Source organism: Molossus molossus, unplaced genomic scaffold, assembly GCF_014108415.1.
Source record: "Molossus molossus isolate mMolMol1 unplaced genomic scaffold, mMolMol1.p scaffold_m16_p_4, whole genome shotgun sequence".
Lineage (NCBI taxonomy): Eukaryota > Metazoa > Chordata > Mammalia > Chiroptera > Molossidae > Molossus > Molossus molossus.
The window spans coordinates 126,473,512-126,614,590 of NW_023425377.1; the positions used below are offsets into that span (position 1 = coordinate 126,473,512).

Here is a 141,079-nt window from a genome sequence, read left to right on the forward strand (position 1 = left end):
AAAAATAAAAGAAAAAAAGTCCAAGACCAGACAGCTTCACTGGTGAATTTTACCAACAGTCGAGGAGGAATATCAGTCCTTTCAGACTCTTCCAAAAAGTAGACTAGGTGGGAACTCCTCTAAACTCATTTTATGAGGCCAGAATCCTCATATCAAAGCCAGACAAGGACAACACAAGAAAAGAAAATTATAGGCCAAAATGCCCGATGGACCTAGATGCACAAATCTTCAACAAAAGATTAGCAAAGCGAATTCAACAATACATTCAAAGGATCACACAGCATGATCAAGTGGAGTTTATTCCAGGGATGCAAGGATGGTCCGTCACCCACAGATCAGTCAGTGTGATACGCCACATTAACAACATGAAGGATGAAAGTCATATGACCCTCTTAATATATGCAGAAGAAGCATCTGACAGAATTCAACAGCCAGTTAAGGTTAAAAATAAAGTTCAACAATGTGGGTATGGAGGAATGTACCCCGACATAATCAAGGCCATATACAGCAAGGCCATAGTTAGCATCACACTCGAAGGTCTGAAGCTAAAAGCTTTTCCTTGAAGATGGAGAACAGGACAAGGGTGCCCACGCTCACCACTTTAATACAACGTAACATCGGGGGTCCTAGCTAGCCAGAGCAGTTGGGCAAGGAAAAGAAATAAAAGGCTTCTGAGCCCTGGCCGGTTTGTCTCAGTGGTTAGAGCGTCGGCCTGCGGTCCGGAGAGACCCGGGTTCGGTTCCCGCTAAGGGCATGTACCTCGGTTGCAGTTCGTCCCTGGCCCTGGTCGGTCGTGTGGGTGGCAGCCACTCGATGTGTTCCTTTCATATCGATGTTTCTCTCTCTCTCTCTCTGTTCCTCTCTCTCCCTCCCACTCTACCTGAACAAAAAATAGAAAAATGTCCTCAGGTGAGGATAAAAAAAAAAAAAAGAGGCTTCTGAAATGAAAAGGAAGAATTAAAACTGTTACTAATTACAGATGGCATTATGTTATGTATAGAAAACCTCAAAGACTCCATCAAAACTCTTAGAACTAATAAATGAATTCAGTAAAGTTGGAGGATACAAAGTCAATACTCAGTGATCTGATGTGTTTCTAAACACCAAAAATGAGCTATCAGAAAGAGAAATAAAGAAAAAAATCTTATTTAAAGTTGCATGAAAAAGAATAAAATACCTAGGACTAAATCTAACCAAGGAGGTGAAAGACCTATATATTGCAACCTAAAAGACATTAATGAAAGAAATTGTATAAGAGACACATAAATGAAAAGATATTCCATGTCCATGGATTGGAAAAATCTATATTGTTAAAATGTCCTTGCACCCAAAGCAATCTACAGATTCAATGCAACTCCTGTCAAAATTCCAATGGAATTTTTCAAAGAAATAGAAAAAAATCCTAAAATTTGTATGCAACCACAAAATACTCCAAATAAGCAAAGCAACCTTGAGAAAGAATAAAGTTGTAGACATCACACTCCATGATTTCAAAATGTATTACAAAGCTATAGTAATCAGAACAGTATGGTAATGGCATAAAAACAGACATTGATCATTGGAACCTATTAGAGAGCCCAGAAGGAAACCCATGCATATATGGTCAATTCATTTATAACAAAGGCACTAAGAATATATAATGGGGGAAAAGACAGTCTCTTCAATATATGGTGTTGGAAAAACTGGTCAGCTACATGCAAAAAAATGGAACTGGACCACTATCTTACACCATCCACAAAAAGTAATTCAAAGTGGATTAAAGACTTGAACATAAGACCTGAAATCATTTGGAAGAAGACATAGTCAGTAAACTTCAGGACATAGATCTTGGTGATGATTTTTTTTTTTTTTGAGTCTGACACAAAAAGCAGAAGCAACAAAAGCAAGAATAACTAGTAGGACTACGTGAAACAAACCAGCTCTGCACAAAAAAGGAAATCAACAAGATGAAAGGCAACCTACTGAGTAGGAGAAGATATTTGCAAATTATATGTCTGATAAGGGGCTGGTATCCAACATATAAAGAATTCATACAACACAATAGCAGAAAGCAAAAAGCAGACAACCCAGTTAAAACCTGGGCAGAGGATCTGAACAGACATTTTTCCAAAGAAGACATACAGATGGCCAACCGGTGCATGAAAAGATGCTCAACATCATTAATTATCAGGAAATGCACATCAAAACCATAGTGAGATAGTAGTTGACACCCATTAGGATGGTCACTATCAGAAAAACAAACAAACAGACAAACATGCTGACGAGGATGTGAAGGAACTGGAAGCTTTGCACACAGCTGGTTGCTAACTGGTACAGCGGCTATGGAAGACGGTCTGGCCGTTCCCTCAACATCAAAAATAGAATTACCATGTGATCCAGTGATCCCATTCATGGTCGGTGTGATTACGGGCTAACTTCATAGGAACAGCTTCAGGATCATAAAATATTCCTCCAAGGGATGTGTTATAATTTACTTAACTTCTTACCGCTACTTAGGTTGCTTCCACTTTCTTCTTAGAATAAGTAACACAGCAATGAATAACTTTGTATCTGTTGACTATTGCTGCATAACAAACCACCCCCAAATTGCCAGGAATCCTGCCCCTGCTCATAGTTTGGCTGTAATTGATTACATTTCAAAAATACGTGACACTTTAAATTAAGGAGTCCTATTTTACAATAACAACTAAAATGACATACACACACACACATAGTTTAAGAGGAAGACAAAATATTTTCAGACACTATGCCTACAAATTAAATTTTGTCTACATTGGTAATTGCATTTAAACATAAAATACATGACCAGATATAAGGAGTAACATCAAGGAGGACAATGTTAATCTCTTCACCTAAACTTTGGGATCTTGAATGTAACAACTGTCTTACGTTAGAGGAAACAGGTCTCAGATGTTAAGGTTACTTTCTCAGCTTTCCGTGCAGTTGCCGGACTGCTGCACCTCTCCTGAGACACACACACAAACATGTGATATATTTTGTGTATATTTAAAGTAAAAATGTTAGCCAGACGGCAGGAAGTTTTCACTGTCTAACCATACCATCTCATTCTTCAGATCAAGGTGGGAATTAGCCCTGCTTATGAAGAAAATTGTGGGTTGTGACTGTCTGAGGTAACAAGCTTTTATTTATTTTACTTCAGTTACCACTTAGGGACACTTGTGTGATTGTAAATGCCTTCTGTGCATGTAGCTAATCTATTTGACTTGTTTATGGGAAGAAGGATAACATAGAGGGAGTCTGCAGAGGTACCAGAGACTGACGCGCTGGCCGAACATCCCACATCTTTCTGATCATCTCTCTTCCCTTCTCTGTATCCAGACCCTTTAATTCACGCCGAGTCCCCGCTGCGCCCCAGCACCCCCTCTCCTGTGGGCCGTCCGTGGAAAGACTTCCTAAACAACTCATTCCGTAAATGTACTGGAAGGGCTGAGCAGTAGGGACTGGCTAGGCATCATTCACATCTGCATGGCCGGACCGGCATGACTGGGTGGCTGGTGGCCTCCTCGGCGGATGCACGGCGCTGTCTCTACTGCGTCTCACTGCGACCGTGTGGCCGCTGCACTCCCCGTCCGTGTGCCTCTCAGGAGTGGTCTGGAGCGGAGCAGAGCAGAGGGGCCTGCTGGCCATCCTTCTGCTGTGTCTCAGAAGGCTTAACAAAATCTTCAATGAATTAGGGGATTGATGCTGGTGTGTGGGCTTGAATGTCCCCATGCTCCGTGATCGCTGTCTCCCGAGGACATTACAGGTTCTCTGTGTGTGTTGAAATCCCTGAGAATAAGAACACATGCCCCATCCCTTCGGGCGGCCGGAACAGAGCCTCACAGACGGGTGCCCCCTAACAGCATTGTTCGCAGCTCCGAGCTGGGAGCCCGAGGGCCGGCACCCTCCTGGCGACGCTCCTCTGCCACAGACCTTTCATTGTGCCCGCGGGCGGGAGGGCTCGGGGTCAGTGGGGTCTCGGTCATAAGCGCAGCCATCCCACTCATGCGGCCTCTACTCTCATGACCTCATCAGCTCCCAAAGGCCCCACTGACTAAAACCATCAAAGTTGGGGGTTAGGATTTCAACACAGGACTTTGGGCCACAGACTCTCAGACCGTGGCCACGTGGTTCTGCATATTTGAATGTTTAGTGGGTGTTGCTCCATCGCCCAACAAGACAGTTCCGCCAGTACACGCCCCGCTGGGCGTGTGCAGGAGGCCTCGTAAGAGCCTGGTGGGGAAGGGAGAGGGAACCATTTATTTTTTGCTATATTTCCCTTTGTTCTCTAGATTTTGTACTCTGTGTATTTGCTACCTATTCAAAGAAATTTGAAAAAATACAGCCATGCGCCTCACGACATTTTGGTCGCGACTGGCCACACATACAGCGGCGGCATCCCTTATGGCCTGGGTGTGCGGCAGGCTGGACCTCTGGGTGTGCGTGCACTCTACCGCGTTCACAGCGAGGGAGCCACCTAACGACACATTTCTCAGAACGCTGAGCGGTGCGTGACTGTAAGTGAATGAATGAAAAGCATCATGCCTTGTCTACATGTGTGTGCATTCTTCTGTGGCATTGGTTTCCAGTGGGGGTGCTGTTGCCCCCAGGGGACATTTGGCAGGATCTGGAGTTATTCGAGGTGCGTAGACTGGGGGCATCTAGTGAGTGCATGTCAGGGATGCTGTTTCATATCCTGAATTGTGCAGCATAGCCGCCCCCCAATAATTAAGAATTATCAGGCCAAATGTTCATAGTGCTGAGGTTGAGAAGCTCTATTTTAGGTATGTGTTTAAAAAGTAAAGATAGAAGTACCTACATGTTACTAGCCATTGGCAAGGCCCTGAGTATACAAAGGAGGATCAAACAGCCCCAGCCCCCCAGCGGCTAACGTCTGGTGAGTGAGAGAGAGGTGAGCAAACAATGCAGGGATGGAGAGAGAGGGGAGCAGGCGACGCAGGGGCCGGAGAGAGAGGGGAGCAGGCGACGCGGGGCCGGAGAGAGAGGGGAGCAGGCGACGCGGGGCCGGAGAGAGAGGGGAGCAGGCGACGCGGGGCCGGAGAGAGAGGGGAGCAGGCGACGCGGGGACCGGGAGAGAGAGGGGGAGCAGGCGACGCGGGGCCGGAGAGAGAGGGGAGCAGGCGACGCGGGGCCGGAGAGAGAGGGGAGCAGGCGACGCGGGGCAGGAGAGAGAGGGGAGCAGGCGACGCGGGGCCGGAGAGAGAGGGGAGCAGGCGACGCGGGGCCGGAGAGAGAGGGGAGCAGGCGACGCGGGGCCGGAGAGAGAGGGGAGCAGGCGACGCAGGGGTGGAGAGAGAGGGGAGCAGGCGACGCAGGGGTGGAGAGAGAGGGGAGCAGGCGACGCAGGGCCGGAGAGAGAGGGGAGCAGGCGACGCGGGGCCGGAGAGAGAGGGGAGCAGGCGACGCGGGGCCGGAGAGAGAGGGGAGCAGGCGACGCAGGGGTGGAGAGAGAGGGGAGCAGGCGACGCAGGGCTGGAGAGAGAGGGGAGCAGGCGACGCAGGGGTGGAGACAGAGGGGAGCAGGCGACGCAGGGCTGGAGAGAGAGGTGAGCAGGCGACGCAGGGGTGGAGACAGAGGGGAGCAGGCGACGCAGGGGTGGAGAGAGAGGGGAGCAGGCGACGCAGGGCTGGAGAGAGAGGTGAGCAGGCGACGCAGGGCTGGAGACAGAGGGGAGCAGGCGACGCAGGGGTGGAGAGAGAGGGGAGCAGGCGACGCAGGGGTGGAGAGAGAGGGGAGCAGGCGACGCAGGGGTGGAGAGAGAGGGGAGCAGGCGACGCAGGGCTGGAGAGAGAGGGGAGCAGGCGACGCAGGGCCGGAGAGAGAGGGGAGCAGACGATGCAGGGGTGGAGAGAGGAGAGCAGACGACGCAGGGATGCGGCCCACGGAGCACAGACTGCAAACTAGGCACCGAGCAGGACTGAAATAGCCGCGAGCATGGTCGTTAGCCAGGAGCCACCTGTTTGAAACAGCAACTTGAGACGAATAATTGAGAGGGAAACACACATTTCAGGGGTTCTTTCCCCTCGGACCCCCAGGCCGAGAACGCAGCACTTGTCACCGGCGCCTGCCTCTGAGCCCGGCGGTCTGTCAGCGGGACAGGCGAGGGGCTGACTGGGCTGTGGCAACTGCCACTCTATTTCTGGGCTGAGGAGCACGTTTTGGAACTCGAAATGGACTCAGTGAGGTCTTTTAAAAGGAATGTGTAAGTCGTGCGTGGTGTTGCTTCTGAGAGATGCTGTGTGTTTTAGGAGCTGCGTTCCAGAGGCTGTCATGTTGGGCACCTTCTCCCCCACGCATGTCTCGTTTTCTGAGAGGCTCACCCGTTCGCTTGTACTTCATCCCCAGTCAAAGAGACCAGATAAAGCTCAGACTCGGAGATTCACTGGCTTCGTTTAGTTTCTTTCTGGACCTCTGTGCTCTCGTGCGTTTGCTTTGGTTCGATGTTTGCTGTGAGTTCCGGAGTCGTCCACATCTGACTGAAGTCCTCCCTGCCACAGGCTTCGCACTTGGCCTCCCCAGACCATGGTGCCCTCCTGCAGCTGCCTGCCTGCAAGAGCTGCTGGCTGGTTCACTGAGATAACACGTTAGGTTCATCTGTCATCGCCAGGAGGCAGGCCGGTGGGGACTGGTCATTGGCCAGTGGCACCACCCACGTAGCCGACTTTAAGCACTGGCCACACTGGAGCTCGTGTGCTTCCCACGGGAACTCCCGTCTGCGTCTCCGGCCAGCACGTCCGTGGAGGACGGCCCTCTCTCTTCCCGTGGGACACCTGCGCGCGCGGCCTCTGCCCGGTCTCCGCTGCGCCGTCGGAACACAGCAACACCTCGTGTCTGTCCTCGGTCGCTCTTCCTGACCCAGTGCGCTCCTCTGCTCAACACCCCGCGGTTTCCGAAAACCTCCCTCCTGCCCTGGCTGTCAGGCCAACAAAGCCTTACTGGACAGGAGCCCGAACCTCGAACCCCGGTCCAGCAAGCCCCTCCCGGGGACCCGGCGGAGGCCAGTGGGCTCCCTGCAGCCCGGGCTCCCACCGTGCGGCGGAGAAGGGGCCCCAGCACCTCACTCACCCCACCGGCTCTGGCCCTGAAACCTCACAGGGGTTTGTTTCACTCAGAAAGCAGAAATTTTAAATTTCATTTTGAGGTTCTGTGAAAAGTTATATTCAATGAATAGTTTTCTTGGACAATACCTAACTAAAAGATGCAATAGTTTCTCAGTGTTGATATTTTATACCACCCAATTTTACTGAGAGCAAAAATTATGGCTGTATGAAACATTAAAGAAGATTAAAGAGTAATTTCATTCTTTTCCTTATGATCACTATTAGTATTAATAATGTTAGAATAGAACAGAAATTAAGGGCAAATGATTTCTTTAATAGCTTAATGGCTTTAGACAGATCATTAAAGATCGAGTCCCTCGGGGAGGGAGGAGACCTGGAAGGTTGGGGGTTTCCTAGGGTGCTGGTTCCTGCCTCTCCCTCCCCCACAGGAAACAGGAGACACAGTCTCCCTTCATCCTCCCTCCTCCTGCCTTTCCCTCTGTTCCACACTGAGGGGGACTTTCAGAGCTGGTGTGTCCATCATACAAGCAACAGATTTCAAAAGGGGGATTTTAAAAGACGACAGAGATGTCCAAGGGAGAGGAAAATAGGTGTGGGGGAGGGGAGGGCAGTTCAGGCCCGGGAGACAGGGGGGAAGCAGCATTGGGGGCGCTGAGGCGCAGGGGAGAGCCCAGGGGAGTCACCGGGCAAGCAGGAGCGGGGAGTGGGCAGTGTGCTCGTGGGCGCGGGGTTCTGGAAGGCCCCCAGCTCAGCAAAGGCCTGCACCTCTCCCTGCTCTAGTCCCCTCCCTTCTCGTTCCTTTGGGTGACCAGGGCAGCGATGGTTATCTGTGGGAGCGGCCTCGGGCCTGGTGGCAGTGCAGAAGAGGCCCGAGGGTTTATTTAGTTCCAGCACAAAGGAATTTATCAGATTAGCCACTTGTGGACACTAAGAGCCGACCTTGTCCAGAAGGAAGGGTTGGCCACGAGGGGGAGGGGATCGTGGGAGAGGAACCGTGTGGCCCAGCCTTGTCCTGAGCTGACCAGCTTCCGGGAGGGGCATCTGGAAACCAGCCCCTGGGACCCAGCCGAGGTGGCACCGTCTAGAGGGGACAGAGGACACCTAACGTGGAAAAGCATCTTGAAACGTACCCATTTTGCGTAAGGCCTACTGGGCTTGGCGCCGGACAGCGGCTGAGACTGACACGGCCGGTCTGGGCTTCTCTCCGCCTGAGAGGCCGGCGTGGGCCCTGTCCAGGGTGCGTTGCCTGGAATAGGCCGAGGGCGCCTCTGGGGGTCCTGAGCTAGGTTTTTGCCTGAGGGTGTGCTCAGGGCACAGCCTCTGAGAGCCGACCGGAACGGAGACTGATTGGTTCCAGCCTGAATCGAGGCCAGCGGTTTGAGTCAGGGTGACTGGCGATGGGAACGTTGGGCAGGGTGGTGGGGTGTCCCTCCAGGTCGTTCAGAGCTTTGTGAAACGAGGCCGTTGTTCCAGTTCACGCTGTGGGCCGGGGCCCTTGGAAGGACATTTACAGGGAGGGAAGTGGACCTGGGTGAGCTGGCAAGACTGAGAGGTGGAGAGGAAGGTGAAGACGTGGGTTCCTTCATTTACTCCTCCAGGCAGCATCTGGGTGCATCTGGGGCAGGGTGGGGAGCCAGGGGGAGCGTGCCTTGGAGGGTGCAGGCAGACGGCGCCGTCAGGCAGGGGGGGGAGGAAGGAGGAGAGCCTGTGGGTGCACAGCAGCATGGGCAGTGCTTTAGGTGGGAAGTGGGGAGAGCTCTCGGGAGGTGACACTGGGGTGAGAGGTGACAGGCGGGCCCTGGGAAGGCCCATGGGAGGGACGTGAGAGGAGGGAGCAGCAGGAGCCAGAGGCCTGAGCCAGCAGGGACCCCGAGGCCCTGGAGGGGCCGAGTCAGCGGCCTCAGTGAGAACACAGTGTGGCCGTGGACAGAGTCTGAGACAGTCAGCGGGGAGGGCCACGTGCAAGCAGTTTCCTGTCACCGCAGAGAGCATTTAAAGGGGACTGTTGTGACCCTCGGACCAAGGAGCTGCGGGTTTGATTCCAGGTCAAGGGCACATACCTCAATTGTGGGTACCAGGCTCTTGGGGGCGGCAACCAGTCGATGTGTCTCTCTCACATTGATGTCTTTCTCTCTCTCTCTCTCTCTCTCTCTCTCTCTCTCTCTCCCCACCCCTTCCCACTCTTTCTAAAAAAAATATATCAATTGAAAAACATCCTCAGGTGAGGAATTAAAGAGAAATTCAGAGACAAACTCTGCTTTCCTTTCCCTAACAACACAATAAGCAGAACTGTGTGGGCGCGTCAGGGGCATCTGGGAGCTGCCCAGCGGTTCCCCTGGTGGACTTGGGGCGCTTCCTCTAGAGCATGGGCCTGCGGGGCCACTGCAGCTGCACCCCACTGCCCAGGGTTCCTCTCCCCTCCCGCCTCCCCTCCCGTTCCTCCCCGAGCCCCCCCTTCTCAGAAGACAGTCTGGTGGCCTCGTCCGTGCCAAGCCCAGCTGGAAGTAGTAGAGAAAAGCCATCGCCCCCACCTGAGCTTCAGATTTCCCATTTCGTCCACTTTTAATAGCAACTTAAACACGTGAATGGGCACCACGTCCTCAGAACTCAGTGTGTGCCGAGTACCACGCTGTGCTGCTTGATCGCCCAGCAGTGTGCCCGGCACAGCTAGTGCCCTCATCTCACAGGTGAGCCAGCCGAGCTAACAGAGGGCGCTGGCGGCTGCCCGCGGGCAGGACGCAGAGCCAGGGTCTGCGCGCGGCCGGGACGCGGTGGCTTCGCCCTGTGGGTCCCGCTCACAAGGTGCGCGGTGTGTGCAGGGTCCTTCGGGACTGTTCCGGTTCACGGCCAGCCGGTCTCCGACACCGGCTTCAATACGAGCAGTTATGGACTAGATACGTCTTCCTTTTCCTTCAGTAAGTTCTCTCTCCTCTCTTTCTCGTTCTTGCTCGAGCAAACCAACAACAGGCCAGGCCCCAGATATGCACTTTACAAAAAACGACCCGACTATTCTCGGAAGAATGTTAGGGCCCAGCGGGGGTGTAACTTGCCCAAAAGGTCGCATCAGTAGTAAGGGGCAGAGATGGATGGGAGCCCAGTACCTGGCACCCAGAGCCCGCGTTGGCAACTGCCAAAGTATGCCCTAGGACTCGCCCCTGGGCCGCAGTCTTCCCGGGGAGGCGTCCGGCCGAGGGGCGAGGGGCGGCATCTTGTCAGCTGTGCCCCCCACTTGGTTTCCCAGCGTCTCTGCAGCCAGGTCGGTGTTTCCGCTGGTGCTCACGTGGGAAAACCTGCCTAATAAACTCGGTCCCTGGACCCCAGAATCCGGGTCCCTCACATCTGCCTTTCTGAGGGATGTGTCTGTGCGGCTGCCGCTCCCTAGAGCCGGGTTCTAGGCTGCAGCTCAGTGGAGCTTTGTGGGACAACGACGTAAGCCTACGAGGGTCTTTGTCCTTGACAAACGGTCAACTCAATGTCTGTACGACGTGCAGAGTGGAAGATAAGAACAAGGGTAATTCAGCTGGAAATGAAGCGTGTTTCCCGTCCCCCGGGGACCTCATCCCAGCCTCGTCCTTGCTGCCTGTACAGACTTAGGTGCTGACGGAAGCCCAGAGCCTCAGTTTCCTTCGTTCCCAGTGGGATAATAATGCCTATTATTGAGCTTGGGAACGATGAACAACTTTGTATCGAATGAATGTTTGAAAATGTGATGAGTGCAGGAACTTGAACATGTTCGATTAAAGTCAACTCGTGTTTTTTAATCTAAATGGTCAAGACTGTTTCTTTGACTCTTCCCTGCCTATACATTTTATGCTGCTAAAAGTAAGTTCTGAATGTGAGCCAGGGCTCAACAGGCAGGCAGCTCCGAAGGAATAAGAATGCAAAGCTTGCAAAGACTATTATGTGTCACGGTCGATATTTGTATCGCGAAAGAAATCATGGCATTAAAGGATTATCTTTTTAAAACGGATGTTATTGTTTAGGTTTTTGTGTTGATTTTCAGTGTTTAAACACCTTAAACTCTTCAAGAGCGAGTTTATTCCCTCTGCTTTAGCATTGTATGTCCTGTTGAGCTAGTTACATTCTAAAGGTTCATGTCATTCAATGTTATTGCTGATTCTTTGAAATAATTTACCTATAGTATTTCTAGAGGAAAGCACTGCACAGACATATGCATTACATTAACGGGCATTCTTTCATAGACAGAAACCTTGCTAGTTAATATGGCTTACATCAAACACAGCATCTTCCATAAAGCTGTCTTTGCTCAAACTTAGCTGTGAGCTCGGATACAGCCGACACTGCATGCCAAGTGTTGTTTCTCTTGTGACTGACTGGCCCTACTTCATCTCTCTGGTGCCCATTCGATAGCAAAGACATTCAGTCATGTATAGAGAGAGCCCCTTTCTTCGCCACGCCTTCTAAAAATAGAGACGAGTCTGGAGCAACGTCATATTCTCAATGCCTTGGGTTTGTTTTATCACACAACTCAGCCATAAATACTGCCAATGAGTCTCTGTTTCAAAACTGGATCTATCTTTCAGACCCCACACGAGGCCTATGTCCTTCACAGTGTAACTGTCTGATGAACGGGCAGGAGAAAAAGCAATTCGGATTTCAGCTCTACCAGAAGATGTTGTCTCTGGTGTTATAGCAGTCTCATGCAGAAGTGTAACCCTCAGATGCTTCGGGGTTTCTGCGTGGGTTAGGGCATCTGGGACAGTAACTGGAATATGTGTAGCTTAATTTCTTGGACAAGAAACTCTGTTGCATTGCAAAATGCTGGGAGTTGTTTGTTTTACAGGTAGTGGATACAATGTAACTGGAAGGGCTGCAATCTCATCAGAGTGGCCGTTTTTATTTTGTTTTGAGTTTCTGTCTTCAGCTGTGTTGTAACACAGACAGCCTTGCAAGTGATATGATTTCAGGAGGCATCTCCTTGTCCCAGTTCCTGCTCCCCTGAGACTCAGTACAGGGATGCCTGAAAACCCATAACCCCTTTGGCCATCCCATGCATTCTCCATTCCTGTTAAAAATGTTAGCTCCAGACAGTTGACGTATTAAGTCTTATCAGGCATCTGGGACACTTTGGAATCTTTTACTGGGAGTTTGGATACCTGAATTCACTGATAAAATCTATTGTTTTCTTGCAACCAGACAAAAAGAGCAAGAGTGAGTCTGCTTATAATGTAGAGTGGCAGGTGCAGTTGTGGGAAAATTAAGACACTTGCTCACAGCTCACCCCATGTTACAAGGAAAGTGAGTATTCAGTTGACAATATACTCCCAAGCTGCTTAGCACTTGGAAAAAATATATAGCCACACTACAAGTAACTGTTGCAATTCTACGTGAGAGCAGCTTTGCAGAACACAACTGCGGAAGCCAGGCCAGCTTCAGAGACTCATAGCCTCGTCTCAGACGTGAAGGCAGGACATGCCCTCCTGACCATCCAGGGTCGTTTACTATGTGGGCAACAGACTGTCTACGGAGTGACGGTCCGTCACTTCTCAGATGAGGGGTGAACGTTTGCGGCTCTGTCTTGGTCACTCTCTTGCTCCCTGGGAACCCGGTGCCACGCTGTGAGCCCCTGTGGAGAACTCCACGTGGTGGGCGCTGAGGCCTCCAGCCGAGCCTGTGGGTGAGGATGGAAGCAGACCCTCAGCCCAGTCTAGCCTTCAGGGGGGTGCAGGCCTGTCCACATCTGGGCTGCGACTTCCTGAGAGTCCCTGAGCCCGAAACACCCAGCTTAGCCGCTCCCAGGTTCCGGCTTCTCAGAAACTCAGGTAATAGATGCCAGTTGTTTTAGGCCAATAAGTTGTGGGACAAAATTTATGTCACTATAAATACTAAAACAATTTACCCATCTATCATTAGTCTCCAGAATCCACAGGCTAGAATACCCAGGAAACAACTCGCTCTTGCCTGCTGGGTCTTTTATTTCATTGCACTTTTAACTAGACGTGTGTTCCCTCATTGCCTCCCCCACCTAGAGTCCCGGCCATGTCTGATGCTGCCAAGCCTCCCCTGGCCCTGGACAGGCCCCGAGCCGTCTGACAGGCAGCTAAGCTGATGGACCCCAAGACTGCCCACCCTGCCTGCTGCCCTGGGGCAGGAGACCCCTCCACGCCCCTCGGTTTTCAGCTGAGAGTCTGAGCGACCGCTTAGGCCCCAGGAATCGGGTGGCGGAGGTGGCGGAGGTGGCAAGAGGGTTGTGTGGCCCCGCGGTCTGCAGTGTTGTGGTGGGAGTCCGCAGGGTGCCCATTGTTCCTTCCCTCCCCTTGCCTCGCTCCCTTGTTGCTGCGGGTGGGGTGGGGATCAGCAGTGGGTTCTTGCAGCTCTAACAAGATGGAGCTGCCCCCCACCCCTTTTCTTTGGCTTAGAGGGTCTGGGAATCTGGGGAGAGCTGTGGCTAGGTGGGGCCTCACCGAGGCAGAAGAGGGTTTCTCCCGGCACCCCCACACCCCAGCGGCACGCACTGCGATGTGGGGAGGGGCTGAGGGACTGGGCGCCCACACCTCTGCCTTTGGGGGCAGCCAGGTGACTGAGAGGGGCGGGAAGGGGATGTGGGCAGAGCGGGCAGCAATGCGCACGCACGTCTGTGTGAAGGGCGCTCTGCCCGTGAGCCGCACAGACTGGCCGAGGCTCCCGAATCCACAGTCCAGCTACGCAGCTGCCATTTTACTTTCTAAGAAAGGTGTGTTTCCAAACGTAAGTGATGGGATCCAGATGTGCGCCGGTCTGGGGGCCGCTGCACTGTGCTCTCCGCTCTTCCGGGCCCCTCCCTGCAGGCAGGCCCCAGAACGCCCAGCCCTCCGCTTGGACACTGCCTCCGGCCAGACCGCCGCTCAGGTCCCAGCGGCCTCCTCCTCCGCTCGCTGCTCTCGGTTCCCCGTTTCTCCTGCTCACATTCGTGGGGACGGGCCTGCTGCAGCCCCTCGGGAAGTGAGAACAGTAGGAGCCTCACAGGGAAGTGGGTGGAGCAGGGGTGCTGCCAGCCGGACCCAAGACCAGCCTGCCTGGGCCAGCAGGTGAGGGGCAGAGGAGGAAAGGCAGTTAGAGGGGAAGGGTGCCCCCACTAAGACTGTCACCTAACATATCACGAATCTGTGGCTGGTCAACTCCGTCACCCCCTCCTGAAGTAAGCGAACCCACCTCCCCTGCCTGTGTGTTTTATCCTGCACTCTCTCCCCACGTACAAGGTTAACGTCACTGCGGAGCCAGAAAGTATCAGTGACATAGTGGGTAAGGGCATCTCGAGTGAAAACACCTTGAATTCACATGTTCGCTCAGAGAGAAGTGAAGTGAAATGTTTCATTAATAGGACTAAAGAGAAAAACCTAATCAGATTGTTTGCAAAGTTAAACTAAGATGGATGATTTGAACCAGGTGTAGGGAATCCATGCATTTTCTCCTTGACACCAAGGTGTTAAGATAAACAGCTGAGTCATGCCCAGGTTCTCTTCGGGGTGCATCATGTTATGGGGTGTAGTCCTCCTCACACTGCAGCGTGCCTACAGCAGACAGTAAGAGGTCACCTCCCTGTGGCTGTCCGGACCACCCAAAGGGAAGCCCTAAGACATCAGCTGAGTGGTTGTAAAAATTCTAAGGCAACTTTTTTGAGGGGTCGGTGGGCGGTTGAAGGGCTCAGGGAGCTTTGGGGGGGCAGCAGGCGGCGGCTTCAGGGCAGGTGTTAGCGGGGTGGGCTCTTGGAGAGGATGGAGACGGGGGAGTCTTCTCCGGGAAGGAAGGACAGTTGGTATTAAGGCCCCACTGCCTCCCACCAACAACCAGACCGGCGGTGCTGCCCGGGCCCGGAGGAAGGTGGGAGGCAGGAAGTGGACGGGCCCCAGCTCCCTTCCCGGGTCGGCTTGGGGGTTCATTCCCGCGAATGTTGACCTGCGCCCGGTGCGTGTGGGCAGCGTGCTGAGCACTGGACGCGTCCTGCCCTGGAGGGGGGATGGGGCGCAGTTCAGTAAAATGGCTTCAACGTTCCTCACGGGCTGGACAGCTTGCACCCCGGGACTTGTCAGGGGAGAGCTGCAACTAGACTCATCCACGCTTCGCTTGTAACCCCGAGAAAACCAGACACGAGCGGGGTCAAGGAGAGGGCCGCAGGGACGGGGGCCAGGCTGGGCCTCCGGGCGCGAGGTGCGGCGGTGCTGCCTGCGGGCACCGGGCGGCGGGGCGGCCGCTCTCGGCCTGGCTCGGGCGCAGCGGCGGTGCCAGCGGCGGGGCTGGGCGTCCGGGCGGCTGGCAGCGGAGGCCGGGCGGGGCCGCTCGGAGTCCGGCCCGCAGCCAGGGGGCGGCGTCTGGCTCGTGCGGCCGCCGGCTACCTGGGCTCCGGTCCCCGCTCCGGCCGGTCGTCTCCGCCGGCGGCGCTCCGCGGAGCTGCAGATCCCGGCGCCCCGAGCGGCTGGCGCGGAGGCGCGCGGGAGTGGAGGCGGTCCGCGCGCGGGCGGCGGGGGCTCGGTGGGGGACTCTGGGGGGGGACTCTGGGGGGGGGGGCTTGAGGGACGCCGAGCCCCGCCCCGCCCCTCCGCCCCTCCTCAGGCCCCGCGGAGCAGGGAGCAGGGACATGGACCGAAGCCTGCTGCTCTGGCACCATGACGCCCGTCCGCTTTGTGCTGGCTCTGCTCTTAGGGGCGCTCCCCGAAGTGGTCACCTCTGATCCGGCCCTGGGCTATCCCCTCCATTACCGCCATCGGCCCCCGGCGGGTCCCCAGTTTCCTCACTACCTCTCCACCCCGCAGCGGCCGCTGAGGACGCCCCTGTCCCCGCTGGAGCCCCGGGCGCCGCGCCCGCTTGCCTTCCACGCGGGGCACGCGCCCCGGCCGCACCCCGGAGCCTGGCCCGCGGGCGGGCCCTGGGTCAACGTGACGGACTTTGGCGCCCCGTGCCTGCGCTGGGCGGACGTGCCGCCCTTCCTCGAGAGGTCGCCCCCGTCGGGCTGGGCTTCACTGCGGGGGCAGCGCCACAACTTCTGCCGGAGCCCCGACGGCGCGGGCCGGCCCTGGTGCTTCTACCTGAGCGTCCGCGGCCAGGCGGACTGGGGCTACTGCGACCCTGGACACGGTGAGCGGCCTGGGCGGGGGAGGGCGTGGGGGCCTTTCCCCTGGGCGCTGGTGCGCTGCACGGACCTACCAGCCCTGTGCCTTGGCGCCTTGGCGTTGACTTGGAAAGGTGTGCTTTGTGTGTGGTTGTCGGGGGTGATGGTTTCTGTGCCAGGCGCTGGGCTCTGGAGGCCTGGGCGTGTGTATCTGTGTGTGTGTGTGTGCGTGTGTACAGGCACACGTGTGCTGGGTGGATGTGTGTGGGTGGGGCGGATGTGTTCTGTGTCTAGATCAGCTTGCCTTGAAGGTATTGCAGTGTTTACACAGAAGAGGCCAGTTTCTAAGTACTCCTTTGGGAAGGGAAACATTAAATCTAATACAACAGCCAGTAACCGTTCCCCCTCCCCAAAGGCCCCCATTTGGAAACATAAAAATTTGGCCTCAGTTCCATCACCGACCTCTAATGGGGAAAGTATGGCAACATTTCTGGGCCGAAATAAAAGTTGTCAAAATGATGCTCACAGTATGGGGCAGAGTGTGGTCAATAGCGTCCCCCAGTGAAGAAAGAAGAAAGGGAAAGGAGATGATGTGACCATCTGGGGAAGCAGCAGCTTGACTTGGTCAGGTGCAGACAGCCGTTATCCCGCCGTGGGTGCTGTGTGTGGGGAAGCGGGACCAGATGACGGAGTCTAAGGTGTTCTGGAGTTGTGGTAGTAGAAGCAACCCCTGGATGGCGTTATTGAAAGTGAACAGTCTGCCGCAGAACAGTGCTTCATTTTGAGTTTGGGATTTTGTTAATATGAGGGTCCCCCTCCACCCCCCACCCCACAGCCCTCCTCTAGGAGCTAGAGAAGAAAAATCCTTATGTCTTTCAAAATTTTAAATTTCCTTAAAAAAAAAAAAAAGCAGCTCTCCAACCAAGCTGTGGGCAGGAGTCCTGCACGGATTCCGAAGGGGCTGTCCTTCGCGCTGTGCGGGGTGACGTGGAGGTCGGCTTTCACGTGCCGTCTGCAGACACTGCGCTCGCCTGTGTCCTCTGCTGCATCGGTGCTCTGACTCGCAGCGCGGCGCTAGGAGGTGGAGACCAGTTGCCCTTCGCCCCAGAGTGAAGTCATCGCTGTGGTCATGCTCTGCGGTCCGAATGCCAATGTGGCTCCGAAATGCGTGAGGTGATGTCAGCAGAGCCCGAGCACCATCTCCTCGTTTCCTGGAAGAGTGTTCATCATAAAAGCCCACGGTTCGCAAACAGGGACTGTTTCATTTTCCTGCTGTCACATTGTATTTCCTATTTTATGGCTAGACAGAAGGAAAGGGACAGTGGAATTCAGAGCCAACACACTGTCCTGATCTGTGGCTGTCTTGCTGGTCCACAAGAGGGAGTCGCTGCCCTGTGACCCCTCCCCACCCCCGTGGTGCCTGCGTGCTCATGGCTAGACCCCAGCAGACAGCTGAAACGGGGTACAGGGATTGAACACAGCGACACCAAAGAAACCGCCAAGGTGGGAGATCAAACCCCAGACCGGGAAAGCAGCTGGCCGGCTATGTAATCATTGACCGACGTCCTCAGACTCAGCCTCGATTAGCCGTTCTGTCCTTCACTCTTCCCTTTCTGACTGGGTCCAGCTCATGCCTTGGAAACCACCGGCACATCCGGGACCTTGTGGCTTTTTCGGCGCGACACGCACTTGGGGGTGTGCACAAAGCCGGCACGGCACGGGAAGAGGAGTGTGGAATGTGCTGGAGAAACATCGGTGTCCTCGGGCTCTGCAGGCCCTGTGCAGTGCTGGGTGCGCCTCTGAACCCCCGGAGCTTGGTTTGCTTGTCTGGAGACGAGCAGCTTCGGAATTGGGTTCCTGCGGAGGGTCTGCCAGCTGAGCACACACCTGGCCCGACCAGAACAGCTGGGTTAGCTGAGCACACTCTGTGCTGGGTGCGGGCTCTGAGCACACATCTGGCCCGACCAGAGCAGCTGAGTTAGCTGAGCACACTCTGTGCTGGGTGTGAGCTCTAAGCACACATCTGGCCGGACCAGAACAGCTGGGTTAGCTGAGCACACACTCTGTGCTGGGTGCGGGCTCTGAGCACACACCTGGCCCGACCAGAACAGCTGGGTTAGCTGAGCACACACTGTGCTGGGTGCGGGCTCTGAGCACACACCTGGCCGGACCAGAGCAGCTGGGTTAGCTGAGCACACACTGTGCTGGGTGCGGGCTCTGAGCACACACCTGGCCCGACCAGAGCAGCTGGGTTAGATGAGCACACTCTGTGCTGGGTGCGGGCTCTGAGCACACATCTGGCCCGATCAGAGCAGCTGGGTTAGCTGAGCACACTCTGTGCTGGGTGCGGGCTCTGAGCACACACCTGGCCCGACCAGAACAGCTGGGTTAGCTGAGCACACACTCTGTGCTGGGTGCGGGCTCTGAGCACACACCTGGCCCGACTAGAACAGCTGGGTTAGCTGAGCACATACTGTCCTGGGTGCGGGCTCTGAGCACACACCTGGCCCGACCAGAGCAGCTGGGTTAGCTGAGCACATACTGTCCTGGGTGCGGGCTCTGAGCACACACCTGGCCGGACCAGAGCAGCTGGGTTAGCTGAGCACATACTGTCCTGGGTGCGGGCTCTGAGCACACATCTGGCCCGATCAGAGCAGCTGGGTTAGCTGAGCACACTCTGTGCTGGGTGCGGGCTCTGAGTACACACCTGGCCCGACCAGAGCAGCTGGGTTAGCTGAGCACACACTGTGCTGGGTGCGGGCTCTGAGCACACACCTGGCCCGACCAGAGCAGCTGGGTTCGATGAGCACACTCTGTGCTGGGTGTGAGCTCTGAGCACACACCTGGCCGGACCAGAGCAGCTGGGTTAGCTGAGCACACTCTGTGCTGGGTGTGAGCTCTGAGCACACACCTGGCCGGACCAGAGCAGCTGGGTTAGCTGAGCACACTCTGTGCTTGGGTGCAGGCTCTGAGCACACACCTGGCCCGACCAGAACAGCTGGGTTAGCTGAGCACACACTGTGCTGGGTGCGGGCCAAGCCTGTCACGTACTCATTCTCTCCTGCGATTCTCACAGTAGCATTGTCGGTGCACATTTCACCTCCGGCTCCTTCTGCTCTGGTCCCTGAGTTACGCAACGGGGTAGAAATGCCTGTGCGGTCTGCAGGTCCTGCTTTGGTCGCCTAAGGACTAGTCTGAAAGGAAGGAGGAAGGGAATTGTGTTTGGTCCAGTGCACACGAGTTCTAGTCTTTACGATTTAAAAATATCCAGGATTTTCTTTCTTTCCTTTTTATACAAAAATCAACTAGGACAAAAGGAAAGAATGTGTATAGTAATTAGATCCCTCCTTTAAAAAGGAGCAGGAGGCCGGGGGCACATATCTCGCGCATCGCGTGCCCCCAGGGGAACGAGGACGTTGGCCGAGGAAGGCAGGGGGGTCGAGGCCTGTTGAAGGGGCAGCAGGGCCCCCGGCGAGCTGGGCCGGGAGGGGCCCTCCAGTGGCAGGGATGTCTGAGAAGGAGCGAGGTGGTGCCTGGGCCCTGGTTGCCAGTTAGTAATCCGGGATCACGGGGGGGCCGGAGAGCCAGCATCAGCACGGACGGGGGCTCTCAGTGAGCATGAGAATCACCGGTGTCCTGGGCTCTCGGCTTTGGAGGCCCAGTGAAGTGTTCCCTGGATCCGGCTCCGTCAAGGGGCTTCAGATGCTGAAGACGCCTCGTTCCTGTCAGGGAAAACCATGGGGCATCAGAGCCCCCCTGAATAAATGTGTAGTGGTGGGTGGTGGTTGTGACTAATTGAGTCCACCTTCTGTGACTTCGTCCTGCTAGGTTGGGGTCAAGCCTGCTGTGTGTGGGTTAGAAAATGGCACCCCGTGTTCCTTTGACCAGTGCGAGGTGATAGCAGCTGGTTCACCAGAACACGTTTCTTGTTTTGTTTCGTTTTTCCATCACCATTTGTCCCCTCGAGGCCCTCTTCCACCCCCCACCCCCTCACCTTAACAAGAGCCAGGTTGTTTTCCCGTGTGTGCAGGAAGAGTGAAGTTAACGGTGCCCCAACACCACCTGCCGTGGTTGGGCAGACGGGCCTCTGCTACAGGTCACAGTGGAGCCCCGCCGTCGGTGACCGATGGCCGACGGGTGAGACAGGTACAGGAAGGGGCGGCGCTCTGATAACTGGGCTTCTACCAGGAAGAGTGGCTCGCGGAGCCGACTCTTTGCCGGGTCGTGCCGATCTGTTCATCCACACCCACCCACCCGCGTCTCCGGTGCTGGTAGACACAGGGCCACGGGAGGAGCGCCGGCGCTCACGGGCTGCCCTGTTCCACGCCCGCCCGGGCCTTCACGTGGATGCCAATTAAAACGCTGGCTGAAGGCGTCTCTCTTTAAAGAAGCAAAATGCTACATCTATGTCGATTATGTTTAGCAGGTGCTGAAAAACATTTATGAGGACGATTTGATACATTTCCTGGCTGGATTTTAAATATTGAGATCAGTCTGCTTTTCTGGCTAAGGCAGCTATAAAATACTTCGATTTCCCTGAAGCAGAACCACGTGTATGTGGACAAATAAGTTTTGACAAAGGAGCCAAAAACCCTAATGGAGAAAAAAGAGCCTCTTCAATAAGTGGTGCTGGGGAAAGCCACATGCATAAGAGTGAAACGAGACGCAGTTTGTCCCCATGTACAAAAATCGGTTCAAAAGGGATCACGTGCCTAAATACAAGATCAGAAACAGTGAATGACGTAGAAGAAAGCACAGGACTAAACTTTTGGACCTGGGTCTTAGGGGAGACTTTATGAATATGACCCCAAAGGCAAGGGAAGTAAAGACAAAAATAAATGAATGGGACTGTAACAAACTAAAAAGCTTCTACACAGCAAAAGAAACTGACAACCAAACAAAAAGGCAACCAACCGAATGGGAGATGATATTTGCAAACAACAGGTCCAATGAGGGGTTAATATCCAAAATATATAAAGAATTCACACAACTCAGCCCAAACAAACAAATAATCCCATTAAAATGGGGATAGAACCTGACAGACACCTCTCCCAAGAATACATACAAACAACCCACAGACGTATGAAAAGATATTCAGCCTCACTGGCAATTAGGGAAATGCAAGTCGAAACGACGGTGAGACACCACCTCACACCTGCTAGAGCGGCTGTTCCCAACAAGACAATGACAAGAGCGGGCGAGGTGTGGAGAGGAAGGACCCCTCACTCACTGCTGGTGGGAGTGTAAACGGGGCAGCCACTGTGGAGGACAGCACGGTGGTTCCTCAGAATGTGAATCGAGTTTCCACACGAGCCAGCCGTCGCTCTTCTGGGTATCTACCCGAAAAACCTGGAAACATGTATGTGCAAAGCTATCCGCACCCCTGGGTTCACTGCAGCATTGTGCACAGTGGCCAAGACATGGAGACCACCCAGTGTCCTTCGACAGAGGATTGGATAAAGGAGAGGTGGTCCATTGACACCACGGACTGCTCCTCCGCCAGAAGAAAAGATGAAGGACCGCCCTTTGCGACAACCGGGGAGTATCATGCTAAGAGAAATAAGTCAGACAGAGCTAAGAGCCTTCTGATTTCACTCACATGCGGGGTAGAAATGGAGACTCATGGACACAGACCACAGCAGGGCGGTTACCAGAGGGAAGGGGGTTGGGGGTTGGTTAAGGGTAAAGGGGACCAAATATATGGGTGATGGGCACACAATGTATGTACAGATCAAGTGTCAGAGAAATGTACACTTGAAACCTATGTAATTATTAACCAGTGTCACCCCAGTAAATTTAATAAAAAAGATAAAACATAGAATAAAATACTTTGATTTAAGGTATTATCTGATTATTAGTGTAAATATTTTTTAAGAAGAAACTAAGATATAGAGTTATTGCCTTTTATGAGTGATTATATGATATATATAGTTACTATGAGTGGTTATATGAGATATATGATATATATATATACACACACACATCATATATGTGTGTGTGTGTGTGTGTATATACATATATATGTGTATATATATAGTTATTGACATATATGTGTTCCCTGTCTTTGAGTATGTGTGCGTGGAGGTAACTTTGTGAAGTAGTTTGGTTCCTAACTCTAAGGCAAACCCAAGTATCCAGCAGTAAGGTTCTACTCAGAGTCCCATATTTGATGGATACTGTGCAGCTACTAAAGTGATCATTGTTTATCATAATATATATATGATAATGCTAAGCAGAAAATGCTATGATTTTTAATGGGAAAAGATGGATCCAAAATGTATATACATTATGGCTGTGAAAATAAAGATGGAAATGAAGAAAATTTGGCCCTGGCCGGTTTGGCTCAGTGGTTGGAGCGTTGGCTTGCGGACCAGAGAGTCCCGGGTTCAGTCCCTGCTAGGCCCTAGCGGCGAGGGGCACGTACCAAAAAAAAAAAAAAAGAAAGAAAGAAAATGAAGGAAATTTGAAGAGGAAACAAATGATGACTGTGAACCTGAATACGCGTGTGGTTGGATTATTTAGGAGGGTTCTGATGACAAAGAACAGAAATCCCGTTCGGAGCGACGGAGGTGAAAGGGTTTGTGGTCACAGCATGGGCAGCTCCGCGTCTGGTCTCCCCGGACTCCCCGGTTCTCTGAGTGCGGCCTTTGCCCTGGGTGGTGGTTTGCAGCTCCGAGAGGGCGGGCCTCCTCAGGGGTGGCCCCATGAAAGCAGGGCGCCTTCCCGGGATCACCCACACACTCCCCTGCTCCGCCCTGGCCACAGCCGGTCACAGGTCCCTCCTGGCACCCTGGGAGGGACAGCAGTGACCTCGATTCCCTGCAGCAGCCAGGGCTGAGCGCCTGCGGGCCGGCAGGAGGAAACGAGGGGGTCGCCGAGGGGCACCCACTGGCTGTGCTCCGATGTGTGGTTGGGACTTGTCCTTATTTTGGGAGACTTCATGCATTTAAAATAGTCGTGCGTGGTTTAAAAACTGTGCTGTGCGCTGCGACCTGCTTATGTAGATGAACGGCAACCCTGGATGGATGGATAAAGCGTGTTTACCTGTTTTAAGATGCCCTTGGCAAGTCTGGCGAGTTTATGTCTGAAACGAATAATTCCATAATTGTTAAGCATAGGGCAGTTAGTTCAGTTGTCAGGTCAACGTGGTTTAATTCTAAATGTTAAGCACCCCCCGAACTTGTGAAGAAAACAGCCCCCTGCGATCTCCGCACCGTCTGCACAGTGGAAGGTGGGCCGTCGGGAGCCTGCGGCGGGAGCCGGGACGTTCTAGTTCGCTCTCACTTTCCCGAGTTTCTTCCTCTCGCCCTTCTCCCCTCTTCGCAGATCCGCGCAATGGGAACAAGTGCTGTGTGCAAAGCACCAAGGAGATTTCCCTCCTGCAGCCGGGCAGCCCCCTCAGCCTCTGCTTTCTCGGGGTCGCAGAGTGGCAGGTGCTGACCTGCCCGGGCCGGGGGGCCTTGCTAAGCACGCGCCGAGTTACACGAGACGCTGTCCGCTGGGTGAGGACACACGGGCTGGCCGAGATGTCAGAAGTCTGCTGAGCATTTTCATTCCCTCTCCTGGGACACCTGCTTGGGGTGGAGTTCGATTTCATTACCCAGTGAAGCACCGTGTCGCGGTGTCGCTCATGCCATTTGCTCACGTGTGAACGGTTCAGGACACGGTTTGCGGGATGTTCTGCGGGGGCGGTTGGGTGCATCTGCCGTTAGTGTCCCGTCGGTTGGCCACGTACAGCATCTTCAGCATAATACCGAGCAGAGTTATCAACCGAAGAGTAATGGGCAAGATGTGTAAGTGTTTCACAAGCCCGGTGTAAATGGGTAGGATGCCGTTCAGAGGCGACGGCTCATGTTGAACTAGACGCGCTCTGATGTTTCTCTCGGCACAAACAGTGCGCACATGAATAATACATGGTGAGCAACATGAATTACAGATGTGACCTAATGGAGACCGGCAGCCCAGCTGGGTCTCAGTCCAGGGGGCTGCTGTACGTGCTAAAATACTCTGGTCTGGTTTTGACACGGCGCAATTTCAATAAAACCTGCAATCCTCACACCTAAACCCACCTCAGTTACGGGGACATATAAGCATAGGCCAAATAGTATCCGTAGTACTGTCAGGGAGGTTGGGGGGGAAAATGACATCAAAATTAACCGAGCCCCCCAACTGTACTTGAAACATTCAGCTGCCAGCCCCCTGCCCCGAGTTGTTTTTAGGCAACGTGAGTATTTTCGTATATTCCATAGTTAAGACAGGAGGTGGTCATTGGTCATTCAGTGTATTTTCCCAGGGTTTCTTTGGTATAAGACATAGACGACGTTTAACCCATTTGTCAAATATGTGCACTAAAGTGTCCGACGTGATAGGTTTTCTTCTGTTTTCCTAACAGTCCACGGGGCATGTCTGTGTCACTTGCAGTCTCTACAGGCTTTGTCAAGGATCGGGACCACAGCGTCATGTCACCAGCATGCTTTTTCCCCTATTCCACCGGAACAATAGAAATGACTAAAATCAATTATTTTGTGCCTCTGTCGAGTTCAGTAATAGACAAGAAAGGATTTGAGTGATCACCTTAATTTTCTTTTACTCATTTGTGCAACCGTGATTTTAACAGATTGAAAAGACACGTGTGCCTTCTCTTCAGAGAACACGCGCGACGGGTCTGCTGCCCTCCCCGCCCGGGTGCGTCCGCGCTGCCGTCTCAGCTCAGCTTCGAGGGGGCTGCGGAGGGAGCGGCTTTAGGGGACGAAGATGGCTGACCTTCGGCGTCTGTCCCACTGTCTCCTGTGGGCCTCCTTGGAGGCTGCAGGGTGAGGGGTGCATCGCCCAGGGGGGAACCCTGGACGCTCCCTTGGTTTGCTTGGGCAGCTCGAGGGGTTCTACGAACTGCGCGGCTTAGACGGCAGGAACTGACCGGCCCGTGCGGTTCTGCACACTCAGAGCCCACGGCGAAGGCGGCACTTCAAATGTGGTTTTCCTAGTGGTCCTTGAACTTAAGTTTTTGCTTTTTTTTTATCCTCACCTGAGGACATTTTTTCATTTTTTTTTTGTTCAGATAGAGCGGGAGGGAGAGAGAGAGAGAAAAAGAGAGAGAGAAACATCGACGTGAAAGGGACACATTGAGTGGCTGCCACCCACACGACCCATCCAGGGCCGGGGACAAATTACAACCAAGGTACATGCCCTTAGAGGGAACCGAACCCAGGACTCTCTGGACCGCAGGCCGATGCTCTAACCGCTGAGCCAGACTGGCCAGGGCCATTTTTGCTCTTTTAAAGACTGAAAACAATGATTCAAACTGTGGACTGTGGAGCAGCTGAGTGGGGACGGTGAGTGAGGGGAAGTGACTTCAGCGACCCAGCCCGTGGCGGTGCAGTTCTGAGCCGGCCGCTGGGGTCGGTTTCTGTTCCGTCCGCGAGCTCCTGTGAACATGGAGGACACATGCAGTGATGAGGACAACAGAGGTGATCGGAGGCTTGGGACGCGAGGTCAGACCCCAGTCGTCCGCTTCCCTTGACCCCTTTCTTTGTGTTTTCAGCGTGATTCCGGATGATGACAGTGTCCCCGTGAAAACCACTTCCCAAGGGTTTAAACACAGACTTAAGCCTGGTCACCCCTTTCTTCAGTCATGATCAGTCTTCACTGGGAGCGTGACCAATGGTTTGGATTCTGTTCGACCTCCATTCAACCTGCTTGCTAGCTCATCGCAGGTGTTGCAGAAACGAGGTGTGCTCTGTAAGAAAGGTTGTGTGCTCTTTGTGTGCTCTGTAAGAAAGGTTGTGTGCTCTTTGTGTGCTCTGTAAGAAAGGTTGTGTGCTCTTTGTGTGCTCTGTAAGAAAGGTTGTGTGCTCTGTAAAAAAGGTTGTGTGCTCTTTGTGTGCACTGTAAGAAAGGTTGTGTGCTCTTTGTGTGCTCTGTAAGAAAGGTTGTGTGCTCTTTGTGTGCTCTGTAAGAAAGGTTGTGTGCTCTTTGTGTGCTCTGTAAGAAAGGTTGTGTGCTCTGTAAAAAGGTTGTGTGCTCTTGTGTGCACTGTAAGAAAGGTTGTGTGCTCTTTGTGTGCACTGTAAGAAAGGTTGTGTGCTCTTTGTGTGCTCTGTAAGAAAGGTTGTGTGCTCTTTGTGTGCTCTGTAAGAAAGGTTGTGTGCTCTTTGTGTGCTCTGTAAGAAAGGTTGTGTGCTCTTTGTGTGCTCTGTAAGAAAGGTTGTGTGCTCTGTAAAAAAGGTTGTGTGCTCTTTGTGTGCTCTGTAAGAAAGGTTGTGTGCTCTTTGTGTGCTCTGTAAGAAAGGTTGTGTGCTCTTTGTGTGCTCTGTAAGAAAGGTTGTGTGCTCTTTGTGTGCTCTGTAAGAAAGGTTGTGTGCTCTTTGTGTGCTCTGTAAGAAAGGTTGTGTGCTCTTTGTGTGCTCTGTAAGAAAGGTTGTGTGCTCTTTGTGTGCTCTGTAAGAAAGGTTGTGTGCTCTGTAAGAAAGGTGGTGTGCTCTGTAAGAAATGTTGTGTGCTCTGTAAGAAACGTGGTGTGTTCTTTGTGTGCTCTGTAAGAAACGTGGTGTGCTCTTTGTGTGCTCTGTAAGAAACGTGGTGTGCTCTGTAAGAAATGTGTGCTCTTTGTGTGCTCTGTAAGAAAGATTGTGTGCTCTGTAAGAAAGGTTGTGTGTTCTTTGTGTGCTCTGTAAGAAAGGTGGTGTGCTCTGTAAGAAACGTGGTGTGTTCTGTAAGAAACGTGGTGTGCTCTTTGTGTGCTCTGTAAGAAAGGTTGTGTGCTCTGTAAGAAATGTTGTGTGCTCTTTGTGTGCTCTGTAAGAAAGGTGGTGTGCTCTGTAAGAAACGTGGTGTGTTCTGTAAGAAACGTGGTGTGCTCTTTGTGTGCTCTGTAAGAAAGGTTGTGTGCTCTGTAAGAAATGTTGTGTGCTGTTTGTGTGCTCTGTAAGAAAGGTGGTGTGCTCTGTAAGAAAGGTTGTGTGCTCTGTAAGAAAGGTTGTGTGCTCTTTGTGTGCTCTGTAAGAAATGTTGTGTGCTCTTTGTGTGCTCTGTAAGAAAGGTTGTGTGCTCTTTGTGTGCTCTGTAAGAAAGGTTGTGTGCTCTTTGTGTGCTCTGTAAGAAAGGTTGTGTGCTCTTTGTGTGCTCTTTGTGTGCTCTGTAAGAAAGGTTGTGTGCTCTGTAAAAAAGGTTGTGTGCTCTTTGTGTGCACTGTAAGAAAGGTTGTGTGCTCTTTGTGTGCTCTGTAAGAAAGGTTGTGTGCTCTTTGTGTGCTCTGTAAGAAAGGTTGTGTGCTCTTTGTGTGCTCTGTAAGAAAGGTTGTGTGCTCTTTGTGTGCTCTGTAAGAAAGGTTGTGTGCTCTTTGTGTGCTCTGTAAGAAAGTTTGTGTGCTCTTTGTGTGCACTGTAAGAAAGGTTGTGTGCTCTTTGTGTGCTCTGTAAGAAAGGTTGTGTGCTATTTGTGTGCTCTGTAAGAAAGGTTGTGTGCTCTTTGTGTGCTCTGTAAGAAAGGTTGTGTGCTCTTTGTGTGCTCTGTAAGAAAGGTGGTGTGCTCTTTGTGTGTTCTGTAAGAAAGGTTGTGTGCTCTGTAAGAAACGTGGTGTGCTCTTTGTGTGCTCTGTAAGAAAGGTTGTGTGCTCTGTAAGAAACGTGGTGTGCTCTTTGTGTGCTCTGTAAGAAAGGTTGTGTGCTCTGTAAGAAACGTGGTGTGCTCTTTGTGTGCTCTGTAAGAAAGGTGGTGTGCTCTGTAAGAAAGGTTGTGTGCTCTGTAAGAAAGGTTGTGTGCTCTTTGTGTGCTCTGTAAGAAAGGTTGTGTGCTCTTTGTGTGCTCTGTAAGAAAGGTTGTGTGCTCGTTGTGTGCTCTGTAAGAAAGGTTGTGTGCTCTTTGTGTGCTCTGTAAGAAAGGTTGTGTGCTCTTTGTGTGCTCTGTAAGAAATGTTGTGTGCTCTTTGTGTGCTTTGTAAGAAAGGTGGTATGCTCTGTAAGAAAGGTTGTGTGCTCTTTGTGTGCTCTGTAAGAAAGGTTGTGTGCTTTTGTGTGCTCTGTAAGAAAGGTTGTGTGCTCTTGTAAGAAAGGTGGTGTGCTCTGTAAGAAACGTGGTGTGTTCTGTAAGAAATGTTGTGTGCTCTTTGTGTGCTCTGTAAGAAACGTGGTTTGCTCTGTAAGAAACGTGGTGTGCTCTTTGTGTCCTCTGTAAGAAAGCTTGTGTGCTCTGTAAGAAATGCTTATTTCGGGCGTGGACACTCCTGATAGAATCGTGATGGGAAATGATCTTGAGGCCAGATGTGAGAGACAGCCACTGCAACACGACATCTCACTCTGCGGGGTGACGTGATCACAGTCCCGCGTTCCCCTGTGCGTTTTGCAGAATGAGCTGCTCTTGGGTGAGGTCTCCTAGGCACAAGGGGCACAGTGGGGTTCGGTCCGCAGACAGCACGCGTTCATAGGAACGCGGACAGAGGCGGGACGGCCGCTGTTGCAGTGGCCGATGGTTTTCTGGGGACCGTGTGCATGTACTGCGCGGTCACAACCGGGGCCCCCGACTGCCACAGTCCCTCTGGGCGTTTTCCTTGGCGACCGCAGCACGGCCAGATGTCCCAAGTCTTGAAATGCTGGCAGGCGTCCTGGGCAGTGGTTTCTGTGTGAGCGCAGGTGTTGGGGGGCAGGGGGGGCAAGCCTCCCGCGGCAGAAGCGCAGAGAGCCGGCTAGAGCCCTGTGCGCTGGCCGAGCCCCGTGCTGTGGTCCGGCCGTGCGGGCTGCGCTCCGGACCTGCGGTCCTTTCTGGGCAGGCCGGGTGCACGGCCCGCTCGATGTCTCCTGGGCGTCCTTCCCTTCCTTTGCTTCTGCACCTTCGGGTCAGGCTGCCCTCGCCGTCCTGGGAGCCCCGCACTCGAGGACGGCGTGAACCGGCTCTCCCTGCACCGCCTTTCTGGGGGCCGTTGCTCTACCGCGCGACCTCGTTGATCAAGTGTCCGCAGTCCAGGTAGGGCGGTGGGTGCTACCGGGATATTTCTCCACTTCAAAACATTCTTCCTACTTTCCGTAAGCTGTCCATTTGTTTACACTCTGGTTGCAGAGAGTATGAAATATAAAATCTGAAGTGAGAATGAAGGCAAGGTGCCTCAGGTGAATCAGGGGAGGGCGTGGCAGCAGGTGGCCTGAGCCAGCCGCCGTGGGGCCCACCCGAAGGCGCAGCGGACCTGCCCTGCGTGTCTGTGGGCGGGAGGTCACTTTCGGTGTCCGGCCGGCTGGTGCCACCTGCCGTGCAGCACGTGCGGAGTGGGCGGCCGCATGGGCACCGGGGACAGGAGACAGCGCCCTCAGTGAGGCGGGGGGGTGTCTGTCCCCCAGTGAACGTGTCGGCCACCACACGGCTTCTCTCCGGGGTTCCGCGTGCGGTGGGAGGATGAGGGACCTGACTCGGTTTTGTCTTTGGGCTTCTTGTATTTTCACAGTTACTTATGCAACCAGAAAAAAAACACGTTTTAAAATAAAACACGATGTTAAAGATATAAGGAAATGTGCCATAATGGTTCTGAGTGGCAGGTGATTTTAAATTTCCTCTTAGAATATGTATTTTTTTCTGTTTTCTCTAAGCTTACCACAGTGGTAAGGGGAGGGGGCAGGGGAGAATATAATAACTTAAGAAGCTTATACACTTTTCCATTATTTTTTCCAACATTTTCCAAGCCTTTTAAAGGAAAATTGCACATACTAACTTGTGCAAATTTGTTCCCTACCATAATTTGGCCATCAGGTAATTCTAGGACGCTAATATACAGCGTTGAGAACAGTTATGCTTCTGTTTTTTATCCTCGCCCGAGGAGATCCTTTCATTTTTGTTCAGAGAGAGAGAGCCTGGGGCCGTGGAGGGGGCTTCACCTGGGCAGCTGTGCTGGCCGGGCCTCAGGGCAGCCTCCTTCCGAGCTGAGCACGGACCACGAGAAGGCTCAGCCTGTGACCTGTGGGGACATCACTCTGAGCAGAAGGAGCAGCAAGTGCCCAGACCCCAAGTCAGATCCAAGCCCGGGTGTTTCGGGGGCCGGAGGGGGAGGGCAGCGTGGCCACAGCCCTGACCGGGCAGGAGGACACAGCTTCAGAAGCGGGCGAGGGCCGGCTCGGGCACCGTGGCTGACGACCCCGAGGGGGAGGCCAGCGTGGGTCCTCGTGCAGGACATGAATCTGAGCCCACGCAGGCCCGTGACGTCACCCACTCATTGGGATGTGCGGGCTCCTCTCTGACGTGTTCCCGCACAGATCACGTATTGCTGGAGACCAGTCTGCTGCAGACACGGGTCCTTCTTAAACGGCAGGTGGGCGATGCTCGGCTGCAGGGACACAGCCGCTGTCTCCGCCGCAGGGCCGTGGGAACCCGCTCGCGGTGCTGAGTGTGTCTTCTGGTTCCTGGGGCTGCTGGGGAAAAGGCACATCTGTCTGCGTCCTCTCAGGAGGGTCTGTGTGCCTGTCATTCAGCGTGGGGCATTTCAGTGGGTGGAGGCGATCGTAAGACAGATGTACGTGTGTATGTCCACGTGGCTGAGACGGCCCAGGAAGTAGCTTAGTCGCTGAGACGAGGGAGGAGGGACACACCCAGCCCTTCCTGTGTCCACAGTGGGTGTAACTGTCTCTGGTTTCCAGGCGCTGGCCCAGCCTCCCCCGTCCTGCGCCTCGTGGGGGGGAGCAGCGGGCACGAGGGCCGCGTGGAGCTCCGCCGAGCCGGCCAGTGGGGCACCGTCTGTGACGACCAGTGGGACGACGCTGACGCCGAGGTGGTCTGCAGGCAGCTGGGCCTCAGGTCGGTCTCCTGTTCTTGTTGTGTCTGCTCCACTTTTGAATCGGGTATTTGCACACCCAGAGGCAGGCGCTGCTCCAGACGGCGCCTGTCCCCGAACCGCACCGGCTGCAGCCTCCCCGGGGAGAGCGGGTGCTCCGCAGGCGCCCACGGAGTGTATGTCCCGCAGCCCAGCCTTGCTTCTCACTGCAGCCTCCCCGTTGTTCCCGGCCGCGGCCCCCCGTCACCCACAGGGTGACTCCACCAATCCTGCTTCTCCCCCAAACGGTGTCTACACTTCTGACCTTTGCCTCCTCATGTGGTAGGTGTGTGCGCTGAACAAGGGGTGTTGATTAATGTGCAAAGGAAATGATTCCTGTTTGGGTGTGAAATGCAGCATGTGAGGTTCTCATCCCTCTGCTCGGTGGGACTCTCTGGAGCTGTGTGCTGGGTGGTGAGCTATGTGCTGGGCGGTGAGCTGTGTGCTGGGCCCTGAGCTGTGTGCTGGGCCCTGGGCTGTGTGCTGGGTGGTGAGCTGTGTGCTGGGCCCTGAGCTGTGTGCTGGGCCCTGAGCTGTGTGCTGGGCCCTGGGCTGTGTGCTGGGCCCTGAGCTGTGTGCTGGGCCCTGGGCTGTGTGCTGGGCCCTGGGCTGTGTGCTGGGCCCTGGGCTGTGTGCTGGGCCCTGAGCTGTGTGCTGGGCCCTGAGCTGTGTGCTGGGCCGTGAGCTGTGTGCTGGGCCCTGAGCTGTGTGCTGGGCCCTGAGCTGTGTGCTGGGCCCTGAGCTGTGTGCTGGGCCGTGAGCTGTGTGCTGGGCCCTGAGCTGTGTGCTGGGGCCTGAACTGTGTGCTGGGCCGTGAGCTGTGTGCTGGGCCGTGAGCTGTGTGCTGGGGCCTGAACTGTGTGCTGGGCCGTGAGCTGTGTGCTGGGCCGTGAGCTGTGTGCTGGGGCCTGAACTGTGTGCTGGGCCGTGAGCTGTGTGCTGGGCCCTGGGCTGTGTGCTGGGCCCTGGGCTGTGTGCTGGGCCCTGGGCTGTGTGCTGGGCGGTGAGCTGTGTGTTGGGCCCTGAGCTGTGTGCTGGGCCCTGAGCTGTGTGCTGGGCCCTGGGCTGTGTGCTGGGCCCTGGGCTGTGTGCTGGGCCCTGAGCTGTGTGCTGGGCCCTGAGCTGTGTGCTGGGCCCTGAGCTGTGTGCTGGGCCCTGGGCTGTGTGCTGGGCCCTGGGCTGTGTGCTGGGCCCTGGGCTGTGTGCTGGGCCCTGAGCTGTGTGCTGGGCCCTGGGCTGTGTGCTGGGCTCTGGGCTGTGTGCTGGGCCCTGGGCTGTGTGCTGGGCCCTGAGCTGTGTGCTGGGCCCTGAGCTGTGTGCTGGGCCCTGAGCTCTAAGTCCTAACCTACCGACCCCTCTCTTAGGAAGTGTCAGTGTCAGTGTAACAAGCCTGAAGGTTTCTCTGAAATTCTATCAGGGAATTTTAAAATGTATTTTAAAATTGATCTTTTACCTGACGTTTGAGATTTTCCACTGAGCACTTTGTGGCGGCATCTCTGTCTGTCTGTGATGCGTCCTCCTGGACACTTGTCATCTTTGAAACGTGAATAGTCTCCACATCTTCCTTTGCAGTGGTTTTTGCAAATCATCTGCCTCTTTTTAAAAACTCGGTGTTTACATTGAAGCATTTCAGAGTAAAATAGAGACATCCTACATCAAAGTACTTTCCAGCATGCATCTCTTCAGACCAGGGCACTGTGGCGCGCGCAGCCAGAGTGCCCCACACAGTCACTGGCAGCGGGTAACGGCCGTCACACGCAGGTTCCGGGCTGCCCCACAGTGTCCTTGACGCAGGTCCACTGAGGCAGCTCCTGTCCGGGCCCTCAGGCCCCTGAGGTCTCTCCTGTCCCGAGCACTCTGCTCTCAGGACACTGATTGCTGGAGGGACCGAGCCTCTTGTCCTGCAGTATCCACCTCCTGGGGTCAGGGTTTCCTCCTCTGGTCTCGAAACTCCTGAGCGGGAACCTCGTCTGAAGGACTGATTAGACCACAGCGAGCATTTGGCCGGAAACCCGCCCAGGCGACATGCTCTCGCGTCTCGTCGGGAGTCAGGGGGCAGCGCTGGGCTGCCCGCAGGTGAGGCTCAGGGTGAGAGCTGGCTCCCCGCAGGGACTCGACTCTTCCCCGTGGTCGGCCCCGGGGCCTCGGTGCTACTTCACCATCCACGTGTGGACAGCACAGCGTGGCCACCTGTCTGCAGGGCTGGCAGTCTCGCGGTGTGCAGGGCGCGGTGTGCAGGGCGTGGTGTGCAGGGCGCGGTGTGCAGGGCGCGGTGTGCGGGGCGCGGTGTGCGGGGCGCGGTGTGCGGGGCGCGGTGTGCGGGGCGCGGTGTGCGGGGCGCGGTGTGCGGGGCGCGGTGTGCGGGGCGCGGTGTGCGGGGCGCGGTGTGCGGGGCGGTGTGAGCGTCATGCTCGTTTTCTTTGGATGGGTCAGGAATAGGCCCAACCAGTTTCTGCTGAGAAAACCGTTGTTCATCATTAAAACTTGAAGACTAGCTTTTGACATTGTCATGATTGGGTTCCGGTTTCAGGACCCGGCTCCCTGGGATCCCCGGGTGCTGGAGTCGGGGAGCGGGGGGCTGAGCGCAGTCTGCACGGCAGCCGCCTGGGGACGGGCAGAGCCTCCGAGCCGCTCCGCTGCAGGGTCCCGTCTGCAACACGCGTCCTGCTGCGTGGTGTTCCGTGTCGATGGCAGTTAGCGCCCGTGGCGAGTGTGCAGGGGCCGTGGGCATCGAGGGCAGTCCGGTGAGCCCGTGAGATGTTATTAGACGTTCAGGGTGAACGGACCACTTAGTGGTGCGATGACCAGACGCCATCCCTCCGTCCAGAACATCTGTTTAGCCAGCTGTGTCTGTGAATTCCCCATTTTAAAAACACTCTCATTAATGTGTGTGTTCTCTGGGTATCAATTATGTGGTCAGTGGTATGCTAATTGATTTTCACGTGAGTTACTGGTTTGGCTCAGCGGTTGGAGCGTCAGCCGCCGACCAAAGAGCTGCAGGTTTGATTCCCGTCAAGGGCACGTAGCTTGGTTGCCGTTAGTTAGATCCCCGGCCCTGGTCGGGGTTGTGCAAGAAGCAGCCAGTCCATGTGTCTCTCTCACATCAATGTTTCTCTCTCTCCCTCTGTCCCTCCCATTCTGTCTGTAGATAAATGGAAAAATATCCTGGGTTGAGGATTAAAAAAAAAAAAAGTAGTAAGAATTTTGAGGGCATGGTAAGTAACAGCATATTTAACATTACCAGTCACAGGACGGATTGCTCTAAATTTAAGCTATCAGGCATTTTTAAAACCATGAATATATTTCTGTGGGGGAAGGCAAGCCTGTTTGCTCAGAAAAAATGCATAGAAATTTAAACGGCACACTGTGAATATTAATTATATTTACAGTTGTAGAAGTGAGTCTCAAAGAGCAAAATATACATATTTTTTCACTCACCTAAGCAGCTCTTAACCCAAGGCCATGTTGACAGTCTACACAGAAAGAATGTACAGAGAGACTCACGGAAGACTGTTGATGCTGAACTCGTGGGTGGGTTCTTTCTCGCGTGTTCACACGTGTTTACATCTTTCCTAAGCATGAGCTCACTGCCATGTAGGAGGATTCATGCTTGGGAGAGTGATCGAAAGGCCAGCTGTCTCCAGACAGGCAGCAAAGGTTGTCCCATCAGTGCACCGAGACCCCAGCCCGGCGGAGACGGGCTCCTCCGTTAAGTGATGGCTGGTGCTGCCATTGGCCGCTCTCACTGGGTTCGTAATTCTCTCACTGGTTTGCACTAAGATCACAGTCTGCAACTGCCCTCCCTCTAGGACGGGTTTGCTCTCCTGAAGACCGTACTTCTAGGTGCACTGGATTTCATAATTCTCTCACTGGTTTGCACTAAGATCACAGTCTGCAACTGCCCTCCCTGTAGGACAGGTTTGCTCTCCTGAAGACCGTACTTCTAGGTGCACTGGATTTCATAATTCTCTCACTGGTTTGCACTAAGATCACAGTCTGCAACTGCCCTCCCTCTAGGACAGGTTTGCTCTCCTGAAGACCGTACCTCCAGGTGCATTGTTTTTAATGGCGCGGGATTGTGCGCAGACAGCATGGTTGTTGCTTGTCCCCATTTATAATTCATTCTCGGGCACATGCACCCCTGTCTCACAGGCTCAGCTGATTTCCCGGAGGGAGACGCCGTCACGTGGCTACTGTTTCTTTGTGAGATGCTCTGTTTGTTGACCCTCAGCCCTTAATGGTGCCGTAGGTTTTGGTAGCTGGCAGGCTTCCTGAGTCTGAGAGGCATTACTGAAGACACTGAGATTTGATTAGCTCAGAACTTGGAGAGGTGGGGGAGGGGCGAGGAGGCAGCCGGATGTCAGAAGAGCGAACTTGAGGGCACATCTGTGGGCGCGAACTTGCAGGCGGAGGCACTTTGGGTAGCTTCCTCTCACGCAGTGACACCGGAGCGTCACTGTGTCCGTCAGAACTCTCAAAGCAAAGCTTAGGACTGCGGCGTCCTGTTTCATTGTGTGGACAGGCCTTCATCGGCACAGGGACTTAAACGGTCGGAACACTTCTTTCCTCTTAAATTTTTTTCTTTTTTTTTTTGGCTATAAAATTTTTGTATAAAGTCGTAGTATTGAGTGGTCAGAATGAAAATTCTTCTAGTATAAATTGTTTTAAAATTTTTTTTTTCTTTGCACTTTTATTTTACTGTTCTTTCGTTTTTAAAACTATTTTATAAGATGTACCATAAAGATAGCCTGGTGTGTGGACTGGCTGAGCAGGAGGAGGGTCGGCCCTCAGGTCCCCCGACGGTCACTGGCCGGAACCCTGAGGCTGCCGGCCCCCAGGGGAGGGTCCTCTTTCTCTCACGCTACACCATTTCCCAAATGGCCGCGCGTCGGTGAGAATAAGCACAAACACGGGGCTGAAAGAAGTGGGAAAGTCAAGAAAGGAAAGTCAGTTTTCGGAAGGAAATGGGTGTTTTAGACAGTGTGTGAGGCACCCCGGGCAGAGGCCAGGACCCGGGGAGAGGGCAGAGTTTAGGCTGCAGCGTAGCCCTGGCAAATGACTGAACCCCTGGGCCTCAGCTTCCTCACCTGCACGTGGGGAGAGTGCCGTTGTGGGGTGCAGGAGGGTAAGCGGTGCCCAGCATCCAGTGAGCATCCGGTACCCGCCGACTCTCACTGCTGGAGATGGGGCGGGTGGTTTTTCAGGGAGAAATCTAGGCTACTGCGCATTTAAAATGAGTCCTTTCCTCCATAGGTTACACGTGTCACAGGCTGATATTTTCAGCTAAAGGACCGGTTTTTCATAACCTGACAAGTAATTACCTTGCGCAGTACAACGGCCTTTCAAGGTGGTCGCTGGGCCTGGGGACTGAGGTAGTCCGATGGGGCTGTTTATTTGGTCTTTTTGTTTAAATGGAAAACAACAAACCTTTATGCGAATACAGTCTGATCAGTGAAATAGATTTGGGAATGCTTTGGTTAAGGCTCGGGCACAGCATCGGCTCTGTGTTTACCGGGGCTCGCTGTTCTATAGATTTGGGGATGCTTTGGATAAGGCTCGGGCACAGCATCGGCTCTGTGTTTATCGGGGCTCGCTGTTCTATAGATTTGGGGATGCTTTGGGTAAGGCTCGGGCACAGCATCGGCTCTGTGTTTACCGGGGCTCGCTGTTCTATAGATTTGGGGATGCTTTGGATAAGGCTCGGGCACAGCATCGGCTCTGTGTTTACCGGGGCTCGCTGTTCTATAGATTTGGGAATGCTTTGGTTAAGGCTCGGGCACAGCATCGGCTCTGTGTTTACCGGGGCTCGCTGTTCTATAGATTTGGGGATGCTTTGGTTAAGGCTCGGGCACAGCATCGGCTCTGTGTTTATCGGGGCTCGCTGTTCTATAGATTTGGGGATGCTTTGGGTAAGGCTCGGGCACAGCATCGGCTCTGTGTTTACCGGGGCTCGCTGTTCTATAGATTTGGGAATGCTTTGGTTAAGGCTCGGGCACAGCATCAGCTCTGTGTTTACCGGGGCTCGCTGTTCTATAGATTTGGGAATGCTTTGGGTGAGGCTCGGGCACAGCATCGGCTCTGTGTTTACCGGGGCTCGCTGTTCTATAGATTTGGGAATGCTTTGGGTGAGGCTCGGGCACAGCATCGGCTCTGTGTTTACCGGGGCTCGCTGTTCTATAGATTTGGGAATGACTTGGATGAGGCTCGGGCACAGCATCGGCTCTGTGTTTACCGGGGCTCGCTGTTCTATAGATTTGGGAATGACTTGGATGAGGCTCGGACACAGCATCAGCTCTGTGTTTATGGGGGCTCGCCGTTCTGTCCGTCAGAGAGCTTCTTAGGAAGTGCAGCGCAGTGAATTCTCAGAGCTCCTGCTTCCCCATTTACTCTCCGGTCAGAGGGTAAGAAAGTCGGCAGCACTGGGCTCCAGGGCTGGCGGGAAACGTCTCCCCAGAGGAGGGACCGAGAGCAGGCGTCTTGATGGAATTCACCCGGTGCTGACTCAGCCCGTGATGTGTCTCGTTGCTCGGCCTGGGGCTGCGAAACCTGTAAGGACAGACTCATCACCTTCCTGGTGCTCATCCGAAGCCAGAGCCCAGGGCAGCAGGACACTCCAGCGACTGGCGGAAGGAATGTGAGTGTCTGTACACAGTGTCTTCTTCATTTCAATAACCTCAAACATGCACCAGAAAGCCCGGTTTGTGCTCCGTCATCATTTCCCAATGTTTTCTCCAGTTTATTGTGTTTTTTCCCCCCAATTAGTTTAATTAGACATTTTTGTGATCATTAAAAGAATGTTTATAAAGAGCAGAGACTATGAAAATATCGAAGGAAGAAAATAAAACACCCAAGTGGTCTTTGAAAACGTGCCCCTGTCATCTTTAACATTTGAAATACAGTGTATCTCCGTGACTGCCCCGCCCATCTTGAGTCACTCTCGGCCAATGGGTGATTTGGGGGTTGGTTTGTTATTTTTTTCTTGAGGATACAAAGCCTTGAGTTTTGTAACCTTTTAGCCTAAATGGTGTGCAAACCTGATATTAATTTTTAAAAACCTCTAAAAATGGGGTAGAGAAGAATGCATTATTATTGTTTTAATCTGGCCACAGTAAGGTTATGATCTTATCACAGGGTCAGTGATAATGGATATTTCTTTTTGGGTGAATAGCCTGGTCTTCTGGATTGCCGTGTGTGTGTGTGTGTGTGTGTGTGTGTGTTGGTTGTTTCGTCTTTCGTTATAATGTAACAATACATTATTATTATTATTTCTAAGAGTTTCTCTTTTCCTATGGTGGCTGTTACATAGTTCAGCTATTTCTTCCAGGTGGTCAGTTTGCCTTTCGGTTCTGACTAGGGTGCGTCTTGCCACACGGGGAGCTACAGTCTGATTGTGGGTAAGGGTTTCTCTTTTCCTCTTTGTTTCCAGATTCTAGGCTCCCGAGGTTGCCGGGGAACCTCCCCCCGAGGTGATGAGAACCGTGTTTTTATTCCGGTCCTTCTTCAGCCTGCCCGCTGCCTTCTCCTTCCCTTCCGCCTCCCTCCCCGTCCTTCCTTTCTTTCAACATTTAGGTCTTTGAACCATCTGGAATTTATTTTTGTTTCTGTCGAGTTTGGGATCAGATTTGATGTTCTCTCCCGTCGGTCCCTGGTGTTTGTATAGCACGGACTCCGCCTCGGTGAACGGTGCCCATCGACAATGTTTGGGCAGGTCTTTGCTTTCCCAGCCCTTATCCCAGCGCTGAGGTCCACGGAGGTGTTCACCTCCTGCCCGGCTGCCTTCCCGCCTGGCTCCCGTGCCCTGCATGGGCATCCGCTGCCGTCCTCTGCTCTGGCTGTCCCTTCTCGAAGTCCCTCTGCAGATGGCTGTCCTCACTTGCTTCCTCTGGGCGGGGTCAGCCAGCCTGGCTGGGAAGGGCCAGACCGCACCGCCCACTGTGCCTTTGAGGTGCCCGGCGCCCGGCCACAGGAAGCTGCGCTTGACCGCGGCTCCTTCCCGAACCTTGCCCTGGGCAGTGGAGTTTGAATTGCACGTGCTTCTCACACACCACAGATTATATTTTCTTTAGCATTTTCCCAGCCATTTAGAGAGTAGGGGACCGCTCTTAGCGCACAGACCACAGAAGAGCGCAGCGTGCCGACCGCTCCCTGGGCCGTCTCTGCCCCGGAGCCCCAGCTGGGCTTCTCCGCGCCCGCCCTGGACCCTCCCCACGGAGGAGCCCCGGGTCCCAGGCTGCAGCTCCAAGCACCGCTTCTTTGAGTCGGCACAGTATGTGGGTTCACGGGGTGACACTTCGCAGTCCGCTCTACCCCCAAGTTCTGGGAATAACTTGAAACAATGGGAGCCGTGCAAGTGTGGTTTCCAGGGGTGTCACACTGTCCCCTTGCTCATTGGTATACATGTTGTGTGCAGAGATGTCCTCCCGGAAGAGGAGGTCTCGTCCCCTGTAACATTTTAATTTCTTCACAGCCTCATAGACAATGATCGCAAGGTCATTGTGGTGTAAAAACATCTTCCTGGGGGCGTACGTGCTTTCTTTTTTTTATCCTCACCCAAGGATATTTTTCCATATTTTGTTCAGATAGAGTGGGAGGGAGAGAGAGAGAGAGAAACATCAATGTGAAAGGGACACATCGAGTGGCTGCCACCCACACGACCCAACCAGGGCCGGGTACAAACTGCAACCGAGGTACGTGCCCTTAGCGGGAACCGAACCCGGGTCTCTCCGGACCGCAGGCCAACGCTCCAATCGTTGAGCCAAACCGGCCAGGGAGCGTACGTGCTTTCTTTATTAAAAGTTTTGTGCGCCCACTGCCGTTGTTTCTGTAACATGCCGTCTGCAGTGAGACATGTGACACTGTCCCCTGTGCTCACCATGCCTCTGCGAGTCCCCAGCTCACGGCCTCGGGCCGGCGCCTTGTGACAATAACACCACAGAGCTGTCCAGGGTCTCGGAAGCCGCGAGTTCCTTCCGTAAACATGTCACTGTAGCAGTTACTTTGAAATAGACGAGTAAAGGCAGCATTTGCGAGGTCAACCAGGAAGTGCTAAGATTTTCATGGGTTCCCACTTCCTCACGCCCCCAGCTCTGCCTGTTGGGGAGCGGGCTACGCCCCCCAGCTCTGCCTTCTGGGGAGCAGGGCTATGCCCCCCAGTTCTGCCTTCTGGGGAGTAGAGCTCACGCCTCCCAGCTCTGCCTGTTGGGGAGCGGGGCTCATGCCCCCCAGCTCTGCCTTCTGGGGAGCGGGGCAAACAAAAACTGTGATATTTGTTTAAACTCAGTCCCAAGCGATGTTCCACGTTTGGTGAGTTGCTGGCAGGGAGGCCCTGACATTCTCAGCCGCAGGGGGGCTCCCTGCAGGTGCCAGAAGGGTAACCCTGATGCAGCCCCGCTTCAGGTCGGCGCCCTCGGCCGTGCCAGGGAGGGGTTGGCATCTGTGTCTAAAGGGGGCCCCTGAGGCCTGCGAAGTTATACAAGCTCCCGAGTCAGCCGAGCCCGAGCCCAGACTGCGCGGAGGCCTGTTCCCATCTGCTCTTGCTCTGCGGGGAGCCGCCGGGGGGGTCAGCTCTCGCCACCGTCGGTGGACGTGTGCACCCGTGTGTTGCACGCTCTTCTGCGGGCACACGCACCACACGGAAGCCACCGAGCCCAGCGGTTTAAAGTCCTGTCGCGGGAACCGTAGTCGCTTCCTCTATCATCCTAGCTCCCCCCGCAGAGCAGATCCCCTCACGGGAGCACGTCATTTCGGCAGCATCGTTGTTGGTGGTTCTTTTTCTTCCCTTTGACATCTGTCCCCTTGGCCGTGGGTGAGTCTCTGCTGGGCAGGCTTCTCAGTGTCCACGCGGCAGATGTCGGCCAGTCTTCCCCGTGTAAGGACACCGCGTGGCAGCCCTGAACGCCACCTGTTTTCCCTCCGGTCTCAGCGCCCGTGCGCCTCCTCCGTGCGCGTGGCTTGGTGCCCCCGTGGACCTGGTTCCACAGAGCGCGGGCCGGGCCACAGCGGGGCAAACTCTGCCCACAGTGTCCAACCCTCAGACTTCTCGGACGTGTTCTCCAACTTCCGTGGTGCCCGGTAAAATGCGACAAACAGGCTCTGCCACCACACACGCACCCTCAGGACTCGATCGTTACTGGGGCAGGGTAACCACGGAGCAACCCCCCAGTATGTTTGGTTGTAAATTCTCAAGATGGTTGTCATGCTATGAGAAAAGGGCAGAAGAATAACGGGGCACAGAAGCAGGGCGTTAACAAATAACGGAAATGATAAAGGCTCCGGTGGAAAAGTAGAAGGCTACACGGAGCTGGAAATGCGTTCCTGTCACTCGTCACCCAGGCGGTGGGGTCCTTCTCCACCGAATCCACGGCCCCTCTGGGGCGGTGTCACTTTGGAGGCTGGGGGTGTGGGGGCCGAACACGCCCTTTAATGGTGCAGGGGGGAATCACCATTAAACTTTTACCAGGAGCAAAAGGAAAAGCCAGCCACCTCGGGGTCTAACCCTAACCCTTGTCTTGCCCAGCGGCGTGGCCAGAGCGTGGACACAGGCCCACTTCGGGGAAGGGTCCGGCCCGGTGCTGCTGGACGAAGTGCGCTGCACAGGCAACGAGCTGTCCCTCGAGCAGTGTCCCAAGAGCGCCTGGGGCGAGCACAACTGTGGCCACAGAGAAGACGCCGGGGTGTCCTGCACCCCGCTGACTGGTGAGACCTCCACCCCTTCCCCTGCCAGCCCTGCCCCGCTCGGATCAGCCTTCCCTTCCCCGGGTCTCAGTGTCCATAATGTTAGTAAATGAGCATAAAAAGACACATGCCCCATAAAACAACCGCCAGAAACATCTAACAGCCCTTGTCTGTTACACACTCTCCTTATTCACAGATCTTTCTGAATTTTTCATGGCAGGGGCACACGGCCCTGCGCAGCTAGATCCGGAAACCGGCTTGGCTGCAGCGTAGCACCCAGGGGCCAGCGTCACCGCGTCACCGCGGTGCTGCGTTTCAGGCTCTGGGTGTCCGCCTGCGCCGTTCCCCTGTGAGCGGTCTCGACTCAGCCGCCCTGGTGGGCGCTCGGTCCAGTGCTGTTAAAGGGACCGTGTTGACCTCCGTGTGCTCGGTTTTCAGACTGTCCCCCACCACAGCCCGCCAACCTGTGCCACCTGCTGTACGAGGGGCGTGTCTGAGGGCTGGTGGGGGGGTGTCTGTGCTCACTGTCCTGGGGGCAGAAGAGGGAGATGTCCCCAAGGGGCGTCAGGTCTCACGAAGCCGTTGTTTCCGGAGGACAGACTCCAAGAAAAGGTGGGCTTTCAAACTGTCCTTAAAAGAAATTTAAGAAAACACTTCTTAGGGCCTATGACAGGCTGAAGTGAAGCCTTTTCGTTAACATGGTTCTATACGTGCTGTTGTTTTCATTAGCAGGACAGTCACGTCCGTACACAGTAGGGGTGCGGAGTTCACGCCAGAGCCGAGCCCCTTCCTCTGCGACAGGCTGGCCTGGCGCTGCAGCCACGAGGGTCAGTGCTGGCGGCCCGCAGCTTCCATTCAACAGCCCTTCTGTTGCCGGGAGACACGCCTTTGCTTGACCAGACCCCAGAGATTCATGAAAAGCATGACTTTCACCCAAGATTACTTGAGTGTTCCATTTGGGGCAGTATTTGGATGATTTTGGATGGAAATGGCACTAAAATCTAATTTTGGGCGATAACTTACAGTATTGTGAATCCGCTCAGAAGCCCACTGCCGGACTCTAGGAACCGAGATCCGCTGAGTCTGTAAGATGCACGTTCGAATCTGTATTCTCAGCGGAAGGGCAGAGACGCGGCGTGTCCCAGTTTCTATAGCCCACGTGGCCGAGGAACGTGTGTGAGCACCGCCGCTCCCACCAGAGGGCGTTTCCCGTCTTTGCATTTCAGTGTTTCATCTGCAGCTGCGGTTTGGGCTTTTCGAAGTTACTGTGTTTTCTTACTTTTGAAGTTTATTTTTATTTATTTTTTATCCTCACCCGAGGATATTTTTCCATTTTTTGTACAGATAGAGTGGGAGGGAGAGAGAGGAAGGGAGAGAGAGAGAGAAACATCGATGTGAAAGGGACACATCGAGTGGCTGCCACCCACACGACCAACCAGGGCCAGGGACAAACTGCAACCGAAGTACATGCCCTTAGCGGGAACCGAACCCGGGTCTCTCCGGACCGCAGGCCGACACTCCAACCGCTGAACCAAACTGGCCAGGGCCAGGGCTTACTTTTGAAGTTTAAACAGCGAATACTGCTCCGTCTTCAGGAGAGGGAAGCCATAGGAAATTTCCCCAATATTATTTAATCCAGAGAAGTCTGCATCGCTCCCTTGGAATGAAGTCAGAATGTTCCCTGCTCAGAGAACAGGCGCACAGATCAAAGGAAGGGGTCTGTTAGGGCAGATACGCGCCGCATCACACTCGCGAGCTCCCCGCGACCTGGTCCGTGGTGCAGCCCGGGCACGTCGAACAGAAAAGCCCGGAGAGACCGACATCTGGTGGTGTTTCTGGTGACATGGAAATGCCGTTTGGCCCTTTTCTGAGAGTGATTTGCTTCGTGTCTGTGTCTCCTCCCCACCGCAGATGGGGTCCTCCGCCTGGCCGGGGGGAAGGACAGCCACGAGGGTCGCCTGGAGGTGTATTACCGGGGACAGTGGGGCACCGTCTGTGGCGACGGCTGGACGGAGCTGAACACGCGTGTGGTGTGCCGGCAGCTGGGACTGAAGTAAGGGCCGGAGGCAGCCAGGGGCCACGCGGCTTTCGGGTCTGGTCTTGGGGTCCGTCCTCGGCGTCTCCGCACGAAACACGCGTGCTCTCTGTCCTGCCCCTGCCCCTGCACACGGGGTATGACACAGGACGCAGTCCCATTCTCTCTCATGATGAGTAACCGTGGCCCGCTGTTCCCTTCTTCCCCTTTCCTGCCGGGGCCCCTCTCCTGAGTGACTGGCTGGAGCGGGGTGGCCGTTAAGTCCCTGTGTGAATGGTCCGTGTGGTCCGGCACCTCCCTGCTCCCGGGCACCGACAGGCCGGACGTCGCTGGTCTGAGCGGCAGAGGAGCCGTGTCAGGTGCTCTGGGCTGCACTGCCCCTTCCCCAGGGACGACAGTCACCATTTTTTGTTTGTTTGTTTTTTATCCTCACCCGAGGACATTTTTCGATATTTTGTTCAGATAGAGTGGGAGGGAGAGAAAAATATCGATGTGAAAGGGACACATCGAGTGGTTGCCACCCACACGACCAATGAGGGCCAGGGACAAACTGCAACTGAGGTACATGCCCTTAGTGGGAACCGAACCCGGGTCTCTCCAGACCGCAGGCCGACGCTCCAACCGCTGAGCAACCGGCCAGGGCACAGTCAGCATTTTTATTGGAGGGAACAGCCTTCTTGTCATGAGATGGCCTCTGGGACTCACCCCGATCTCGCTCTTAAAAGCTGGGCGCCGCACTCCGGGGGACAAGTCTTGTGTCTCGCACACGATCATTCCCGAGCGAGCGGACTGAAGGAACCACAGACGGTGCCCGCGAGCTGATGTCTGCAGGGGCTCACGCGTGCCCCCCGTCCTGGCACCCCGCTGTCCTTGGGGTGCTCGAAAAAGGGCACAAGTACTTCATTTCAGCCTGAGATGGAGCTATTGCAAATATTCAGTAAACCTTAAAAATATACTTTCCTTCAAGCTAGGCATGGCCATTGTTTATATATATATATATATATACACACACTATATATATATACACACACACATATATATACTTGTAAAAGTAACATAAAATACTAGCAAACAGTTGAAAGGAAAGAAACCGAGAACCACCCACAATGGTTTCTTGCTCGCACCTTCATTAGCACACGAGCTGTAGGAGTGGCGTGTGATTTGCTTCTATCCACATCTTTACCTTCATTTTACTGATAGTCATAATTTCTGAATAATTCTCACCTGAGGATATTTTTCCGTTATTTTCAGATAGAGTAGGAGAGAGAGAGAGAGAAACAGCGATGTGAGAGAGACACATGGACTGGTTGCCTCCCACATGACTCCATCCGGGACCGGGGATCGAACCACAGCCGAGGCACCTGCCCTTGGCCGGAATCGAATCTGTGGCTCTGGTCCGAGGGCTGGCGCTCTAACTGCTGAGCCGCACGGGCCAGGGCCATAGTCATAATTTTAATGACAACATAGGTTCCACTGAGTGTTTATACCACGATTCACTTAACACTTAGGTTAGTTTAGCTTTTTCTGTTACAAACACTGCTATTCTGAAGCTGTAGATGCATATCATCGCCCAACATCTTGAATTTTCACGGGTACTGCAGTTATACTTATTGGGTCAAGGGGTATGACCTACCAGCCAAATAAATACTGGTATTTCCTGAACAAGAAGGACCTAATAAAGTCATTTCATGTTCAATAAATCTGTTACTGAGGGCTGTGTGCCATTTTACAGATTTAGAAAGAGTGCTAAATACTTTAATTTACTATTTTTAGACTCTTCCTCATTAAGGTAAACAATTGCATGACACTGACTTTTCCCTCCATACTTCATGCGTTTTGTTTCACAAATCCATTTAGTTTTTCTTCCGCATCTGCCGCGTCAGCAGAACTCAGCTGTTCTAGAATGTTCTCCACTATATTTGTCAGTTCCGATGACTGTGTTAGAACAGGAGTGTGCTCACACCCCCTCAGCGTCCACGGGCATCTCTGAGAGAGGCTGTCCGTCGAACGAGACGGCCGAGTGTGGGTGTCCTTGCACAATGACATCCCGGAGCCAGGACCTCCGTGGCCTGTGGACGGTTGTGCGGACGGTGGTGGTCAGTCGGGCCAGTGGACCGTGACGGCAGCGTGAGATTTAGGTGGTTCTTTTCCTTGCTACCACTCGACTACTCAGCGACGGAGTAGGCCTTAGAAGTAGGAATTAAAAGTCCTCCCTTTTTTTTAGTTAGTTAGAATGTTACTTGTGTTAAATTCATTTAATAACTAAGTGCACAGGAAAAGGGTGAGGACGATTCACGCCGGACGGGAAGATGTCTTCGTGTTTCAGCACAGAAATAACAGCAGCGCCGGTTTGAGCGCGAGTTTAATCACCCAGATTCTTGGAGCGGAGAGACGCCCTCCATAGCCTCTCGCTGGGCGATTTCTGGAGGCCTGGGATGTACCGGGCGCTGGGGGAGGGGAGCGAAGGCGCAGTCTGACCTAGTTACCAGGCGGGAGTCTGCAGGTCTTCCTTACCCCTGCAGCCTCTGCATTTCTGACAACCCACCGAGGTTCCCCAGTGCGGGGTCACAGACAAGGTCAGTTGGAGCACACATATAATTCATAAAAATCTAAAACATCAAGTTCATGTAACCTTATGAAAATCTGAGAACACCGTCTGATTTGGGGGAGTCCAAGCATTGGGCACAGTGCTTGAGGAACGGCTGAACTACTCCCCACTTTTTCTTTCGGGGGAGAGGACACCAAAGAGGCCTGAAGCTGATGAGACCCCTGAGCTCCCAGCTCATCAGGGCCCCTGCAGGGCCAGCGTCCTCGCTCCTGGGTCCCCGGCGCTGAGCACGGCAGGCCCCGAGGTGCGGCCTCTGTCTGCATTCCCTCTGGCTGGAGGTAGGCTGTAGACTAAACGCGGGACGGACAGGGGAGAAGGTCAGCTGTCCCTCAGCGACCCTCTGGGCCGGGCCAGCACCATGGTCCAGACGCATGCAGGAGGGCGCTGATCTCGGCCCGGTTCAAGTGGGAGGAGGAACACGCGTCCTCCGGGGTCACGACGCCCAGTCAGGTTGCGTGTTCCGCGCCGTGTGGTCCCTGGAGTGTTCTCTGCATGTGTCTGTTGTTGTGCAGGTCTGGCCGGCCAGCCTCCGCCACCCACTTTGAGGGGAGCGCAGGGCCCGCGTGGCTGGGGCACGTCCGCTGCTCAGGAAGGGAGACCAGCCTCCTGCAGTGCGCCAGGCCCCGGTGGGACTCGCACGACTGCAGCCACCCGGAGGGCGTCGGTGTCACCTGCTCCGCGGGCGGCGAGGGACACAGGCCGTCTCTGGGTGAGCAGCCCCTGCGCCCCTGTGCCCGGCCGCAGGCTGGCACCCCCTCTCTGACCTTCCCGTCCGCTTCCCAGTGTCCTTGTGTTCAGTGATCTGCATTCCAAACAATAATCTTCTGAGTGTTTCCACCAATGTTATGCAATGTCTACTCCTAAAGTTGTCTTTCTGTACTAGAAGCCAGGTTTCTTACTAAACATGTTTATAATCACGTGCGTCTGAAAGACGGAGTAACCAGGCGGCCATGTCCACTCTCCCGCCCACGGGTCCCAGTCTCGTTCTCGTACCTGTCCGCTGGACCGTCAGCGACAGGGTTTGAACCTCTCCCCACCCACGTGCCTTCCGTCCTGAGGTCCTGTCAGCCCTGGTCGCCAGCCGCCGTGCTCTGGCCTGACCCAGGCTCCCCGAGTGTCCCGGGCTCCTCCCCACGCTCACTGGAGCGGGCGCCCACCGGTCTTTCCGCGATTCCCCACTACTCTGGACCCCCAGGGCCCTTCACTGCCCCGTCCACCGTCGTCCAGGCTCGTGGCCGAATGCAAGGTAAGTAGCTCATCCCAGGCTTGAGCTAATTATGGATAAAGGTCCTCCTGTCAGCAGAGGGCAACTGCCTGTCCCTTGACTGACTGACCAGACGGGGGCAGAACACACACGGATGAACAGTCCAGGGGGGTGTTAAACAGACACTGCGCCCCTCGACCCAGCTCTGCTCGCCGCCTCCTGTAGCCCTGTGTGTACACCGCACAGCACTCTCCGTGTGATGTGCTCTGAGTACACAAACACCCACAGGACCTCTCACCTCTGGCCTCGGGGTGAGTCAGCCTGGGTGTCCTCCAGCTTGGAGACAGTGGAGTTTCCGTCTTCGTGCTACGAAACGGCAGGACTTGGCGATCGCCCGGTGCTGACCTGTTGGGCCCTGACGTTGTCAAGGTGCAGGTCATTCCTCACAGGCCCTGCGATCATGGCGCCTCCTTGTGGTCACCCAGCACTGGGCCAAGCGCACGCACAGGCTTTGCTGCACCCTCAGGGGTCAGATTCCAACTCTTCCTTCCCGCTGTCCCCCCGCCCCGCTCCCGACTGCTCCCAGAGGATTTATGATCCTCCCCGATCGAGTGGGGAAGGGTGACACGTGTCTGCGGGGATCGAAGGGATCGAACCTGTTTGCTGGAAACGGATCCCCCCGGCCCCCAGCAGCAGGTGTGTGGGTCGTGGAGTGACCGGTGGAGGCGCCATCGGTGTCCGGGTGACCAGGTTCTGGAAATGACCCACAGGAGCCAGCACAGGCCTCTCGGAAGGTCTCTGTGGTTAAACAGATACCAGAGCTTAGTTCTCCCGAAGACGTTTTTAATTCCAGGCTTCTTGACATATTTCTTAAAAATGTAAAAAGCTGAGGGCGATAATTATTCGTGAAATATGTGATCTTCATTTTGCATCCCTTTGGGCCTAGTTTGGGTAATGTGTCTATTAGCGGTTCGTTTGACCGAAGAACATCATGTCGGAGCCAAGTCCCCTTTCGGAACAGTCACTGCCATTTACTCGTCCAGAGACATCGTTACTTTCCCACTAATCAAAGGGACCACCCGGGGGACCGAGAGCAGAGAAAAGGCCCCGAGCTGGCGAGACACAGCGTCTCGGGGTGCTGAGCTGCAGGACTCCTCGTCCTTACTGTTTGAGGGTGACCTGTGCGCCTCCGCTTTGTGAATAAACCGCCCTGAGCGTTGCAGCGGTCCGATGAGCACCCTCTGCGTTTGGGTCCGTGATGGGCGAAATGCTTCAGGCAGGTCTGTGGGTCAGCAGAAGTGATTCGCGGGAGAACGCGGGCCAGGCCCACGTGAGTCGGGGAGTTTGTGGAGATCGGTTCTGCGGAGGGGCCCGTCCCACAAAGCGCGGAGATTTTGGACAGAGCTGGCGGGCCAGTCACGGGCCGCGCAGGGCTGGGAGCGGAAGAGGGTCGAGGGAGCGAAGGACACGGGTCCATCTCGCCACAGTGTTTCCTTTCCGTGAGCAGAGGTCCGCTCAGACTTGCGTACGTTGGCTGGATGACATTTTCGTTATTAGCTGCGTACAGCGCTTCCTTGGTCCGGGAGCATGTTTCATTGTGTCCCTAAGTCCTTCCCTGTGGGTCTTAGGGCTGGAGGCTGGAGACCCTTGTGGGAACGAGGAAACAGACAGAGTGCGCATTTGCAGGCTGGGGCTGCTGTGACAGGCACCGCGGACCCGTCCTTAGAGGGCACGTGGTGGTTGTCCCAGTTCTGGGCGCTGCAAGTCCCAAACCAAGGTGCCGGCAGGAGGGCCGGAGTCGGGCTCTGGCTGCTGGGCGGCCGTCTTCTCCCCAGCTCTCCTCGCTCTGCCTCTGCGTGTGTCCGTGTGTTCCCTGTCATGGGGACACCGGTCCGGTGGGAGCGGGCCCGCCCCAACGGCCTCCGAGCTCCACTCCCGAGAGCATGCGGCACAGGCAGGACTTGCAGCACCTGCCCTGCTCACGGTGCCGGCAGAGGCGTGGAATCGACACGCGTCTTCATTTGCTCAAGATCAGCTTCTCGCCTCCCACGTCTCAGCAGCTTTGAGGCCGTAAGCCCTTCCTGTGGGATCAGTGTACACGGGGGGCGTGAGGTGTTCCTGTACCTGCCTTCCTGTGGGATCAGTGTACACAGGGGGCGTGAGGTGTTCCTGTACCTGCCTTCCTGTGGGATCAGTGTACACAGGGGGCGTGAGGTGTTCCTGTACCTGCCTTCCTGTGGGATCAGTGTACACAGGGGCGTGAGGTGTTCCTGTACCTGCCTTCCTGTGGGATCAGTGGTAAAGGGATCAGTGTACACGGGGCGTGAGGTGTTCCTGTACCTGCCTTCCTGTGGGATCAGTGTACACAGGGGGCATGAGGTGTTCCTGTACCTGCCTTCCTGTGGGATCAGTGTACACAGGGGGCGTGAGGTGTTCCTGTACCTGCCTTCCTGTGGGATCAGTGTACACGGGGCGTGAGGTGTTCCTGTACCTGCCTTCCTGTGGGATCAGTGTACACGGGGCGTGAGGTGTTCCTGTACCTGCCTTCCTGTGGGATCAGTGTACACAGGGCGTGAGGTGTTCCTGTACCTGCCTTCCTGTGGGATCAGTGTACACGGGGCGTGAGGTGTTCCTGTACCTGCCTTCCTGTGGGATCAGTGTACACAGGGGCGTGAGGTGTTCCTGTACCTGCCTTCCTGCGGGATCAGTGTACACAGGGGTGTGAGGTGTTCCTGTACCTGCCTTCCTGTGGGATCAGTGTACACAGGGGGTGTGAGGTGTTCCTGTACCTGCCTTCCTGTGGGATCAGTGTACACAGGGGCATGAGGTGTTCCTGTACCTGCCTTCCTCTCTCCCTCCCCCGTCCGCTCACCCACGCAGCCAGCAGATGTCTGTTCATGCTCCCGGAAGTTCCTAGCCACTGACTGTGGATGTCTAGCTCTGTTCAAGGACAGATGAACAGGCACGAAATAAAACAACTCAAAGTTAATGTCTTACTACGTAGAAGTCAGTGGTGATGAAATCATTTGAATGTTATAGTGTCCTCCCTCCCTCACTGCACAGCTGATGCATGTCCTCTGTGCCGCCAGTCCCCAGCCCTGGGGCCACAGAGTGGGGCCCTGTGACCTCATGGCTTCAAAAGAGAGCACCAGCCCTGGCCGGTTTGGCTCAGCGGTTGGAGCGTCGACCTGCGGTACAGAGAGACCCGGGTTCGGTTCCCGCTAAGGGCACGTACCTCGGTTGCAGTTTGTCCCCGGCCCTGGTTGGTCGTGCGGGTGGCAGCCACTCGATGTGTCCTTTCACATCGATGTTTCTCTCTCCTCTCTCTTCCTCTCTCTCCCTCCCGCTCTGAACAAAAAAAAAAAAAAAAAAAGAGAGCACCAGAGTGGATCCGGTTTTTGTTGATGTCTCTCTCTCTCTATCTGTTGCCCAGCAGATTTTATAGCTGATTTTATTTTATTTTTTTTTCTTTATTGATTTTAGAGAGAGAGGAAGGGAGAGGGAGAGAGAGAGAGAAACATTGATGAGAGAGAACATTGATTGGCCGCCTCCTGCACGCCCCCCACTGGGGATCGGGCCCACAACCTGGGCATGTGCCCTGACCAGGAATCAAACCGGCGACCTCTTGGTGCAGGGTCGACGCTCCACCACTGAGCCACACCGGCTGGGCTTATAGCTGATTTTAAAACCACGTTCACTCCGTGTATCTCGCGCACTGGCTCCGTGTGCGTTTGGCTTCCTAACTCTTCTGAACCCTGGTGCAGGCTTCCCCGTCAGGCTGGTGGACGGAGAAGATGAGAAGGAAGGCCGCGTGGAGGTTTTCATCCGTGGCCAGTGGGGGACCATCTGTGACGACGGGTGGACGGACAAGGACGCGGCTGTGACCTGCCGGCAGCTTGGCTACAGGTGAGGGGACCCGCTGATTCGGAGGGTGACGTCATGAACGTGTCTGATGGGCCAAGCCTTGTTCTCACGAGCTGCTTTGGAAAAGCAGTGTTCACCGTTTGATTCCGAATTCAAAGCCTGTGAGCAGAGTCTGCCGAACCGCGTGTCTCCTCGCGGGAACACGCACGAGGTCCCGTGGCCGTGGCATTTCGCTGATAGCTCCCCACTCTTCATCCCACCTCTGTGACGTCCGTGTCAGCGTCGTGGCCGTGAGACGGTGCGGCTCCTGAGATCGCAGGGGGTCTCGTCACACGTGGTGACGCCCCATCCGGTCACGGCATCAGAGCGCTGCCGTCTGTGCCGTGTCAGCCCCGAGCGCCTGCCCCGCCCGTCTGCCAAGCGCCTTCTCTTTGCCTTCTCTGTGTTTTTTGTCGTTGCTGGATTCGCTGCTCAGGGCCCAAGCCCGGCGCGTCAAGCTGTCCCGGGCGAGCGCAGAGGCTGTGCCGAGGGTCCCTCGCTCCCACATGTCACTCAGCGCGAGTTCTGGCGAGGAGGCCCCCTGAAACCAGCCGGGGAAGGGGGAGCTTGTCCCCGGTGAGAGCGGACGGGAGAAGGCAGGCGCCCCCGGTGAGGCCTCACTGCCGAGTCCACGGCTCAGCGGCTCTGTGCGTGTGCATGGCGGCCAGGGACACCTGGGGCACGCTAGGGGCGTAGGGGTGCAGGTCCGGGTGGGCTCGGAGGCGTTGCCAACAGCGGGTGGGTCTGCAGTATGCCTGCACTGCACATCTGGGCATGTCTTCCTCGGGGTCCATTTAACCAGTCATTCCATGCAGAATGCATCCTTTCAGTATTTCTATTTTGATTCAAGTCCAGCGTTGTTTTTCTGACATTGAGATTCAGTGTGTTCTTTGCTGCTCAGTTAGTGCTTTTCGTTACCGCTCAGCTGTGGACCTAGTTCCAGGCGTCCTGTGGTCAGTGGGTGCCCCATCGGCGATGCAGTTTCAGCGTCCCAAGTTGGCGCGTGACACGGACTGTCCGCTTTGAAGCCATGGGCAGTAGGGCCGGTGGGACCAGTCTACCTGAGACGCCTCCGTGAACTCAGATTGATTTTGTTTGCTTCGCCCACACATCTCTCGTGCTCCTTCTTCCCTTCGAAAAAATATGCTTTTATATCACTGTGTTCACGTCGCATTCCCAGGGAGTTTCCCTATTTAAATCAGCCACTGGAGAACGTTGCTGTTTGAGAACCTTCTTGGTCACACTTCGGTTTTCCTGTGGCCACGACCTGGGAGACCTCGTAGTTCCTCCGGGAACGTGAAGGGAGAGGCCAGGTCTGACCCTCAGACCGTGCCTGGGCCCAGCTAAGGGAGGAGACGGTCCCTGAGCACATCCTTCTGGGCATTTTCGCCTCCGTCTCTTCCTGCACTTTCATTGCATTTTACTCATCGCCACTTAGTCCTTCTCACGTCCAGCCGCAGGGTGAACCCGGGTGGGGAGCTGTCCGGGTGAAGGGAGCGTCCGCGGCAGTTTCGTCATGTTCATGTTGGACGTCATCAAGAAAAGCGTTGAACGATTTTACTTGTAATTGTTTCTTAAAGCCTCTTAGTCAGTAAAACAGGCATTTAATGTTACTATCGAACAGATTGGATGACCACCTTCTAGTGCATAACCCACCATTTCCCATCACATAGTATTTAAATGAGAATCGTTTGGGTAGCTGCTCGCTCTGAATGTCCTTGAACTTTTTAATAGTTTCCCACGGGGGGGGAGTGGGGTTCCGTGGAAGAGCCCGTGTGTAATTGTGAACGGGTGGTGACTAGAGCAGGGGTCTTTTCCCGCGTGCACGCTGAATTGTTAAAAGCCTTCAACACAGCGCTTGTTTGTAGAGATCAGTCCAGAAAACGCGGCAGCTGTCAAGGCTGAGCCATGTCAGGGAGCATCGGAGGCCTGGCCCAGCCAGCTGTGTCCTGCTCCAGGAGTCATCCTTGGAAACACCGGGAACCTGACAGCCTTAGAAAGCATGTTCTCCGGGGGAGGAACAGAGATGAAGTCATGACCCCGGGAGCCAGATCTGGACACGCTCTGCTTTCTGAGCATCCGCAGGAAGCAAGCGGCATGACTTCATGGTTACGTAACGTCTGCCGGGTCTCCAACAGCAGCGTGTTGTTTTCAGAGGTTCGGAGAGAATGCGGTGACGTCAGTCAACCTTGTTAAGAGACTGAATGGCCACAGGGGAAATTGCATCCTCTGTGAGCTGGGGTCAGTCCATTAGCAAGTGCTTCAACAGGACATGTTTCCGGAACTGCGTATTTACCACAGTGACATTCCTTGAAAGAACTTAGAACGTGGCGTGTCTCTGCTGTGTAAGTAGAGACCTAAAACCGAGGATATCTAATTTTCACCTCACATCTAAATAGCCGCACAGGATTTCATTCCTGGCGTATCTGTGCGTGAAGTTTAAAAATAGAGCAGTTGTATCACTCTTCAGTTATAACCAATGAAATATAACCGTCACAGGGGGTTGACATTTGTCCATTCAGTTTAAAAAATACACGAACAAGCTCTTCTTTGGCCATCGCAAATTTTACATAGTTTGTTTTTCTCCTTGAGATTGTCATTTACCTTTTCGTTCCCCACAGAATTCTAACATTACGCTTTAAAAATGCGTCTACATATAGACATACGTGCAAATGTGTGTGTGTGCTCACACGCAGGGAGGGTGCAAGAGAGAGAGAAAGTCTTCTAACAAGTACCTCTCTGCATGTTAAAATTTCTAGCACACAAATGATCAAAAACAACAAATAATTAATTATTCAGCGTAGGAGATACACGTTGACCAAAGCTCCTGCTTCGTCACTGGACCGGTGGGCTGCTGTCATCTGGTTTGAAGGGTTCTTTGGGCCACTTGAGAGGCTTTTCAGTCTGTGGCAGGATCTGGGGTGAGTGGAAGGGATGCCTTTCTCTCGTGAGGTGGGAGAAGAGACATTTGGAAACAGGAGTGAATCTTGATTTTAGCAAGACCACTTTTAGGAGAGACTACGCGTGGAATCTGAGGATCTGAATATCGAGTTCTGCAGAGCCCATGCCCCCTTGCGACGTCCGCATCTACTCCCAGGAGCCCCACACCCCGGCTAAGGGTGAATGGATAGCGTCCCCGTCTCCTTGAGATCCCCACTGTGAGCCTCTGCCCGCCTCCTGCCCGGTGGGGGTCTCTCCTCTTTTCCTACAGATGACACAGTCCTCATTTATTTCAAAAAAGTCAAAGAAAAATTCATCAGATTTCACTGTATCATTGAGGATGTCTTTAATCATGCACGTTTATAGTCGAGATGGTCTCTAATTTCTTCCTGTTGTCTAAGATGTCACATGCTTTGAGTCTGTAAGTTAGTTGACTGATACATTACCAGGAAATCATCCTTTTGTTTTATTGAATGAGTCTACTTTATTTTTTACCTGTTGAGTTCTCCTTGCCATCCACTGTTACACCGTGTCCTGCATTACTGTCTGTTTGTTCTGTTCTCTGATTTTTTTTTTAATCCTCACGCGAGGACATTTTTTCATTTTTGTTCAAATAGAGTGGGAGGGAGAGAAAGGAAGAGAGAGAGAGAGAAACATCGATGTGAGAGAGAGACATTGAGTGACTGCCTCCCGCACGATCCTAACCAGGGCCGGGGACAAACTGCAACCGAGGTAGGTGCCCTTAGCAGGAACCGAACCCGGGTCTCTAGTCCGTGGGCCGACGCTCTAACCGCGGAGCCACACTGGCCAGGGCCTGTTCTCTGCTTTGCAAGCAATCCAGTTTTCTACTTCCTCTCCTTTCTCTAGTGTCTGGAAGGTCAGTGCCCTTACTGTTGCACTAGAAGTTCTCTCTAGAGTTTTAGCAACATACCGCATGTTTTCTTACCCACTGCAAAAATTGTCTGTTACTTCTGCGCCCCGAAAGTATCAAGACCTTCAGCGTCCTGTTCCTGGCTTTCTCCCCCACTCATCCTCACCCCTACTCGTCCCCTCCCCCGCTCCTCCCCTTCCCCGATCCTCCCCTTCCCCGCTCCTCCTCACCCCTACTCGTCCCCTCCCCCGCTCCTCCCCTCCCCCGCTCCTCCCCTCCCCCGCTCCTCCCCTCCCCCGCTCCTCCCCTCCCCCGCTCCTCCCCTCCCCCGCTCCTCCCCTCCCCCGCTCCTCCCCTCCCCCGCTCCTCCTCACCCCTACTCGTCCCCTCCCCTACTCGTCCCCTCCCCCGCTCCTCTTCACCCCTCACACCGAGGAGAACCATCTGGGACGTGAGTTTCTGCAGGCTGTTTGTTTGTACCTTTCTTCACATTATGCTCTTTGCATTTCAGGTGGCTTTACATTACACATCCACGTGTCAGCCGTTAGTTTAATTTTTAAAAAGATTAATAAAATAATTTCTGGCAATTCTGACAAGAAAGGAGAAGACACGTAAGCATGAGAGAACAGAAAAGGAGGATAAGCCCAGATAATGCAGAAAGTTAAAAATATTGTCGAATACCGTGAAATACTTGTCGTAATAAATCTGGAAATCTAGATGACATGGCCAGTTGCCTAGGAAACTGCACATTTTCAACAAAAATGTAATTATCAAAATGGAAGCAACAGATAGGAAACCCAGCTAGGTTAATTACCACGGAAGAAATGACGCTGACCTTGACCAGACCTCATGACAGAGGGTTCCCGAGTTACATAAATTGTTGCAGGACAACAACAAAAACTTCACACCACCTAAAACAGACGGAAGTATTTCCATTCATTTATGAGGCTGCGATGACTTGATTTCAAGACGAGACAAGTACATACTCACACAAAGAAAACCGTGCGTAAGACTTTCCAGCCCTGGCCGGTTTGGCTCAGCAGGTAGAGCGTCGCCTGTAGACTGAGGGGTCAGGGTTTGGATTCCCAGCCAAGGGCACGTGCCTGGGTTGCAGGTTTGATTCCCGGCCCCGGTGGGGGTCGTGCAGGAGGCAGCCAATCTGTGTGTCTCTCTCACATTGATGTTTCTCTCTCTCTCCTTCCCTCTCTCCTTTCCACTCAATCTAAAAAGCAATGGAAAAATATCCTCGGGTAAGAATTAAAACCAAAATATTCTACACAAAATGCTAGCAAATTTAATCCCACGGCGTAGAAGAGAACAATTTAGCACAGACGACTGGAATCTGGCCAAATCCGAGTGCGGAGCCCTCCCAGTAATGTGCTGTAGTTGTCATCTATAAACGGAACTAAATCCGATCATCTTAATAGTGTTGAAAAGTTATTTAAAAAGCAACCTTACTTATATTGCTTAGGAATCTGAGAATAAAATAAAGCCACCTTACTTGTCGGGCACAAACAAGCGTCGAAGGAACAAACAGGGTGCGTACCATCACCGCATGACAGTCGTGTGGGGAGCCCCCCGGCATCGGGAACCGAGGCACCAGCGTTGAGCAGGGCTTCACAACTGTAGTATGAGTAATACGATTGTCCGCCTCGAGAGCCCGGGGAATCCACCAGAAAGACACCAGAACGCGACATACATTATAAATATTTTTATTTTATTTTATTAAATTTTTTTTTTCTGTATTGATTTTAGAGAGAGAGATAGAAGCATGGATGAGAGAGAACATCGACTGGCCGCCTCCTGCATGCCCCCCACTGGGGATCGGGCCTACAACCTGGGCATGTGCCCTGACCAGGAATCGAACCAGCGACCTCTTGGTGCAGGGTCGACGCTCAACCACTGAGCCACACTGGCCGGGCCATTATAAATATTTTTTAAAAAGCATTGGTGTTCCTATATGCTAGGCAGAAAAGAAAAAGAAAAAGAAAATCTCATTTATAGAAGGTACAAAAACAAATGAATAAAAAAAATCTAGGCGCAAACCTGACAGGGATTGAGACCAATGGGAGGAAGACAGGGTGTTTCCTGAAGCTGGAAGTCCTAAAAATGACCCTCCCAGTCCTCAGTACCGCAGGCCGACACTCCAACCGCTGCGCCAAACCGGCCAGGGCGTCGCAGTCCTAATGAGAAGACAAATTAGAAATTAATCTATACATGAAGTGCTGTCCTTGCAAAACTCTTTTGTTGTCTTGGTGGGGGGTGCTTGGGAGGGGATCCAGTTTCCAGATTCATCTACAATGCAACCAGGTGATGCTGGCACAGGCAGAGGGCCCAGGGACCCCCACTGCCACAGTGGGTATCGCCCTCGGCGTCCCCGAAAACCACGCTGGGACATAAAATACCAAGGCCCGTGCCTGGCCCCCCACCACGGATTCTGCTTTGATTGGCCTCAGGTGGGGCTCAGGTCTTGCTACATTTTTTCAGTTACAGTTGGCATTCGATATTATTTTGTATTAGTTTCAGGTATACAGCATAGTGGTTGGACAACCACAGACTTTACAAAACGTGACCCTGATATTTCTAGTACCCACCTGGCACCATGCATAGTTAGTTACAGGTTTTGCTATATTTTAAAAGCCCTCCAAGGTAATTCTAATGTGTTGCCAAGGTTGGGAATTACTGAACTGTAAGAACCAAGAAAAAGCTTCAGGACGTATAGTTTGATGAATAAGTAAATAAAAAAGCCCTTCCAAATGGTAGGAGAAGTTATTTGAGACAGTTACTTTCGGGGCTAAAATAAAGCCAGGTCCCCCCTTCCTAACACTAAGCAGACATGCCTTCCAGACAGAGAACTGTATGTACAGAGTAAGACAGGAAAACGTTTTCTTCAAAGAGTCCATTTCATTGCGCACAGCCCAGCGCATCGGTTGCTTTCCGAAGACCCGCCTTGGTCAGCAGCCTGTCCTCCGAGCCTGAGAAGGGTCCGCGCCGTGGTCTCCTCAGGTGTGTGACTGGCTGGCCTCTCAGTCCTCGCAAATGCTCTGCTTCCAGGGGCCCGGCCAGAGCCAGGGCCATGGCTTACTTTGGGGAAGGAAAAGGACCCATCCACATGGATAACGTGGAGTGCACGGGAGCCGAGAGGTCCCTGGCCGACTGCATCAAACAAGAGATCGGGAGACACAACTGTCGCCACAGTGAAGACGCAGGCGTTATTTGTGATTATTTTGGCAAAAAAGCACCAGGTAACAGTAATAAAGGTAAGTCCTGGGCCTGTACAGGTCAGGAGCTTTAACCCCAGTCATGACTCGGAGCACACAGCCCGTGCCTCAGGAACGCACACAGCCTATACCCTATAATGCACACAGCCCATGCCCCAGGAATGCACACAGCCCGTGCCCTATAATATACACAGCCCACGCCCCAGGAATGCACACAGCCTGTACCCTATAATACACACAGCCCACACCCCAGGAATGCACACAGCCTGTACCCTATAATGCACACAGCCTACGCCCCAGGAATGCACACAGCCCACGCCCCAGGAATGCATACAGCCTGTACCCTATAATGCACACAGCCTACGCCCCAGGAATGCACACAGCCTGTGCCCTATAATGCACACAGCCTACGCCCCAGGAATGCACACAGCCTGTGCCCTATAATGCACACAGCCTACGCCCCAGGAATGCACACAGCCTGTGCCCTATAATGCACACAGCCCGCTCAGACGCTCCTGTGTACAGGCAGTGAGAGGCTCTGCAGGGAGAGCCCGGGGCGAGGCAGGAGTGCATTTATGGCTGTCCTCTCTGCAACCTCCCATTTCTGCATGCTGGGCCACTTCTGTCCATGCCCTCCCAGCACGCGAGAAAGTGGCCCAGGTCCTCGGTGTCCCAGAAGACCCAGAATGGACATCCACTCCGTAAAAAGAAGGGAAGGGATGGAAATATGGAGATGAATAACAGAAAGGCACTTCTGTTCATCCTGACATTTTAAACAACAGGGATAGTTTAAACATCCATTACAAAAAGAAAATTAGTGTTTGTAGATTCGATTCTGTGAAATTAGAAGTGTCAGGAAAAGGAGAAATCATCTTTCAGTGACAGATAGTAACAGATGTGTCAAGCTTGAACAGGAGAGTTCTCCAAAGCTCCGAGCTTAACTTTTATGAAACAAATACTGCTTTAAAAACGAGTAAGTGGGAGAACTTGTTGTGTTGGATAAAACTGCTTCTATTTTATGAAAAGAACAATCACCTCTATTTATGTGGACTGAGAGTCCACAGTCTTGATACATTGGATTTTCCTGAAAATTAGGTGCATCTATATTTGAACATTCTCCTCTAACATCTTTTCACAACTGCCTAAGGCAAGACAATAAATAGCGTTGAGAGTACAGTTCTCTGCGGGGCTTTGAATATAGAGAAATCTTCATAACGCTTTGGTCTCTGAGATATATATATGTATATATGTGATCAATATGATTTGGCCAGTCCTTCCTAAGTATTGGTTATAACTTAACTTATTAAATTCCCTTCAATAATTCAAACTACAGCCACACGTTGAATATAACTAATATAACATAACATTCTTTGGATTACTCCTTAAGCAAAAGGAAAACACACCCATTCGATCAGATGTTTTGCTATATTTTCAGGTAACCCTATTTTAAAACACGACACGCATAGATTACTGCATCACTGTTCTCATGCCTCCCGAGGGTGGCAGCAGTGCTTACTCTGATGCCTTTCTGCGGTGCCAGTGGCCCTGCGCCCCGTGAAAAGCCGTCACCCCAGACCCGCTACGTTGTAGAATCTGGCGCACGAGCCTGATGTTTCTGTTGAGGCTGAGACCCGGGGACCGGCCCCTGCACGGTGATTCCAGCTGAAGCCGTTGGTCGGTCGTCTGATGGGACCCTCTTATCAATGAGCTTCATTTTGCTTTTTAAATGTTTGCAACAGTGGCTGCTGTGGCCTTGAGCAGAGTTCCCCTCTGTCCGTCGGCGCTCTGCCCCCGAGTGAGGTCAGCTCCCGGCCTGCTCGCTCGGTGTCACACCGTCCCTGTCCTGGTGCCCAGCGCTGCCCTGCCCTGCACGGCACCGCAGCCTACGTGTGTGATGTCCCGTAGTTCACAGTGGCAGTTAGAGGACCCCGCCCTGAGCGAGAAGGATGAGGCTGGCCAGTCTGAGGCTGTGTGGTGTGCTAGTCCAGTGCTGGTGTCCCGCTGGGCCCTCGACCTGGTCACTGGGGGCCACCGGTCATTGGGGGACCAGGTCTCTGGGTCCCTGGCACGACTCCCACTCTTCTCCTCCGACACAGCCAGAAAACAGTCACCGGTACCCAGGGACTCCCCCGGGAGCACTAGCCTGACCTTAGTCCGCTGCTGGGCAGCGCCTCCCCACTTAACGTGGCTCGGTTGATGCTCTTGACAGAAGTGTGTTGCCTCGGGGAGTTGGACTGACTACAGTTTGCCACTTAGAGGGGCTTGGTGACCCTTTGGGGATGTTAATGCCTGAGTCCCGGTAGACTCCGACCAGGACGCCCCCAGGACACCCCCAGGACGCGCTCTGCTCCTGCGGAGTCGCGTGTACACGCGGGCTCGGCTGAGGGTCGTACATGCGCAGCAAGCGGTGTCGGCCACCGACCACCGGGGTCTTTGTTCAATGTTCCCGAACCACAGACACTTCTCTGAGCAGCAGAGGAGGAGGTGCAGGTACCGATGAGGTCAGACCTCCGGCCGCTGGGAAGCGTCTCAGAGACGCCGGTGGGACCCTCGGGACGTCCCTCCCCTGCGGCCTCAGTCGGCAGAACAGCTTCTTCCCCCCGAGGAAGAGCAGCCTCTGACTGGGAGAGGGAGGCACCTGAGGTGGGGAAGGAGCAGCAGGTCTGTGCTCCTCCCTGGGGCGGTCTGAGAGCGCGGTCCTCACCCTCACCCCTGTCTGCCCAGCGCCCCTCCCGGCCGTCTGCGGGCTCAGGCCGCTGCACCGGCGGCAGAAGCGGATCATTGGCGGGAAACACTCTTTAAGGTAAGGGTTCCGCAGCCGGGGTTCTGCAGTCGGTTCCGCAGCCTGGGTCCCGCAGCCGGTGTTCGCAGCAGGGGTTTCTCAGCTGGGGTCCCGCAGCAGGGGTTCCGCAGTCGGGGTTCCGCAGCCTGGGTCCCGCAGCCGGGGTTCCGCCGCAGGGGTTTCTCAGCTGGGGTCCCGCAGCAGGGGTTCCGCAGTCAGGGTCCGCAGTCGGGGTTCCGCAGCCTGGGTCCCGCAGCCGGGGTTCCGCAGCAGGGGTTTCTCAGCTGGGGTCCCGCAGCAGGGGTTCCGCAGTCAGGGTCCGCAGTCGGGGTTCCGCAGCCTGGGTCCCGCAGCAGGGGTTCCGCAGCAGGGGTTTCTCAGCTGGGGTCCCGCAGCAGGGGTTCCGCAGTCAGGGTCCGCAGTCGGGGTTCCGCAGCCTGGGTCCCGCAGCAGGGGTTTCTCAGCTGGGGTCCCGCAGCAGAGGTCCCGCAGCAGGGGTTCCGCAGCTGGGGTCCCGCAGCCGGGGTTCCGCATCCGGGGTCCCACAGCTGGGGTCCCGCAGCCGGGGTTCCACAGCGGGGTTCCGCAGCCTGGCTTCTTCGTGTCCCGGCGTTATTGTTTCGCACACTGCACACAGGGATACGGATTGGGGGCTGTCTGCCATCACGAGGGACGTTATTTTCTAATTAAACACGGGCCACACTGAGCATTCAGGGTCCTCGGATGCGTCCTCACGTCGCTGTCCTGGTTTATGAATACGGGTGCTGACAGGTACGTGGCTCCTTCCGCCGGACAGCTGGACAGTGTGTCGCTGAGGAACCCATTGCTTCCACAGTCTACTTGTGGACGCGACTCGTTTCGATATGATCGTTTTGCCTGCTGGTCCCCTGATGGAAAGCCCTTCAGGCCGCGGGGGAGAGTGGGGGGGAGAGAGCACACTTCCGTCATGAAGCAGGGGGTCCGCTTGTTTCCAGGTGCCCGGAGGGGTGCAGACGGTGCCCGTCTGTGCAGGGCTAGAGGGCACCCTTCTGGAAGCAGGGGGTCTGTCTCCCGGATCCTTTTACACGTCCCCCAACAGCTGCTGAGTCGGTGTCGTAATGGACGCGTTCCTTCGCCTCCCTTCCTCCTGGGATGTAGACGAGCAGCTTACTTTCTCCGCAGGGGCGGCTGGCCCTGGCAGGCGTCGCTCCGGCTCAAGTCGTCCCACGGAGACGGCAGGCTGCTCTGCGGGGCCACGCTCCTGAGCAGCTGCTGGGTGCTGACAGCCGCCCACTGCTTCAAGAGGTAGGTGCACCCCACACGGCCGGCCCTTCCCGCTCAGCCTCGGCCCTTCCTTCCCGCTCAGCCTCGGCCCTTCCTTCCCGCTCAGCCCCCCCCATGCCCTTCCTTCCCGCTCAGCCCCCGGCCCTTCCTTCCCGCTCAGCCCCCCCCATGCCCTTCCTTCCCGCTCAGCCCCCGGCCCTTCCTTCCCGCTCAGCCCCCGGCCCTTCCTTCCCGCTCAGCCCCCGGCCCTTCCTTCCCGCTCAGCCCCCCCCATGCCCTTCCTTCCCGCTCAGCCCTCGGCCCTTCCTTCCCGCTCAGCCCCGGCCCTTCCTTCCCGCTCAGCCCCCGGCCCTTCCTTCCCGCTCAGCCCTCGGCCCTTCCTTCCCGCTCAGCCCCCGCCCCTTCCTTCCCGCTCAGCCCCGGCCCTTCCTTCCTGCTCAGCCCCCGGCCCTTCCTCCCCGCTCAGCCCCGCCCCTTCCTTCCCGCTCAGCCCCCCCGCCCCCCTTCCTTCCCGCTCAGCCCCGGCCCTTCCTCCCCGCTCAGCCCCTGGACCCTTCCTTCCCGCTCAGCCCCGCCCCTTCCTTCCCGCTCAGCCCCGCCCCTTCCTTCCCGCTCAGCCCCGGCCCTTCCTTCCCGCTCAGCCCCCGGCCCTTCCTTCCCGCTCAGCCCCGCCCCTTCCTTCCCGCTCAGCCCCCGCCCCTTCCTTCCCGCTCAGCCCCGCCCCTTCCTTCCCGCTCAGCCCCGCCCCTTCCTTCCCGCTCAGCCCCGGCCCTTCCTTCCCGCTCAGCCCCGCCCCTTCCTTCCCGCTCAGCCCCGCCCCTTCCTTCCCGCTCAGCCCCGCCCCTTCCTTCCCGCTCAGCCCCGCCCCTTCCTTCCCGCTCAGCCCCGCCCCTTCCTTCCCGCTCAGCCCCTGGGCCCTTCCTTCCCGCTCAGCCCCGCCCCTTCCTTCCCGCTCAGCCCCTGGGCCCTTCCTTCCCGCTCAGCCCCGGCCCTTCCTTCCCGCTCAGCCCCGCCCCTTCCTTCCCGCTCAGCCCCCGCCCCTTCCTTCCCGCTCAGCCCCGCCCCTTCCTTCCCGCTCAGCCCCGCCCCTTCCTTCCCGCTCGGCCCCGCCCCTTCCTGCTCTCCAGCAGGTGGTACCAGGGCGCCTGGCCAGGCGGTGGGCCGCCCTGGTCTGTACCCGGGGCCGTGGACACCAGGGAGGGAGCGGGGGCAGAGGGCCCTCCGGAAGCTGCTCGCTGCCCTGGTGTTAGACGGAGTCTGGACTTAGGAGAACAGAAGGTGTTCTCTGGGGGCAGCTATGTGAGTGCTTCCCCGAGAACATCTCCTGGGGCCACATCCTGTCCCCAGAGAGCTAGGGACCCCTGTAATGTAATTAGGAAGGGGGGCGGGTGCAGTTTGGTGGCCGTGCGCCTTCGGGTCTTGCTGTTTGTGTTCTAGATTTCTGCCTGTGCCTTCCAGGAGGGCAGGTGGCGTCCTGATGGTTTCTTCTCCCAAACACTTTGTCCGTCCAGTCTGACGTCTCCCAGTTCAGAGGCACGCCCCCAAAAGAAACCGGGGAGCAGGCATCAGGGTGTGGGGCGTCCGCTCCGCAGCTCCTCCCTGCCTCCCGTCCTGCGCTCCGGTCCCGGTTCGGTGACCGGTGCTGGGCTCTGCTGTGTGTATTTGAAGGTGCTCCCTGCACACGTTGAAGTAAACCGTGCGCCGTAGTGTGAAAGCGACCTTCCGAGCGGAGCCTCGGTTCCCGTCCTCTCAGGGGCTCTCCCGAGGTCTTGCGGTGGGTGGGTGGGGCCACGTCCACCCCGACCCCCAGCTGAAGTTCAGTCCCGCTGGGAGACGGAGCAGTGTCCCTGTTCCCTGCTCACGGGCCGTGCGGGGGTCTCCGCAGAGGGCGCTGCGTGGACCCCTCAATGCGCTTCGTTGGTACACGCTGGCAGCGTGGAGCATGGGGTGTCGCTGGGCTCTGCTGAGCTCCTTTCGAGGTGACGGTGCCCGGTTGCACCCACCGCATGGGGACTCCTCGCATCCCGCCCAGCGTGGTGCCCCCCACATTTTTAGTTCTTGCCGATCTTTGAGGTTTGGGATTTTTAAAACATCCGTTTCCCTGATTAGTGTCTTCTTCTTCGTGAATTCGTTGTTTGTATCCTCTGCAGACTTTTCTATTGGGCTGTCGTTTTGTAGTGGACTTTTTGTTGTAACCCAGGAGAGTCATCCTCACTCAGACATCAAGTAATTTTGAATATTAGGAGCTACCTGCGCAGGGACTGCAGCCAACCTACACAGAGGAGAACTGCAGCCCCGAGCTCAGGGGGAGGGTTGCTTATATAGGACAGGGGTTACTCAAGAGTTTAGCAGAGTAAGCAAGCTACGTGTACAGAAGCAGATATCAGCAGTTAGTAGCTGTACAAGTTGTTTGTTTTATATTTCTTAACATTTACTAGACCCCAGCCTTGAATGCCTCATTGTCCCGTCTGGCATCTCCTGATTAGTTAAGCTCATGGTCATGGCTGATGCATACCTTCCTCTTCAAGAGTTTTTGCAAAAACAACTCGGGCTTAAGGAACCCAGGGGAGGTTCCTTCTTCTAGCAGATGGAGAATTACTGGGTTATAACACTTTTTACAGGTTTGTGCTCTGTGAACACAGCCCTTGTCATGTCACAAACGCCCCTTCTCCGGCACAGGTGCGGCCTTCCCCTCGCTTGTGCTCTCTTTCTGATGAAGTTGGTTTAATTCTAATCCATTTAAACATGTCGGACTCCTTTAAAGTTTGAGAAATGTGTGGACCTCAGGAGAGGACGTTCCCATGGCGGACAGCCTGGGTCAAGAACACTTCGCCACTTGCCGGTGTGGTCTTTCCACTGCAGCGTGGATAGGTTCAGCTCGCTAATCCGACTCCTAGGCTTTACTCCGGTCGGCTGAGTCTCTGGAGCCGAGGCCCACGCGCGTGTGTGTTTCCCAAGCACCCTCGCGGACTGCATGCTCGCTGAATGGCCGTGGTCTGGACGTTCGGAGAACGACCAGGAGGAAGAGTCCAGGGGTTGACAGGACGCTCGTCCTTGTCCTAGTGAACGTGTCGGTCACTGAGCTGGCCGGACGCTGAGGCGGAGTCAGTCAGTCTGGATGCCAGGAGACCGTCTCCCCGCGGCCAAGGGTCTCATGGGCCGAGTCCAGGGAGCTGAGCCCAGCTCGGGCTGCTTCAGTTCCGGGGAATGTGGCTCAAACACAGATGAGCGGGGAAGGCCCGGTGGCTTCAGTGCCGTTGGCCTCCGTGGGAGGCGGTGATGGAGGGCGGCTGCCCACGGAGCAGTCAGCACGGCAGCCGAGAGCCGTGCCTCCGGGGCGCCCAGGCAGTGCCGCAGTGGGCGGGCCCCTGCTCAGCCGGCGCCCCCTCGAGGGCCCGCACAAGGGGAGGTGGTGCGGAGCCTTACTCCACCTGTCACCTGTGGCTTCAGACACCACAGAGGTTGACACAGACGTTAAGGGAGATACGTGGTTCTTGTTGTATTCGTTTGCTTTTACTTTATTGTTTTAATCCTCACCCGAGGGTATTTTTCCATTTATCTTCAGACAGAGTGGGAGGGGGGAAGGGGAGAGAGAGATAAACATTGATGCAAGAGAGACACGTGGACTGGCTGCCTCCCGTATGACCCCGACCGGGGCCAGGGAGGAGCTGCAACTAAGGTAGGTGCCCCTGACTGGAACCAAACCCGGGACTCACTGGTCCACCGGCCGGCGCTCTAACCGCTGAGCCAAACCGGCCAGGGCTGATTTTTGTTCTGAAGTAAGAAAGAGGTTTTGGTTGTAGTTGTTGATTTTTACTTCTTCGACCCTCAGCCAGTCCAGAGGTGGCTGGTGGCAGGAAGGTCTGTGAAGCAGAGAGGTGGGGCCGGTGGCGTCCGAAGGTGAGGGCCGAGTGGGGAGGAAGGGCCGTGGCACTCCGTGGGGTGGGGGTCTGGGTTTGGGACTTAACATGAGGAGCAGGGAAGGCCTAGAACTCAGGGTGGTGAGTGTCAGTTTCATTCAGCAGGTGGTGGGGACCCACTCAAGGTGTTTTATTTTTTAATCCTCACCCAAGGATATTTTTCTATTTATCTTCAGATAGGGAGAGAGAGAGAGAGAGAAACACCAATGTAAGAGGGACACATCGACTGGTTGTCTCCCACACGACACCGACCAGGGCTGGGGACGAACCACAACTGAGGTACATGCCCTTGGCTGGAATCCAACCCGCGACTCATTGGTCTGCGGGCCTGGGCCCACTCGAGGTTTGTGAGGCTCGAAGTGGGATCGCAGAGGAGTTGTAGGCGGTGAGTCGTTTGGCGACGTTCAGGGTGCATCTGAGCGGGTAAAGCCAGGCCGCTGGTCCAGGGCCCACGGATGAGCTTCTCGTGTACGGAAACCTGCAGATGAGCTCACAGCCTTGCTCTGCAGGGACTCAGATGGGTCTGGGTCACCAAGGGATTGAGACCCACCGTGAAGGGACTGGAGGGGGCGAGTTGTAAGTCTGCTGCGGTGGAGACCGGGGTGGGAGAGAAGAGGGGAGGGAGGGACACTGGACAGACCCATCCACAGTGACCAGAGGAGTGGCCCTCCCGCTGCGACCAGGCTGCAGTCCCAGCTCCTCCGTGGCGGATGGTTGAACCTCGTGGGGATCGTTTCCCTTGGAGCCCAGTTGTCTGTCTGTGTGGTGGGGGCTGTGACATCCCGCCGAAGAGTTCAGGACCGGCTCCGGGTGGTATGGAGGTGGGGTCTGCAGGAAGGAATCAGAGAGGATGCTCAGCCAAAGTCAGGACCGCGGATGGTCTTGTTCCGCAGACGGGTAGGGGAGTGGGCACGGCACCGACCTGGGGAGCTGGGTCAGCACTCAGGGAGACGCCTCAGCCGCTTCGGTTCCGACCTCCTGCTGTGCAGGACTCGGCGTTACAGCTGAGGGGTCCGAGGCGGAAAGCATGGGACTGGGGACATGACCCCGAAGCCCCTGAGGTTGAAAACTTTGATCTGACTCTTGGGTTCCCTGGAGGGTCTTTCTCAGGCTCGTGTTTGTGTTTGTCCATGGACACGTTGGCCTGCTCCTGCCAGATGATGGCTGGGTGGGTAACCGCCTCGTTTGTGTTTGCAGAGCCAAGTGTCTCGCCCATTGCTTGGCTCGCATGGCGGCTCCTGAGTGATCGGGGCGTGAGGGCTCCGGCTCAGCTGCCAGAGTGGATGTGGCCACCAGTGCTGGGCCCCTGGAGGACCCTGGTGCTTCAGCCCTAGATCGGCAGGTGACTGCTCCCTGGGCCATTCTGTGTGTCCCCCGGGCCATTCTGCGTGTCCCCGGGCCATTCTGTGTGTCCCCCGGGCCATTCTGTGCCCCCCCAGTCATTCTGTGTCTCCCCCGGGCCATTCTGTGTGTCCCCCGGGCCATTCTGTGTGTCCCCTGGGCCATTCTGTGCCCCCCCAGTCATTCTGTGTCTCCCCTTCTCTGCGCACAGCAGAAGGCACAGTCCGAGTGTGGAGAGCAGGTGGGTCCTGCGGCTGTGATGCACTGTGGATGTGATGCACCCCTGAGTGTGAGCGGGGAGATGTTTGCAATGAGCTACATTATCCATCCGACTTGGCCCGTCACCTTCTCGGGTTCCACTGGCTTCCGTTTCGAAGAGCGAAGGAGGCTACACCTCATGTCTCAGTGCAGAGTTCGCTCGTGGCGTGAGCACAGTTACCAGCGATTAGAACGAGCTGCGGATTGTGCTCTTCGGGGCTCTGGGCTCTGGATTAGAGCAGCCCTCCCTTAATCACGGGAAACTGAGATGTGCCCAAAGAGACAGGCTCCCTCGGGAAGTGTGGAGACTCCCTTCCAGGTTCTCGCACGTCTGGTTTAGTTCAGGTTAGAAGGGAGCTCTGCCCGCCCCCTCCGGCTCCTGGCCCGTGTGATGGGTTCTGACTTCCCCTGCTCCGCGCCTTGTTCTTGGGGGGCGGCCTGGCCATCGGTGAGGCTCAGCTGTCATTGCACCCGTGTGGTTTGTCCGGGGCTGAGGGCTGCCGGCCTTGATCTGGTTTGCCGTCTAGAGGAGTCACGGTTCTGAAACCCTCACCATGGGACAAACAGACTGCTGGGCGGGCTGAGCCCAGCCTGCACCGCTCAGACCCGTGCCCGCCACACCCACTTCGTGCTGCGGCTCTGCGTGTGCCAGATACTTGGGGCGGTGGCAGTGTCTAACGAGGCCCCTCTCGCCACCCTCAGCTCTCAGAGGCGGGAGGTCACCGAGGCCCGGGTCACCGAGGAGTCAGACGGCCAGGGCCTCCGCCTCACTGCACATTCCCCGCGTGTTAGCGCCACACGGACTTCAGACGGCAGTGTCCCCTCGGGTGGTGGTGGGGCACCCGTGTCAGGAGAGGGAGTCCCCGAATGTTAAACTGATTCCTGTGAGTTGCTTAGTCTGATAACAAACACCACTTTGCAAGAAAGAATCTACCCCAAACGCCTCTTATTTCTGTAATTCTGCAAATTTGATTTGATCCAGAATATAGCTTTACCTGTTTTATCTTTCTGACTCTTTGTCCGGAAATGGTGTAGCAGCTGGAAATCATCAGATTGTGGCTCCGAAAATCAGAAAGGTCAGATCTTTGTAACTGAGAGGTGAGCCACAGTTGACAGGGAGGTGTGTCAGGTGACAGAGGTGAGCCAGAGGTGACAGGGAGGTGAGCCACAGGTGGCAGGGAGGTGAGCCACAGGTGGCAGGGAGGTGTGTCGGGGGTGACAGGGAGGTGTGTCAGAGGTGACAGGGAGGTGTGTCAGAGGTGACAGGGAGGTGAGCCACAGGTGACAGGGAGGTGTGTCAGAGGTGACAGGGAGGTGTGTCGGGGGTGACAGAGGTGAGCCACAGGTGACAGGGAGGTGTGTCACAGGTGGCAGGGAGGTGAGCCACAGGTGGCAGGGAGGTGTGTCAGAGGTGGCAGGGAGGTGAGCCACAGGTGGCAGGGAGGTGAGCCACAGGTGGCAGGGAGGTGTGTCAGAGGTGGCAAGGAGGTGAGCCACAGGTAACAGGGAGGTGTGTCAGGTCAGCATGTGTCCCACCTCGACCTGGGCTGGGGCAGAGCTCCTAGGAACACGGTCTTGGGGAGACGAGTGTACGGCCGTCGCTCATGCTAATCAGCTTCTGAGCACTGTCGGGACTGAGCAGGTTCCCCACGGAGGCCACTGCTGTCTGAGCCACGGGAACCGTCTGCACAGCAGGCTTGTGGGCCCCTTGGGGCGTCATGCAGACAGCGGAGCCCGAGGCCTCGCGTGTGTCAGAGGTGACAGGGAGGTGAGCCAGAGGTGGGCTGGTATCAGGTGCCGTCATCACAGTTTTATTACTGATTTCAGAGGACGAGGAGGGACATCTGTCTGTTGTCTCCCCCCCGCATCCCAACCGGGCATCAGACCTGCAACCTGGGCATGTGCTCTGACCGGAAGTCAAATTCGCCACCTGTGGTGCATGGGGTGCTGCTCCGACCGCAGGGCCACCCGGCCAGGGCTGAAATGCTCTTTTCAGAGAGATACGTACCTGGGGAACGCGGAGAACGGGACCCTGCGACCTGCCTTCACCGCGGTCTTCAAGTCTGACGCGTGTTGCCGGTTAACTGCAGGCTCTGGGGTCGGGGGCCCGACTTGCCCAGCGGCTGTCTCCTGCTCCCACTTGTCTGACAGTCTCATCCGAGTTTTATTTGCGGGGGAGTCGAAGGCCTTTCAGCAAAGCAAACAACGGTGAGGGCCTGTCAGCCCAAACCCGAAACACTTATTTTAGAAACATGTTTGAGTAGAATCAAGTCTGTCAAAATAACAAAAGCTCAGCTAGAAAGACCTCGAAATACGTTGCAGAAGAGGGTCCCTCGGTCTGTTCTCTGGAGCAGCCTGGGACCAAGTCCACAGTCACACTGCGGACCTCAGCCTGCGCTGCCCCTGGCGTGACCGCAGCAAGGGAGCGAGACGTGGTCCTCACAGCGGAGGAGGCTTCGCCCCCACCGCGTCCCAGACTGTCCCAAGGCCACGACGCTGCTGTTGGGAGCGATCGGAGGATGGGTCAGTTTGGGGCAGGGCCGGAGTGCTTGCTCGGTATCCCTGACTCGAGACTTGGAAGATAAAATCAGTTTTTGCCCAATGAGGACGAGGGAGGGGGACATTGTGAATGGTTTGAATGGAGACAGGTTTGTGAAGAGCTTCTTTAAAATTTTTTTAATATGTTGGTATTGATTTTAGAGAGAGAAGGGAGAGGATGAGAGAAACATCCATCAGCTGCCTCCTGCACGCCCCCTACTGGGATGGAGCCCACAGCCCGGCTGTGCCCTGACTGGGGTGGAGCTGGGACCTCTCCGTCCAGGGGGCGGCGCTCAGTCCCCTGAGCCACACTGGCCAGGCTGTCAGACGCCCGTCAAGCAGCTGAAGTGACGGGTTTCGCGTTAGACCCTGAGCACATGAATTCGGCGTATCGACCCTTTATAATATAATCACGGTGCCAGCATACAGAAAGTGGAAGTGGAGTGAGAATTACCTAAATAGTCTGTGACTATTACTTTTTAGTTTCAGGATGTGACATGACCCTGAATGTCGCTTCTGTTTTGAGGGGGAACCCACGGGATGACCTCCAGGTGCAACACGTAAAGGGCCTCTGCCTGCGGGAGGGGGTGACTTAAGGTTGGACGCGGGGACCCCGAGGAAGCCCGGACCTGTGAGCTTCCAGGTCTCCGGCAGAGGCTGTGCGAGGGTCGTCCTTCTGCGCCGCTTAGCAAATCACTTCACCCGGTGCAGAGCCTTCCTTGGGGCCGTCAGAATGTCGGAGCGACTCTGACTTCCAGCGGCAGACGGAGCAGATGGGACGTTATGGGTACAGACAGGCAGTCACCAGAAACGCCCACTTCTCTAAACTCACGTTCAAGTGCCGGTCCGGTGGAAGACTCATGTTTTGGGGGAGAAAGTCACGATGGGAGCTGCTAAATGTCATTTCCCTTCCGCCGCTAGGAGGTGGGCTGGAAGCCAGAGTGACTGGGACGAAGCCGGGATGGGGGGCGAGCAATGGAGAGAGGTGAAGCCCCCCGGGGGGTGGTGAAGCCGGCCCACGGGAGCCTTGTTCGGTCGGCCGCCGGCTCCCGGCCCTGGGACAGGCCCCTGAGGAGCTGTCTGTCCCGCAGGTACGGGCACGGCCCGCGGAGCTACGCCGTCCGGGTCGGGGACTACCACACGCTGGTGCCCGAGGAGTTTGAGGAGGAAATCGGGGTGGAGCAGATCGTGGTTCACGGGGCGTACCGGCCCAACAGCAGCGACTACGACATCGCCCTGGTGCGACTGCGGGGCCCCGGCGAGCGGTGCGCCCGGCTCAGCGGCCACGTCCTGCCCGCCTGCCTGCCGCTGTGGCGGGAACGGCCCCAGAAGACGGCCTCCAACTGCCACATCACAGGGTGGGGGGACACAGGTAAGGGAGGGGACGGATGGGCTCCTTGCCGGGCCGGGGGCACCCATACCTCGCGTGTGCTCGCAGCTGGTTGTGAAGGCTTCGTGGGTTCGGGCGAGTTGTTTGCAGTTCTGCCAGCGTGTGGTCAGGCCTGTGATTCACACCGGGCGCTGCTGGATTCCCTTGGAAGTCCCGCCCAAGGGCAGAGCTCAGCCGCCTTGGAGTTCAAGGGGCAGGGAGCCTCCACTAAGTTCTCCTTCCGGTGAGGAGACAGGAAGATTTCAGGACCCACCCCAAGCGGGGGCCTGCTGGGTATTCGAGAAAGCTCCCCCCAGGCACTGGCTGTGGTGCTGGGCAGTCTGCTCCTTAGTAAGGGGCCCTTGATCAAACTAAGTCTGGCAGAGAATTCCTAACCCTGTGTGAGCTGCGGCGTAGCCCTGGAGGGACCCCACCCACACGGGCTCCTCCCCCCACACCCCGCCCCTCCCACGCTGGCCCCCAGGCAAGGGTCAGCGGCTCTGTCCCCAGGCCAGCAGCTCTGTCCCCTGGATGTGGAAGTAAACAGTGCGTCAGCCAGTGACCACTCAGGACGGGCCCGGAGACCTCCGAGCGGGCACCTCAGTGAGGTGCTGGGCCCAGACGATTGCCCAGTAAGGAGCAGCGGTGGGCTGAGGGCTCCCCACTGTAGCGGGGCACGAAGCATGCTCTGGGGGGATGGCCTGAGGCTTCCCCAGCAAACTGCCACAGGCTCGTTGGGTCGGGTCTGCACTGCTGTCACGCCCGCGGTGACAGGCATCTGAGCAGGCGTAGACCCGGACAAGGCCTTGGGGCAGCCTGGGAAGGTACACACGGAGCCCGTGGTTACCAGGTGAGTCCAGGCCTGGGTGTTCCCCGCGCCGTGCTGCCGAGGCCGCCGGGGCCTGAGAAGGGGCACGTTTGTCGGAACCGTGACCACTCCCCCGGGAAGGTTCACTCACCTTCCTGCAGACACCACATCCGAGGCCACAGCAATGACACGGGATGGACATTCACAGAGCGTGTTATCAGGGATGGGTCACTCCAGATGAGTAGGAGCAGAGTAAGGTGGGATTTTGGTCCGAGAACGAGCTGTCGTGGACGACACAGCGATGACCACTGCAGCCGCTCAGCGCCGGGGCTCCCCAGCGAGTGCACACAGGTGGAGCCTTAGACCGAAGCCTTACACAGGTGTCTCGCTTCTGGTCTTTATGACGATGCTCTATTCAGGACAGTCTTTGTCACCGCCCATGCTTATAGATAGCTGTCATTTGTAGTTAATCCCCGAGTCAGTGAGGCAGGTGATCTGAGGAGTGGACGTGCTAATACCACACGTGTCCACCCTCAGCGTAACGCACAGACCGAACACGAGCGCCCCCCACGTGCTTGCTCCAGGTCACCTGCCTGTAGCAAGTGCACATGTTCCTGTTGTTCTTCTGAAACTCAGCACCGACAACAGGTCAGTGGCGGGCAAGAGGGGCCGAGCGCAGATGTGACAAAGGCAGGTGACGCCGTGTGCCATTCACTGCACTGACGTCACAAGGGGCGTGTGTTAGGACTATTAAATGTCCCTGACTGTTGCATGCAGCTTTGAGGGCTCGGGCTGGAAGCGACTAACGCACACGGTCTGCTCTGCGCAGGGCGAGCCTACTCCAGGACCCTGCAGCAGGCCGGCGTCCCCTTGCTGCCCAGGAGGGTGTGTGAAGAGCGCTACAAGGGCCGCTTCACCAGGAGGATGCTCTGTGCCGGGAACCTCCGCGAGCACAGCCGTGTGGACAGCTGCCAGGGGGACAGCGGGGGGCCCCTCGTGTGCGAGCGGCCGGGAGCCAGCTGGGCTGTGTATGGGGTGACCTCCTGGGGGCACGGCTGTGGGGTCAAGGATTCACCTGGCGTGTATACCAAAGTTTCGGCCTTTGTACCTTGGATAAAAAGTGTCACCAAACTGTAATTCATGGAAACCTCGAGAGAAAATATTTAAAGAAATCTGTGGGAAACGTTCAGCCTGCACAGGAGTCCACTCTGAGATGTCAGCCAGTGGGGCCCGAGTCCCTGGACAGGCGGTGTTGTGGTAGAACCTGTGTACCCCTCTGCTGCCTGGGGAGTTCTGATGTGAACATTTGTTAGATACCTCGTGGTCGCGATCGTCCTACATTAGCGTTGTTCATTTCACTAGACTGCATTTATTCTCAGTTGAACTGAACTTACCCCTTCTGTTTCTCAGAGTTCTCTGGGGACTGTTTATTGATGGTGCAGTAATGCTGTTTTTACCTTTTTTTGGAGAACTCCTTATAATTGAATCAGTGATGTATGGATTCATATTAAGTGCCCATATTTGACATAAAAAATACATCATGCTCTGGCCAGTTTGGCTCAGTGGTTGGAGCATTGGCCCGAGGACCGGAGTCACGGGTTCGAATCTGCTCAAGGGCACATACCTAGGTTTCGGTTCCATCCCTGGCCCTGGTTGGGGTTGTGTGGGAGGCAGCCAATTGATGTTTCTCACGTAGATGTTTCTCTCTCCCTCACTCTCTAGCTGAAGGTAAATGGAAAAATATCCTCTGGTGAGGATTAAAAAAATAATCATTGCTACACTCAGAATAAGTCATTGTTTTTTGTTTACGAAAGTTTAAACTCAGTTTCTTATTCCAAAGGCTGACAAATCTTCAAGCATCATTGTCAAGTGAGGAATCACGGGGCCGAGGTAGGAATTCTCCTGAGTACCTAGACCGGTGCAGGCTCACTTTCACAGTAGTCCTGAGGGAAGCCTTTGTACCAGGCACTACGGCCAACACCATGAAAACACTACCTTCCTCGCATCGTACTAGAAAATGTGAAAGAATTCCTGGTAACACAATGAAGAATATCTTCAGTTCTTGGGTGCATAACCTAATTCACCCACCCTACTTGTTAACATACCTGCCCTGGCCACTTGACCACTTCGTCTGTAGCTGGGTGCTAGTGCCTTAGCTCTGCGCTCTTTTCTGCACCATGACCAGCGCCACCTACTGTTAACTCCACGGGAAGGGACTCAAACCTGATTCCCGAAGGCCAGGCCCAGGGTCCCATGTAACAAGGCTTCCTGCGCCTCCAGTGGTGAAGCTGAGTAGCCTCTTCATTTATCCCCAGGCTGTGCTCAGTGCACCTCATGCTTACAGGCCTAGAGGTCAAACTCCCAAAGGGGCCCCAATGCCGACAGTGGTCTTTTGCACCATGGCTCTCCCACCTCAAGGGAACTTTTCCCAAAGGGTAAGGAATAGCTTTCTCTGTAGCTACAGGATGGTCTTGGTGGCAGTGCAGTCTGAATAGAAAAGCTGTGCCCCTCAGGATACCTGAGTGGTCCTATTCCAGCGTTTTGGTGTCATGAATCCTTCCCCAAATCCCAGATAGTTTAGCTCTCCTGTGTCCAAGAATAGCTGCATAAAGACCGGTTATGAGGAGTGAATTTTAGGATTGAGAATGGACACCCCGTCCTTTTAAGGGCCTTCCCTTTCCTTCTGAATCAGACTGTCCTGTTTTGTGAAAAACTGGTGCTAACTTAATGGTGCTTTGCTTAATAGCTTGTTACTTTGTAGAAATGCAACGCTATACCATTGAATGAAATGCCATTAAAACTTTTCTTAAAGCTCTTGATAGAGGGAAACTTTTTAAATTCCCACGGGGAGATGAGCTACAGTGCACTTGCCCAAGGACTTGGGATACACGTGCCCTGCAGATGACAAAACTCATCCCGACCGGAACTCCTCACACCTGAAGCAAGCATCGCCGCCCTAAAACGACAGGTGGCGAAGCCCCCTCACTCACAAAGCCAAACCTCTGGTTCCTATACTATGCCTTTATTTGAGCTGACTTGTTAAATGTGACTCTTGTACGATACCAATGTGCCGGTCACATGTGTGTAAATAAAGTGCAGTCTTTCACCTCATATGGCTGCAGAATCTTCTGTATGGTGACTCCCTTCCACCCGGTTTTATGTATGTGACCCCCTTCTCTCTATGCTGTGGGCCTTACAAGCCTCCCTCGCCCCACCCCCACCCCGCCAGCTCTCCCGACAGTTACAGGAGGCGGCCTGTTCTCCGGGCCATCACAGCCCACTCCCCAATCAGCCAGGGCACAGGGAAGATCCGGATGAGCCAAGCGTTTTATTTAGTTACAACAAGGGCGCTCCCCTATTCTCCACTCAAGACAACATTCAGGCCCACACTGGAAACACGGCCTCGCCGGCCTCCTGAACAGCACCGCCCAGGGCAGGCGCTGCCAGCTCTGACGTCACGGCCGCCCCGCACTTCTCGCGATCCCTGCAAGAGAGGAAGAGTTTTATAGGATCCCGATGCGTCCAACTCGGAGCCGAGATTTCCGGAGGCATTTCAGTTACTTCCCGCCGGCCCGGCAGCCTTTCCAATTACAAAACGCCAGCAGGACGGGCCACACCCGTTACGACCCCTTTGCCATTTAAGATTAACCCCGAGATACGAAAAAGGAAAACGCCCTCGTCTCCCATCATCACCCCTCGGGACAGTGAGCCCCACTTCGCAGACATCGGAGAAACCGGCCTCCGCGCAAGCCCGCGGCCTCCGCGGTTGCAGGAGGGAAGAATGTCACTTGTGCAAGTCAGAATCTGATACCAATTAGATGGTGACAGCTTTGCCAATAAACAAGAAAATGCTCTTCCATGGCTAGGAAGGGAGACTGCCACAGCCGGCAGGTCCCAAAGACACATGGAGCCCGCGCGCCCGCCCGCCCGCGCCCCCGCCGGCACTGCTCACCGCGGGGCCCTCGGCCGCTGCCCGCAGGCGGCCGCTGTCCCGCCGGCCGGACGCGCCACGGCCACGTGGACCCCAGCGGCCCGACCTTCCCGGCCTCGCGGGCGCCCCGCCTCGGCCCGCCGGCCCGGGACGCACGTGGCGGCTGCGCGACCTCAGGACTCGCGCGCGCGCTCAGCCCTCCCGGCCGGCAGGCTCCCGAGGCTCCCTCCGCCGGGCACGACGGGGCTCCCGCCGCCGCCGCATCTGGACCAGGCCCGACGGTTCCGTCCTCAGCATGTTAACGCACAAGACACGGCCGCGCACGGCGACCTCCTCGCGACGCCACCCGGACGGGAAAGGCCGCACGCTTCTGCGCAGGCGCTCTTATACAGCGGATGACGCCATTCCGGGGCGCGCCGAGGGGCGGGGCCGACGCGCGCTCTCCCCGCGCCCCGCCCCTCTCGCCCCGCCCCAGCCCCACCCCCTCCTTCCCCACGGCCTCCAGCACATCTCTGCTCTCGGGGCGGGTCCCAAGATGGGCAGCTCACGCGGCTTCGGAGACGGACGCATGCGCGCACGGGGGAGGCGGGGCAAAAGTTCTCGCGAGACCCGGAAATCCTGCCGCTCGCGGGCGCCGGCTGACCGAAGGTGAAGAGGCTGTTTTCTGTTAAGTTCGGGGTAGTTACTGCAGAAACGGCAGGTTGGGCAGTTCCCGGTTGTGGGTTAATTCACACGGGATGAGCTGTCTCCGGGGTGCCCCCCATTCCCTGGAGCGGCTGCCGCAGGTGCATGTTCGGGTCCGGGTTCGAGGTCCAAGGGTTTGCACGCGGCATTGAGCGCTGAGGTCCGCACAAGTTAGAGGGGTGCAGGCAGACCGGGGGCGCGGGCGTCCCCGCAGGCTCATGGTCCCCGCAGGCGCGTCCCCGCAGGTGCATTGGCCCCGCAGGTGCATGGTCCCCGCAGGTGCATTGGCTCTGCAGGTGCATGGTCCCGGCAGGTGCATGGTCTCCGCAGGTGCATTGGCCCCGCAGGTGTATGGTCCCGGCAGGTGCATGGTCTCCGCAGGTGCATGGTCCTGGCAGGTGCATTGGCCCCGCAGGTGCATTGGCCCCGCAGGTGTGTCCCTGCAGGTGCATGGTCCCTGCAGGTGCCCTGGTGGTGCAGATAAGGGACTGCCGGGCCGCCACCGGGAAGCGGGTGCGGACGCGCAGGGACACTGCCCGCGCCGGCACGTGCCGATGGAAGGTGCTCCTCCTGCGGGCCGGAGCCGCAGGGACCGGGTGCCGGGGCGCAGGACCTCGGGCAGCGGTGCGGCGCGGGGCAGGGTCCCACGCACTAGCCTCTGGGGAAGGCGCCTCCGTGTGACGAACAAAGCCGTCCCTCGGCGCCCGTGTCCCACCCTGTCCCACTCCACGCACTCCTCAGGCACGAGTGCAGAGGCCTCTTCCGTACGTAGGCAGTTGGCGAACTAGGTGCCATGTACTCTCCAACTTGTGTCGTTCCGCTCGGGCTGTCCTAACCAACACCGGGCGGGGCTGGAACGCAGGGCGCTGTCCGACCGCCAGGGGGCCCCAGGGTCGGCTCCTCTCTGGCCTGCAGAGGGCGCTCCTCTCCCCGCGTCTCCACGTGTCTCCCCTCCACCTGGCTTCTGACGCCTTGTTGTGAGGATGGCTGCCCAGCGACCTCACTCAGCCGTAACTCTCTAAAGAGCCCTCTCCAGATGCAGCCGTGCCGAGGCCCTGGGGTTGGGCTTCAACACACGAATTGGGGGAGGCACAGCCCATGGCACCATCAATATACTGAGCTATAAACATTTATTGGAGATTTTTATTTTTTAATATATTTTAATTGAATTTTTAAGAGAGAAGGGAGAGAGAGAAACATTAATCAGCTGCCTCCTGCACCCCCCTACTGGAGATTGAGCCTGAAACCTGGGCATGTGCCTTGACCAGGAATCGAACCAGGACCTCTCAGTCCATGGGAGGACACTCAGTCCACTGAGCCACACTGGCTGGGCTACTGAAGGTTATTAATTGGATGTTCCCATTGGGTTAAGGTGGTGAACACCAAGCAATGAGAGAGTGAGACAGCGCCCCCATATTTTGTGTGTGTTCTTTTCTCCATCCGGAACATCTCCCCATGTATTTTCTTTCTTAAAATTGAGGTATACTTGACATACGACATTGTTAGTTTCAGGTGTACAACAGAATGATTGATACTTTATATGCTGTGACCTGATCACCACACGAAATCCAGTTAAACTCAGTCCCACACAGTTAAAGAAATTTTTTTTTTCTTTTAAGAGGGCTTTTAAGATCTACTCTCTTAGCAAGTTTCAAAGGTACAATATACTGTTTGATTAACTATAGTCAATCAAACCTGTGGTTGACTTATTTTATAACTTTACCAGAGAAAAACCTGCCTCTGGCTTCCCTCTGCTCCTTCCCTGTTAGTCATAACTAGTTAGTTACAAGGTGTCAGGAGTCTGTACCTTTTGACTCCTGCACCCCCCCCCCCCCCGCCTGCCATCACTCATCCATCTCCATCTGTGAGCTTGCTTTTCAATTTTCTGCAACTATAGAACTGTTTTAAAATAAAGCTTAATAAACATCTGTAACTCTGCAGTCTGTTACGTTTTCATTTTAAGCAGTGCTTTAGTGGTGGTTTCTGTCTACTGTGCGTGTGAAATTTGTGGCTAAGAAGGGGATACATTTGTGGGGCTTTGAGATCAAACCTAACAAAGTGTCCACTGTGAAGCCAGATCTTTGAGGCTTGGAATGTGTAGGAGAGATAATGTGGCATAATAAATAGAATAAAAACTGGCTGTAAATAGAGGTTGGCTTAACGATTGTAAATCGTGCACGGCAGAGCTGTTAGAACCGGGGAAGGGTGGACAGTGTTTCAGCTCCGCATCGGATACACGAACTGAAACAGTTCGTTGCAGGTACCTTTCAGCGATTCCACTCTCTCCTTTTGTGGTTTTAGTATAGAGACTGGTAGTTATCAGAGGAACAAAGTTAACTGCACATCTCAGGAATGTGGAGATGAGCAGGAGCAAAATTAGTCAGGAAATGTGGCCTGTGGGCTTTTTTCCACTAAAAATACTTAGGGAGCCTCGTGCCACCGCGGTGTACTCGCAGTGATGGTGCTGAGAAAACCATAGGAGTGTAATGTCTGCACGAAGGGGACGAGGGTTCCCCCTCTGTCCTGGGATATTCTTAATTAAAAAAATTTTTTTGTTTATCCTCATCTAAAGACATTTTTCCATTGATTTTTAGACTGAGTGGAAGGGAGACAGAGAGAGAAACATCGATGTGAGAGAGATACATCGATTGGTTGCCTCCTGCATGACCCTGACTGGGGATTGAACCTGCAACCCAAGTACGTGCCCTTGACCAGGAATCAAACCCCTGACCCTGACACTAACTGAGCCACACCAGCCAGCTGTCCTGGAATATTCTCTTTAGTTCTGAACACTGTTCAGATGTTAAGCATTTGCAAGACTCCAGCAAACGTCTCCGGAGCAGACACGGGCCCGGAACCGCGATGGAGTCAGGGCCTGTGGTCCGAGGCCACAGTTCCCCAGTGACTCGGAGCGCAGAGCCTCGGGGTCAGCACTGGCCTCTCCCTACCCTCCATTTCCCACCAGCCTGTGGCTCAGTGGAGTAAGCACTTATTACCTCCGTAATTTCCGCGGCTGAGGAGTCCAAGATGGGCTTAACTGTCTCGAGGTTGCAGTTAGGGGTGGATGGGGCGGCGGTTCTGCGAGCTGGCCCACGCGCGAGTGTGGCCAGTTACTGCGGGCCGCTTGAGTGTCCCCCTCGTGGTGTGGCGGCTGGCTGCCCCCAAAGTGACCGAAGAGGGGAAGCCAGTGCTTTCTACGACCTGGTCTGAGACGTCCCATCACTTGGAAGTGAGTTATCATCCTGGTCACACAAAAAGGGAAGGAGCTTGAGCTCCATCGCGTAAAGAGGACAGCGTTTGTCGGCACAGGCACAGCGGCCGCGGTCAGCGTGGGTGAGACTGTGCTGCACCTGCACACAAGCCAAAGCCTTCGGCCGAAACCACGGTTTGTTCCTTAGCAGGCTCTTGCCCACGTCCGAGACTCCTGCTCACCAGGCCTTCACCACGCTAGCGTTTTAGGACACTTGTTCCTAACGTCTTCCATTCCTCAGTGACGCCGGCCACACTGCTGCCTACTTCACGGCCCGGAGCAAGCTGCATGGCCCCCGGCTTCCAGGGGTGCAGCCCTACTGTGTGCTCAGAAGGGCAGCAGAAGTACCCGTGAGCGGCTCCGACGGCTGCTACAGCTGTGTGTTAGAACCTGCACTAACCTGTCCCCCTTTTCTCCGCACCACACGGCCGAACTGAGGCGACGGGACTGACTGGCCCCACGTTCCCGACCCCCTGTCCCATCCCCCGAGCACTTGTGAGGGTGCAGTTTCCCGAAACCCCGTGTTCGCCACGGGAGCTGGGAGACTGCCCGCCGACCCTGTCACCCTCCGTCACTCCTAGTCCCGGCCGCGCTGTCTCCTGGCCCCGCCAGATCCCCTTCTCCCCTCCCACCGAAGACCCGTCGGTTCTTTACCCACAGGGATCTCGCTTCCGGAGCATCAGTGTATATTGGCCCTTCCCTTCCTTGCCATCCTTCATGTTTATTCTCGTACCTGACATTTGAAACAAAACTGTCCGTAAGTATCTCACGAGTTCCTACCCCGTGCCAGGCCTGTTCTGGGGCGAGGGCAGCGGCAGTCGGCGACGCTCAGCGCTTCGTGTTCACAGCTCACACTTCCGGGGCGGAAACAGACCGGGCTGTCGGGGTTCTGCCAGGGGAGCAGGACCGGGGCTATGTCTGCAGGGACCCCCGAGGACAGCCTGGAATCTGCGCGGATTCCTCGCTGCCCAAGGCTTCCGCCTGCCGAGGAGACTGGCCGGAGGGGCTGCCCCACCCCCATCACAGGCCTGGCGGTCAGGGAAGTGGAAATGGGGGGGGGGCAGCTGCTGCAGGAGGAACACACTGGCTGGGCCCACACCACCAGGCGGGCTGGCACGGAGCAGACCAGGTGGCCCATCTGCAGCCTGACTCACGCTCCGTGTGACCTTGGAGCTCTATGTGACCTTGGAGCTCCGTGTGACCTTGGAGCTCTGTGTGACCTTGGAGCTCCGTGTGACCTTGGAGCTCCGTGTGACCTTGGAGCTCTGTGTGACCTTGGAGCTCCGTGTGACCTTGGAGCTCCTTGTGACCTTGGAGCTCTGTCTGACCTTGGAGCTCCCTCTGACCTTGGAGCTCTGTCTGACCTTGGAGCTCCGTCTGACCTTGGAGCTCCTTGTGACCTTGGAGCTCTGTCTGACCTTGGAGCTCCCTCTGACCTTGGAGCTCTGTCTGACCTTGGAGCTCCGTGTGACCTTGGAGCTCCGTGTGACCTTGGAGCTCCATGTGACCTTGGAGCTCTGTCTGACCTTGGAGCTCCGTGTGACCTTGGAGCTCTGTGTGACCTTGGAGCTCCGTGTGACCTTGGAGCTCTGTCTGACCTTGGAGCTCCGTGTGACCTTGGAGCTCTGTCTGACCTTGGAGCTCCGTGTGACCTTGGAGCTCTGTCTGACCTTGGAACTCTGTGTGACCTTGGAGCTCCGTGTGACCTTGGAGCGGAGGAGTCCGGCCGCCGCTCCGCTTCCCTCGCCGGTTCTGTGTTGGTGCCTCTGTGGCCCCTCTCCCCACTGTCAGGGCGGGGCTGGGAATGTGGCCCAGCGCAGGAAGCTGTCAGATACAGACCACCCTCCACAAACAGATGGTGAGGCGCAGCCACCCAGTGCTGCAGGCAAAAAGAAAGCGAGGCAGGGACGAGACGTATTTGGGGCTAGGAACTGACATTTTAAGAGTGTCCAGGGAAGGCCTGGCCAGTGTGGCTCAGTGGGTGAGCATCGACCCTGCGCCCACAGGTCGCCAGTTTGATTCCCAGTCAGGACACATGCCCAGGTTGTGGGCCTGATCCCCAGTGGGGGGCGTGCAGGAGGCAGCTAATCGATGTTCTCTCTCACCAACGCTTCTATTTCCCTCTCCCTCTCCTTCTAAGATTAAAAAAAAAGAATGCTGATTCATTAAAAAAAAAAAAAAAAAAGGCGCGTCCAGGGAAGGGCTGGAGAAGGCTGTCAGGTGGAAGACTGGAGGAGGTGAGGGCTGAAGCGCGGACATCCTGGAAGGAGGACATCCCGCACCTGCTGAGACAGTCAGCTTCTTATGAGGCTCCCAGTGGTCCCCACCTCCCGCCCCCTCCCCTCTGTCACCCGGCCCTGGAGGGGCAGACAGATGAGCCGTTGCTCTGAGATGACACTACACAGGACTGTGTCTGTGACCACCGCCACCGTCCTTTCTGCGCGGCCTCCGTGAACAAGTTCCGCCACTGCATGGGCCTCTGGCCGGCATCCCGTTCGGAGCTGTGGCCGCAGCCCGCAGCCCACGAGGAACGGAACCATCGCCAGCCAGGCGAGAGCCGGCCGCGGGGCCTGAGAGGACCAAGCCCCCCGGGGATGGCAGGCGTGGGAGCCCCTGCCCCCGCAAGCCCGGCTCAGCAGAGTGTGACCTGCAGAGTGTGAGACGAAAGTGTTAAAATCAGCAAATTCGGGCATAATGTGTTACTCTGCAATCGATCACTCTTGTACTGGGCTCATTCAAGACCCAGGAGTGAGGCCATTTGGCTGCAGGGAAGTGAGCAGGGGAAATGGGCCCCTTGGGGTTCGGGGTTTGTAGCAGGAAGCTCGGCAGCCCCTGGAGGGTTTGGGGAAGAGGAGAGACCAGATCGCCCTCAGAGCTGTCCTTTCTCCACGCCCTGCGGGGGCTCGGGGCTGGTGCGAGAACAGGGAAGGATGAGCGGCCTTGCTGGAGGGCCGCGGACACACGGGGCGGGATCTGCACAAAGCTCTGTGCGGCCGGACGTGTTCCATGACGGATCGGACTTAGGACACAGGAGAATGGATGTAGAATGTGGGAAGGTGCCCCCAGGTCTCTGATCACTGCTGGAGACCAGGAGTAGCAGATTGGGGTGCGCTCAGCACAGGGCCACTCACGGTGGGTTGGAGATACTTCTGGGCGTCCGGCTGGGACTGTGGAGCAGCGAGTTCAGGGTGTGAGCGAGGAGTCCAGGGGGCTCCGGATGGGGAACCGGGCGCGGGAGCTGTGGAAACAGACAACCCTCCCAGCCACGCCACCACGTGTTCCTTCCCAGGGACCCAGCAGAGACCGAAGGCGGGACACATGGACATGTATCTGCCGGAAAAACAGCAGCCACAGCGCAGGCGGCTCCGTGCGGTCGGGAGGGAAGCCGAGGCCTGTGCGCCCTGAAAGTCAAGGACGGTTTTCACATCCGGGGGGTGCCCGGCCCTTCCAGGGGCAGGGAGATGGGGGTGAAACGTGAGCTTGGGGTCAGCAGTGGCGGGTGTTTGGGGCCTGTGAGGAGCCGGTTCAGAGAGGGTGTGAGGAGAGGACCTGGGACCACGGGTTGGATAGCTCCCTTGAGAAGCTGTGCTCTGAAGAGGACGAGAAGGGATGGTGTCCTGCGAGGGGGTGGGGTCGAGAGGGGACTGTTTCTGAGCGCGGGACACGTGAGCACGTTTGCATTCGGACGGGAGCCACCCAGTGGTTATGGGGACTGACTCAGGAGGCTTGGAGAACTGCCGGGGTGGCGGGGAGGGCCTGTGCCGAGTGGGCCGGGATGGTTGGCAGTTCCGCAGAGACAGCAGTGGGCGGCCCGGTGCTGGCAGGTGGGCCGTCCTGAGCTCTCACTGTTCTGTCAGCGTAGGCCAGGAAGTGGTCGTCCACAGAGTGAGCTGGGGAGGGAGTGCTGGGTATGAGAGGGGAGACAGCCGGAGAGTGTGAGTGGACTAGGAAAGGCCGTGGGATCCCTGGGCCACGTTCGGGCCACTTGGGTTTTCGTGATGCATGTGAATTCATTTCCATTTAAAAGTGAGCGTGACCCCGCCTCCTCCACACTGAGCTCTGAGCTCCGCTGCAGGGGTGCGGGGGTGCAGGGGAGCAGGGGTGCACGGGTGTGGGGGTGCACGGGTGCAGGGGTGTGGGGGTGCAGGGGAGCAGGGGTACAGGGGAGCACGGGTATGGGGTGTGGGGGTACAGGGGTGCACAGGTGCAGGGGTGTGGGGTTCAGGGGTGCAGGGGAGCACGGGTGCAGGGGTGCAGGGGTGCACGGGTGCAGGGGTGTAGGGGTGTGGGGTTTCAGGGGAGCAGGGGTGTGGGGGTGCACAGGTGTGGGGGTGCATGGGTGCGGGGGTGTGGGGGTGCAGGGGAGCAGAGGTGCAGCTGGGGAGAGTTGGGATGGACAGAGGTGGGTTTGCCCGGACAGGAAACCCATGAGCAGGGGAAGGAGCCTGGGCAAGGCCATGGTTCTGTTGACCTGTCAGGAAGCTACCCAGGCAGGGAGGGGTGAGACCACGTGAGAGGCGTGGGGGGCCCTGGAAATGTCAGGTTCATGAGTCTGAGGTCATGGCGGGACTTCATTAAGTGACTCCACTAAGTATCTGTAACGCATGTTTATTGAGAAGTTTAGCAAGAACCACAGTTTGGCAGACAGATGCGGACTTGCCTAGGGACCTGAGCCACCGTGGCCCTGTGGAGCCTGGTGTGGACGAGACGTGGCCTGGTGTGGACAAGACGTGGCCTGGTGTGGACGAGACGTGGCCTGACATGGACGAGAGCGCTCAGCGAGCTAACCTCTCGAAAGCTTGACTTTTCCTTCCTTTTCTTCTCAGACGACGTGTGATCCTTAACCTTTGGTTTAATCTTTTCACTACTGAACTCTTTGGTTTGTTTTGGTTGCGCATCTTCAGGTAAAAGGTTGCTTTTTAGTACTTAGTAGAGCAATATATTACATCAAAATGGGGGTCTTATTACTGTATTAGAGTATTGACAGATGAGTATTTGTAGAATACTTAATGCTTTTATGCTAGACATGAAAACAATTTGAAAATTTAATGATCACTTGCTAAAATTCTCTGTGCTGGCATTTCTTTATTTTCTCCTATGTTTCATGATTTGCTCTGGCCAGTGTGGCTCAGTTAGATGAGCATCATCCCAGGCACTGAGGGGTGGTGGGTGCAATTCCTGGTCAGGGCACAGACCAGGTTGCAGGTTCAAGTCCCTGGTCAGCACGCCTAGAGGAAGTGACGGATGTTTCTCTCTCACATCGACATTTCTCTCTTTTCTCTCCCTTTCCCTTCCTCTCTCTAAAAACAATTAAACTGTTTTATGATTTATTCTAATACTCAGATCCAAAATTCCTCTGATGCACCACTTATAAAGATTATAAATAGCTATATTAGTGAATTATAAGCTTATGTTTATACAAAACAATGGAATAAAAATTAGAAGCATTCATTTTCATCAGGCCACTAGGTGGTAGTATGACCCTATTATTTAGGTCTGTTTAAAACCCCCAAGGTTTAAAATTAAATACACTCATCTATTATTGGGCGTGAGAGTTTTGTAAATGAGTATGTGGATAACAACATGAAAATGCCAGCCTAGCCCTGGCCGGTTTGGCTCAGCGGTTAGAGCATCCATCTGCGGTTCGGAGAGACCCGGGTTCGGTTCCCGCTAAGGGCATGTACCTCGGTTGCAGTTTGTCCCCGGCCCTGGTTGGTCGTGCGGGTGGCAGCCACTCGATGTGTCCCTTTCATATCGATGTTTCCCTCTCTCTCTCTTTCTCTCTCTCCCTCCCACACTGTCTGTACAAAAAATGGAAAAATGTCCTCAGATGAGGATTAAAAAAAAAAAAATGCCAGCCTACCTCCTGGACTGCAGTCTATATGGTGAATATCCACAGTGAATACTGAAAACCTTAGATTCTTCTGGAAAAGAACAACTTGCCCCAGATGCAGATTCTAAGAATACAATCTGAACACAACAGACCTCTTTTATATGCAAACTTGATGTGTAGCTTTTTATAATACTAAATTAGTCAGGTAGAGATTTAACTCGTTTCCTGATATCTGAGGTATTGAAGCCGATACTTTTAATGTGGGGTGCAGCAGAGTCCCCTGACTCTGTTGGGGTCATGTCATATTTCTGCCTGGTCTCCCCAGGGCCAGGGTGTCACCACAATGGTCTTCCCTGGGGTGGTGTTTGCTACCTGATGTGTGCTCAGGGAGTGAGTGTCCAGCGGAGACGCTGGGGTGATAAAGTAAAAAATTCTGGGAAATTATACACATTGATCAAAGGAAAAATGAACTGCAACTTCATATATTAAAGCAAAAACAACAACAGCAAAAAACAACCCACAAATATTGTTTGACCTTGGGCACATCTTACCGCTGTCTTTGCCAAAGTTTTAAATTGAGGTGTTTTTTTTTCCCCTCCTCTGAGACTATATTTCAAATTTTATAATGGAAACCATTTCACAGAGAACATTTAACGACAAAGTTTGGAACTCTCTCTGTTAGTCAATCTTTATAATTGGAATAGATTTTCACTGCCCTGAATCTCGGTATTAGAGGTTTATATTCTTCATGGGACAGACAAGACAATATTGATTAATTTCTATCTGATCCTCAAAGAACTGACAGGACTTATAACTCTCTCTGAAAAATTTAAGCTTGAGCTTAATCTAGACATATCTTAACATTCTTTCATTTTAAAACCAAAGTAAAAGACTTCAAATGATGTATGAGAATACTCCAATTTAATATAAAAGGTGTTTTTGTAGTTATTTCTTAATGCTGTCCAAGTAAATACATAGAAAACCAAATAGAATCAGGACCAGAGAAGTGGCCTTTACATTTCTCGGAGTTAAAACCCTTCTATTTGCATAATAATTTATGTAAATGGACAGCGCCTCAGCAATCAGAAGAGTCTTGAAAGAAATCCCTGAAATTCAGTTTGATTAAAACAGTAAGAATATCGTCCTTCTTCTGGGCCCTGGACAGAATGGCCTGGGCGGTCTAGGGGCCAGTGATGTGAGATGAACAGACACAGGAGGGACCTGAAAAGGACAGTTATTATTATTACCTCAAGGACGTGGTAATAATGATAATAGCTAATGTTCACTGGGTACTTTCCTGCTCATCGATGAGCACATTTCAGCCCCACAGCAGGTGTATGAGGGTCACTATTACTGTCTCCATTCAACGGACGAGCATATTGAAGCCCAGAGAAATTAGGTGATTAACTCAAGGACAGAGTTGAGATTTGAATGCATTACAAATGGCTCCGAGTCCACTTTCTTTCTTTTTTTTTTATCCTCATCCGAGGACATTTTTCCATTTTTTGTACAGACAGAGTGGGAGGGAGAGAGAGAGGGAAACATCGATGTGAAGGGACACATCGAGTGGCTGCCACCCGCACAACCAACCAGGGCCGGGGACAAACTGCAACCGAGGCACATGCCCTTAGCGGGAACCGAACCCGGGTCTCTCTGGACCGCAGGCGGATGCTCTAACCGCTGAGCCAAACCGGCCAGGGCTCCGAGTCCACTTTCTTAACTGGAAGGAAGAAGAACGATATGAGGTACAAGATAAATAGAACGCTGGGCTCAAACCTTGAATCTTTGACATTGTTTCTTGTGTACCTTGGGGAAGTGATTGATCTTTGCTTCCCGAACCTGTTTCTTTGTCTGAAAGGAAGCTGGCGTGTCTCCTGCAGGCGGTGTTAGATCATCTATGAGCACACTCTAGTAAATAGGTCTCTTTGGGGTCTTACCGTTAAAAATTACTTTGCTAATTTTAATTCTTTATTAAGAATTTATTATTATTTAAAGTCTGAACTTGTTACTTGTTATTTAGAAGAAAGACGGAGTTGTAAGTCTTTGCATGATTGGGGAAAGATATATCTTTGTTCATTAAATTTATTGATTTGCAAAAATGTATACTTATTCTAACTCTTAAATGTAGAACATATGCAATGTTAAAGCCATTATCCTCCCCTAGTTATTTATCGCTAAATCCGTTCCTTCATCCAACAAGTATTTATTGAGCACCTAGTACGGGTCAGAGACTAGGCGTATGAATGGAGGGTACACTGATGAAGATAACCCGACAAACCCCCCTGCGTTCAGGAAGCTTCTCTGAGGAGGAGACTGGACTTGGGGTGGAGAACACGCCGTGTACAGATGTTGTGTTGTAGAGCTGTACATCTGAAACCTGAATCATTTTATTAACCTGTCACCCCAATACAGTCTATTAAAAATGATTTCTCCTAAAGCTTTCAAAATGATTGATTAAAGTTGAAAGACAAAAAACAAACTTCAGCTCTATCTTAGGAGCGGCTCAGTTGGTTGCAATGTTGTTAGTACACAGAAGTGTTTCGAGCTCCATCCCCAGGGGGAGCTCGTGTGGAGGGCAACTGGATGCTCTCTCTCTCCCTCTCTCTCCCTCCCTCCCTCCCTCCTTCCTCTCTCTAAGCGTGTCCTCAGGTGAGGATAAAAAAAAAATTCAAAGTTCACATTAAAAAAGCTTATTTGAGTAGGAGAAGACCCCAGATGTAATGAAATCAGTATATCGTATAGTTGGTTATAAGATTATAGGTGTTATGGTAAAAAAAAAAAAGTTAGAGCAGGTAATGGGAACCAGGAGTGCGGGCGAGGCGGCAAGTGCGGAGTTTCATACAGGGGTCTTGGGCCTTTTTAAAAAGGTGACATTTGAGCCAAATACGTTGCAGGAGTTAGTGCCATGGACACTTGAAGGACTGTCCCCCAGGGCTCCGAGAGAGCTGGCCCGATGCCAGTCCGCCTGCTGCAGCAGAGGGGGAGAGGGCCTGAGTCGTCGGGCCTCCTGCCTGGGCTCTGGGGGAGGGGAGCTGTCCACAGGCCTCCTGCCTGGGCTCCGGCGCAGGGGAGCTGCCCACGGGCCTCCTGCCTGGGCTCTGGGGGAGGGGAGCTGTCCACGGGCGTCCTCCCTGGGCTCCGGGGGAGGGGAGCTGTCCACGGGCCTCCTCCCTGGGCTCCGGGGGAGGGGAGCTGTCCACAGGCCTCCTGCCTGGGCTCCGGCGCAGGGGAGCTGCCCACGGGCCTCCTGCCTGGGCTCTGGGGGAGGGGAGCTGTCCACGGGCGTCCTCCCTGGGCTCTGGGGGAGGGGAGCTGTCCACGGGCGTCCTCCCTGGGCTCTGGGGGAGGGGAGCTGTCCACGGGCCTCCTCCCTGGGCTCCGGGGGAGGGGAGCTGTCCTCGGGCCTCCTCCCTGGGCTCCGGGGGAGGGGAGCCGTCCACAGGCCTCCTGCCTGGGCTCCGGCGCAGGGGAGCTGCCCACGGGCCTCCTGCCTGGGCTCTGGGGGAGGGGAGCTGTCCACGGGCCTCCTGCCTGGGCTCCGGCGCAGGGGAGCTGCCCACGGGCCTCCTGCCTGGGCTCCGGGGGAGGGGAGCTGTCCTCGGGCCTCCTCCCTGGGCTCCGGGGGAGGGGAGCTGTCCACAGGCCTCCTGCCTGGGCTCCGGCGCAGGGGAGCTGCCCACGGGCCTCCTGCCTGGGCTCCGGGGGAGGGGAGCTGTCCACGGGCGTCCTCCCTGGGCTCCGGGGGAGGGGAGCTGTCCACGGGCCTCCTCCCTGGGCTCTGGGGGAGGGGAGCTGTCCACGGGCCTCCTCCCTGGGCTCTGGGGGAGGGGAGCTGTCCACGGGTGTCCTCCCTGGTCTCCGGGGGAGGGGAGCTGTCGCAGGACTCGTTCGGAGGATGCTCTGGGTGCTTGGCGGTAGATTCCAGGGTCAGGGATGGAGGCACGGATCCCACCTGAAGATGCGGCTGCCTCGGAACAGTGGCAGCCCGGAGCTGGGGACGAGGCTGGTCTCGGTGGAGTGCAGGGCGGAGCACACAGGGTTTGCTGACACAGGGAATGTGGCGTGTGCCCATCGAGAGTGACCAGACTTCTGGCTCCACCCGTCCTCAGGGCAGGTCTGCACAGGGTGTGATTGAGGGTGTGTCCACCGCGGCTGGGACAGGTCATGTGGGGAAGGTGACTTCTGCCCTGTGCCTGCCTGCAGACCAAGCCGTCCCGCCCGGTGCCTCTCGGGCCCTTCCAGGTGGGGCAGGGTCCATGGGCAGCGCCCCAGCCGTCCGCTCCTCCCCCAGCCTCTCCTGCCAAGAACCTGGGGTGTAAGGGCTCCACGGGGGCGGGGGGGGGCGAGGGGGGGTTCCGCAGTCCATAACCCGGCGGAAACGTAGCTTTCTTCGGTTTTCCATAACTGTCCCCATGCAAGACAGCTTGCATTACTTCAGGAACTTTAAGTCTATTTTAGGAAAACCCAGTCAAATTCAGGATTCGTTTCTCCCTTTCTTCCCAAGGTGGTCATGACAAGAACGTAAGACGAGAGGTGACGTCGGGGCCTCAGCGTCATCTGTCCCCTGCCGGGTAAGTGGCCTCCGGCCCCATGGTCTGGCCCCTCCCACCCACAGCCTGCAGGTCAGAGGGGTCCCCTTCCCTACATCCCTTGGTCTGCAGGCCTGTGCTTAGTGATCCCCTGGAAGTCACTCTTCTGTGCTCTGGGCCACTGTTTACGGTGTGGGCTTGACCTCGGGGACTCAGTTACTTCTGCGCAGGTGCCAGTGGATCTCACACGTTTTGGCCTCAAGATTTCTTTATATTTTAAAAAATGATTGAGGGACTCAGGGCTTTTGTTTATAAGGGTTATATATGTCCCTATTTATTGCTTTAGAAAGTTAAATTGAATTAAAAATATTAATCAATTTAAAAATAATAAGAGCAGCCCTGGCCGGTTTGGCTCAGCGGTTAGAGCGTCGGCCTGCGGTCCACAGAGACCCGGGTTCGGTTCCCGCTAAGGGCATGTACCTTGGCTGCAGTTTGTCCCCGGCCCTGGTTGGGTCATGTGGGTGGCGGCCGCTCGATGTGTACCTTTCACATTGATGTTTCTCTCTCTTCCTCTCTCTCCTTCCTGCTCTATCTGAGTAAAAAATGGAAAAATGTCCTCGGGTGAGGATAAAAAAATAAAATAAAATAATAATAATAATAAGAGCAGTCTGGCTGGTGTGACTCAGTGGTTGAGCGTCAACCCTGCACCAACAGGTCACCGGTTTGATTCCCGGTCAGGGCACAGGCCCAGGTTGTGGGCCGGATCCCCAGTGGGGGTCGTGCAGGAGGCGGCCAGTCGATGTTCTCTCTCATCGATGTTTCTCTCTCTCTTGCTCTCTCTCTAAAAATTAATGAAGAAGAGTTAAAAAAATAAACATAGTAAGCGTAAGCCCATAATAATATTGTAGTTTTAATGAAAAATAGCTGTTTTCCGAAACAAAACCAAACAAACGAGCGGGAAGAGCGGCTTTGTGCTCCGTCTGCGCGAATCTCTCTCGCGTGGGGCTCGGAGAACGCAGCTGGACTCCGACGGCTACTCTCGCGCTCAGTCTGTTTCAGTGTTGCTTTCGCTGAAGTATATAAAGAGAATCTGACCTCACACAAATGTGTATTTGGGGAAGGGAAGTGTATCTTTATGGGCTTTCAGATAGCTGTGGATATTTTTCTTTGCTACTCCACTAAAACTTGACACGTGGTATTTTCTTTCTTTTTTTTTAATCCTCACCCGAGGACATTTTTCCATTTTTGGTTCAGGTAGAGTGGGAGGGGGGGAGAGAGAGAGAGAGAGAGAGAGGAAGAGAGAGAGAGAGAGAAACATCGACGTGAAAGGGACACATCGAGTGGCTGCCACCCGCACGACCAACCAGGGCCGGGGACAAACTGCAACCGAGGTACGTGCCCTTAGCGGGAACCGAACCCGGTTCTCTCAGGACCACAGGCCGACGCTCTAACCGCTGAGCCAAACCGGCCAGGGCAACATGTGGTATTTCTTAAAGGACACCTGTAACGTGGAATCCGGAACCAAATCCGCGAACTTTAAATATTCTGCTCTGTTAAAAACAATGGGCTTATCTTGCCCAAAGAACAGATCTTTTAACACTGTAACAATCACACACGCGTGGTAATTTTGTGACCTCGTGCACTGGCCTCTGGAAGATGCGGGTTCACTGAGTCACGCATGTTAGCGCACCCACCGTGTAATAGTCGGGAACGTCCCGTCAGTCCCCACGGGAAGGTCATTGAAGGGTCAGCCAGCCGTTCAGCTCCTGGTAGCGGGAACCAGTTCCACGGGATTCTCATTCTACCTCGCGCTCAAATTGTATCTGGCAAGAAGCACCGTCGATTGTTTGTCTCGAGAGGACAGGCTCGCTCTGTGTGGTTTCCGTGTCCGGCCGTCACCGAGGCTGAGCGACCCCAGCGCCCCGGCAGTCATTCCTCCAGGTGCGGAGGGCCCTCCGCGAGCAGAGCGGCTAGTTTTCCTTCAGTTCAAGGAAACTGAATACAGATATAAAGTAGCTCATCCAATCTGCAGCGGGAACAGTCACTCAAGTGCTTTTCTCGCGGGACTGTGGGTAGCAGAGGTCTTCTGGGCACACCCCACGCCTTGCCCCCGAGGCTGGGAGCGGCACAGGTTCTCGGGGTTTAACCTAACGACACGCATGTTAGGGGAGGGATCAGTGACTCCCGGTCTGATCGATGCCTCTGTGACCCTTTATTGCTGTCGCAAGATCATGAAAACATCAACACAGTGACCAAGGGGTACAAGATGGTGTTGACCGTGCAGACCCCGGAAGGGGACGGGGTCCTGCCAGGGGTCCCCAGGGGATCCTTTGAGGGCCAGCGCCCTGCAGTGCTCACCGAGGCTCTGACGGGCAGTCTCACCTAGTGGTTATCTCCTGGACGCTGCCGTCGCCTGTGGCTGGGACTCCGGCCTCTGTGATCTTCCCGCCGGACCGGACACTGGTCGTGAGCATGGACACTTGTTTGTTCTAAATGATAGGTGGTCGTTGGTGCTTTTTTTACAGGAGGAGTACCCAGCCCGGCTGGTGTGGCTCAGTTGGTTGGAGCATTGTCCTGTACACCCAGAGGGGGCAGGGTTCGGTTCCAGAGCATGTACCTAGGTTTTGGGTTCGATCCTGGTCAGGGTGTGAACTGGAGGCAACTGATCCATGTTTCTCTCTCACGTTGATCTCTCTCTGTCTCTCTCTCCCCGTCCCTTCCTCTATCTAAGATCAATAAAAAATGAAAAAAGTAGTGCGTGCACTTGGACATAAAAATTCAAATATTTCTCTCTGGTCGTGCACTCGGTCCTTTATCCCAGGTAAGACCTTTCACCGTCCCCGTCTGGCTGTGTCGATGACCTCTGTCCTGACAGCCTTTCTCTGGGTTTCTGGTGTGTCAGCAGCACCTGTTGGCTGCGCCCACGAAGGATGACACCTTCCCATGATGCTTCCTCACTCACACCCTTGCTCATCTTCCTAAGTTTTGAGCATGCATCGACATTTTTATTTTTGTGTCTGGCTTTGTTCGTTACGCCTGTGGTTTTACAGAGTGTACTTAAATGTAGATTTCTGCCGAATTTACCGCAGGCCAAAAGCAGTGTTCCCCAGAGAGGAGTGACGGACGAAGGGCCGAGCTACTCGGGCCCAATCTCTGCTCCCGACATCACCAGTGAGGGTGGCCCTGCCCTGGGCAGACTACGGGGCCGGAGAGGCCAGTGTCGCCGTAACCGAGGACACAGGGGAAGGGCAGAGACAATGGTCACATTTGACTTTTTCTGTTGACCGATGGGGGACTTGAGCCCCCAAAGAAAAAGTGACCTCCCCAGTGTTGCTCAGTTAAGAACATACTGACGAGGGTCCAGTCTGTCCTCTTTGTTACTCCAGTGGTACAGGACGTCCTCCCCGCGAACCGGGGTGGGCACGGCGTGTTTGATCAAGCTGATCAAGGTGGGTGAGCCTTTGCTCCTATGTTTTCACAGCCTTTTGTGTTATAAAATGATCATCTTTAACCCCGAGTTGGTCAATGTATCCATTTGATAGTGAAGTGAACTTTATTTTTTGACAGTGTATGCTCTGTGTGCCTTTACATTTTTTATGTTTTGCTTTGAAGGACATAAATTAAGTTCTGAAAAGACACACAAACCCCACGAGTCCATAGCACGTCGAGCTTGCATTTCTGTTTAAAGTGGTTGAAACTGAAAACTCAGATTCAGAACGTTCCTTTCCAAACAGGGAGAAGAAAGCCAGTCTTCTCCGGTCTCACTGCATAAATGATGCACAACACTGACGAGCAGGGCCTGGCTTCCATTCCAGTCATTGATGGAAACCGAGCATCTTGGCATCAGCAAGGGAGACAGCTGGCGTCCCTGCGCCCACGTCACCCGCCGAACTGAGGGGCAGCTCTCTGGGGACGGTTCCGTGTGGCTCCTCGCAGACCCTGTGCTTCGGAAACCTGCCCCCCGCCGAGTCCCTCTAGGTCCCTGCAGAGCGCGAAGCGGGCAGGGTCGCGGAGGCTGTGTGCCCCGAGCGTCTGTTTGTGAAGTGGGCTGACTCCCTGGAAAAGACTGCTGAGCAGACAGCGTTTGCCCGGAACCTGGCGAGCGGGCGTCTCTGCTCAGTTCCTTCGGACGCTGTTCCCGACGCCTCTTTCTAAGGGAGGCTCCGAAGGAGCCAGCATCTCGGTGGTTTGCTCACCTTTGTGTTTGTGACATTTGGGCACGGACTGAGAAATGATAACGACCTCGAGATGAAGAAAGCTGCAGGGTTAATAGAAGCAGGTGCAGGGGCTGATCAACATTTCAGGCCGTCACGAGTAAGCGGATAATCCTTTGGGACATTGGCTCAGAGCGCTGACCCCCGGAGGACTCTCACACACACTGAGGACAACAGATGGCAGGAACCAGTAGCCACACTGGTGGAGCGGGGGCCCCAAAATCTGTTAGTGCGCTGGGCCCAGGCAGAGACTCACTCGGGGTGCAGCCCAGGCTTTCTGGGGACAGGAACCCACCTCCCGCTGTATGTTTAGTTTTCATCCTCAAAGCTCAGACTCCTGGTGGGACCTTGTGACAGTCAGTCGGCTCTCAGGTCGGTGAGCGAAGAGAGGGAAGCATTTCAGGTCAACACAAGTCATTTCTTACGCACTGTCTCTCCCGTATCCATTGCCCTTCCCATGATTGCCGGCTACTTGGGGATGGGTGTGTGTGCATGTGTGTTTGTGCATGTGTGTGTGTGGTGTGTGTGTGTGGGGGGCCTGTGTGTGTGCATGTGTGGGGTGTGCGTGTGTGTGCATGTGGTGTGTGTGGGGACTGTGTACATGTGTGCGTGAGGTGTACATGCGTGGGGTGTGTGTACATGGGATATGTGCGTGGGGTGTGCGTGTGTGTGTGTGGGGTATGTGTGTGGGGGGTGTGTGCGTGCGTGCATGGGGTGTGTGCATGAAGTGTGCCTCTGTGAGCATGGGGTGTGCATGCGGTGTGCGCGCGTGTGTGGGTGTGTGTGCATGGGGGGTGTGCGTGTATGTGTGCATGGGGGGTGTGCGTGTGTGGGTGTGTGTGTGCATGGGGTGTGTGCGTGTGTGTGGTGTGTGTGTGGGGAGTATGTGTGCATGTGTGTACATAGGGTGTGCGTGCGTGGGGTGTGTGTGGAGTGTTCATGTGCATGTGTGCGTGCGTGGGGTGTGTGCATGAAGTGTGCGTGTGTGCATGGGGTGTGCGTGTGTGCATGGGGTGTGCGTGTGTGTGCATGGGGTGTGTGTGCGTGGGGCGTGCGTGCATGTGTGTGGGGTATGCATGTGTGGGGAGTGTGTGTGCGTGGTGTGTGTGTGCGTGGAGTGTATGTGTGGGTGTGCATGTGTGGGGAGTGTGTGTGTACGTGGGGTGTGCGTGCGTGGGTTGTGTGTGCTGGAGAAGGCAGCAGCACTGTTATAGGTGGGAAGAAGCAGACAGCTCTGATGGAATAGAACTGGCTATGGGGAGCAATCTGAAATGAGAGAACCTCCTTCCCCCCAGCTATTTCGGCAGCCTGGCCTCCTCATTAGTGAGCCTTTGGCTGAACCGTGTCTCCGGGAAATTGCAGAGCTGCTGTCTCTGGAAAGGATCAGACGAGGTCATTAGAAGCCAGAGACATCGCTGGGCTGGTTTGTTAAAGTCCATGGGAAGGTAAAGTGGCGGATTCGCACAGAGCACGGGAGCGAGTACCCCAGATCGGAGACCTCTGGGGGAGCCGGGCTGGGGACTCACTGGGCCCCCAGGCCGGAGCGGGTGCCCGAGAGCGCCGACCTCCAGGAAAGGAAGGGGCTGGAGCAGAGAGAGGTTTGTGGACAATGTGGAGAAGTATCGAACTCCCCCGCCCCTTTCCCGGCAGAGATGGTTTTGCTGGATTTTTAAGAAGAGAGAGACCAGCGCACACGGGCAGAGCTCTGCAGACAGGAGCCCATGTGGGGGGCAGAGAGGAGTCCTGGGGTAAGGACTTCTGTCAGCTTTCCAGGCTGCGGGTTCTCCCCTCGTATTCCAGGGCCCCACCAGAGAGGTGGCTTTCCGTCTCTCAGAGCGGCCTTTTGATTAGAAGGATTTTTGAAAGGTTATGTTATTAAAAATAAACGTTTTGTCTAACTTGGAAGTTTCCCACACGTCTGTCCGTTGTGAACCGCGCCGGGGGCACCCGTAGCCGCCGCCGCTCGGTCCCGGGCGGACGGAGGCCCATTCCTGCTCGATGCCTAAAATCACGAGGCCCACACTCTTCACTTTATCACAGTTTGTTGTTGGACAGATGCGGTGCCACGCTGCTATCGGAATTATGTCCCGGTTTGTTGATTTGTTCTTTTTAATTTTAAAAAACTCCGAGAAAAGAAATCTTTCCAGTAATTTTCATTCAATGTGAATGACAAGAACACTGTAGCCGTACACGCTGAAGTAACCATGTCGCGTCTTCCTGAGGAAGTCTCCTGGGTGGAGCCGTGGGAAAGGAATTCTACACAAAGCTAGTTTTCGGGCGCGTTCTCCCGTTCGGTCCCGTGTGTATTTGTGTTACTCTCAGAATACGGAGCAGCCAGCTGGAGCGCCGACTGGAGCACGGACGGGAGCCCCTCCTGACCCTCAGTGTCGCCGCGGGGCACGCTGAGCGCCAGGGTCCTGCCAAAGGTCCCTGTGCTGGGCATGAGGGCATTTCGGTGCGACCTCCTTCGTTTTCCTCTTTCATTATACAAGTATGTTTTTAATGTTTACCTTAAAGGGCGAGCTTTTCAGCTGACTCAGTTTACCTAGACAAAATCATGCCGTCAGCAGTTTTGTTCAGAGGTTTAAAATGCATATCGCGTCATTAAAACATAAATGTATCAGGTTTCTATTCTATTCTTTTTATATCAGTAAGATGTTATCAAAAAGAAAACTCGGTCCTGTATGGAACTGCTGGGCCTATTCTCACCGTGTTGGACCCTCTTGGCCAGTTCTGGTCCACGGACGGGATTCCGAGCACGTCGGGCGTGCGCTGCTCGAGGGATCACATTTACCACGTTTGCCACGTTTGCCACGTTTGCCCGAAGGACTGATTTTACTTTTACAATCAGGGGTCTTACAAAGTGGTTCCTCTATCAATTCTTTCTGCTAATAGCTTTTTTGTTGAAAAATTCCTGTATCATTTGGGCACATACAAATTTAAGAAACATTTAATTAATAATTATAATGTAATTTAAACAATTTATAGTAAGTGGAAGGATCTCAGCATTTGTTTTATAATTAGTGAATAATTGATACAGTTACACACAACAATAACAATGAACATATTTGGGCTGTAGATTTTCCTTGTATATCTTTTCTTTTTCTAATCATCTTTTTGATAACATTTTATAAAGGCTTATGTAATTATGGCAGCGGACTTACCACTTACTTTTTTTTTTTTTTTACGTGTAGTATACATTTAAAAATTAAGTAAATATAAACACAGGCAAATATATATGACATTCTTTTCTTTCTTGAACACTTTTTTATTCATACAATCATTTAAAATTTAAATGTAAGTACATTTGAGAACTGTGGTTCATCTTTGTACTTCCTTTAATTTAGTAGACGCCCCATAAATATCTGACGTTCCATCGTCTTCCACAAGAGTGAGGTGTGAAATGTTCTCCAGGAATGGGGCTCCGCCTGCTTACTGTTTCTGTCTTGTATTCAAAGTATCATTGCAAACATTAGATAACAATCATATACTGATCTGTCTTTGGTTATACATTGCTACAGTACACAATTTCATTTAAAACTATCTGAAAACAGGTGGTTTTTCTATCATTTAAGGGTAAGTAACCTAACATCTCATCTAGTTTCCACTGACTAGGTTTTTTTCTGAGGAACACAGGAAAAAAAGTGACCCCCATTTAATCGCCATCTGTGTCCGGAGACGATTTGTACCTCAGATTCTGTGCGGGGTCTCTGCAGAACCAGTGAGGACGGGGAGCCTGGCGGCCCGGAGGAAGGGGGCCTGTGTCAGCGACCCTCCCTCAGACCCCAACAGGTCCCCCCTTTCCGGGGACCCAGTCCGTCCACACCGCACAGCTTCTCACTGTGTCGGAACGGTCATTGTGTCCTGGTGACCAGCTGGTGGCTTTCCCGCGGCATGACCATTGGGTTATGGAGGGTGAGTCGTTTCTACACAAATGCCCTGGACCCTGTGTTTGAAAAATCACTGTGTTTTTTTGTTTTGCTATAGCAGTTCTCTCTTTGGGACTAGAGGGCGCCCTCACCATGTCCCTCTGCGGTCTCTCAGCCCTTTCGAGAGGCTTTGGTGGACTGACAGTCGGCAAGCATTGCTCACCGGGTTAGGCCTTTGGCATTTTAGGCTGAATTGTGATGTTCACTTTGCTTGTTGTTTTGCAGGACACTTTCTAGAATCAAAGAATAAAAAAACATTGTCCCGGCAAACAGTGGTCTAAAAATCTGCAGAAACACAGCCGTAGTGGCTGTAAAAAGCGTGACGACTGAGCAGCCCTGCGTCTGTGGCTGATAGTCATGCCGGCCGCTGCCCACCTGCGGGGTGCCCGGCAGCTACGGGCAGCCCAGGCAAGGGATGGGGGCAAGGCCCTGGCTCCCAGGTGGTGCAGGTACTTTTTCTTTCCTCATCATCCACGTGCCGGCACGTGGACGGGACTCTGTTCCATGTTCTCCTTGAAGACGTATATGTTTAAACAGCCTGTTGGCAGCTCTGGACGCTTCGGGGAGGCACGGCTGCCATCAGCGCTACCTCACCTTCTGCAGCTCCTGGCGCAACCAGGCCGCAGGGGCTGGCCCAGCCGGTGCAGCAGCTTGGACAGCTCCACGCTGTGGGCCCGGTCGTAGCCGGACAGGAAGGCTCCGCTCTGGGGACGGAAGCACATGGTGTGTCACAGTCCACAGCACCCTGCACCGCTCACAGGCTCACACCGACTGCAGGACGCGTGTGGACGGATCACTTAGCACACGGGGCTCCTCTCCAAAACACACGGCAGCGGATGCACAGCTTCCACCGGGGAAGAGCGTCCGCGGTGGACGTGTGTGTCATCTCACTGTGCGGGAGCCGATGTGAAAGGACGGGGTTGCTGGGAATAATCGACCTTCAGAGCTGACGGTTTACTGTTTCGCTCTGTGACCATCACCCCAGCCTTGGAGAGAGTGAGCTTCGCAAGTCTGCACCGTCAACTACGCCTGTGTCCTCTTACTCTACGTTCACGCTGGGACACTGAGGACTTGGAGACACTTACCCAGTACCGACGGGGGACTGTGCTCTGGCCAGCCCTGCACACACACAGGGGCACGGGTCGCCCTGTGACCTGGCAGGCGGGCACTGTCTCAGCCCAGGAGGGCAGAATGCCCTGGAAGCTCTCCTGACTTCCATGAAGAGGAGGTGTCCCCTACCGAGACTGTCGAGGATGGGGGGGCCCTGGTCTGCGACAGCAGGGGGAGGCTTGTGCCCAGTTCGTGGGACCTTGGTCAGGACAGTGGCGAGGGGCGTTTCTGCCTCTGTCCGCACTGCCTGCTTTACACTATGCTGGGATCTTTAGTTGAGTTCAACCTTTTAAAAGCTTCTATTTAATGCCCGGCTGGTGTGGCTCAGTGGTTGAGTGTTGACCCAGCACCCACAGGTCACTGGTTCGATTCCCGGTCAGGGCATATACCCAGGTTGTGGGCCTGATTCCCAGTGGGGGGCATGCAGGAGGCGGCCAATCGATGTTCTCGCTCATCAATGTTTCTATCTCTCTCTCCCTCTCCCTTCCTCTCTCTCTAAAATCAACAAAGGAAAAGAAAGATAAAAGCTTCTATTTAATTTCCTGTGCTTATTTATTTATTTTTAGTTAATCCTCACCTGAGGATGTTTTCCCATTGATTTCTAGATAGAGTGGGGAGAGGGAGGGAGAGAGAAACATTGATGTGAGAGAGACACATGGATGGGTTGCGCCCCACGTGAGCCCGACTCGGGCTGGTACGTGCCCTTGACTGGGAATTGAAAACATGGGAATCTTTTGGTCCATCTTCTATTTCCAGTGGACACGTTTCCTACCTTGGTTTTAGTTAACATTTTTCTGCTGACATTTCTTTTTGGGATAAGATGCTGCTTTGTTCTGATTCCAAGTGGGAAGTCTTGTTGTTTTACTTTATTCTTGCCTGACAGGTGATATATCATCGGGGAAATCAAAACAGGCAACCGGATGCACTGAAATCCAAACGCACTTTTAATTTTTAGAAAGGCTGACTTTTGATTTGACCCTCTTTCTAAGAAACTAGACCCATTATCGCTCAGACCTCTGCTGGCTGAGTGAGCACGGCAACGCTACTCACATCGGGGTCCATCGGCGGGTACTTTCTGCCCTGGGTCTTCCCCAGCATTTCCTTTTCCCTTCTTCCATAACTGACACCAGAAACCTTTGTGAGAATCAAACCTAAAAACAGCAAGAAAAGCCCTGGCCAGTTTGGCTCAGCGGTTGGAGCGTCGGCCTGCGGTCCGGAGAGACCCGGGTTCGGTTCCCGCTAAGGGCACGTACTTCGGTTGCAGTTTGTCCCCGGCCCTGGTTGGTCGTGCGGGGGGCAGCCACTCGATGTGTCCCTTTCACATTGATGTTTCTCTCTCTCTCTCTCTTCCTCTCTCTCCCTCCCACTCTATCTGTGCAAAAAATGGAAAAAAATGTCCTCGGGTGAGGATAAATAAAAACAGCAAGAAAAGACACACACACAAAAAAGTGTTTGCAAGCCAGGGCTAAGGTCTAAGGACCCCACACGTGTAACCAGGGAAACCGGCCTCGTTGTCACTCTGTCACTTTGCGTCAGTGTTTTGGCAGAATTATCGGTCGATCTGTCAGGGCTGCGGGTTGGCGGGATCCCCGACAGAAACGTCGGCAGAAGCGCCCCTATTAATAGACGTTAATAAGCCGACGTCCTTCATCTGGAAGGAAGTGTATTAGCGATTCCCAACCCTTCTTTCCGTGTCCAGGGTTTAGAAAGGACAGCCAGGCCCTGGCTGGTTTGGCTCAGCAGTTAGAGCGTCAGCCTGCGGTCTGGAGAGACCCGGGTTCGGTTCCCGCTAAGAGCACGTACCTCGGTTGCAGTTTGTCCCCGGCCCTGGTTGGGGTCGTGCGGGTGGCAGCCACTCGATGTGTCCCTTTCACGTCGATGTTTTTCTCTCTGTCTCTTCCTCTCTCTCCCTCCCACTCTATTTGAACAAAAAATGAAAAAATGTCCTCGAGTGAGGATAAAAAAAAAAAAAGAAAGGACAGTCAGGGTTTAACCCTCTCGGGTTCCTCAGCGCCGGTGCCGTAGGTACGGGGCCACGGAAGAGAAAGGCTTTGGTGTGACATGGAGCAATGAATCACAGGGTTCGCCAGCTGTGGTGAACTGAATGTTCCAGAGCTACCTTCTCGTTTTGCTACCAGTTCTGTATTAAAGTAATAGCACCTATAAATTTGAATTTTCATGCCGTAATTTTATTTGTTTATTTTTAATTTTTTATGTATTTATTTTTGTTATAGATGTTTCTCCTTTTCCCCCATCTCCTTCCGTCCCCCTGCCCTGCACACCATAATTTTATAATCAAAATAATAGTAGCACATTGCATTTATATTTTAGTTCACACACATATTATATATATACACACATATATATGTATATATTTATTTATTTATTTTAATCCTCTCCTAAGAATATTTTCCCATTGATTTTCAGATAGAGTGGGAGGAAGAGAGAGAGAGAGAGAGAAACATTGACGTGAGAGAGACACCTCGACTGCTTGCCTCCCGCATGACCCGGACCAGGGCCGGTGATCAAACGGCAACCGAGGTCCGTGCCCTTGACCGGAATCGAGCCCGTGACTCTTTGGTCCCCGGGCTGACGCTCTAACCGCTGAGCCAGCCCGCCAGGGCCCCCAGAATATTCTCTATAGCTCTCTCATCCTTTGCGCCTTCATCCGACCCTACGGATCGGGAGTTAGGCGTCTTCCCATTTCACGGCCCAGCAGAGTGTGTGTCCCCGTGAACGTTCACCGAACGGCAGCTGAGTAAAAAGTGAAAACGAAGGAGCCGTTGAACCATTTGCCACATTTTATTTCCTGTCAGCCTTTGTCCAGGTGTCATTACCCTGGCATAACCCTCACCCACTCTACGTGTGCCACTCAGTGATCTGCAGGGAGTCCACACAGTCGCACAACTACCACCACAATCCAGTGTAGACCCCCCCCCGATCCCTTAGAGACCGTGGGGGCCAGTCCTCGGTGTCACCGCAGGCAAGACCGGTCTGCTTTCTTCTCTGCGTCTGTCTGCTCTGGGCACCTCCCTTTCCATTGCTGGTGAGGCTGCCGGATCTCGTTACCAAACTGACAGTGGATCGGCTCCGGCGGGGCTGCTGGGGACCCGCCTGCGGACACTTGCCTCGTCTTGGGAGAGATCTCAGGAGTGCACCCGAGTGTTTGTCAGGCCCGTTAAGTCACAAAGCCGCGGAGCTGCCCTCCGGCGCGGCCGCGGCACACGGTCAGCAGCAGCACCGCGGGCTCCGTCTCCCGCTCCTGCCGACACCTGCTGCTGCGACTTGTGCTGCGGCCGCTTTGTGGCGTTTCTGTGTGGCCTCCGCTGGCGTATCAGTGGAGGACGCACTAAGGGGGCGAAGCGACAGTGAGTCTGGACATGGGTTCTTCTTATTTTCATTTACTTATTTATTTTTATTTATTTTTTTCGGTTAATCCTCACCCGAGGATATTTTCCCATTGATTAGTTTACATAGAGGCGAGGGAGGGAGGGAGAGAGAGACACAGTGACTGGTTGCCGCCCGCACAGGGGTGAACCTGCAACCCAGGTACGTGCCCTGGACGGGGATTCGAACCCGAGACCCTTCCTTGTCTGCACGCTGATGCTGTCACTGGTGAGCCAAAGGGCTAGGGCACATGGGTTTCTGTGACGGTCAAGCTGGAGACAACTTAGTTCCTTTTAAGGTTTCGGGTTTTTAAAGCGCTTCCTGGTGTATGTTATTCATTAGCGAAGACACACGTACCGTTTTCCTCGGGCTGTAACGTCTCGGACCGACGTGAAGACGGGAGGGCGTGGCCTCCCGAATCCGCTTGCTTAGCCTTTCTGTGCCCCCGTTGCTGCTGAAAAGTGGAGCGAACCGCACCTGTCACAGTGCTGTTATGAAGCAGCAGACGCAGAATACTGATGACACCTGCGTGATTCTGACTTTGCAACATTGTAACCACTGTCGGAAGCAAAGTCATCCTAAGAGTGGGGAGTAGACAGTTTCTTCTTTTCCACCTCTCAGTGTTCCTGGCTCTTTCCTGGTCACTCAGAGGAGCAGCAGACTAGCTACCGCGGTGGCTGCTCTTTCTGCCACGAGAAGTTTCCCTGCAGCCCCTCCTACTCCGGCTCCTCGGGAAGGCAGGGGCAGAGGCCCTGGGCAGCAGGCGCTCCGTGGCCGGGGGAATGAGGTTCGATAGAGGAGCAGAAGTCCGTCTGCGGTTGTTTTATGTTTATGTTTTTATTGATGAGGAAGGAGGGAGAGACAGAAACAATGTGAGAGAGAAACATCGACTGGCCGCCTCCTGCACACCCCACACTGGGGATCGAACCGGCAGCCCAGGCAGGTGCCCTGACCGAAAATCGAACCAAAACTTCTCAGTCCAGAGGACGATGCTCAGTCCACGGAGCCACCCGGCCGGCCTTCTGACTTTTAAAGCCGCTACGGTTCTTTCTCACTTGGCGAAGCCCCATCCACACAGCACAACAAACACGATCTTGACTCAACCCCTGGCCTTCAATCCCCTACAGCCCATTCACGGATGGTTCCGCAGTCGGTTCGTCCTGAAAATCCATACGGCTCGGTCTGGCGTCGTTGATGCGGACAGATGGGCTAACGACAGCGAATGAAGATGGCAGGTCCCGTGTTTGCTGGTGTTTCTGAGCGTGCACATTCCGTGGACGCACCGACGGCGAGGTCCAAGAATCGATACATTCATGGAAAAACAAAAAGTCTGTATCTTTCACTTCAGCTTAAATAAGTTCGCACAGCATCATGCTCAGCATTGTTTCCCCCACTTTCCCTCAAACGATCAGTCAGCTTTAAAACAGCACCTAACAGCGAAAGCCAAAGCAATGTTGGCGGATCAATCCTGTTCGTGATGGAGGGACGAGGATATGGGGGACGAGAACTGTCAAGTGTTAATTTACCCAGTTGAATGACAAAGTTCCAACCACATCCACACGCATTAAGAAAATCAGATTTTTTTTTTGGTACACATTCAACCTGTCATTTGGAGCCCATGATATCTGTATTAAGCCATCGTGAGACATCACACCCCATCCAATATGGTATGAAATGGGAAAGTCTTGACCATCTTCTTTAGCGATTGTGGAAAGGGACAAACAATACTCCTGACGATAGAAACTTAGCGCCATTTTTTTTAAAGTGGTTTTGAAATTGGCGTTGTTTTGTGTGTTGAAGACAATCGGTTCATAGATCTGTTCCCTGGAGTCCTCTTTCCCGCCAAGATTGTACGGCAAAGCCTTTGGATAGAGGTGGTTTCCTCCACGAAGTCTGTTGTGTGCAAAGGGCTGGATTTGCGGGGTTGGCGGAGAACTCAGGTCTGTCTGCAGCTCACTGCATGCTTACGGGGTTTCCAGTGAATTTCCTGAAGCACCGAAGAGACAGGCTCCCCTGTCACCGGCAGGAAAAGGATGAAGCGGTAAATGACATTCCTGAGCACACGCCCGTGGCAGCCCCGTCATCTGCAGCCGGTCCGAAATACCCAGGCACAGCCTCTCGGTCCGGCTGCTTCACCTCGAGTGACCAGCGACGAGGGGCACAGGTGAAGGGGCACGCAGACCCCTCGGGACCGACGACAGTGACGCGAACTTGAAACGTTCCCCACAGGTCCGCTGCTGTGCTTTCGCGGTGTGTCCGCTGCTGTGCTTTCGCGGTGTGTCCGCTGCTGTGCTTTCGCCGTGTGTGTGGGCAGCTGGTGACTGACGAGAAAACGGGACAAGAGACTGGAGGGTGGAACAGCCTCTCTGGGGGGGGCCCCGCTGGTGAGAGGCTGGGCCTGCAGAGACCACCCGCATTTCCTGGGCTACTTCACTCCAGAGCCCCGCCGGGCTGGAGGGTCGTGAACGGCAGTTCTCGCCGGGGCGCCCGGGTGCAGAGCGAGCCCCAGCTCTCTGCATTCAGCACGTGGCTTTCTTTTACCCTCACCTGAGGACATTTTTCCATTTTTTGTTCAGATAGAGTGGGAAGCGGAAAGGAGAGAGAGGAAGAGAGAGAGAGAAACATCGACGTGAAAGGGACACATCGAGTGGCTGCCACCCGCACGACCAACCAGGGCCGGGGACAAACTGCAACCGAGGTACGTGCCCTCAGCGGGAATTGAACCCGGGTCTCTCTGGACCGCAGGCCGACGCTCTAACCGCTGAGCCACACCGGCCAGGGCGAGCATGTGGCTTTGATAGTCGTCTCCCCCTCCCGCTCTTCCCTGGGCCGCGAGGACAACACACGCTCCTCTGAGCTCGGCGTGAGGGACAGACACAGTGTGCGGGCCAAGGACACCGCGGGAAGAAGACAGCGTGTCTCTGTGGAACACCCGGCTTCTCTCCCATAAAAAGGACCCAAGATAAGCCAACTTGAAACCGAAAAGGGCTCAGGGTAAGGAGAGCGTTCCTTTCTCGGGGCTACTGAGAGACAGACCGTGGACTTGCGTTTCTCGCTGAAACCGCCCAGCTCCCCTTGAGGCCGCGCCGGGAGTGCAGGGCCTGGGGCCGGTGTCCGTGCGAACACCTGAACCGCGTGGAAACCACGGAGGCCAGGGGCTAGTCGCCAGCGCAGGAAATGACGCCCAGGGAGGGAGCCCGACACTCCAGCCGCCCCGCTCCTTCAGAACCAACACGCCCTCGCCACGTGTCCTGCGTGCGCCGGCGCAGGCTGTCGGTCCCGGATGTGTCCCTGCCCTGTCGCCCCGCACGGGCTGCTGCAGAGAGAAGGGACCCTGTCTGTCCTGTTCGAGCTGGGCAGCACCGGGGAGAGAACGGCCGTCCGCCCGCAGAGCTGAGTTTCACGCGGAGACACGGTGGGAGAATTCCTCGGCCTTTCCAGCTCCTTCAAGGCGCCGTCTGTGACTCTACAAGGAAAAGTGTGCAGGCTGTGCCCCCAAAACGGATGCACTCTTTGAATCATTATGAATTCCAGTGGGTTAAGTCGGAAAAGAAAGAGACATCCATCGAGCTATCGGCTGCTGAGTGTGCCTGCGTTCTCGGCGGACGCCCGTATCTATTAGGGTGCGAGTCAGGCCCGTCCAACTCAGCATCTTTGAGCTGCTCCAGGCATGTGACGTAGGGACAAACACGACCCCGTCAGGCTGACGGCAACGCCGGTGCCGGAGACTGAGATCCAGGTTGTGCCTGACACGCCCCGTGAGGCCCAAGTCAGCTCCGCGCTGAGCTGAGGGTGCACCGCCCCGAGGGGATGCGCCTCCTTAAATCCCGGTGCCTCCCCCTGCTCCCTGCCAGGTGGGGTCTGTACCGGAGGAAATCCGAGGGGACCAGCAAGAGGAAGCAGCCCAGAGGTGCACTGCGGAGGCCCCTGGTGGAGAGGTGACTGTCAGGCCTACGAGGACGAGGGCCGAGGGCCGGGCAGGCAGCACAGCTCGGACCGCCCCTGCACCGCCCCTGCACCGCCGATGTCGGCTCCTGCTGCCCACGTTGATTTTGAAACCTGCAGGAGGAGGGGGATCCAGTTCACAAGCCCTGGTGAACCACCTCGTCTGGCTTTGGGGGCCCAGCATCACCCACGTAGGAGGAGCCCTGAGGGTTACGTCAGCAGGGGTGTGGGGCGTCTCCTGGCCACGCGGTGGAAGTGTGCTTCCCCAGGGGGATGTCCCCCTGGACCAGAACCAGGTGTGCGGAGCAGCTGACCCAACCTTGCGTCACCACACGGTGGTGTCTTTAAACCCAGGTCTCGGCCGGCACCTCAGTCATTCCTTAGAACGTGAGCTTGAGTTAGAGCTTCGGAGTAATTGTAGTGACGGGAGACCCCCGGACCTCTGGACTTCACCCATCACTGTGGCAGGGTCCGTTCCCAGCTGCTGCCCATCAGTAACCAGCAGCTGAATTAAAGAAGAAAGGGGCGTGGAGAAGAGACAGGCGACTGTGTAGCGAACCCGCCCTCGGGCGTATCTGTGAGCGGCGCCCAGGGGTTGCCATCCGGAGACCCGACAGGCCACCCCACCCATGGCTGGAGCGCGGGGTCAGTCACACGCAGCAGATGCACGCGTGTGCTGTGATCTGGGAAGTCCCGCCGACAGTGGAAACCAGGGAGCCCCCACGGGGATGGAGAGAGCTGAGGACATGACTCAAACCGCAGCGGAAACCCAGGTCCGACCCATGCAGAACCCGGACCGCCCTCAGAAGGACGCTGCGGGACCGAGGGGGCCAGAGCAGCCCGGTGCCCTGACCGGACCTGCCGCTATCTGGGCTCCCTCCGAAGGGGGCACCGTCCAGGCTCAGGAAACACTGATACTCCAGTCACAGGGCAAGATGAGGGTCCGGAGAACTGCGTGTGGACAGGAGTCTGGACGGGCGGGGCAGGTGGTGATGGGGGTCTGGCCAGGGAGGGGCGGGGCCAGGCAAGATGAATGACAGGACATGCCGGGGTCACCAAGCCCCATGCGAGTCCCCCGTCTCCACTGTCTCCCTCTTCTCCACTGTCCCCTCCTCTCCACTGTCTCCCTCTTCTCCACTGTCCCCTCCTCTCCACTGTCCCCTCCTCTCCACTGTCCCCTCCTCTCCACTGTCCCCTCCTCTCCACTGTCTCCCTCTTCTCCACTGTCCCCTCATCTCCACTGTCCCCCTCTTCTCCACTGTCCCCCTCTTCTCCACTGTCCCCCTTCTCCACTGTCCCCCTCTTCTCTACTGTCCCCCCTTCTCCAGTGTCCTTCCTCTTCTCCACTGTCCCCCCTTCTCCACTGTCCCCCTCTTCTCCACTGCCCCCCCTTCTCCACTGTCCCCCTCTTCTCCACTGACTCCTCATCTCCACTATCCCCTCTTCTCCACTGTCTCCCCCTTTTCTCCACTGTCCCCCTCTCTCCACTGTCCCCCTCTTCTCCACTGTCCCCCTCTTCTCCACTGTCCCCCCTCTTCTCCACTCTCTCCCCCTCTTCTCCACTGTCCCCCCTTCTCCACTGTCCCCCTCTTCTCCACTGTCCCCTCATCTCCACTGTCCCCCTCTTCTCCACTGTCCCCTCATCTCCACTGTCCCCCTCTTCTCCACTGCCCCCCCTTCTCCACTGTCCCCCTCTTCTCCACTGTCCCCCTCTTCTCCACTCTCTTCTTCTCCACTGTCCCCCTCTTCTCCACTGTCCCCCTCTTCTCCACTGTCCCCCTCTTCTCCACTGTCCCCTCCTCTCCACTGTCTCCCCTCTTCTCCACTGTCCCCCTCTTCTCCACTGTCCCCCCTTCTCCACTGTCCCTGTCCCTGCAGATGGCCATGCTCCACGGGTGTAGTGTCCCCCAGGTGGCCACATGCAGCTGAGATGTGGGCAGTGTGACTGAGGAGCTGCATCCTCATGCTCTATGATGTTCAAATGGCCACAGGTGGCAGCTGCTCGTCCGGGACGGCTGAGGACACACAGGCACGTCTGACGTGACCGCGCTGCTTTGGGCAGATGTCGCCGGTGACGCCGCCATCGGGGCTGATGCCCGGACAGGGAGCCGCATGGAGCATGGCCCCGAACACCACGGGGAAGGCAGCGCAGGGGTTTCTACCCCTCTGCGTCCTGGCCCGTCATCACTACACGTAAGAGTGGAAGCGGGGATCTCCTCACGAGTAACGCATCCCCCACGGAGTGCAGCCCGCCCCATGTCCTCACCTGTACCTGGAGGGGGGGGACGTGCAGGAGCCATCTCTCCATGTGGCTGGCGTACCCCCCGGGCACCAGGCAGTGCTTCTGCAAGGCCCGCAGCTCGGAGGGCGCGGGGCCCCGCCGAGACCACGAGGTAGAAGCCGAACCTCAGCGCGGCGGGGTCTTCGTGTGACCGCTGGTGCTGCGGCGGGAAGGGGCGGGAAGGCGGGCACCAGAGTCACAGACCAACCCACACGCCTCAAGGGGGAAGGGCTGCCTCCCTGGGGCAGGTGTCCCCCCGTCAGTGAAGGACGAGGACACCGTCCAGGAGCAGGAGGAAAGCGGGGACCTGGGGGGGGGGCGAATTCTTACTGACAGGATTCCCTAACCAGCCCTACAGAGTTGCGCCCTCGGTGGGTATACTTTATTCTGAAAATAAACTTTTGGATGTCGTGTGAAGCCCCCCGGAGCCCATGAGCAACCCACTCATCGTGTGTGGGAGCGCACAGGGGGGGACTCGCTCCTTCCCGAAGGCCGCGGTTTCCAGAAGCGCTCTGTGCAGGGAGCACCGTGCCCCGTGACCGGCGCGTGGCCGCGGACGCACAGCCTCGTCGCACACCCTGGGCTCAAAGCCGCCCTCATTTTACTGAGCGGTGACCCTTGCGAGGCATGAAGTCATTTCCTGTACAGAACCCGGGAGAGCAGCAGCCCACACAGGGCCGTTTCCCTAAGGGCTCAGCCCGGGCCCAGACGTTTGCGGAAATCACCCATAAATATCTGGGCTCGGGGCGAACGTGGGGATGTTTCCCGCACGCGGACGGCACCCCGGGGCGCTGAGACCGAAGTGTGCCCGCACAGGCCACTGGACCGAGCCTGCACCCCGCCCGGGGGTCACTCGGATCTCGGGGCGCCGTCAGCCTGCAGCCCGACCCCTCCCTCCTCAGTGAAGTCGCAGATTCTCAGGGCTAAGTGGTCGCCAGGCTCCAGTGTCCTTCTGTCCTAGTCCGTGAGCCTCGTCTCTCTTTTCTCAGGTACCTGGTGGGAGGGTGAAGGACGCCGGTCGAATCCGGCCATTTACGGGGCTGTTTGTTGTCATTGAACAGGCGGCTCTGGGGTCTGAGGTGACAGCGAGGGTGCAGCGGGGACCTCAGCTTCCCGGGCGCCCCTGCCCTGCAGGGCGGACGCTCTCCATGCGCCCGTCTGAGACCCTGCCGTCTGGTCTGTGTGCGACTTCTCCCGCCCTGGCCAGCCACAGACCTGCCCTGGGGTTGTGTTTTCCTGTTGGGGACCTTAGCTGCCTGGGTTAGACGGGAGCGGAGAAACCCGGCCGTGCTGCTGTGAGAAGGGTTGTCCCGTGAAACCCCATCGGTGAGCACGCACGTCCCTGCCTTGCTGGAGGCCCGGAGCCGGAGGCCCGCCGCGCACGCACCGAGTTACCACAGGGGTTTCGGACACAGCGTCCACATTTATCTTAACTTTACAGCTTCCAAGGGAACGGAGCCTTCGCCTGCCTTTCTACCCTGACCCCGATGACCCCTCACACGCAGGGAGACCTGTTTGCACCAATCCAAATGGTCCATTTTAATTTCACTAAGCGTCTCCCCTTACAAATCCTCCCTTCCTTAGGGAGCTGCCCGGTAGCTCCTGGGGTGTTCGGGCTTTTCCGCTGTGGGCCTCACCTGCTGTCCCGTCAGGGGCTGTATCCCCCTCCGCACTTCCTGATGGACAGCCGGCCAGTTACACCAATTTCTCCAATGACGCCGAAAGCAGCCTTGGGGGTAACGCCCACATGTGTTAATTTACCCTCAAAGCAACTTAGAGCAGCACCTTGCACACGGTCGTCACCGAAACTGCTTGGTGAACGGGTGACCGCGTGAGAGCATCCAGCCGGCTTCCAGCGACCACCCGGGGAGGGTGACCAAGGACCCCGGGGACCAAGGCGCTGATTCCGGTCACTCCAGGCTCTCACGCTTAGTTCGACGGTTCTTGTTGAACCTGTTCCACTCGGTGATAACGATGTCACTGGGACAGCTTTTCCCTTCTACCGTTTTTAATGCTGTATTAAAGCAAAAGTGCCCTTGCTTGGCAGTGTTGTTGTTAGCGTGTGCCGAGCTAGTTGAGTGGTGGTTGCTGGGCGAGGTCCCCCCCAGCCTCAGCAGCAGGGCAGGCTCCCGGGGGGGCTGGGGACGGCGGGCATCAGCGGGACGGTCCGTCCATGTCGTTTTGCCACTGGGTCACGTTTGCAGTACCAGGAGTCATTTCGTCTCTTCTGGGGTCAGGGTCGTTATTCTGTAGCCCACGGGCTAAATTCGGGCGGCCACTCGTTGTAAATAAAGTTTTATTGGAACACAGCTAAGCTCGTTCATGTGCATGTTCTCTGTGGCTGCTGGCACAGTGCAGGGGCCCGGCTGCAGCCTGACCTGTCACCTCTGCCTCTGGCGAGACGACCCGCCTGCTGCTGGGGGGCCTGTTCTACTCCTCGCCGGTAACACCGAGCCGATCACAGCAGCACCGCGCGTGTTTGGGGTGAAAAATAATGATTATAAATGAGTATGGCATGTTACTTCTAAAAGCACAGATACACACCAGTGCTTTTTAATTTAATCATTTGGTTTCTGTTTTAATTTGATTTCTTCATTGCATTAATGCACCCTATTCAATACGTTAATTAAGAGAGTAAAAAAAACTAATAAAATCATAAGGAGAAAGTTAGCTTCTCCATGGCAACAGGGAACAATGTATCCACGCGTCTGCAGACGTAGAAACCAGCCTCCCTCTCGTCAGAACCGAGGTGGTGGCGACGGCGGAGGACCACGCCCCCTGCCTGCTTCCCGCGCTCCTGCCGGATGCTGCCGCACCCCCTTACCTGGTACCAGGAGTAGGCACGGTCCGAAGGGCCCAGGAGGACGGCGGTGAGCTTGGCTTTGGGGACGAGAGACGCTGCTCTCCGTGGAGCCTCCTCTGAGTGGAAGTGGCCGGTGCTCTTCTCAAACAGAAAGTCCGCGGCGACGTTCGAGGGACCGGGAAGAAGTCCATGTACCTGGAAAAGGAGTGTTTCTCAGAGTGAGACTCTGGTTGTACTCTCCCCGGTGATGAGGACGTCAGAGGTGTCCCCCACATTCATTACCAGTTTCCTCAGCAAAGCCCCTTCGCGGAGGGCGTGTGTCCCCCACCACGACCAGCAAAGGGGGAACACACGGGACACGCATCCCATTGGCAAATGCTGCCCCCAATACCTTTCCCGTTGTTTCACTTGATGTCAGGCAAAAAGACATGAGCGATGACGAAGACACAGACAGAGGGAGCAGACTGCCCCTCCCAGGTGGGACATGGCCTCCCCGCCCCCGCCCCCTCCAATTCTCGGGCTGCCCAGACGGGTCCCCAGCCAAGGAGCCCTGGTCAGGCACGAGGACTTCTCCACAGAGCGTTTTCTTTCCTTCGCCTCGCACCAGGGAGCTGTGGGCAGGACCCCAGCCGTCACCCCGCAAGCTTGGGGTGACAGAGCGACATCCCGGAACGCAGGCGGCGAGAAACCCTTGGCGTTCTCTGGAAACCGCCCCGGGGTGAAGTCACCCTGGCAGCCTTGGGGGAAGGAGCGCACAGGAGTTCCTGGAGTTGGGTCGGCTCTGTGTGCTGCGTATTTACTGTGTGTGGCTGGTCCCAAACTCCAGGCCCGTGTTCACCGAGACGCTCACGCCGGTCCGGCCCGGGGGCTGGGGCCTCCCACGTGTCCCCGGTGCTCACTCAGTCCGAGCTCGTCTGAAGCTGCTGATGCAGAGACAGGCTCCGCGGGTCGGCAGAGGCGGCGGTAGGTGTGGTGCAGACGCCGCGGGCTCTGAGCACGGCCCTCCCGGCAGCCCTGTGCTGGCTCTGGTTCCAGGGGCCCCCCTGGTGCTTGCCCACGGGCCCACGTTTTTCCGGAACAGTGGCTGGTGCTTACAGGTCCCTGAAAAATGTTTGCTGGGCAAACAAGGAAGCGGAGTTCCGCTTCATGTTCGCGGAGCGGAAGCAGGTGCACATTCAGAGAGCGTGAACTCAGATGACCCGAGGAATCCACGCAACACGAGAGCCGGGCAGCCCCGTGAAGGGCAACCGCGAACGGCTGCTGGGCCGAGCCTCGGCGTGTTTCCGCAGCGCCCAGCGCTTCCCGCTGAAGCCGTGACTGCGGCCCTGCGTGTGCCGGCCACCTGGGTGGGCCGGGTATTTCCGAGCGATTGCTTCCGACCAGATGAGGACGGCGAGAGGCTGTACTTGTGGAGGGACCCCCGGCTGTCCGAGCGCCACCCGCGCGTCCCGTGGTTGCAGTGGTTGGTCATCAAACCACAAAACGTGTGGTTTCACTGTGCACGTTAATCACGTCTCCGACAGCTTCTGATTGCGAACTCGGCTGTCGCGCCGGAGACGGAGTCTGCTGCGTGGCCCTGCCCTGCGCGGCCTGTGCCCTGAGCCTGTGGGAGGCTGCCGGTCCTCCAGGGCAGCCCGCTTTGACCCCGTCCAGGCGGACTCGCTGTGCCGGCTGGATTCTGTCCCGTGACCTTGGCGCCCGAGGCACGTGACCTCCACCCCGGGGCTCTGCGGCCGGAGCCACAGCGGGGATGCTGGTGTCCCAGGAGAGGCCAGGCGCGTCCAAGGGCGGGGCACACGCGGTGCGAGACCGAGGAGCCGGCACTAGCAGTTGCTGTCACTTGTTTTCTGTGCTAACTGCTTCTCTACACCTGTCATTTGTCCATCAGCGGTGTCCGCACTTGGGGTGTTCCAGCGCGTGACAATGACAGTTTGTCATGCGCTTCAGCTTTCTGCTTCTCTGTCGTCCCTTGTAAGCGGCGTGAGGGACGCCATCCCTGTGGCCGGGCCTCCACGCACCTCCAGCTCCGAACAGCTTTCTGTTCAAGTTGATCCTCCTCACAGATACTCTCAAGTCACAGGGGACCCAGGTCCCGCACCCGTCTGCACCCACAGCAGCTCCGGCGCCTGCTGGGGTCCCGATGTTGGCACGGCCACCTGCTGCACACAGGCGCGGATGTCAGAGTCGCTGGTCAAACCGCAGCTGGCAGAGGAGGCCGCTACCTCTCCGCTGTCCTTGAGCGGGAGCCAGGGCCCATCGGGCACGGTGCTGGGGACTGGCAGGAAAATGGGTGGCGATCAGAATGTACGGGGTGCAGGCAGGTGCTCGCTGGTCTTCATCTTCCCGTCGGGCGACCCGCACGTGAACCTTCAGGTGCTGACGCTTACAAAGCCGAGGCCTCGCACGCTGACAGCAGAGGTTAACACATCAGCTTTATGCTAAAATACATGCACAATGCTTATGCTCGTTATTCTCGTTCTCCGGAGTCATCGTGAGAATTTCACTCTTCGTACCACTTTCTGCCCAGAATTTATACCTCAACAGCAAGACTTGTAGATTTGGTTGATGAGTAACATGCTTGCAACCTCTGGTCCTGCTCTATCACTGGGCTTGTGTGCGTTTGACACGTTAACGTTGACGTTTAACGATTTTCCTTAGATGGTTGACATATTTCTAATCTGAATTCAAAGGCCCCCACATTAAATTTTGTACGTGGTTGATATCTTTTGTTTCTGGCTTTCATGACTCATGAAATGTATACACTTTTCTAGCTCTATCTATTTACCTTTTATGCCAAAACAAAATAGAACCTGCTGTATACGGACGATAGCATCTCTCCAATGCCAGTGCATAAGAGGAGACAACCATGAACGTATTTTCTTAGGGAGAAATGAAATTCCTGGGCGTAGTTTCTCTGACCTCACATCTGTAATTAATGCAAACTGAAATCACACAGGGGGCTCCCGAGGCCCTAGCCTCCTCAGAAACGAAGAAGCATGTGTTACGAATAATTTCTGTGCTCCTTCACGTATTCCGTCAATTTCCAAGGCACAGAGGATAACATTCATTTGTGGCTACAAATGTCTACATTTATAAACGTGAGTGCTCATTTTATACGGTGCACAGTACATATACTTTTAGATTTATACTAATAACCCGTCTTACCAATCAATGCCCCTGTGGTAGTTATTTCTATTAAAGAACTGTACCTCCTCAAAGGTTTTGGGGCTGGGGGAGTTACTAAGGATGGAGGGATGCATGACCAGGAGCAGACACAGAGCGGTGGTCCCTGCAAAGACAGGAGAGGTTTAGAGATTAATCCAATGACACACAGTTTCCTATTCTTAGCATTGCAAGTTCATCGACAAACCAAGACCTCAACGCGCCACGGTACCCAGAGGCGCTCCGTGAGTTAAGCTGACGAGCTGCCCGCCTACGGGAAGCAGCGGGGTCTGAAATGAGAAGCTGCTGCCGGGCGAGGGGAAGCGTGTCGCGGGGTCTGGGCAGCTGGCGTAGGTCCGGCTCGGTCACCAGGGATCACCTGCCTCGCTTAGTTCACGGGCTGCCTCTGAGGATAAAAGACACGTTGTACCTGAAGGCACTCGGGGGTGAATAGAGCTCTGTGTGAATGAAGGATGTCACTCCTCAATACAAGACAGGGCATTCCCCAAAGCTGTGCTTGGCTTCTCCTATAGAGTTCTTCCTGAGGCCTGTGGACGCTCATTAAGTTTGAGGCAGAATTTAATTTTTATTTTTTTATCCTCACCCGAGGACATTTTTCCATCCTTTGTACAGACAGAGTGGGAGGGAGAGAGAGGAAGAGAGAGAGGGGGGAAACATCGATGTGAAAGGGACACATCGAGTGGCTGCCACCTGCACGACCAACCAGGGCCGGGGACAAACTGCAACCAAGGTACATGCCCTTAGCGGGAACCGAACCCGGGTCTCTCCGGACCGCAGGCGGACGCTCCAACCGCTGAGCCAAACCGGCCAGGGTGGTTTGAGGCAGAATTTAATCTTTCAACAAGTGTGCTCCAGTTGGAATGTACCTACATCGTTATAGAAAGCAGTGTCAACATTGTTGAGATTGCTACATTTGAAAAAAAAATTGGTGCCCTTTCTTAGGGGCATAATGTACAGAAGTGGCCTTTTTTGGAAGGAGGGTGACATGTCACAGACAGCCGTATAGATTTGTAGACTTGGAGATAAACCGTGTGAGGTTTACAAAGTGACAATGTCATAAACTGGAAAGTCGGTGGTCGGAGCCCGAGGGTGAGCCGTAGGGTGTCACTTGCCCCCCCTGCCCCAGAGAACGTGGAGGCCTGAGCTCAGGTGGCTGAAGACTCAACCATGGGCCGCAGCAGTAACTGTGTTTCTGAGCTCAGGATACAACGGGTCCCTCCCTGCTGTGCTCCTCCTGAGAGGGCGGTGTACCCGGTCCGTCTCTGCTGCAGGGGACCGTGCTGCACGGCTCGACGGCTGGCCCGCCCCGTGTGTTCCAGGCCGAGCTGGCAGTCAGACTCGGCCTCGTACGTATTCTCTCACTTGCAGAAAATGCTGTTTCACAGTTCGAATGTTCCTACCTCTCTCTTAAGCTTGCCGTAGTATTATACTTAAATCTACCACAGTAACTGAACGGAAAAATTGTTACAATAACTCTGTCTACAGCAATATCATCTGAAACAATGAATCGAAAAAGGCAGCTGTTCTAGATGATATCCCGGCCAGTCAATGAAGTTTGTATCTACCCTCTCCGATGACTGTGGGGAATGAAACTTCAGGCCCGACTCAGCACGGTCTCCAGCCTCAGCCAGCAGGTACACACTCGCAGGTACACACTCGCAGGGAGCTGGCCCTGGCCCAGAACTTCTGCTTCAGTACACGGAAGTCACCGCCTTAGCAGACATGTAGAGTGGGATCTAAAACTTGTTAGGAAAAACCTTCCAGTATTCGAAATCCACAGTGGAGTCAATCTTTCTGGAGCGTGGTCAGCCAGGCATGGCTCTATCACCAGGGGTTTCCTTTCTAGCACTTAGCAGCTGGGCGGACTGGAACACATGCATGTAACCTGGGTCTTCATTTTCTTATCTTCCTAGTGGGGAAGACAATTCTGGGCTCTGAGGGTTTTACAGGCTCAGCGGAGATAACCTCTGTGTGTATCTGCCTTATCTGAATAGGAAGGTTTTTAAATAACAGCTTTACTGAGCTCAAATTCAGAAATGTGTTTTAAAAAAAAATGGAAAAGCAGCCCGCCAGTGTGGCTCAGTGGTTGAGCATCGATTCATGCACCAGGAGGTTCCTGGTTCGATTCCCGGTCAGGGCACATGCCCAGGTTGTGGGCCTGATCCCCAGTGGGGGGCGTGCAGGAGGCGGCCAATCGATGTTCTCTCTCATCGATGTTTCTATCTCCCCCTCCCATTCTCTCTTTAAAATTAATTTTAAAAATAAAAAAAAATGGAAAAGAATAAAATCTTGCAAGGATAGAAAGTAATGGCTATTAAAATGTGAAAAAGAAATGCAGATTAATTTTTTCTTAGATCAACTAAAAGGATTCTTTTCTGAATTTTATTTTGAAGAATTGTATTGAATCACATTGTTTGCTTTTAACAGCATGACCAGCATTAACAAGACAAATGGAAAAAACTGAAGTGATCTAATTGTTTGCATAGTTGGTAAAAGGCATGATGTAATTTATCACTGACCAAAAAATTAAGTAATGATTTCTGTATTGTGCCTTCACCTACACATACTCTTGGGTCTGAATGAACTGTCCTCTGTGTGTGTGTGTGTGTGTGTGTGTAAAGTCATAGACACACACATTCAAATAATCATCCATGAGGCTGTTTTTATATTTTTGTTAGTTTTAACACTAAATATATTTGCATATCCAGATGGCTCTGCACATGTGTAAAATTATTCAGAAAAATACTCCCAGCTTCCTTCTGAAGAAGTGAGGGGAGAAGGAAGCGATTTCCCTTAGGAGGGGTGTGGATGAAATGCCTGTTTTCTGTGAAGCCAGAATCCCAGGGCTCCAAAGAATTTCTCAGGCAGGATACATGGATGGTTGGCATTTTGAAATGTCCACTGGGCTTTATTTTAATACTGATTCTTACAGAAAGCAGAAGTTCAGGGTAAAAAAATCACACATCACTTTAAGAAAAGGTACAAAGGATTTCTCCTGGGTGTGAATAAACACCTCTCTTAGCACAAAGTTGTGTTTATGCCTAGGAATTCTGCTTGTCAAACACCCTTTCAGTGTTTAGACAACCGTCACCTGCGCAGGAAACAACTTGGAGACGTCGTAGCTGCCGGCTGCTTCGGAGGGGCTCATGTGTCCATCAGGCTCCTGAGGAGGTCCTGTCAGTCACTCTCCAAACACCGGGTGGTTCGGGTTTTAGACATGTTAATAGCAACACATTTCAATTAAGATTCCCGGATAAAAGTAACGTGTGCCACCAAACTGACTGCCTGGGACTCAAACTGTGTGGCATCTATTTTCACCCTTTTCACTTTGAGAAACACTCAGATTAGCATAAAGCACACTCTCCAGGTAAACAAAGATGACATCAGAGAAGAAACCGTGTCATCAGTGTTCATGGGAAGTCTGAGACCCCCATGTGACGAGACTGGGGTGCATTATTACACTGAGGGTTCGTTATAATGAGAAACGTTCTCACCAGTTTTCTGGGGTCCGATGACCAAAACTTTTGGTAAGCGATCACAGGTCTTTTCTTTAGACCAAATGTCTCTGTGGCGCTTGTCATCACAAGGGTTCTGAATGGGAGAAGAACGGAGAGATGGTTCCTTTTTTTTTCAAATGAGTATCTATTATGTGCTAGAGTTTTCCCACCCCTTAAAAGCCGTCCCAGGAAAGTAGCCTTGAAGTGGCATCATGGGAGCATTCAGATAGCTCCTTTCTGTCCAAGGTTGTGTCTGCTGGGCTGGCAGGGAGGGGACACACTTCCGCTGTGGAGCCCCTTAGGCTGAGCTGTAGTCATTCTTCTGCTGCCCGCAGTTGTGTGTGTGTGCGCACAAGTGTATATGCATGCATGTGCATCTGTGTGTGTCTGTGTGCATGTGTGCACGAGTGTGTGTGTGCATCTGTGTGGATGTGTGCACTTGTGTGCATGTGTGTCTGTGTGTGCACTTGTGTGCATGTGTCTGTGTGTGCACTTGTGTGCATGTGTGTCCGTGTGTGCACTTGTGTGCATGCATGCACTTGTGTGCATGTGTGTCTGTGTGCACTTGTGTGCACGTGTGTCGACTGTGTGTACATGTGTACATCTGTGTGCCTGTGTGTACATGAGTTTGTGTTTGTGTGTGCATCTATTTGTATATGTGTGCATGACTGTGTGTGCATGTGTACATCTGTGTGCATGAGTTTGTGTCTGTATGTGCATCTGTGTGCATGCATGTGTTTGTATATGTGTTCATATGTGTGTATTAAAATAGTGAGCGTGTTGGGCAGAGACGGTGCTCTGCTAACCTAAAAGGAGATACGCTCCCAGCCTTCTGTGACTAGTTGAACTATGGATGGTGTCAGGTTTTAAGTCTAAGTAACTGAGCTTTCCTGCTCTGCTTCAAAGGAATATGGGTCAGGCCATAATAATACTGTTTGAAGAGACAGAAGATTTCTTTCAGCTGCCTTCAAAGGTCAATAAATGGATATTAAAACTATAACTTTACAGACCATGATGCTAACAAGCACTAAATTTCAGCAAAATGGTAAAGTGATGGAGAATCATGACCTGAGGGATCTGTGCAAGATGTACCTAGACCCACGATTGACCACCTTTCTCATCTCACCGCTCACAAACTAATCACTCGATCCTGCAGCACGCCGAAATATTATATTTTTGTTGCTCTGACAAAAAATAGGACTAATTTTGATTCATTTGCACTGGATGGCTATTGTTGTGTTTGCTGTTGTCATTTTTTAATTTGACAATCTAATGGAGAAGAGGTCAGTACCCCTGACTAAATAGTCAGGCATTGCATGTTTTTAAATATATTTTTAATAGTTTTTTTTAGAGAGAGAGGAAGGGAGAGAGAGAGAGAGAGAGAGGAAGGGAGAGAGAGAGAGAGAGAGAGAGAGAGAAGCATTGATCATCTGCCTCCTGCACGCCCCCTACTGGGGATTGAGCCTACAACCTGGGCATGTGCCCTGATGGGGAATTGAACCAGGACCTCCCAGTCCATGGGATAACGCTCAATCCACTGAGCCACACCAGCCAGGCAGGCACTGCGTGCTTTAGAAATCTTTGCAGCACACCGTGGAAAATCGCTGAGTCAGAACACCCTCAGTTTTAACTGTAAAGTGCATATTATGTGGAGAATTGACAGTCCCCTTTCCTGCTCCTCGAGAAATGGGTGGGCAGGACAGCGCTCTGTTTCACTGTTAGCACTGTACGTACGTGCAGTTAAACACGCCTTCCGCCTACTTTCAGTGAGCCGCAGGTGTTAAGACTAACAGGAGGGTGTTCTTGTTGGCTGCTGTTCTAGAGAAATATTGGTTTCAAGTCATTATGATTTCAGGTTAAAAACAAGGTGTTAAACTGCAGGAACACTGCCTGTCTTTCCAGTGGCTAACGTTTGGTGATGTGTTAGAGTGGTTAAGATAAACAGAGCCCTGGCCAGTTGGCTCAGTTGGTTGGAGTGTCACCCATTGTCCTGCACACCAAAAGGTGGTGGGTTGGATTTCTGGTCAGGGTACATGCCCAGGCTGTGGGTTTGATCCCCAGTCAGGGTGCATGTGGGAGGCAAGCGATTGATGTTTCTCTCTCTCTCTCTCCCTTCCTCTAAGACATAAAAAACAAGGTAAGATGTAAAAAATGTGTGTTATGTGTGGTGATAATTCCACAGCCACCAACTTGAACCTACTAGACTGTGTACTTGTGTCTCATTGGGGTTGTCTGTGTGCTCGGGGGGATTAGCTCCAGTTCACAGCTGAATGAACTGAGCATGGAGTTCAGAGCTCATGTCAGTCAGTCTGTGAACTGTACTGAGCTCTGCCCAGGGCGTCACGGTGCCATCAGCTGTTGGTAAGTCCAGCAGCATCTACGACCCTGATTGACAGCACACCCTGAGACAGACGGCTGATTGACAGCACACCCTGGGACAGACGGCTGATTGACAGCACACCCTGAGACAGACGGCTGATTGACAGCACACCCTGAGGCAGACGGCTGACTGACAGCACACCCTGAGACAGACGGCTGATTGACAGCACACCCTGAGACAGACGGCTGATTGACAGCACACCCTGAGACAGACGGCTGATTGACAGCACACCCTGAGACAGACGGCTGACTGACAGCACACCCTGAAACAGATGCCTGATTGACAGCACACCCTGAGACAGACGGCTGATTGACAGCACACCCTGAGACAGACGGCTGATTGACAGCACACCCTGAGACAGACGGCTGATTGACAGCACACCCTGAGGCAGACGGCTGATTGACAGCACACCCTGAGGCAGACGGCTGATTGACAGCACACCCTGGGACAGACGGCTGATTGACAGCACACCCTGAGACAGACGGCTGATTGACAGCACACCCTGAGACAGGCGGCTGATTGACAGCACACCCTGGGACAGACGGCTGATTGACAGCACACCCTGGGACAGACGGCTGATTGACAGCACACCCGGTGACAGACGGCTGATTGACAGCATACCCTGAGGCAGATGGCTGATTGACAGCACACCCTGAGGCAGACGGCTGATTGACAGCACACCCTGAGGCAGACGGCTGATTGACAGCACACCCTGGGACAGACGGCTGATTGACAGCACACCCTGGGACAGATGGCTGATTGACAGCACACCCTGAGACAGACGGCTGATTGACAGCACACCCTGAGGCAGACGGCTGATTGACAGCACACCCTGGGACAGACGGCTGATTGACAGCACACCCTGGGACAGATGGCTGATTGACAGCACACCCTGGGACAGACGGCTGATTGACAGCACACCCTGAGACAGACGGCTGATTGACAGCACACCCTGAGACAGACGGCTGATTGACAGCACACCCTGAGGCAGACGGCTGATTGACAGCACACCCTGAGACAGACGGCTGATTGACAGCACACCCTGAAACAGATGCCTGATTGACAGCACACCCTGAAACAGATGCCTGATTGACAGCACACCCTGAGACAGACGGCTGATTGACAGCACACCCTGGGACAGATGGCTGATTGACAGCACACCCTGAGACAGACGCCTGGAACCTACCCCCACCCCACCACACTCCAGCTGTGTGAGCTTCTTAAGTGTCTCAGCCATTCTGTGCCTCGGTTTCCTCATCTGTAAAAGGGGGATAACAATTGTACCTACCCCGTGGGGTAGTTGTGAGGATTAAATGGGGTAACATAAGTAAAGAAGCCCCGGTTCGACACAGTAACTACTGTGAACTTATTTGCTAAGATTATTCTTTCCCCAGATCATGGAGTGGGCGATTCAAGTTCACAGTATGTTGCTGCAATTCAAGGCATTTGAGAGTATCCGCTTTGAAAACCTGGTTCCCCCGGAAGAGTCTCAGATGCTCCATTTATGGGACATTGTCTCGTAAGCTCAGGGATTCTGCCTTGTCCAAAGTCATTCCCGAGTGACGTTTTGAAAGCTGCCCAGATTCCGCAGCCGCTGGAGTGCCCAAGGTCAGAAGGCAGACGCCAGTTTGATCTTTCCTCATCTGTCCTTGGAGATGGGCACGTGTTCAAGGCGGACACCCACCCCGCTGTCCGTCTCCTCACCCTTCAGCCAACTGCGTCTGCCCACCGACCCTCATGCCCCTAAAACCAGCCCACGGCGGAAGCCCCGCGGAACTCAGAGTTCCCGGACTTCTCCTGGGCACAGAGAGCTGGCCCACTGGGGAGCAGGACTCCATTTCAATAGGGAAGAAGTGGTTTCTCAAATCCACTAACATTTCCTAAATACACGCTCTCACCCCCGTCCCGCCCCCACCCAAGATGCCTTCACTTTTTAGATCTGGATTATCTTACAGAACTGCCAGATAAGTGTGGTGGGGTAATCGACACACCAATTCTTGCACCAGCCTTACCTGCCAGAGAGGGTCTCTCCGCTCCGGGAAGAGCTCAAAGTACTTGCGGGCCAGCTGCACGGGCGCAGGGTCTGCAGTCTCATGTTGGTCCAGCTCTGCACGGACTTGGCCAGGTTCACAAAGGTGCACGACCCCAGCCGGTCATTCCCGCAGTTGGACGGTGGGTCATGAAAGTGCTGATGTGGGAAGGCAAACGCACTCGGTGAACATGTCCGAGCCCTGGGGCAGAGCCGGCGCCCCGAGGCCAGTCCTTTCCCACGTCACCTTGGCGCAGGGCCATTCGCGACCCCCCGGGACTCTGGACAGACCCCAACACTCTCATGGTAATGCAGCTGGAGGACATGTGCTCAGCAAGATGGGATGAGCGTTTTCTCTGAGATTTTAATTCGTTTCATAACGAGTGAGTCCGGCACCACACACCCACGGGGGTGGGTTTGGAAGGAGGCTGGATAACTGATCCTGGGGTCACACATGACAGCCACGTGTCACGCCAACTCCTCACACTTGGAGCTATGGGGCCTGGGAAGGCGGAATGTTGTCATTTCAGTTTACTTAACTGGGCCTGTCATGTGGGTATAAACAGTCCATGAACCGTGACCGTCAGCATCGACGGAATGCTCTCTGGTTTGTGCTTCTTAGAGGACAAACCGACAAGAGACGAGGGAGTGAATTTTTACTGAGATACCCCTTAATTATGTTCTGTCTATAAGCCTCTCAAACCCTTCCCACACTCATCGGATCTCCTATTCTCAACACCAAACACCTCCTTTAGGGAAAGTCTTCAAGCCCGGCAGGGGTGGCTCAGTGATTGAGCATCGACCCTGCACTAAGAGGTCACCGGTTCGATTCCCGGTCAGGGCACATGCCCAGGTTGTGGGCCCGATCCCCAGTGGGGGGCGTGTAGGAGGCAGCCAGTCAATGCTCTTGCTCATCGATGTTTCCATCTCTCTCTCCCTCTCTCTCTAAAATCAATAAAGAAAAAAATTATAAAAGAAAAGTCTCCGTGGCTTGGCTCGGTAAAACCAACTCACCCGCGGAAGCAGCTGCCCCGTTGTACCCGTGCACGAAAAGCAAGCACCCCATCCTATTCACGACAAGTGTGAATTCCGTAGGTTCGATTAAATTGGTCTGCGACGGAGAACGGGCATTTCTAAGTGTAGCGGCCGCCTTTGCTGGTTGGAGTCGACGGTCGGGAGGAATCCGGCGTGATCCCCAATGGCGGAGAAAACCGCGGTGGCGTTCACACCGCCACAGAAAAGGTCATGAAAATAATCCCCGTGATAACAGTGCTTCCTTCGAACACACAGTGCCACGTGAGCGACTAGTGATGATGGTTATTATAATCAGCATCATCATAGATAGAACAGGTTCATTCATTAAGAGAGAAAAGAGCCCTGGCCGGTTTGGCTCAGCGGTTAGAGCATCGGCCTGAGGTCTGGAGAGGTCCGGGTTCAGCTCCCGCTAAGGGCATGTACCTCGGTTGCAGTTTGTCCCCGGCCCTGGTTGGTCGTGTGGGTGGCAGCCACTCGATGTGTCCCTTTCACGTCGATGTTTCTCTCTCTCTGTTCCTCTCTCTCCCTCCCACTCTACCTGAACAAAAAATGGAAAAATGTCCTCGGGTGAGGATAAAAAAAAAAAGAGAGAAAATAAATAGTCGAGAAAATGTGCTGACGCCCAGCGGCAGAGGGAAGGGGAGGGATATATAATGAGCGCGATGAACCTTTAGATGCTGTTACTTACCGACGGGACTAAGGAGGCACTGAGACCCCGTATCCCGGGGAGCAGACCTGCCGCGGCCCACGGCAAGGGGCCCACTGTGACCCAGAACTTCACTGTTTCTGTTCACTCTGCCGAGCGTGCGCGAAACCTCAGAGCCTCCACACAAAGTCCCTTGAGGCTGATTTAAAATAGCTACCAGCAGAATTTGATAAGTAAGATTTTTACCATTTTGGGTACTTCTAAAAAAAAACAAACAACAAAAAACACACAAGACTTAAAATTCTGGATTTTTTTTAAATAGTAGCTTCATTTCTCTTACGTTCCCCTGTCCTCATCACCTTCAAAATGTATTAAAACAAGTCGGCTGAGGAGAGATGAAAGAAACTCGCACTTAAATTTGATGTTCTTTCCTACTGTCAGTCAGAGGCCGTCTTTTTTCATCGGCTTTTTTTTGCCACATTTGTGATGAGCTCGGTAACTGTAGCAAAAGGACACCCCCCACCAGAGAGGGGATGAGCTCAAGGTGGACCCCAGCGACCCGCTGCAGGCCCCCCGCTGCCGGTGTGTCCCTCGCCCTCCCGCCGACTGCAGTCGCACCCCGACCATACACACACACACACCTCGTTAGCCGGCAGTTCAAATTTCTTGCTTTATTTTTATGAAAAATTTATCAATCAATCTGTGTCTATATTTCACTTGAACAATGTCTGCATTGGACAGAACATGAGGAGCTGGAAGTTACCATGTGGCTCTGTGAAACTAGACATTTGACCCCCCTTTCTATTTCCGTACACGCAGAAAACACTCCACGCCGTGCCGCTGGACGCCGGCGTGGCTTCTGTGACGCGACAGGGCGGACAGGAAGCGGCTCTTCCTGGGACTGAACCTGCCGGGCAGGGGCCGAGGGACCACTGTGGGAGAAGGGCCCCGGGCCTCCAGCCCCGCACCCTGTCCCGGGCTCCAGCTCTGTCTCTGGGGCTCTCCTTTGCCAGACGCAAGGTGCCACCAGCAGAGTCAGGGCTGGGACAGCATGTCGCCTCTCGCCGCTCTCAGAACTTGGGGTGCAGCCCGGGACTCGCCGTGTCTGTTCCTAAAGACGTACGAGCCCACAGAGGGAGGGTGACGGGCCAGGACACAGAACACTTCCATTGCCTTGTCACCTTTTCTTTTTCTTTTGACGAATCACGACATTCTCTCTGTGCGAGGGAAACTATACGTGTTCTGGTGAACATGAAGTCTCTCCGCGTCTGTATTTCATCCGCAAGACAAGCAACAGGCCGGGTGAGAGCAGGTCCCTCACGAGACTGTTTCGGTTCCGACAGAGCTTGATTCCAGACAGTGCTCCCCCCTCACCTCTGTTCTGACCTGTGACAACTATCGCGTCACTTCAGTTCTGATCATTCCTCACCTGCAGCAGTTTCTGCACGGGACAGAGGGAAACCAAGAAGCAGGGTGGGAAGGTTACCAGGCCAGAAGTAGGTATTAGTCTTCCCCCGCAGAGGATGCTTTATAATCGAAGAGTGCTTCGAATGGGGTCTTCGTGTTTGTTCGTTTGCTTTTAAAAGGACGGACTGTATCGAAAGGAAGGATCTCTGCTGTACGTGCAGAATCCGACGAGAAGGAACATCAAGACAAGTTACAGTTGCGTTTCCACAACAGTTTTGCTAAAAGCCCACCCTAGTTAAGTAGTTGTCACCAAAAGGACGAACTAGCTGCTTACCACTCGGATCACTGGAAGCCCCGCCCCAGAGCGACATGGGGTGTTGGCTCCATTTCCGGCCCCGCCCCCGAGGCTGCGGTTCCAGGGCCGGGGCGGCGTCTGCCAGGGGTGAGGAGCCAACCGTCCCGGTGCAGACGCAGGCGGCGGCAGAGTTGCTCTGTGTCATCTGAGGGTGGCGGGGAGGCCGAGGAACCGGATGTTTCCAGAGGTCACCGTGCTGTAGCCCCTGCCTTTCCCCCGATCTTCACCCCTCTCCACCGTCTACTCCCACAGATGCCCCCGAATGTGCACTTGTGGTTTCTCCCACCCTAACACCGCCTGCCTCTCTCCCGTCCAGGCCTTTCCCAGGGCTCGGCGGCCCCTCTGTGTCTCCACCGCGTCTCGCATGGTCTCGGGAGGACTCCTGAGATGAGGTGTCTCGATGTGTTCACGGTCCTCCTGCTGGACTATGGGCAGGAGCAGGAGCGCGAGTCCGTGGATGGGGGCAGTTCACCCGGGGCTCTGAGGGGCACTGCCCCCTGCAGGTCGGCCGCGGCGTTTCGTGCCACGTGACCCCACCTGGGCCACTTTGGGTGCTAGACTACCTTTGTCTCTCTCTTTTTTTTTTTTTATCATTCTCACCCGAGGACATTTTTCCATTTTTTGTTCAGGTAGAGTGGGAGGGAGAGAGAGGAAGAGAGAGAGAGAGAAACATTGATGTGAAAGGGACACATCGAGTGGCGGCCACCCGCACGACCAACCAGGGCCGGGGACAAACTGCAACTGAGGTACGTGCCCTTAGCGGGAACCGAACCCGGGTCTCTCGGGACCGCAGGCCGACGCTCTAACCGCTGAGCCAAACTGGCCAGGGCTGTTTTTGTGTTTTCTTAGCAGAAACTGTTTTGCTTGCGTTCTGAGACACTCTCTCACGGCGTAATGGAGGTGTAGAGAAACAGGAAATTAAACCACCTGTCGGTGTTTAAAGTAACCGAAATAAACCCGACAGCATTGTAAAACATCCTTCAAGCAAACCCGCAAGGAAATCCGACTTGGGCTCACATGTGAATGAGTTAATTGAGGTAGACCAGAAGACCAGCTTCGCGCGGACCGTTTCAATCAGCAGCGTCTGCGTGTAAAGCTGAGTTCGACCTAACGCGAGGAAGGTTGACATCCCAAACAACTATATTTACTTTGTGAATAATAGCAGTAATAATAATAAAACCCAGGTAGGTTTTCAAAATGTAGTGACTAATTGCGATCAAGTTTCGAAATATCCAAAACCCCTGAAAATGTTCTTTGTACCCACGTGCCTTCGACGGCCCTGTGATAAGGTGATTAGTAAGGTGCTGAATGGTTCTGGGCGCACCAGTTTGGCGGGAATTTATGTAGAGAGGAGAGGCGCACAGACGAGGAGCGAGGTGCTGAGATGAGCCCGGCCAGGCCCCCCTCAGGGCCCTGCACCTGCACGGAGCCCACAGGCCACGGGTGTCTGGCTGCAGCCTCCGGCCTGGGTTCCTCAGTGTCTCTGTGCTTCCGACCTTCCCCGCCACCGTCAGACAGACACTTACCCCCCTTTTTGAAAAATAGTGCAGAAAAGTGATTTTTGGATTCTTTAAAGCAAGTACCATGGCACAGTCCCGCCTCGGCCACCCCCTCCTTCTGTCCTGAGTCCCCTCCCGTCGCCACAGCTCAGGGGCTTCACTGTCTCCTCAGTTTTCCATTTTCCACGTTCAGCTCACCCCCCCCAAGAGCACCCCCGCCACCGAGTTCGCAGCCACGTTCTCCTCCCCAAACTGCAAGCTGACAGCGTGCGACCCAGTCCCAAATCACATGTTATTTGGCTCAGTCTCCTCTTTTTTCAGATGTTAGTTTTATATCTCCGACGGCAAAACGTAGGATGTGTACAGGGAAGGGTCATGGACGATGGGCTTCCTGATTCTGTCCAGTTCTCTCCGGTGCAGAACTCATGTTGGGGGCTTAACAAGCGTCTCTCTTTTTTTTTTTTAATCCTCATCCGAGGACATTTTTCCATTTTTTGTACAGACAGAGTGGGAGGGAGAGAGAGGAAGAGAGAGAGAGAGAAACATTGACGTGAAGGGACACATCGAGTGGCTGCCACCCGCACAACCAACCGGGGCCGGGGACAAACTGCAACCGAGGTACGTGCCCTTAGCGGGAACCGAACCCGGGTCTCTCCGGACCGCAGGCGGACGCTCTAACCGCTGAGCCAAACCGGCCAGGGCAACAAGCGTCTCTTAAAGCGGCCTTTCTCCACCAGTTCATCGACAGAGGGCCACCCGGACAACATGAGAACATGACTGACTGCGGTTCTGCAGCACACAGCTCGGGCCTGCGTACACGCGTGGAGAGAGTGGGCTGGCCGCACGCGTCTGCTGGTCCCGGCGTCGCTGCCCAGTTCTCCCGGGCCGGCGGGGCTGAGCCGATGTCCTCAGGGCCCAACTGGAAGGCCAGACGGCACGCGAGCTTGCCCACGATCACCTCTCCTCCCGAGAACGTCTGGCTCTCCGTCTGAGCACCCAGCTACGGATGCTTCGCGGAGGGACCTACGCCCCGTGGTTTCAGAAGAAACACCCGAACAAGTTCACAATGTTCAATTCACGCGTGGAGCATCTCAAAATGTGCAGCAACAGGTGTGCGCACAGGTTTTCAAATTTTCCCTTCAAGACTTAGATTCCAGAATGAAAACTTGAGTCATGAAATGGGAGAGGCTGTATTCCGGGGATGCTGTAACACGTCCCAGAGTCGTGACCGGCCGTGGCACCCCGTTACGGGAGCCCGTGACGCAGGTCCCACCCCACACTGCCGGGGAGGGTGCGGATTTGCACCGGGATGCACTTGGGCTAAGGAAGGACACGATGTGGGGGGAAGCGCAGGCCGGCTGCCAGCCGCTGACCCTCGCGGTTCAGCCACGGGACAGACAGACGCTCGCTGTGCACGAACAGCCCACGTGTGTGGGAGTCTCTTCTCCCAGAGGCTGTGGTTCAGGATGGCTGTCCACTCCCGCCACCCGGTCCAGGCCGAGGACGAGCCGTCCGTGCCTCCTCCGGGGCAGCGAGGGGCGGGACGCCTGAGGTCGTCACAGCGGCTGCCCCCCCCTTCCCCCCCGTGAAGCGCCGAGCTCATGCCCCCAGGGTGTGGTTTTCAGCCGGAAACCATCCTCCCCCTTTGTGACAGGAGAGACGGAGGGAGAACCATCCTCCCCCTTTGTGACAGGAGGGAGAAAAGACTGTCCCAAAGCTCCGCCTAGTAACGCAGAGGACGGAGGGTGACGGCACTCGGAACCAGAGGAGGCGGTGAAGGAGGTGACGCCTGTTGGCTGACGGGCACCACTGCGTGGCAGGCGTGAGCCCCGGACAAGACAGCTGGGAAATGAAGGGCAGGAAGCGACGTCTGGTCTCAGGGTTCGGGGTGCTGAGTGGCTGGTCCTGGCCTGCACTGGGGGGAGGACGCCGGGGCCGTGGAGGGTCCTTCCTCCGGGGAGGCAGGCGAGCCGGGAATGGGCCGGGGCGTGGGCAGGACACTCGGTCTGAGGTGAGGGAGCGGGCATCAGGGCATGGGCTTCAGCGCTTCCCCTCATGGGGGCCGTGGCAGCTTGCGAAGGGGACACGTGTCATCACGGCAGAGGAAACGGCAGGTTCCCGTGACCATGGGAAGCAGGTGGGAGGAGGCCGAGGAGAGTGATTCTCACAGGGGCCTGAGCGAGCTGAGGGGACCCCCCCCCGGGGGCACGAGGGCGGAGAGGGTCCCTCCTAGGCCCAGGGAGTCCAGAGGGTGAATCACCAGAATGTGCTGCGCTCAGAGGTCTGGGGACGTGGCTCCCAGGCTCCGTGCTGGGAGCTGTGGGGGATCAGAGCTCAGCACAGGGGTGCGTCCGACAGGCGTGTGGACCTCAGGGGGCCACTGGGCTGCTGACGCTCCCGGTCCTGCCGGGCGGCCCTGGCGGTCGGCACGAGGAGGCCTGGTTCCTCATGTGGCCCGCGGGTCTGAATTTCCCATCCGTGTCTGTACACTTGGAACAGGACGGTGCGTTCCCGCCTACACGGCCACGAGACCTCATTCCTCTTGCACATACTAATAGGCATCATTTGCACATTTCCTGTGCAGACAGATGCTTTCTATATTTTTAAAGCTTGAGTTCCTTTTCCCTCCTCTGACTGCTCTGGGAGCTGGGAACTGACATGATTTTCATACCAAGTTTAGAACAACATATGGCCGGGCCTCGGCGGGTCTGTCCGCCGGAAGCGGAGCTGGGCTCCTGAGCACCGTTACCGGCAGCCCGGAGCGAAGCCACACAGGTCAGCCCGATGCAAGCTCGCCCTCGGTCAGAGCGAGCGAAGCCACACAGGTCAGCCCGATGCGAGCTCCGCCCTCGGTCAGAGCGAGCGAAGCCACACAGGTCAGCCCGATGCGAGCTCCGCCCTCGGTCAGAGCGAGCGAAGCCACACAGGTCAGCCCGATGCGAGCTCGCCCTCGGTCAGAGCGAGCGAAGCCACACAGGTCAGCCCGATGCGAGCTCCGCCCTCGGTCAGAGCGAGCGAAGCCACACAGGTCAGCCCGATGCGAGCTCCGCCCTCGGTCAGAGCGAGCGAAGCCACACAGGTCAGCCCGATGCGAGCTCCGCCCTCGGTCAGAGCGAGCGAAGCCACACAGGTCAGCCCGATGCGAGCTCCGCCCTCGGTCAGAGCGAGCGAAGCCACACAGGTCAGCCCGATGCGAGCTCCGCCCTCGGTCAGAGCGCCGTGCAGGGCGCTGCCCTCTCCGCCTCGGCTGCATCTCCAAGCGGCTCCACACGCGCCGCCGCTGAGCAGTGGCCAAGGAGCTTTTCCTTCGATGCGCGGAGACAGGTTCTGACCGGGCCTCGTCCACTCTGAGGGCCCTCGGCGGAGCCCAGGTGTTTGTAAGTCTCCACTGGGTTCTTAGGGACACGAGACGGACAAAACCCTCGACAGCCGCTCGGCGGTGCTGCGCCCCGCAGGACAGAGCCAGGGGCCCTGTGCGGACCTTCAGGCCTGGCACGGCCCCGGGCTGCGGGCGGTGGGGACCGGGTGGCTGCAGGGACGGCCTGGGCGTGGCCCGAAGTGGCAGTCCTGCCGGGAAGGACTTCCTTCCACAGGGTCGGTGACCGTGCTTCCCGAGTCCTGGGTGTGTTGCCGCAGGAGTTTCTTCTCTGGCCGGAAGGAGGGGTTACCCATGTGAGTGTGTCTCCGGTGGCTGCCCAGGTTCTGTGTCTCCTCCTCTCGTAGTCTGATGTGTGTCCCCAGTGTGTCCTCAGGGTGGGAGGCCAGGCGGAGGGTGCGGCTGGCTTCCGTGTGAGAACGAGGCTCGTCTGCCCACCGCGCGACAGAGGACAGAATGAGGGCCTCTCTCTCGCCTTCTGTTTCTCTTGGCCAAACGTTGGGGCTGGCGCCCGGCTCCTCACCTGTGGTGTAGGCGTGCCGGTGGCCCCGTAAGGTAACGCACACACAGGTGGCACTGCCAGGTGCTGGGTGAAACGCCGGGCGGCCAGGAGCCCCTCTGCCCCCTCCCACCCTCGCCGGGCCCTTCTGCTCTGGCCCAGTCCCTGCGGTCGTCCAGGGGGACGGCGGACTCACGGGGGTGGACATACGAGGAGCGTACATTTCCGCCCGGTGGAGTGTGCTCACATTTTAAAATGCGAAGAAAGAGGTGCGTTAGATACTCAAAGAGGATTGTTGAGTGGATCCCTGACAGCATACTTAGTCTTAAGAGAGTGTGTATGGTTTCTACTGAATGTCTATCATTTCCCCAACACTGCAGAGTCAAAAGACCTCAAGTCAAACCATCCCGTGGGGGTGGGGGGCCTTCTTCCTGGGAAACTGGACTAAGTACCCTTGCAGACCAGCTCACGTGGTGACTGTGACAGTGTCCGATGACCCATTCCAGGAAGCTAAGCAAATACTTTTGAAAGTTAAAAAAATTTTATATAATATGAATCCTCGTTAGACTGGCTTGGTCCTGCTTGGCTAATAAGAACTGTCATGGTAGTTTTCCCTCCTTATTAAATATAGGATGGGGAGGGGGTTGGGAGGAAGGTGTCAGTGTGGGGTGAGGAGAAACATCTGTAAAAACTAAATAAATAAATTTTAAAATATGGGATGGCAACTCATTAAGGAAAACTTGTAAAACACAGAAAAGCAGAAAGGTGGGGGGGGGGGGGGACAACCCCAGTTCTCAACATCCAACAATGCATTTCCTTTCAGCATTTTTATGTACAGTTTTTTAAACAGAATTACGATGCTCCATATATAACGTGGCATCCTGTTCGCACATAGCATCTCATGCCATCGCCAAAGTGTCAAAGGCACACGTTCTAAAACCTTCGGAACAATCTGAGCGGCACAGTGACCCGCCCCCGTCACTGGGCACCACCGGTTTTCATGTTCCCTCCCGGTTCCCGTGACGCTGGGTCTGCATTCGGCGCCCTGTCCTAGGGACGCAAGCCCGAGGCGCAGGGACACTCTGGACTGTGGAGGTCTGTTCGGGCCTTGCCAGGTCGGAACCTGGTGATCTCAGACCCACGGACTCACTACCGGGGACAGAGGGCCGACCCCGCTGGTGCTCGGCGGTCCTGCGTCCCCCCAGCGAGCGGCTCCCCGTTCTGTTCCCCGAGGGGCTCACCTGGCGTCACCTCCCCTTCGCTGAGGACTCCGGTGGCCTCAGGCACCTTCAAACCTCCATTTCTAGTGTCTGTCAAACACCGAATTCCTCCTAAGAGGGTTGTTGGCGTTTTACAAAGAGCGCGAGAGTGCCGAGCGGACCCTCAGGGGAGCCTGGTGAGGCGTCCTTCCTCGGCCCCGGCGTGCTGCTCCCTGGCCCACGGGACACCGAGCTGACCACCTCGCCCCCGGACACCACGGGTCAGCGGCGGGAACTTCAGACGCTCCGGCTGACCGCCACCGGAGCCCAGGCGGAGCCAGCCCTGCGACCTGGGGCCGTTGGGTTCGCATCATTTCACGGGCGGAGAGCCCGAGCACTGACCGGGTCGAGGACCAGGGTGGAGAACGGCTCGCCGCCCTGGATGCTCCAGCTCTCGGGGCCTCCCGGGTCCCCCTTGCGGAAGATCGTGGGGGTGAAAAGCCCGCAGGTCGGCCTCGGGAGGACCTGGAGGAGGAAGGACAGTGAGGAAGGAGAAAGTAGCCGCAGCCCGTCCGTGTGTCGAAACTCAGCTTTGTTCCCTCCTGGGAGCCGGCGCCGTGGTTCAGCTGTTAAGTGAGCGCGGAAAACCGTCCACAGTCGGGGGGAAGGGACGCCAGCCCGGCAGGACACCGAGGCCAGCGGAGACGTGATTCAGAACTAGGCCCGGCTGTGACCGATAGACCCTTTCCTGCCTAGACCCTGAGCCGGCGCTCCGTGGCGGAGGCTGGCGCGCCCCCACACCTCGGCGGTAGAACAGAGCGAGGAGAAGGAGACCGAGCCGTGCCGAGCCGTGGGCGCTGCTCTGTGACCCTGGACTGAGCATCGAGCGCTCACCCCTCTGCCAGACGCCGCTCAGGCATCGGCCAACCAAGGCAGCTGCCACCTGACCGCAACGCTTAGGAAGTGACACCGAATCAGAGCAAACGGCCGAGACGCGGGTCCTCGGGCCTGCGCAGGCGGGAAGGGCCCAGACCCCCGGCCGAGGCCGCCAGTCCAGGGGTGCGAAGGAGACTGGGCTCCCGGCCAGCCGTTCGCGTCAAGTGTCACAGACAAAGTGGCGGAAGGTCGCTGGTAGAAAGTCTCCTCTCCTTCCTTCGTACGTGGAGGTTATCACTTGCGTGGATGACGTGTTTGCGGGAGGACACTCTCCCAGTCCCCACTGTTCCTGGTGAATGTCCCGCAGTCACAGCGCCAGCGTGAGCAGAGCTGTGCAGGGGTCAGCCTCTCGCCGACTCTCTATTTTTTTTTTTTTAATATTTTTTTTAGCCCAGCCAGTGTGGCTCAGGGGTTGAGCATTGATCCTGAACCAAGAGGTCACCGGTTCGATTCCCCCTCAGGGCACATACCCAGTTTGTGGGCCTGATCCCCAGTGGGGGGCGTGCAGGAGGTGGCCAATCCATGTTCTCTCTCATCCATGTTTCTCTCCCTCTCCCTTCTTCTCTCTCTAAAATCACCTAAGGAGATATATATATATATACACACACACACACACACACACACACACGTATATATATATATATATATATATATATATATATATATATATTTAATCCTCACCTGAGGACATTTTTTCATTTCTTGTTCAGATAGAGTAGGGGGGGAGAGAGAGGGAAACATCAACATGAAAGGGACACATCGAGTGGCTGTCCCCCGCACAACCCAACCAGGGCCGGGGACAAACTGCAACCGAGGTACGTGCCCTTAGCGGAACCGAACCCGGGTCTCTCTGTCTCTCTGGCCCGTAGGCCGACGCTCTCACTGCTGAGCCAAACCGGCCAGGGCTGAGGATATTTTCCATTGACTTTTTAGAGAGAGTGGAAGGGAGGGCGAGAGGGCGAGAGAGAATCATTGATGTGAGAGAGACACATTGATTGGTTGCCTCCTGGGGATCTAAACTGCAACCCAGGTACGTGCCTTTGACTGGGAATCAAACCCTAGACTCTTGGGCCCAAGGGCTGACACTCTAACCACTGAGCCAAACCTGCCAGGACCATTTGCTGACTTTTACATCAAGATTTCTTCACCGCCTGAGTCTGTCATTATCCCGCGGAAGTAGCAGGAGGTGAATGACGACGTTGGCGAGATCCAAGCTCATCAGACGCTCACACGGGCAGCCCCCGCCATGGTCCCAAGCAGACCAGTCTGCGTGTTCTCTGTCTTGCTTCTTAAAGCTCGTTTGGCTCAGCGAGTGTCTGCAAAATATCCCCTGTGCAGGACACGCCGCTCTGCAACCCCGCACAGACCTCCCGGCTCTGGTCCTCAACTTTAACGCGCATTAAAACAACCCTTGATCTAGTCCTTGGAGAGTTTTCTTGGAGAACATCATTCTCAGCTCAGTCAGGGGTCTTACACGGCTGTGTAAGTCGAAGCTTTATATCGTTTCCTTAGATGGGTAAACGGGCAGAAGTTATATTCTTAGAAACCATTTACCGTGCTGAAGTCGTTGGAAGGAGTTCGGTTTTGCCGCAGAGGACGGGCTCCGATAATGTTTATGTTTAAGAGCATCACTCATGCCCTGGCCGGTTTGGCTCAGCGGTTAGAGCGTCGGCCTGCGGTCCAGAGAGACCCGTTCGGGTCCCGCTAAGGGCACGTACCTCGGTTGCAGTTTGTCCCCGGCCCTGGTTGGTCGTGCGGGTGGCAACCACTCGACGTGTCCCTTCACGTCTATGTTTCTCTCCCCCCCTCCCCCACTCTATCTGAACAAAAAATGGAAAAATGTCCTCAGGTGAGGATAAAAAAATAAATAAATAAAAGCATCACACATCCTCATGAAGTTATGCACAGTCAGCGGCCAGAAAGAACCAAGGGCAAAGGTGTCCTCGCTGGTTCACTATCCCCTCGCGATTCGCGAGATGCAGGCGTCTGGGCGTGAGAGCGTCACCGCCTTTGCTCGTCAGGTAGCACTTGTTCTGAGCTCTGTGCAAGCCCGGGCTGGTTTCGAAAGGACCCGATTCCGGGTGACTGGGAGGACTCGGTGTGGAATATGCAGAGAGAGAGCCGTCTCCGGGATTCCACGGGACGTGGAGGGAGGGCAGAGAAGTCTGGTTTTGTCTGTTTCTGAAATCATTTGCGTTTGGACGGGGGAAGAGGAAGTTCTAGGCTTGACCCAGGCTCCTGGGGGGGCCTCAGCTGCTGAGGCACAAGAGCCCCGTGAGCCCCGGGTGCTCAGCGGACCAGGTGACGGGCGCGTCAGGGTCCTGTCCCGCGGCCCTGCTCCCTCACAGGACACGGCCCGTGCTCCTCGGAGCTGCTCTGCGTGTCGGAGAGGAGCAGAGGCTGTTGGGCATCTGCCCTGCAGCGCCCCCTGGAGCTGGGGCGGGCAGGTGACGGGGGCAAACTCGAAGTTGGAGACACCCACGGGCACCAGGGAAGTCACAGCTGCTGACAGTTCCTGGGACACAGTTATGAAAGTCACAGTGAACATGGATCTCGGCCACTGGGACCCGAAACCCAGATCCTTAACCTGAGGCCCAAACCTGGAGCTGCTGCCCACGGAGAGCCCAGTAAAGACCAACACGGGGCTTCCAGCGGGATGCGAGGGAGTCTCTGCCCGGGGCGTCCCTGTCAGGACGAGTGAGGTGGTCATCAGGATCTGTGGTGTCCCGCTTCGAGGTCTCTGGCTCTCCCAGAGCCCCCGTAACCACCGGGGTGAGGGTGGTCCCTGGTTTCCGCAGGCGCCTCACTGCAAGAAGGCACAACCCGCCCAGTAGCTGGTGGGATGGGACGGGAGCCCGAGACTGGTTAGGGCCCCAGCACCTTGGCATGCGGGGGCTCGTCTGTCCAGTGGACTTGGAAGACGTGTCACAGGAAGTCGGGGCAGGGGAAGGTCCGCGTGGCCGGAGTCAGGGTCACCATGTGCCCCAGGCGGCTTTACTGTAAATCATGTGCGGCCTGGGACTGGACAGCGAGGAGTCGAGAGAGGGTGTCAGGGAGTCCTTCCCAGGGGAGGGAGTGACCGGCCAGGACACAGCAATGTGCTGCGGACCCGATGGCTGGAGAGGCCAGTGTCAGCGGCAGAACATGGGGCGGAGACGGGCGCTTCGTCGGCATGGTTCTCGGCCCAGGGAGCAGGCGAAGGGCCGTGGACGCAGCTGGGAGGCCGGGAGGAGTCAGTGTTGCAGGACGGTGGCGGCAGGAGGTGGGAACCAGCCCAGTTCCCACGTGGACGCCAAGGCAGGGATTAGGCCTCCGGGAAGAAAGGGGCGAAGGAAAAGGCTGTGAAGGAATGGTTGATGGGACTAGTGAGAAGTGGGGTCGGCGGGATGCTCGGGTTGTGTGGGGGTCTCAGGACCCGAGCAGGTGCAGAGGCACACGGTGAGCTCCAGTGGGGCCTCGGCAGTCTGATCTGTGAGCAGATTGTAAAATGCGCTTCCTCCTCTCACACACACTACGGGTGTGTCCTGAGCACAGTCACTGCTCAGCCCAGCAGTGTCTCCCAGGGGCCCGGGCTCTGCACCACCCCCAGCCCGATGGACGCCTCTGCCTCGGGGCCCTCCCTCGAGACCCCACCAGCCCGCGGAGGGTCCCGCAGGATTGCTGGGAGATGTTAGGGCGTCACCACCTGCGAGACTCATGCCTCGAACAGGGCCTGTGTGCAGGTGGCAGGAAGGGGCGTCTCTCATGGGCTGGGACGGGCCCCGTGAACCCTCCCAGTCACAGGCTGGCAGCCCGGGCCCCTTGCGGTCATGTCAGCAAGAGCAGGGTGAGCGTGGTGTCCTGTCCCCATCGAGCGTCTACAACGGTCTCTGTCGAGGAAAGAGTCTGTCCGGATGGGCGTCGACCCAAGTCAGACGCTGTTCACTGTCCGTTCCGTCGCTTTGCGGACGCTGGAAACTGCCTGGGAAGTCAGCCCAGCTGTTCTAGAGGCCGGACGTCTGCCCACAGTGTGACCGCCAGCGCCTGCGCCTCACGGCCGTGCCCGGCGCGGTCCTGCCCGGTCCGTGCGTCCACGCCGGGGGCCGTGCCCGCTTCGCCTCCAGGCTGGACTGGTTCGGGGAACATCAGGGCCAGTTCCGTCCTCCGGCGCATCTCCGAGTGTGAGGTGATGACGTGTCTTGACGACATACTTTGGTCATCAGTGTAAACAAAACCAAAACGGAACAGAGCACGAGAGAGAGCGGAGAGAGCCGGGCAGAGGCCTCTCGTGTGCGCTGCGCTGTGGTCTGTCACGGGCTGCGCCGGACCTGGCACACGGCTCGGTGCCGTCAGCCGGGCTGTCAGTCTGCGAGGGTCAGGGGCAAGCAAGGGCCGTCGGCGTGTGACGGCAGGTCACCGAGCCCGAGCTGGGGTAGGAGCACAGGAGAGGAGGCGTTTCCTCTGCGTCCCAAGGGCACTGGGGCAGGGGAGTGTCAACTGCACTCGAAGAAGGAGGGGCTGTAGTGAACCGTCCTTGGTTTGGACAGGACAGGGGCTCCTGCCGCTGGGCGCCTCCCCTGCGCTGGGAACAGCCGCTCCCCTCTGTGCTTCTCCGTCCCGCTGTGACGGGGGAGGGGTGCCCCCCCAGCTCACCATGACGTTCCCGTGCACGGAGCCCCGCCGGCGCCACGCGGGTTTCAGGTGCGGGTTCCTCCGTGCCGGTGACCTGGATGCCCCAGACCTTCCTCCAGGCCGCGTACAGCTGCCTGTGCACCGGGTACACGCCCGAGTGGTGCGGGGCCGCCGCGGAGCCCATGTCCGTGGGGATGCCGTGCTCCCGGGACCAAGCAGACGGGGTTCGTGGGGGCGCGTATCCCGAACCTCGTTTCACCCCGACGGTCAAACGTATCATCAAACGTCGGTTCAAACCCATCATTACCTAATCGTTTGGAGAAGTTAAAGTCATAATGTTAGGACATCCAGGCTCTGGGAGGCCTGCAGCGGTCCGCCCGTCTGCTGCCCATGCGCTTGTGTCCGCGCTGTGGGCGGGGCCAGACCTTAGCGTGCATGTGAGGGCGCAGCACGAGGGAGACAAGCCGTCTGGACTAAGTGCATCTGAGGTCCAGCTTTTGTACTTCCGGTTAGAGAGACATTTCCAGCCCCCACACAGACACACACACACCCCACACATACATGCACACACAGACACCCCCCCACATACATGCACACACAGACACACAGACACTCCCCCCACATACATGCACACACACAGACACACACACCCCACACATACATGCACACACAGAGACACACAGAGACACACAGAGACACACACATACAGACAGACACACACATGCACACACACAGACACACACGCGCACACACAGATAGGCGCACACACACAGACATGCACACACACACACACATGACTTCTTCTGTTCACTTGCTCCTGTAAACTCTGCGCGTGAGCCTGTGTGACATCTGGACCCTGCTGGGGGGATTTGGGGCGCCTTTGAAGGCTGAGTGTTCATCTGAGAAGGTCTGTTGATCCCGATACAGTCTCTTTGGTGTAAGAGATGAAACGTGACGTTTATAAAGAGAACACCCCTGGCCTCGGTGGCAGGTGGCATTTTTCCGTCTGAACGACATTTTATTTTTCCTCCTCGTCAGCCCACAGAGCCTCCTGTGACTGGACCCTGCCCTCCCCACACGGAGGGCAAGTTCACACAGACACAGGCGGCCAGGCCGCTCAGTGCCCTGCGTGGTGGATACTCTACCAATGGCTGGCTCTGTGTCACAGCCCGAGGGATAACGGGGGGAGGCAGTGTGTGGAACCCCGGACACGGGGAAACGGTCGCGGTGATATGTCATCGCCTAGGTGTCCATCAGCTCCCCCCACGCAGCCTCGCTCAGAGCCCTCTGTCCTGTGCACCCTCCGCCCACATCCGACGGCTCCCCTGGTGTCTGGGGTCCACCAGCCACTGTCCACGTCATCTGCATGGGAATGGCCATCACGGACACCTGGTGTGGTCCTCTGTAGGGCCAGGAGGGCGGCCAGGTGCTCCCTGAGAAGACAGTTGGTTTAGGGGTGCCGGGGACCATTCCCAGGCTCCTGGGGGCCAGAAGCCAACATTTCCTGCTCCCGTTTTATTGCATCTTTGTGGAAATGACCACGTTTGTGCAATTTTTATTAAAACATCCATGATGTCCCTAAAAATGGAACTAAAACAGGGCATTGCTTCTATTGCTTCTTTGCTGGTTTAAAGAAATGGCAGCTCAAGCAATTTTCCCCCAACGACAAATCATTTACAGACACACGCTCTGTGGTAGAAAAAGTCAGGGCGTTTTCATCTAAATCAGCTTAAGAACAGGGGTGCGGTGAGGAGGGACCCGACGGCAGAGCGAACTTTGATCCCAGAAACGTAAGGAAACGCAGACAAGCTGACGGCTTGCTCAAGGAAGAAGCGAGGGTGGCATCACAGCGCCGGGGCGGCACCATGACTCCGTGTCTCCT

General features: G+C 55.3%; 1 protein-coding gene, 1 non-coding gene and 1 pseudogene across 2 annotated transcripts; 1 reads left to right on the forward strand and 2 right to left on the reverse strand.

Moving 5' to 3' along the window:
* Positions 1–15,686: 15,686 nt before the first annotated feature.
* Positions 15,687–73,786, forward strand: PRSS12 (serine protease 12). The gene is made up of 11 exons (XM_036282292.1): positions 15,687–16,155; positions 30,742–30,898; positions 41,431–41,609; positions 43,500–43,641; positions 46,744–46,940; positions 51,200–51,341; positions 58,204–58,409; positions 61,095–61,173; positions 62,314–62,436; positions 71,564–71,844; positions 73,479–73,786. The coding sequence occupies exons 1-11, from the start codon at positions 15,687–15,689 to the stop codon at positions 73,784–73,786; spliced, it is 2,283 nt and encodes a 760-aa protein (XP_036138185.1).
* Positions 73,787–76,428: 2,642 nt separating this feature from the next.
* Positions 76,429–76,559, reverse strand: LOC118616677. Its single transcript, XR_004956659.1, has one exon. It is a non-coding gene; the product is annotated as a small nucleolar RNA SNORA24 (small nucleolar RNA).
* Positions 76,560–99,604: 23,045 nt separating this feature from the next.
* Positions 99,605–141,079, reverse strand: part of LOC118615818 — a 50,829-nt pseudogene continuing 9,354 nt past the window's right edge.

Excerpts from the sequence above, each read along its gene's own strand:
- PRSS12 (XM_036282292.1), top strand. The coding sequence starts at position 15,687 with ATGACGCCCGTCCGCTTTGTGCTGGCTCTGCTCTTAGGGGCGCTCCCC. Across the intron at positions 41,610-43,499 it reads GTCCTGCACCCCGCTGACTG|ATGGGGTCCTCCGCCTGGCC; the intron begins GTGAGACCTCCA and ends TCCCCACCGCAG. Across the intron at positions 46,941-51,199 it reads GGGACACAGGCCGTCTCTGG|GCTTCCCCGTCAGGCTGGTG; the intron begins GTGAGCAGCCCC and ends ACCCTGGTGCAG.